The 144,179-nt window shown below is 39.9% G+C and overlaps 1 protein-coding gene across 1 annotated transcript; it reads left to right on the forward strand.

Moving 5' to 3' along the window:
• The first annotated feature begins 353 nt into the window (after positions 1-353).
• On the forward strand, positions 354-49,899 carry SYT10 (synaptotagmin 10). The gene is made up of 7 exons (XM_067536077.1): positions 354-504; positions 12,679-13,036; positions 20,666-21,230; positions 42,750-42,870; positions 44,055-44,226; positions 47,622-47,751; positions 49,828-49,899. Exons 1-7 carry the CDS (start codon positions 354-356, stop codon positions 49,897-49,899), a joined length of 1,569 nt encoding a protein of 522 aa, XP_067392178.1.
• The last annotated feature ends 94,280 nt before the right edge of the window (positions 49,900-144,179 follow it).

A 144,179-nucleotide genomic window follows, 5' to 3' on the forward strand; every position in this document is an offset into this window, starting at 1 on the left:
CACCCGCGCTTGGCTGCCATTGGACACGCTGCCTACCGAAGCCCGCTAGGCACAAAAGGCGTTGCTAAGTGGATGCTTATTTTGTTTCCCTCCTTTTCTTTTTCCGTCCCCCCCTTTCCCCCCCACCTTTTAGTGATGAGAGCCTTGGTTCCCCTGCAACCTGTCAATTGCACTAGTTCTCTCTCTCCTCTTCCTCTCCCTTTGCCTTTTTTTCCCCCCTTTTTCTTTGCAGGGATGGTGACTTGGTAGCTGGGTAGCTTTTTTTAGTGGCACCCAGAAAATCCTTCCCAGGCAAGCGATGGCTTAGAGGAGAGGGGAGGAGGCAGGAGAAGAAGAAGAAGAAGAAGAAGAAGATGAGCTTCCACAAGGAGGATGGTGTGGGGAGCCTGTGTCACAAGGCGCTGCAGATCATCTCCGAGCTGTGCCTGGGAGGCCAAGTGGAGTGGGAGAAATGTTCAGGCATCATCCCCTTGGAGACCGCCGAGCAAGGTATAGGCAGCACAGGTACAGTGGACTCTCGGCAGAGCGCTCTCCTCTCCTCCGGCTCCTCTCCAGACTTCGGCTTCTTCTCCCCTTTTCTCCCCCCCTCCCCACGTTCCCCTCACTCTGCCTCCTTGCCTCTCCTTCGCTGCCTTAGAGCAAAGGCAGAGGAGGGGGAACAAGCGTGTGGGACGGTTTGCTCTAGTAATAGCCGCGGCAGCCGGTTGTGTGGGCGTCGGGGAAAGCTGAACTTTTTCCTTCGCCGTGCCGATGGGGCTGGGGGTCGGGCGGGGTGGGGTGGAGAGAGAATCCCTTTGAAAAAGCACAGGAAACCTAAGCGGGTTTTTCTTCGAGGGCTCGGGACCGCGCTCGCCGGAGCCGGAGTCTCATCCGATGCTTTCCAGAGCCGAGCAACAGGCAGGTTCCCACGCTCAATCGGGGAGCTGCTGGTGTAGCGATTCTGCTGAGCGGGAGGAGGAGAAGTTACAAAGGAAAGGGAAATGCGAGGGAGGGGGGGTCACGATCTTGTTGCTGGATCGGGGGAGCAGGGAGTAGAGGAAGGGGAGCAACGGGGGGGGTGCTGGAATGACCCCCAAAGTGAAAGCCCAACAGTTGATTGGATTTGTGCAACAGGAACTATCCCGTCTTGTATCCCCTCCGCCTCCCCCCCTCTTTCTAGTGCACCCCCCCCCCCGAACCTCCATCGCTAATTGTTTTTAAGATAATCTCGCTTGACCCTCCGTGAAATGTTCCTTTCGGAAAGCTGGAAAACTATTTGCTCCTGTGACATGGATGTAGGGCGGGGGGAGCGGCGGCTGGTTTTGGGTTTATAAACAATGGTTAGTAATATATGTTCCGGGGGAAGGAAGTGTTATTCTGCCTGTATGATTTACCCCCAAGTCCCCCCCGCCCCCGGTTCTTCTCTCTGGCCTTTATTCTCCCCTGCGATCCTTAGAGCACCCGGTTTCCATCAGGCAGCCACCAAGTCAACAGGTTGTCGGAATCGGAAGCGCTTCAGATGGATGATTGTTCTTACACGACATTGCTCACGGTTTGGGGGGAGCCGGGGGAAGGAAATGGTCAGATCCCCTATTGGCAGAGCAGCGACGCGGTGATTAGTTGGTTTTGAATGTGGGTAATGTGTCAGGTTTTAACAACGGGAAGGTATGTGGTGTTGGGAGAAAAAGATCTGTTGGCAAAAGCAAAACAGTAACAACAACCCCCCTTCCAGCTCTTTCCCCTAGGCTAAGGCACCGTGTGCCAAGTTTTCTTCTAAGGTTCATTTACACACCCATGAATACAGGGAGCCATACACTGAAATCTCCCTGATCAAGTCAACGCTAGCTGGCGCCTCTGGATCATTTTCTGTGGTTAGTTAAATGAGCCAGGAACAAAGGACGCGATTCCGCTGCTACTCCTGAAGTCGTGGCCAAAGTCCCAAAGTTTCCAGTGAGAACAGAATGGAGAAGGAAGGTTATCTACACGGATGGGGGGGTTGTGTTTTCTTTCAGTTAGAGCCAGTTATACAGTGTATCTGGGTGCGTGAGGAATACATACAATATAGTACACGCTATAAATGGGAGGACAGATTAATAGATTGTGTATGCAGAAGTGTTGCTAGTGGATGTTTTTATTTTTCACTTGGTTGAACTACACGGCATCCCCACTAACTACACTAATAATGCCCATTTTTAATTAAATATGGATATGTTAATCATCTTGATCCAAATTGTTTCATATCAAATAGAGATGGTGTTGAGCTTCTAAATCTTCCAATGGGGTTGCTTTATTTGTAGTAAAAGAGCACTTAGTGCATTGTATATTCATTTGTGAAGGTCATTATTGGTATTATAACAAACACGAATGTAATATAAAGGAATAAGATGTGAAAGATTCAAAGGGGCTGTCCAAGTTACTGATAAAGCATGCTTTTCTGTTTAGATTCAGCACCTGTTTTGATATCAGATTGCATACCTTAATTCTGTCCATTTCTTCAAAACCAACAATCTTGTCGGTATTTTAAATTCATAGTGCTTAGCCAACTTGCAACTGTTTGCCAAAAGGCCTGCAATTTTAAATACTGGGGAAATAAGAATTCGTCATGAAGCAAAAGTGGCTGAGATGAGAACATAAAATTGCTTGCTCACAGGAGTAGTAGAAACATGTCTTACATAAAAATAATGCGAGAGGATATATTTTCTAAATGATCAAAATATTAGATTATTTTATGTCTTCCGTTTGATGAATGCTTGCTAAAACTTTAACTTCTTTTCAGCAAATGCATTGTCTTTCGTGTACCTACATTATTTTAATAAGATAAAGAATGTTAGGGCATCCTTACATGAAAAACTATAAAGAGTTTTAAAATAAAGGCATTCTTTTTCTGTAGTATAAAATTTTCTTCATTTCTCATTCATTTGTGGATCAGTGTGTTTTAAAACTCACTAACATTTTTAAACCGTGCTTTACATTAAATGAGATCACTAATGCACTGATAAAAGACTTGATTCAGCATTTCTTTTTCAGACAAAACTTCCACTGAAGTCTCTGGGTACTGGATTGTAAATCCCTAACTCTCAGTGGTAAACAGTTGCTCCCCAGAGTAGTGCTATTAAAGCCCTTGGGATGACTTGTGTGTGAGGCTGCTCATTAGAGTAAGGGGTTCACAATCTGCCAATGACCACAGGGGAGTTTTGCTTGAGGAAAAGACAGCAGGATCAGGCCTAAAGTTAAATAGCCACAGCCAAGTTCTGCCACACTTACTCGTGTTAAATAGTACCATATTGAGAGAGTAGTACTAATAAATAGTACCACTAATATCAGTGTGACTACTTGCCAAACAAGGTACTATTCAACATGAGTGAGGGTGGCAGAATCTAGTCCAAAATTATTAGTGTCATACAGGACCCTTAAGAAATCATGTTAGTTGGATCATATTAGTAAAGTCACATCAATGAACCTCCACAAGTGTGGAGTAGTAGGCAGTCTTCTCCAAAGAGAGATGAATGAAAAAGTGATTTCCTCCTCCTACATGTTTTCTTATCTCTCCATTGAAGAATGGGAAGCTTTTTCTGTAGCCATGCATACTTCTACATGAGCATCAGTGTTCATTAAGATTAGTATCAATAGCACGTCAAGAAGATTAACTTAATTTCTGTTTGAAAGTGACCAGGTCTCTGCAGACAGAATAGTTATATTCCTTAACAGAGCAAGACATCATCTGGTGATACAGAGTGTTGCTTGTATAATCTGAATATTTGCCTTTCTTTTTTTTAGTATAGTAAGTTCCTCAATGACCATACAAACTAAAACCTATATTAAATGTTATTTTGCTGTTTGCCTATTATATATGCTGTTATATTTGGAAATCACTGGTCAGTGGTGGTCTCTTCTTAAACTATTGCATTTGACCAGGCAATTTTATTCAGAGAATATTTTCTCTCAAAGCTAGAACATGAATGTGAATTTCAATTAGTGTAATTTCCATTGATTCTTGAAGGAGCATTTGCATTTATTTGCAAACACTTCTTCCTCTTCAAACCATTGCCATCAGATGATGCTTGTCAACTGCATTTACACTCAAATTAAACTAAAAACAATCCCATTAATTAAAACCCTGTTAGCAAACATAATTTAATATTTACTGACACCCGAAAAGGAATGCAAACACGTGTGTTGTTAAAATATTAATAATGTTAACATATTTAAATATCTAATCACTTGAATACAGAACATTTAAACAGCAATATGTATACTCAGTGCACACGAGTATTATGTGCTGAAGGATTATAACTATAGTGCTCAGAGAGGCTACACGAGATGTGGCTGTTAAAAGTAGAATAGCTATATTGGGATATCTGCTGCTCCTCACGTGCATGGATTACACCTATTAATGTCGACATAAGATAAGGTCCAAGTTTTCAGAAATGCTAAGCACCCACAGTTCTTACTGACTTCATTTGAAATTGTGAACACTCCTCACTTCTGAAAACGAGACTCTAAATGTTTTTTTTCTTGAACCAAGCACCAGTAGCTTGGCTTGATACAAGGAATAATATTTGGCGTGAGATTCTTTATCGCACAATGGTGTTCTGCTGTGGTTGTGGTATAGGAAAGAAGCTTCCTCCAGCTGTGTCTTTGTGGTCATGCAGCAGTAGCCCAGCTGCTCCTCATCCTCTGGGAATCAATGGCTGGTGGGTCAGCATAATTGCAGACCCCTTAGTCTTTACTCTGCCCCTTAAATCCCGACGCACTGTGATCCCCTCCACACGCCTTCCCATCTCCCAAACTGGATTCTGTGCAAAGGGTCCCCAACCCCTTCCCTTGCATAGTGGAACCACACAAGTTTCAGAGCATCTAGGGCTCTCAGTAGCCATAGTGGAAGGGGCAGGATTTGTCCCAGGACAATCACATTTGTATATAGAGCGGAAACTAAACCTCAATAAGTTTTCAGAAGCCATTGGAGTTGATATGGGGACTTGCTGCTATTCAATTAAGCATTACTTGACAGTCCAGAAAACAAATATGGTGTGAGGCAGCATCAAGAAGAGAAGAAAGTATAATATAAAACATATTGTAATGGCTCGGTGTATCAGGATGGTATGTCCTCACTTTGAATTCTGTGTTCAGTTTGGTTCCCACATCTCAGAAAAGATAAAGTAAAGAAGAGACCAAGCCCGGAGAAGGGCAGCACAAATGATGAGATGCATTGGTGAGATTCCAAATGAGAAGAGATGTAAAAGCCTAAGAATAATTAGTCTGGAAAGGAGAAAAATCATAGGAGATATGTTTGAGGAACGTAAAATAATAATATAAAGGAAAACTGACCACTTCTGTTTTAGTACAAAAACAAGGAGCCACTTTGAAAGGCTGTGAGACTGCATTCTGATGGCTTCTGAAACCTAGAGGACACTCAGGGCCTCGAGGGATACGTCTACACAGAGATAAGAGACCCGTGGCACAGCCGCAGCTGGCCTGGATCAGCTGACTCGGGCACGTGGGGCTCGGGTTGTGGGGCTAAAAATTGTTGTGTAAATGTCCAGCCCAAGCCTGAATGTCCACGCAGCAATTTTTCAGCCTCGAGCTCAAGCCCTATGAACCTGAGTCAGTTGACCTGGGCCAGCCATGGGTTTTTTATCCCTGTGTACAACATCCTAGAGGACTCACAAAGTCTCATGTGTGCTTGGGTTGAAGAGCAGTCTGCAAATACCAATGATCAAATGGATATGTAACTTGTCAGGATGAAAAAATGTATTTGATTAAGGGATTGTGATTCATTAGTAAACAGATCCATTAGCAAGTGAGAAATAAATTAAAATTGTGCTTAACCAGATGGTGTCAGTGAGCAAATTCAGACACCAACAGAGTGGGTTTACAGTATGACCACTGGAATAAAAAGAAGCAAGTTTGAACCAAGTCAAAAGACTTGAGTAAGACCATCAAATGTGAGTGTTAGTATATGAGAACAGCGAGGAGTTCCTGTCTAGATTTCTAAATTTAAGAGTGTTTTCACTTTTGTATGTGTGCAAAGTGTTTTGACAGTGTCTAGCTTACTAGAAAAACTACAAAACTCTGCATCTTCAGCTTCCTGACATATACTAAGGTATAATGTTTCCTATCTGTGTGGTTCTGGATGGAGTGGAAGTAATTGCTGATGATTTGCTAATTTGGGGTAGAAATGATCAACACCGCAATTGTGTAATGTTCTGTAGTTTGCCAAAGGAAAAAAAAATCTTAAATTAAACAGCAAAAATGCCAGATTTGGCCATTCAGTTGTATAGGACTCATACTCAGTTACAGAGGAGTTTGATTGCACCCAGGCAGTTGTACAAATGGAAAATCCTACTATTAAAGTGATCTTTCACAGATTCATGGACGTTAATCTATCTGAGTAAATTCACCCCTCATTTGTCATAATTAAGTGCTCCACTCAGAATGCTGCCTGTGGATAGTACTGAATGGCACTTGGGTGATTAGCAAAAGAGAAATTTGGGGCACTTAAAAAAAAGTTACAGTAATATTGTAATTGAGATTAACAAAGATCCCGAGTCTCAGTGCAAGCTTACATGGGTTGAGAGCTGTCCTTCCGTAAAATAACCCCCAGTGGGCTATGTTTCCAAAGCACTACAACATAACCAAGCTACGTTCAGACTGAAAAGGAAATGCAGATAGTAAATTTGGTAGTGGGTGATTTTATGAGCTGAAATCAGCTGATGTAGATATGGACCAAACATTATTAAAAGCAATGTTACAGAAACTATTGTGCAAAGCACTGCCTAGAATCCAGAAGATGATCATGAAATTTCTAGAGTAGTTGTTTAATATTGGCTGGCAACGAGCTTTTTGTAGTGGATGTGTTTTCAAGGGTGCCTATAAACATGGAAAGCCAGGAGCTGCGGGAAGAAGAATTTGAAGTAAATAATACTCAGGCACTCTGCATTTCCAAAAATAAATGTGACAAACTCAGATGAGAAATACAAAATGGCTCAAGGATAAAATAGCTTGAGGGAGTCATTTTAATTGGAAAACCAACAGAAAAATGACAGTTACTTGCAATCATAAAATCTTATTAGCCTGTGGAGATGAAATTATGGCAAATGATTGGATGCCCTGGGTGAATACCCTGGGTAAAGTCCTGGCCTTATTGAAGTCAATGGGAGATTTGCAACTGACTTCAGTGGGGACATGTTTTCACCCAGAGTTTTAATACAACACAGCATGAGACTAGGATGCTAAATCCGCAGTGCTCATAAGATATTGTGAGGCATAAGAACAAAACTTGAGATATCTTATTCCAGGCAACCATGAATGGATACCATTGAAGATAAATGGATGAGTGCAACTGGGGGAGGAGACTGTCAGGGAGCTGGTTACAAGTCCCCAATTTCCTGACCCATCTGTGAGCCCAGAGCAGGTTAGAGCAGCCATCTCAGAATACAGGCACCCATCCATGACTCTTGCCATAACAGAATTAATGTACATCCATCTGCATCCAGACATTAAATAGACTCTTAATTTGTCCCTCGCTTTAAATCTTACTTAGGAACAAATAGCACACTATTGACATATAGGGAATGCAATCCGTTTCTGTTGACAGATTCAGCCTGAAGTACCAAATTTCCTTGATGGGCATGCAAAGAGACTCCTGTCTGAAGAAACGTCTCCTGATATTTTCTCTTATCAAATCAAACTTTCTGTAAGAAAGACATTATAGGTGACATTTCCAGTCTAATACATAGGATTTGGAAAGCTCAGCTTTAATACTGTTCCACAGAGGACTTGGATGAATTCAGTCTTAATATGACAGAAAGATAATTTTAATAATTGCTCAGTTGAGTGCCCATCAGAACTGGGGAAATGCGATAATACTATCTGTACTTTTTAATGCCACCTTCTGTGATATTTAGATTTATAGCAATCATTTCAGTATATTTTGAATGAATTATTTGCTGCTCAACTTCCTAGGCAATGTAAAACTGTGTCGTTATTGAAGTATTTTATGATGCAATTACAGCATGTGAAGCTGTTGAATTTACTGATAAAGAATCAAGACTACAACTACTATAACTACTCCTAAAATTACCTCTCAGATAATTTTTCTCTTCTCTTCAGGGACTAAAAATATGATTTGATTCTTTTGGGTTAAAATTATTGGATATGTTTCCTGTAAAGATGTGAGAATTAGATAGAATCTGAAATAGATGAGAAAAACACTTAAAATATTTAAAATTTAAAGCTCTTAAAATTAAGTGGATATCACCAACTTGTGAGTGGCTACCTTGATTTAAAAAAAGCATTCTCATTCATAGGAAAGATGAAGCATTAAAAAGCCCCCACCTCTGACTAAGACTAATAACTCACATGTGTTGGATTTTCTCAAGGGTCTCGAAGGAAAGGAGTTGTATAATTCTATGACTGCTTTTTATTTGTGATTCAATCCACCTATTCACATAACTAAATTTTCTCATATTCCTAATAAGGGGTATCATTTATATACTCTCAGTGAAGGCTGACTAACTGACTGATCTCAAAAAAGTAGTTAGTGGGGACTCCTCATTGAATATGGGGTGATTCCTAGAGAGGTTCTACGGGGATTAGTACTAAGCGAGAGTATTCAGTGTTTTTATCAATGATCTGGAAATAAATATAACAGCTGATAAAATTTGTGGATGGCACAAAGATGGGTGGAGCAGTAAGTAACGATGAGGACAGGGCAATCATACAGAGCCACCTGGATCTCCTAATAATATGGACCTGTTTAAATAAAATGTGTTTTAGTACAGCCAAATGCAAGGTCATACATCAAGGAAGAAATGATATAGGGCCATACCTATAGTAGCATAGAATTATAGAAATGTAGCACTGGAATGGACCTTGATAGGTCACCTAATCCAATCCCTTGTGCTAAGGCAGGGCTAACTATTATCTAGACCAGTGGTTCTCAAACTTTTGTATTGGCGACTTCTTTCACACAGTCTCTGAGTGCAACCCTCCTCATAACTAAAAACACATTTTTTTATATTAACACTGTTTTAAATGCTAAAGGTATAATCCTATTGTTTAAAATGATTTTACATTTTCTCACTCCTTTTCAATGAAAACTAAAACATATTTTTATCAAATTATTGTTATAAGCAGAAAAGTTATTTTTTAAAAAAAATATTTACTGCTTAATACTGGGGAGTATGAAGAAGGGGGTTTGTCAATATCACTTTTCACAGCAGACTTAGTGCACCATTGCCACCTTTACTTTTGCACTGCTGCTGGTGGCGGGCACTGCTTTAAAGAGCTGGGCAACCGGAAAGCAGCAGCTGCTGGCCGGGTGCCCAGCACTAAAGGCAGCTCCGCTGCCAGCAGCAGTGCGGAACTGCAGAAGTAAGGGTGGCAATGCCATATCATGCCACCCTTACTTCTGAGTAATGTTTGACTTTGTGCCGAGAGGGAGGTTTATGGGGGGAGCTAAGGCAAATTTTGGGGTGGCTATAGCCCCCGCAACCCACCTCCCAGTGCCACCCCTGTCTGTGTGTCTGACTGTTAAATTATAAATTACTTTTTGGGCCAATCTCAGTGTTCTGATTGGTCTGCGGTTTAATGCAGCTCTTCAGCTGCTGACCAATCAAGCCCTCTAATGTTGTTTCAGTCCCACCTTTTTAGTCTCAGGACAACAAATCTGCGTGCACAATACTACAATCCCCAGTTTCAACAGGTGATAATACAAATATATATTCTGTCTAGGAACAACAGTTGCTGCATTATATATTTACAATGCTTTTTGAAGTAAATGCACTACTTTGTGATGGACAGGTGTGTGTAATTTTAAACACTAGATTTAAATTATATATTTTATAGCAGTTGCTCTCTGTTTCATGCATGTACTTGTGACCCCCACGTAATAACCTTGCAACCCTCTGGAGATGTCACAACCCCCAGTTTGAGAACCACTGATCTAGCCCATCCATGACAGGTGTTTGTCTCACCTGTTCTTAAAAACTTCCAATGACAGAGATTCCACAACCTCCCTAGGTAATTTGTTCCACTGCTTAACTACCCTGACAGTTAGGAAACTTTTCCTAATATCTAAACTAAATCTCCCTTGCTACAATGTAACCCCATTGCTTGATCTGTCCCCAGTGGATAAGGTAACAATTAATCACCCTCCTCTTCATAACAATCTTTTATGTACTTGAAGCCTATTAACATGTCCCCCCATCTGTCTTCTCTACTCTAGACTAAACAAACCCAATTTTTTTAATCTTACCTTGTAAGTCATGTTTTCTAGACCTTTAATCATATTTGTTGCTCTCCTCTGGACTTTCTCCATTTTGTCCACATCTATTTGTCCATCCCCAAAGTGTGGTACTCAGAACGGGACACAATACTTCAACTGAGGCCTTATCAGTGCTGAGTAGAGTGGCAAAATTACTTCTTGTGTCTTGCTTAAACACTCTGGCTAAGATAACCCAGAATGACATTTGCTTTTTTTGTAACAGTGTTACATTTCTTTACTCAGACATAGTTTGTGATCTGAAAGGAATTCTTAAGGGCTAAATTTTGGCATTTAGCCTCAATTCTGAGTTTAGGACATAGAAGAGCAACATCCATCCAAAGGAGTATCATGAATTATTCTGCTTCTGCAGCTCTCCAGAAGGAAGTAATTTATCTATACCCATTTAAAGCATGCAATATGTACCTTCCATCTCCTGCTGTGTGAAGGGCCACTAGACAGGTGAGATTAGGAAAGGTGGAACCATGATTCTGCCTGTTCTTTAACCCTCCTTTCCAGTGAGTTCACTGAGAGCAACTCAGAAGTGAACTTGGCCTGTATATCCCAGAGCACAGGTTTCAATTTCAGTTTTTCAAGCCAGGCAAGGGGAATGAACAATTCCTTATTCCCTTCCCCCTTCATCATGGCTATGTAAGGAAAAGCCACAATTTAGCGCTAAAGGATCACTTACCATATGAAGAGAAATCTCTATATACAAGAGAAATAGAACAATTCCAGAATTTTAGACAACTAGCCAAAATATGTATCTGTCTAAAATTCCGTAATTATTTTATTTCTCTGGTATAAAACATTGTGCTTTTTTATTTTTAAGTACCCTTTTTTTCTTGATTTAGATCCAAGGTTTTTCTGGGGGTTTTCAAATTTTCTCAAGGCTCTTTTTTCTCTCTCTCTTCTTTTGTTACACCATGAAAAGGAATAACAGGATGGGCCTTGAGCTCAATATTTATTATTGAATGATATGTATCTGAAATGTATAACTATAATGTTTAAAAAAAATCAAACCTCTGAAATTTCAATTATACCTTTAAAACCCGAAGAGAACAGTGAGTTACATACCATTTCAGAGAACCACTGTGTACTTAGAGGACTTTCTGTGATTCTTTAACAAAATGGTATTTAAAGTGCTCAATGTGCTTCTCAACTGGTTCTTTTTACCTGTGCGGAGCCTGAAGCTCTGGATGCAAAGTATTAGCTGTAGAACTGTCAAGCCTTATTTTAACAAGCAGAAGCAGCAATTGCTTAGGGGACAAGAATTCTCCACAAAATTTAATTGGGGTTTATTGAATAATTTTAAAACATGTGATAGGCCCTTTTCAAAAGAAGATGGGTTTGAGGATTTTTAAGTCTATATTTTATAATATAACATGGTACTGAAAAAAAAATCAAACTGAAGTGTGTTTCATATAATAACACTCCTAATCCAGACTCCTACTGGCGCTCCCAAAGGTCAGCCTTTCCCTGACATTTGAATCCGTTCATAAAGCTGAGAGCTATGAAATCTGTTTTCTTTACCTTGGTGACATTACTGGACATCTTCATTCCTTGTGGCAGGCCAAATCAAATGCAGGAGGGGTAGCTAAAGTGCAGCACTCGGTCTATACACCCGCTACAGTGTGGCCAGCCCCATTTTCAATACAGAGGTATAGCCCATGGAGACCCCAGTTATACTATATAGTATACAAGGTGGCATACTAAATGACATCTGGATATGAGTGGCCTTTGGATGTTAGCCTCTGCTAGTCGTACTTCCATAATTGTTAAAGAAGAGAGCAGCTATATCTTGTTCTATTTTATGCAAATTATGTGTTGCCTCTAGGCTTCTGAAAAGTTTCCAATGCATCCAATGCAAATTTCCTAATGTGACTAAAGTTTGGAAGACCCTGAACAACTGTGTGTGTGTGTGTGTGTATATATATATATATGCCAGGGTGCATATGATGATCTTTTTTAATGTGTACTCATAGAAAATAGCTTCTGTGATTTAATTTTTTTGGGTCAGATTCATTCTCGGTTTTACTTCAGTGAAGTTGTAGCCAGTATTCACTAAGGGTCTAATCTGAAGCCCACTGAAATCAATGGAAACACAGGTTACACTTTCCTCACAGTGATTAGTACCTTACTCCTCATGTACAAATATTCATTTCAGTGTGAGTAAGGCTGGCAGAAACTGGCCATTAGCTGGGAAACAAAGCAATAATTAATGAAATTTTAGTTAAATTGTTATTAGTGGATAAAACTTTTAAAATGCGTTTGTTTTTTTTTTGGATATCTAAAAGAGTGAAAATGTTAATGTGTAATATCCTAAAGCTCTACACAAGAGAATTATCTAAAATCTTCTCCTCCCTTACTTGTGTCATTTTTCTTTTTCTCTGTGTTTGACTGTCTTGATGATCTTTGTTTTTGATTGTTTGCAGACATCTCAGTCAGTCTGCTAGCAGTAGTCGTCAGCTTCTGTGGGCTTGCCTTGCTGGTAGTCTCGCTGTTTGTCTTTTGGAAGTTGTGTTGGCCATGCTGGAGAAGCAAGCCTCTCATTTCTAATACCAGTAATATCCCTCAAAGCACCTCGAGTGCTCCTACTGAAGTTTTTGAAACCAACGAGAAAAAGGAAATTAAAGAAAATGGGAAACCTTCAGTGAAGGTACTTGAGGCTGCAATGAAAATTAGCCACACTTCCCCTGATATTCCAGCAGAAGTCCAGAATGCATTGAAAGAACATCTAATTAAACATGCACGCATGCAAAGACAGATCACTGAGCCTACATCCTCATCAAGGTAAGGAAAACTCAATTTTTTAGCAATTTATAGAGTATAGATAAGAGACGAAGCATTTTGTTGTGATTAAGGAATCAAATTTGGAGAGTTTTCAGTCCAGTGCTTACAAGTTTTAGATAAAACCACAATCATATTAAGCCAAAGCATCAACATTCTGGCAAAATTTTCAGTAAACAGCAATAATGAACACTCTCTGAAAAATGTTATTTAAATTAAATGATTTCATTATTTATAAATGCAAAGATCAAGTCTATGTCTGTTGCTACTGTACTTAAATATGTATTTGTACTTGTGACAATTTCCATAAAAACTTTTGTTAAGGAAGGATCTTTTAGGGCTATTTGCCAAAGCCAGGCAAGCATATCGACATAGTAGCATATCGACATATTCAAGTACAATCAGTAGATATATTTTTACAGCTCCATCAACTGAAAATTTGACTCATAAAATAAATTACAAACTTGTGGTTGATGCACCTTTCTTTAAGATGTGGATTGGCATTTTAAAAGGGTTAAAAATTCCAGACTCAACAAAATATACCTCTTTGTGGAATAGTCCTAAAACATTACATCTAAAGTACAGCGGGGAGGGTTTCAATAAATCTGGAGCATCTCTGAAAGCAATGGTACAATTTAGAGGATACCAATTTTTTGTCCATCTCAGGTACTGGATTATGTCAATATCTAGTGAACTAAACGTATACTGTGATACGTAGCAGTATCTGCAGTATCAAAGAATGTTTGAACTAGAATAGTATAAACTAATATGTAATGCATGTGAAACGTTTAAACGGTAAAATACAACATCACTCCCTACCTCTGAAAAAATGTAGTAATGCTTTTTGGACACTGAAAGTGAAAATGAAGGGTGGGGGAGAGAAATGTGTTGTGAATCATGACATAAATGAAAACAATAAATGCTAAATATAAAGTATTTCATTTTTACTCAATAAATAATTTGTACTATGTACACTTTAAACTGAAGCAAAGACACATGAACAGTTCAGGCAAATGCTGAAGATGTTAGAAGATGACATGTTGAGACAGATTCTGTCCCAGACAATGGCCCCTTTATGCCCTGTATATTGTACATAGGCAACCTTATTTTGACCTCGTTGTACTTTGTGCTTTGTACTGCTACTATTCCTGGCTATGAAGCAGCCATGTAAGGCTGTCATAAATCAAAACATTCTTTGAGGAAGTTCTCACTCACAGCAGGAACTGCGCAGTCCTCTTGAATTTCCCTGAATTAGGAAGGTGCACAAATATCTTAAAGCCTCTTTTTCTTCCACTCGTCTGGGTTCCAAGTCCAGTGTTCCACTTCCTAAGAGTCAGAGCACAGAATCTGATCTATTCGATGAAACTTTTTTAAAATGCTGGAGAGACATCCTCTAAATCATAAATGTCATACTGACCACAGAGGGACCAAAGTTGGTATGGTTTAACGCGACAAGAATATTACATAAAATAGTAAGATATTAATTGGAAGTTTCTTGCCCATACCATTGCTTCTCACATCCCAAAATCTCCATCAGGTAGTATAAAGTTCCAAGAAACATACATTAATAAATAGATAGAAGAAATATCTAGATGCAAAACAAACCCAAGCACTGTCTGGGTACCATATAGGAAAGGAAATAGCTCCTAGGGTCCTGATTCAAAGCTCATTTGAGTCCATGGAAATATTCCTGTAGACTTCCAATAGAATTTGGATCAGACCCAAAAACCATAAAAAGTCTCGGAGCTAGGGACAATCTTAAGGAACATAAGCAGTATTTTCTCCTCTTCTCAGTTGTATCATCTGGCAGTGTTTCTAGGAGGTCTTTCTCTCTTGCCCATCCCAGATTATTAAGGGGAAAACTTCACCCAAATGGGCCTTTGATTTCTTCTGGCTTTGGAGCTCCCATTTGACAGTAGGATCTTTGAAGACATAGCCCTTTTAGAGTCCCTCTGAAAGCTGAGTGTCTATCATACAAAATACTTGCTTGTGTATTTTTAGAATCAGATCCCTCATCAACATTTCACAGTAGCTTTCTACATGGTCCTTTCTATCTTTACAAATACGTTTTTCGCATTCCTATACTTGTCTCATATAGCTCTTTGCCTACTGCTCCTTGAACCTCTAACATTCAGTGATGGCATTATTGTGATCCAGAGATTTATATATCAGAAGAGAAGACAAAAAAGGTAAATTCTCTGGATTGCTCAGTCCCATTTGTGCCACTCCTAGCATGTGGCTCCAACTTCCTTGCTGGGATACCTGTAGTGGTAGAACAATCCCTAGTAGGCATAGAAGTGGCATAGCTGGCTTCCACACCACCCTCAGTAGAGGCATTATTCAGGGAGGAGCATGTCACAATAGAAAGTGAGTGGAATGCACTGCTCTCTGGCTAGGCTCAGCTAGCAGACGGTCTAACAGGAAAGTTTGCCAGATGGCTAAAGTTAGAGTACAAAGCCTAAGCGTCTCTAGCCTGTACTGGAGCAGAGAACCAGGGAGTATAGCCAGCTCTCAATAGCCCCCATCACCTCTGCAGAACTGAAATTAACAGCAGAGAATCTGGACAGGAGTCTGTCATGCAAATAAAATACATCTTTTTCTCTTCTTGCTTTAGTTAATTATTAATAAAACAAACTGCATGATATTAACTTATTATAATTATAATCATATAATAAATTATTCAAAATCTAACAATGTGTCCGATCATAATTTCTGGATAGTGTTTTTAACACAGAGACATGTTCGGGAAAGTGATGTTTCTCAGCTTAACTGGAACATTTTATATCATTGTCATAGATTGTACTAATAGGAAGAAAGTTTGCTTATTAAAAAGAAGTCACTCTTCACTCTCTTGATCCCAATTAAGCAGTAAACTATAACAGTTTGAGCATTTCTGCACCACTGTTGCACCTCTTGTATATATTTTGGCTTTGTACCTTCATGCACTTGAGAAGTACACTCACTAGAAGGCTCCCTGATGTATGTTCTTGCTTTTATGATATGGCTCCTTAAAACTGATCGTTTACATTTGCAGAAAGAAAAAAACTTTAAAAACATAATTTTAAACTATTTATTGTAACATGGGCACCCATTCTGGAGTTCTTAGTGGGGAGTAAGTTACAAACACCCTTATCTACATTTTTTTTTTAAATTTCATCTAACTACTTCTTTTAAAAAGCTCTTGAATTGTTCGGTCTCTTTCCTCCCCAGGATACCAGAAGTCCTTTCAGAAACAGTTTGTGGCCCTTTGACCATTTGCAATTTCAGTTTAACTACTGAAAAATCTAAACTGAGCTTATTAAACAGCCCCTGATTTAGTTCGCTATAACAGAAGGTGAGAATTGAAACTAGTCAGAGATACAATCCAAAGCATCTCTAAAAGAGAAGCTGGTCTTATAGTGGAAATTAATAACTACTTCTTTCCTACTTCATGACACTCCCAAGTCAGTCCCCCTTCAACCCAGCTTCTTTCTTTCTTTCTTTCTTTTTTTTTTTTTTTCTTTCTTTCTTTTCTTCCTCCAGCCCATCTGCTGAGAGATTAACTAAATAAAAGTTAAATTTAGAGTAGCTTTTGTGGTAGAGGTGATTTGCTTTTTAAAAAATTAACCAAAATAGGGAAAGTAAGGGGGCAGCTAAAATCTGCGGGGAGGCAGCTACTGCATAGGGGGGCGAATGGAACACTAGGAGGAGACTCAGATTCCATTCTTAACTCTGTCACTGACTCACTGTATGACCTCAGGAAAGTCACTAAGGCCAAATCTGCAAAGATGACTTCTATTTTGGGTGCCTCCATTTTTGGGTGCCCAAGTTGACGTGCCTACAGGCAGATTTTCAGAGGTGTTGAGCTCAGAACTCCCACTATATTCAATATAGATATAGCAAAAATAGAAGAGTTTCAGAGGTAGAAAAGAAAATCATTAGTGAAATGGAGAGACTTCCGTATGAGGCGATATTGAAAAGACTGAGACAGTTCAGTTTAGAGAGGAGAGGAATAAGAGGGGAGATGATAGAAGTACACAAAATAATTCATGGTACATTGGGTGCACCTATTTACCTTTTTTATAATACAAGACCAAGGGAATTTTCAATAAAACTGAAAGGCAACAAATTTAAAGCTGATCAAATGGGAAAAAAATACAATGCAAAATTGACCAATGGAACTCATTACCACCGTAGGATTCAGACTAGGATTCTAGGATTGAAAAAAGGATTAGAGCATCATAGTTACATTAGATGTGATTAAAAATAAGAGAAAGAAGCCTTTATGCTTCATGGCTGAAACAACCACTAACAGACTAATTTACTGCCTTATAATTTCATTGAAAGTCTTCATATCTTTATATCACGCAAAAGGAGAAATAGGAGTGTCTGAACTGTCTACTCTATACTATTCATTATTTTATAATTAGTTTATAACTTAAATGTGCTTTCTCTGTGCAAGTTAATAATCCTGTATTAGGCTAAGTAAACTCTGAGTCAAAGCCCAAATAAATTATTACTCTTTATTATTTGTACTACAGAGGCCCCCACTGGAAAAGCAGCCCTATTATGCATAGGGGCCTTGAAAAGCTTATAATCTAACTGGACAAGATTGGGAGAAAAGAAGTATTATCAAAACCCACCTCCACCTCCATTTTACAAATGAGGAACTGAGTCACAAAGATCTTAAAGCAAAATACTTAAGCATTTCCTTAAGTCCATCCATACTCAGAAAGTACTTAAGCATCTGCTTATGTTCCATTATATGAATTAATTTAAACACACATTTAAAGTTAAGCATGTACTTATATGTTTGGGTAAATTGGGGAGTAAGTGAGTTGCCCAAGGTTACATAGGAAGTCTGTGAAAGAGCTAATAATTGAACTCATATACCCTGACTCCCAGTCCACTGTACCATCCCTCCTCTCTTATTTCCTTGGATGTGGTTCTGACTGAGATAACAGAGAGCACTGTCATGTTAAATAAAATAACAACAACAACAATAATTATATAACAATTCATATTACTATAGGAAATATCTAGTGAGTAAACATTTATGACACAAAGTTTGTTTTCTCATCTGAGTTGAGGAAATCATGCTTGGAGGGATATGGAGGCTGGTGTTAAGAGCTTTGAGCTCTTCTGATGAAAAATGCTATACAAGAGCTAGGTATCATTATTTATGATGAGTTTAGGGGCAGTCGTGAATCAGAATGCATGGTCCTGCACACTCTCGTCACTGAAAGCCATTGTAGAAGTGTGAGTCTGTAACTGTGCAGCAACTCCACAGTGTGATTGGCTGAGATCCTTGCATTTCAGTGTAACAGCCATTATTAATACCTATGTTACTGCAGAAAAAAGGAACATAACTCTGTTGCCATGACAACAGTGAAGCACCTTAATAATTAAAAGAGCAATTAGCTGGCTTGTTGAAAAGTGGTGACTCAGAACATTCACTAGATACTGTGTAATTAGGGAATTGGCTTAGCAGAGTAAAAGTGCTACTGAGCTTTGGTTCCCACTGAGAGCAATCTTACAGCTGCACTGTTTTATTCAGTGACACTTAAACGCAATGACTAGTTTCATTGGAGGATATTATAAGGGGAGTGGGGAAGGAGTGTGTGTAAATGCTTTGAATTTTGAAAGGACTCTGGCAACTTAGAAATTACAGTTGTTCGAAAAATGTTACCTACTGGTTTTACAAATACTACCTCAGTTTATTATAAATTCAAGAGAGCTGAGAAATTTTTTTTTTTGTATGTTTCCGGTTTGCTTGCTTTGTTCTTCTGACAGCAGTTTGTTTCACAGTTTCCCCTGCAGAGTGAGATTCTCCTGTTGTTGTTTGCGTAGGTTTTAACATACAATAGGGAGGAGAAATACATTTAAAAAAAATGTGTGATTGTAAAAAAAACCCAAAATTTGCAGGCAGACTCAAGGATACCTGAAACTATATTTAACTTATTTTTAAAATTTGATTAGAGTTCAGTTTGCGGGTTTTTCTCTGATGCAAAAAGGTTTGTGATCAGAAGTGTGTTTTATTCATCTAAATTACAGGTTTGAAATACCTGGATTTCCTGTAACCAGTTCAAATCGAAATTATGGTTGTATTGAGAAGGCTGTGCCCTTCACTGAACACCGCTATGGTATCCAGAAGGGAAAATGTTCTTGTTAATTATTTAATGACTGCAGATTGCCCCCTTGGTGCAGCACTCAATGGATCCACAGCAGTTTTGTGCATTTTGCAGCCTCTACCATACAGCATAAATAAGAATATTTTCCATGAAATTAGTCATGATAGTTTTCAAATGGACAATTTGCATTCCTGATTTAAAGAAATAAACAGACAGCTGTGACTCCTCTTGGTTTTAGCATGCTGCACAGTTGGGGACTAAGCAATCATGCATTTACATCTGGTATTAATAAGTAATAGATTGTGGAAACAAGAGGAAATTCTGACAGTTAAATTGGTTCTTAATGGTAGCTAAGTATAAATATACTCATAGGAATTATCTATGAGTTTGTTACAGCACAGCTTACAAAGGTGTTAATATACTAGAAAATGTTTATAATGGTAGAAAAATAAAATGGACGTTTAGGTTACACTGAAGTCTGCACCAGATTAAATATAGTAAGTATATTAGCCTACATTTTATACTACTGTAAACCATATAATAGGCCGGATCCTGTTCTTCTTGAAGGCAATGGCAAAATTCCCACTGTTATTGTAGACAGCATAGGGCCTTAATTATTATGAATGTGCTATTCTGCAATCTAAGTTATGAGGTATTAAAATAATTTATTTTGGTATCATTAAGTGAATTCATCTTCTGACACACTGTAGGGTGAATAGGAAAGCAGGAAAAATGGAACATAAAAATGTCTAATAAAGCTTTAAATTGTAGAACAGCTAGAATTAAATGTTAAAACACCAGTGGAGAAGCCAGCTATAACCTCAATCCTGCAAAGATTTAAGCAAGTGTGTAAGTTTTTGCAGGATCAGGGCCTATACTGGCAAAATGCTACATGTTTGCCTGGAGGCCTAGGACCTTATTGTCTTTTCAGATCTCACAAATTGAAAAGTGTTGAGCCTGGTAAATACTGAGATGGGAAACCTCCAAGGAATGTCCAAGAATTATAGGAAGTGTTGCAGATGAGTGGTGGGTGGTACTTTTTCCTGTGAAACAACACTGTACTAATGCCCCAGCCATGGGTCAGTGTTAGAGTTACTAATTTATGAGATGTAAAACTGAAGTCCTGATCACTTCTGATTTTTTTTTAAAAATCACATGGTCCTTACCATACACACAAAGGTATTCATTTACAATGATGTTTTAGCCTTACTGAAGTTCGGGGAGTCCTATAATTCCTATTGCAACTTCATGTGCACATTTTTCAAAACAAGGCATGTATTGTATTGCTGGAGAATTGGGACCTTTGGGATAAGAAGTTTCATTTTCATGTAAAATGATGTTGTATGATGCTAATGGTAATTTTCCTTTCAAGATTGGTTTTCCACAAGTGTTACAGGAATCTTTGTTTTTAAACCTAAGCTTTGATTTGTTTGCAACGTTGTTTTCTATTTTTATTTTGGGGTGGAGGGGGAGCCCATACATTTTCATGGAGATAATCCAAGCTAATTTTTTGTGTGTGCAGGCACAATTCTTTCAGGAGGCACTTGCCAAGGCAGATGCAAGTGTCCAGTGTTGATTTTAACATGGGGACAGATCCAATTTTACAAAGGGGAGAGACAACAACCAGCATTGGGCGAATAAAACCAGAACTCTACAAACAGAAGTCTGTTGATTCGGAAGGCAAGCAAGAAGATGTCCAAATCTGTGGGAAACTCAACTTTACTCTCCGGTATGATTATGAAAATGAACTCCTTGTTGTTACCATTGTCAAAGCCTTAGAGCTACCTGCGAAAGACTTCACAGGAACATCAGACCCCTACGTTAAGATTTACCTTCTTCCAGACAGGAAAAAGAAGTTTCAGACACGGGTTCACAGAAAGACTTTAAATCCTGTCTTTGATGAAACCTTTCAGTTTCCTGTAGTCTATGATCAGCTCAGCAACAGGAAATTACATTTCAGTGTATATGATTTTGACAGATTTTCTAGACATGACATGATTGGGGAAGTTATTCTTGATAACTTTTTTGAAGTCTCTGATCTCTCCAGGGAAGCCACTGTGTGGAAAGACATCCACTGTGCGACCACAGTAAGTAATGTGTCCCAAAAGCGTTCACACTGATGATATTTTCGTTTCTCCTTTGTACTTTATGCAAGCGTATACTGTCTATCAGCATAGACTGGGGGGGAGAGGGGAAAGAGTTGCCAGTCTTTTCTTTTGAGCGTAGAAAATAAGATGCTTGGGAAGCCAGGAAATGTAATTAAAAAAATCTCTTCTGGGAGCATATAGTTACTCTCATAACACGCTATACAAATGGAAATTAGGTTTCTTAAATCAGTCAAATAGCCCTACATGTCGCTGTTTAATGGGAACAGTTAATATTTTCCTATTAGCAAAACATATGTACATTTCCACTTTGTCCTTCAAAATGTTCACGTACTAACATGCCATGAAGCCACCATGGTGGTATTAACGGCCTTTCACATGTTGGAATCTAAATGAAAAAAGTGATGGAGGTTAAGATGGTCCAGTGTCTAAAAGGATTTCTAACAGCTGTCCCATGCACATGGTTCCCTATATGAAATATCTACTTATTATTTGTTGCTAATCTCTACTGTAGTCGCTTCATGTTGATGGCGAGCAGAAGGCTATATGGGGGAGAGTTTGGAAACAGAGAACTGGTTTATTGTTTCCAGTGAGAATTGTACCCTGTAGAATTCATCTGTGAACAGTAGCAAATAAGTGACATGCTACAACTACTAGGAAACACTATCTCCCAGCTTTATCTTTACTAACCAGAAGGCCAAATTCATCTTTTTCCATTTGGAATCAATAGATGGTTTCAGAAAACAAATCAGTTTGGTTTTCTCTAAAATACTCCACTGTTCATAAGGAAACTTCCTGTTATCTCCTTGTACTGCGGTATCTAAGTCGCTCTGAGCCATATGCTTTCATTATGCTTTTTCAGTATGAGGTGGGCTGCTGTCAGTGCTGCACCCAAGATTTACTGGGTCTAGGAGACGAAATAGTAGCAGGGTTGTTCCCTCACAGGTGGGAGCGCTATGCCGTTCTCTATGTTTTCCCCCTTTCTCCCAGAGGACTCACCCCCTTACCTTTTCTCTGTCCCCCATTTATTATTTTTCTCCTTCCCCCTTCACATTGCTGGCCTTGCCTTCCTCCTTCTGTTTACTGTTTTCTCCTTTTCTCTGCCCTCTTTTTACTCCTTTTCTCTCATATATCCCCTTCTCTCTCTATCCTCATTTTTGTTCCTTTCCCTTAATTTTGTTTTTACCAGCCCTCTCTCTCCCCTTGATTCTGCCCCATTTTTCTGTCACCCTCTTTCATCTTTTCACATCTCCCCTCATTTGTGTCCCCTGTGGCCCTGTTTTTCCCCATTCCCAGTTGGCCTTCTATTTTGCACCCTTTCCATGAACTCAGAGTAGCCAAGGGCTGCTCAGGGCTTCATTTCACTCTCTCTCCATGCTGCCTAGCACCCCCATAGCAGTCACCTGCTGCTGACTCTCTTCTACAGCTGCAGCTGCTAAGGGCATCACCATTTCAGTCTCCTGTCACTTTTGCATTTAGTGAGACACTATGTTGCTCTATAGAGCAGTGCGACAGCTCTGACCCACCACTACAGGTACCGATGAGTACCAGCGTCTCATGCACAGGACTGGAACGACGGTCTCTGCTACCTCCACTGTCCTCCCTGGTGTCAGCCCTGGTTGTGATATTGTGTACATTTTAAAGGTTCATAGATAACATTTAAAATATTTCTTGGCTGAATATGAAATTGTTTTTTTACAATCTTCTTACATATCCTCTTGAGCCTATTATTTTATTTGTAGAAGCCCATTTTTGAAGGTTGGCCTGCTTCATGATGACGATAATGCTTTGCACTGATATAGCACCTTCCCTCCAAGGATCTTGAAGGATTTTTCAAACAGTCACTAATTGTACAAGTGTAGGATGGTTTGTTCTGTTAGCTCCATCTTCTGTACAATAACCAGTGGAGTAAAAAAATAAAAGATTTAAAAAATCACCCATATGCATTTTAATTATTTCCTCCTAAACGAAGTGATCAGCTTGACTGGAAGTCTAAGCAAGAGCTGGGATATTGGGGTGAGCTCATGCAATTTTCTTAGAGGCATGGATTGGCCGTGTTACAGACCACAGGCTACTAGCACAGGCTACAGCAGTCATGCCTCCTCTCTCATGTGGGCTGACAACTTCTCTTTTCCTTTGCGCTGACAGGTCAAAGCATGGAGTGGGGGCCAGAATCACCCTCCCCTTTTCTCTCTCCCCCTCAGGGCAGGCATATCTGGGTACTGCGAAGTTCAAGTGGGTGGTAGTGCTTGAAGGTTCTAGTTTTTGGGTGCAGCTGAGCGGTGCAAATCTGAGTAGGTTACAGCCATCTACTTTCTTTCTGATCATAGGTCCGGTACCAGTGCCTCTCATGAGTTAATGGTCTGCCAAAATATTTCTCTGGCTTAAAAAGTCCATGAAACAGTGGATCTTAAACATGGAACGGAGGGACGAGCCAATGGTTAGGGTGCTAGCCTCGGCAAGGCCGTAATTAAGGCGGGGTGAGCAGAGCCGTCGCCCAGAGCACAAAACTGTGGGGTCAGAAAAATGGAGTGGAAAAATGGCCCAAAAAACCTGGGGAGGGGGTGAAAATATGCTTGCTCACCCCGGGCACTAAAGTGCCTATTTACGGCTCTGAGCCTTGGATCTGGGTTCAATTCCCTGCAAACTACTTGGATGATGTTGGGCTTAGTCTGTCTATCTGCCTCAGCTCCTCGTTCTGCAAAATAGAAGTGATAGTATGGCACAGAGGTGTTGTGAGGATAAATGCGTTAAAGATTGTGAGGAGCCGATGTTGTGGTAATGGGGGCCATTTGAGTACCTAAGGTTACATCTACACTGCAATTAAACCCCCCTGTCTGGCTCATGTCTGCTGACTTGGCTTTAAAATTGCAGTATAGACATTCGGGCTTAGACTGGTGCCTGAGCTTTGGGACCCTGCAAGGGGCAAAAGGGTCGCAGAGCCCGGGCTCCAGCCCAAGGCTGAACGTCTACACCGCAGTTTTACAGCCCCGCAGTCCCAGCTCGTGTCAATTGACACAGACAAGCCACAGGTGTTTAATTGCAGTGTAGACGTAACCGTAGACGATAAACTAGCATGAGTGTCACCCTAGCTAATACATTTGGTTTAGTATATTAAATATGTGAAAGTTCAGTTAGTCATACAAACGGGAAAAAGAAAAACGCTCATTTTAGCTCTTTTAGCTTATCTAATCGGGCATTTGAGACCCACACTGCTGCTGTTGCATCTGACAAAGTGGGCTTCTGCCCACAAAAGCTTATGCCCAAATACATTTGTTAGTCTTTAAGGTGCCACAGAACTCTCGTTGTTACACGGCTGCTGATTTCACATGCAAATCTGACTAAATTAAGTAGAGAAAATATCAGACTATAATATCTGAATAAGTCCAACATCTTCCTCTTGATTGAGGAAATAGTCATGCTGTCAGCAGCAAATGGGACTCAAATGGTCCTTTAGACATTAAGTGGAATTACAGATGAGGTACAAATATCAGCATCTCTTTAAGTTTCCAGTGAACACTCTGGGCTTAAAACTTCACTATTCCTTTTGGAAATCCCAGCTTTCCATTGGCATAGGCCCTGGTCCAGCAAAGCACTTCAGCACCTATTTAACTTTCATATGCTTTGACTTCAATAAGTGCTTTAAGAATTTACTGAACTCAAGCCCTATGCCATTGTTGTTTAATTATTATTATTTCTGCTAGGTTTTGAGAGATCTTACATTTAAATGTTCACTGGTCCTTTAGACCAGGCAAAAATGCAAACCTTTTATTAATCTTCTTGGACTTCTTTCTGAGCAGACTAGAATGTCGTATCAAATGGTGCTACTGGGAGAGACATGCTAATGTGCATGTGGTTGAAAATTATTGTTGTTCTTGGCTTCTGACATTAGTACAACTCCCCTCAGCACAGAGGGACAAAGCCACCTAATTACAGTGCTTAGTTTACTGTGTTAGTATCCTATTTGGTGTTAATGTACCACTCTTTTACAATTTCACATCATAAGTGTATAGTTTAGGAAGGAGCAGCTGTGTTCTGAACTTCAGTCACTCAGCGAGGAGGTTATACCTATAAGCACAACTTTACTAGAACAAATAGCCTGTTTCTTGAGTGGCTGAAATATTTTTATAAGCCACTACCAGTGAACACATGAAAAATAAAGTAATTTACAGTTATGTATAACCATTTTGGGATTTTATAGACTTATTGAATCTTTGAATTATTAACAACAGTTTTTCAGAAGTTGACTGGGTTATTTTTACTGGCAAACTAAAACTATACTCTACTAAATCATTAACATATACAATCTTGAATGCCATGAATCTACCATGAACTTGTGTTTTGGATTGTTTGGGAGTTTATTTGAGCTATTTTATATTCTTGAAAATCAGGTTAGTTATAATGATTTCCAATACTTACACTGCAGAAACTGTTGGGGCCAATTCTGCCCTGGGTGAAGCAATGCTTAAGTGGATGAGTTGGGGAACTTATGCTCTAAGAACCTATTCAAAAGTCTAGTGAAGTCAATAGTAAGATACCAAAAGGCTTTGGATCAGGCCAGTAAAGTCCATAAGATTTGTGTCATGCCTTGAGAAGTAGGCGCTCAAGCTGACTCAGCAGACATTGAGAGTAAACTTTGCACCATGAACAGGTTTTTTTTTCTTATGCACTGTGCTGCTCCCTTTACTGCCATGAATGTAGAATGAGAAAAGCAATGTTTGGTTAAGTGAATGTGCTTTAGTGGAAATATATTTACACCAGAAGCTGGCCTTCCCAAATTAGTGATCAGAAGATAATTTTGAAAATTGAATATCTGGAGCAGGAATAAGGACCTTACTCAGCTCAGACTACTCCAGATCTTGGGGAACGAGACACCACCCATAGACATATTTCTCTGATGCCTCCCCCACATCTCTCCAATGTTTTGGACTGTATTATTTGTTTTGTGGGGTTTACTATCTCTGGCTCAAGGGTCTGGGCATGCTTTCCAGTACATAGGAAGCATGCCTAGAGATTTACTGACACTGTAGGTAACTGGGAGCCAACCCTAGGTCTGGATCTGGGGATTGGTGCAACACTCACCAAATACAGGGTGAGTGGTATCTCCTCAGGCTTTCAAGCCCTCCCAGGACCACCTCCCTCCTTACCTCCCATAGCCAAATATTCATGTCCTGTTCTTCAGTAGAGTAAGGCTAAGAATTCCCTTAGTCCCTTATTCTACATGAAAAGATTCCTACTTGGGGATACGATTTCTGGTGGCAGAGCGCTCTTGGTTCTAGCAGACAAAGGCATAACTGTATCCAATGGCTGGAAACTGAAGCTAGACAAATTCAGACCAGAAATAAGGTGAACATTTTAAGAGTGAGGGAATTAACCATTGAAACAATATATCTAGCAATATGATGGATTCTTTATCACTCCAAGTCTTTAAATCAAGATTGGATGTCTTTCCAAGGGAGAGGCTATGGTTCAACCAGGAGTTTTGGTTTGCTGTAGGAAATACTGGGTGAAATTCCATGGTCTCTGTTATGCAGGTCAAACTAAATGGTCCTTTCTGGCCTTAAAAATTATGAATCTATGAATTACTACAATGACTGGGTTTTTCTTGCTCCTAGTAGTAAGCTGCAGCCATTTTACAAATTTTGAAATCCAAGTTGTATTGATTAGTTCTGATTGGAAAAACAGGCCACCTGTTATTGTTCCCTGATTGGATTAAAATAACTTTTAGAAAGTAGTGTCTGGTAGTGACTGTTTAGGAGTTTCATTAATAATATCTGATATTCACTTAAAGTTAACCTGTTGCCTTGAACGTTCCTGTTTGTAAAATCATTGCCCAAAGCATTAACAGAAAGTAAACACTGGAAAAACAATTTTAGTAAAATTTGAGCAAACATTTATGAAAAAAATGTTGAAGTATTCACCATCCTCTAAATAAAACAAAGTGAATAAATATAAATTAATCAGTCCATCAGTACCTCCCCTTATTTACTGAAATCGTCACTGAAATAATAAAACACTGGCTTGGTTTGAAATGGATCAAAGTTTTAAAGAATTTATAACTTAGCACTGATATTTATGTAACACCTTTCATTCTGGATCTTCAATTAACTTGAATGTAGTTTTCCTGGCTCACTGTGTTGTTCAGCTTACTGCCTCTCATACCCCCCCCCCCCCCCACACCCCCTCTCTCCAACTATAATGGACATATTCATTTGCGAAAAGATAATGCATAAGTTGGAATCTTCATCCAGTCACAGAAATTTTATAATAGATGTGTAACAATATGTTATGTACAGAAGATAATTTTTTAATACTTGCATTAATTATACTACAGAAAATATTAATTTTATTATGTCATTTTCTCTTGCAATACACAGCAGAAAATAGCTATCTACAACATTGATACCTAGGTAATATTTACTACACATAGGAAAACTGAGGTTTTTGTATTTATTAAATAAAATCTATAAGAAATTCAATGCATTTTGCAAGCATAAGGTTTTACTAATATGTACGTACAGCTGTCAGTTTAGAGATGGAGGACTTCAAAGATTTTATGTTAAATTTCTTAGTGTCTATATATCAATATATATAATTTGATAGAAAAAAAAATGTCACATTAGGTTCCCTGCCTACGTGTAGAATTGTAAGTTTTTAATATAAAGAACTGAATTTGGATACCAGACTATCAACAGGTAGAGGTATGCTATATAGTGGTCTCATTACAGGACTTGGAGCAAGAAACTTTTGACTCCTAGTCCAAGCTACAACAATGACTCCTCTGTTCTTGGATAAGTCACTAATATTTCTGTGTCAAAGTTTCCCCATAGGTAAATTGGAGATAGTAATGGTGCAAGATATGAATCCTTATAGACACCATATAGCAAGTGAAGATTAAAACCAAGAGCTAACATATATTTCTCACAGCAGTGATATGAGATTAATTATTGTTTGTAAAGCACTTTGAAGATGAATAAGTGCAAAGTATTATTGAATAGGGTGTAGGTATTTGGGTACCAAATTTTTTTTTAAGTAAGCATTCACATTTACTTCTCTCTAGATTCATTCAGTCTTCAGATGTTGTCCTTGTAGTTATGGACGGAGGCTAACGGACATGCCGATGTTGTTTGAGCTATTAGCAGCTTTTAATACCAGCAAGCGCTGCCTTCAGGGCAAAATGTAAGATCCATCTCCTTGGCCCAGCTTCACAGAATAACACTAATCTCCAAATAGAATAACTAAGTCAATAGATGATACTGGGAAGGAAAAAAGGAAAGAAATTTATGTGCACGGAATAAGGGGAGAAAACAAAATATCATCTGTGGTGATGGTTTGAAAAGAATAAATCCCAGCGAAAGTCAATAGGATTAGTGCTCTTGCCTCCCTGAGGCACTTTGGAAAAGCCCATCCTGTAACTTCATTTTTTATAAGGTAATTTTTATAAGGTACTCAAATACCATGATGATGAGCTCATAATATACAGACAGACAAACAGTTGGTGAGTTTGGGTCCTATGTAGTCTTTTGTTGAGATGACAGTGGTGCCTCTAGTGCAGTTATGATTTTTTTAACAGAATTCTCAGAGCAATTCTATCTGGCTTTTGGAGGCCAAGCCCTGTCTCCTTTTTAATTTCCACCCAACCCATAACATAATCTTATTTGTCAGCATTGTTTTATTAAGGCCCTGATTGAATATTTGAATGTGCAATTACTCTGTATATTAAAAATCATTCAGACATTTTTGGTGGAAACCAGGAACATTCAAATGTCTCTACAAATCAGAAAACACATATTTTTTCCACTTTCCTGTCATTTGAAATTATCTCAGGACCTGATTCTGCCAGCCTTCTGTTGAAATTAATGGAAGTATTCCAGAGTAAGGTACTGGTCAATGTGAGTAAAAGCAACAGAATACGGTCCTAAAGTAATTCTGGTTTTCAAGATATTATTTTATAATGTAACACTTAGCGACTGTGTATCAGAGCTAGCGGACGCTGCTGGAGTATACTGTGTATGAGGGAGACGAGGCTGTTGTAGGTATTTTTAATGTCATCTTGTGGAACTGAAAAAGGGCCCACTATTTAATAAAATAGCTTAAATTAGATTCATTTGGAAAGTGAACGAAAAAGTGATGATGATGATGAAGGTGTGTAGAATGTTTTACTAGAAATCTAGATAATGGCATATAAAGGTGGAAAAGGCTGCCCACAAATATTTTTACTATTTTATTGTCTCACAATATCTAAAATAAAAAAAGCATTTACATTATATTTAATAGAAACGTCCTGGTAAAGTGATTAAATATTGAGTAATACTAACCTATGTGGTTATTCATTCCTTTTGGTTTTCATTGTAATAATCTGGATGGTATTAATGTCATTATTAACTGTATTCTTGGGAATGTCCTTTGTAATTCAGTACTAAGTAAATGGATCGTTATTTTAATATTAGTAATTAATCACCAACTAGCATAAATAAAAGGACATAGATGTTATGAGGGTTTGGAACTTTAACTAGCACATGGCAATAGTAAACTGAGAAATGCTGCTATAGGAGTGTATTTGAGTTAGCTCGGAAGCTGAAAAACCAGAGAGGGAACAACCCTGTGACAATACAGTAACTGACTGCAGCTATGGTCAGAAAAATGATCAGGTAAAAATGACACCTTCTTACTTCACAGATCTGCTCCCTGTTTGCTTTTTGCTCCTGTTAGCCCCATAGAACCTGCTAAACTACTGGGAAGTGAGACTGAATCTGTCCCAGCTCTCCCATCAACACAATTACTAAATCCTTATTGCAATATCTTTCTCTGGAGGTATACAGGCTTTGGGTTACCTCATTCGGAATAGAGTTACTGGTGATGTGTCAGAGTAGGAATGAGCATTGCTTGATTCTCCCATTGAGTTTGCGGGGATTGCAGCTATAGAACTGTGTTTTTAATTGTGTACTGAACAAATTTTATATGGAAACCGTTGCGAACAACTGGGGAAACCCCTAAGTCTGTGTCTGAGTGGGAAAAGGTGAAGCTTTATCCAGCAACTAAAGCCCTAAGGACCACGTCATGGCCCATCCTGTGCACTCCACAGGAGATCGAGGGGGTATAAGACACCTCCTTACACCTTTGCACTGGTTACCTGCATCATGTATAGCTAGACAACAAGAATAACAAGACAATGATAGTCTTTCCACTGATTTCAGTTGCCCCTGGATCAGGCCCTCAGGGCTCAATCTTGAGTGGCAGTGAGCACACAAAACTCCCATTGAACCTAACGGGAGTTTTACATGTTCAGCGTCATTTAGGGTTGGTCATAGAATTGGTCCCTAAGTGAAGGAGTAGAATTTAATGCTGTCTAAGGATTCTATTTTCTGTAGCTGAATAATATGGAGTTGATATGAATCATTGAGACCTTTACTTGATTTCTGTTTCTCTTATTTTTGTATTTCTTTCTTGCCCCACCGTGACAGAAATGTATTGGCTGGTCTTGTAAACTGGGAGCAGTAAAAATAAATGTAAGCTGGTATAGAGCTTACCATTGTTTCAGTTCCATGGTTCTGTATAATGGCTTGTGTTCACAGCAGGGAAACAAATGCATAAAAGATACTCAAGACCAAGTGACTGTTTTATTGTGTCTGTGCTCAGTGTTGCTTTTTTTTTTTTTTGTACAAGTTATTAGAAGCCTTTGGGAGTGAATCATTATGAGCAGTGTGGATCTGAAAGTAAAGCAGTATCTGTCAGTAAGGCTAGCTCTTAACTGAAACCTTAATTTAAATTGAAGAAGAGGAAAAACTCACAACACACTAATGAAATTCAGAAAAAACTTCACTGGAGTTGCCTAAAAAAAGGAAAAACCCTGTCCCAGTTATGAATAAAAGGAATAAAAAATAAAACATTCAGTATAAAAGTCTGCTTCTAAAATATACTCTGGCAACCTTAATTCTTGATGTTATAGTTAAATAAATACTTATCTGATTTTCTTTGGACTGGAATTCTTTGTGCTCGTATCTCTTCAGTCAGAGGTCATATAAAACAAGTACGTGGGAGACACAAAAGTGAACTTTGCAGGCAATCTGCACCTTGACTTTATGAAGTCTGATAGCATTGAGATACTCTGGTCAGGTGGCTGAGGTAAAACTTAGTTAACTGGTGTGACATTAAGTGATATAGGGCAAAATTTTCAAAAGTGCCTAAGTGATTTGGGTGCCTAAGGGTAATTCTCACTTACTGGAATTTTGCCTACTAAGTCATTTAGGCACCTTTGAAAACGTTCCCCTTAGGGACGAAAACTATTAGAAAATAATACTATGTGAGGTGTTTAAAATATACAGGCTATGTCTACACTTGTGTGCATCCCCACGTACTTGTCCCAGTAATACTAACATATGGAACCCATATCTGTGCAAAGAGTCTACGCATGCAGTGCTGGGCACAGGTATACACTGTGCACAGGCATATACCTGTGTTCATGCTGACCCCTTTTGGTACATGACGGTAGCACTACCATTGCAGGGCCGGTATCCCAGAGACCTGTGTGTCACAGAAGACATTCTGGGAACCACTTGGCTGTGTGTTATTGGTACTATATGCCACTTTTACACATTCGGTGATGGCAGCTCTTGCTCACCTCTGCCAAACTGTGTGGAAGACATGGATCCAAGTCAATGACGAAGTGGTTCTGCTCCTGCTCTCAAGACAAATGTTCACGTGGGTTCATTGCCAGATACTGGGTGGAATTAGCCAGAAATTTTTGAGATGCTGAAGACAGCTGATTGAGAGGGTGAATGAAAATCCACTGTAGTCCCATGGAACAGAGATGATGAATTCCGCGGTTGCAGTGGCATTCCTGCCACTTCTGGTTCTGGAAAACCAGCACAAAGTGGTGGGGCCACATTGTCTTGGAAATCTGGGAGGATGACCAGTGGCAGCAGAACTTCCAAATGAGGAAGCAGAGCTTCATGGAGTTGTGTGAGGAACTTGCACCAACTCACCAGTGCCACACCACTCAATTTCAGAAACCCATACCACTACAGAAGTGGGTGGCCACTGCCCTTTGGAATCTGGCAACATATGACAGCTACTGGTCAGTTGCAAACCAGTTTGAGGTTGGGAAGCCAACTATCAGGGAGGTGGTTCTATAGGTTTGCCAGGCTATCCATACTGAAATCTACCCACAGGTGGTTGCCGTAACTCAGGTCCCTGAAATAATAGCTGGATTTCAAAGGAAGGGGTTTCTGAACTGTGCAGGAGCCATCAATGGAACACGCATACCAATACTTTTTCCACCAAAATGGTCAAATGAATATGTGAACCAAAATGTTACAAGCCAATTAAGCCAATCCAAGGCTTAATGGACCATAGTGGTTGGTGCATGAACACCAATGTTGGGGACACAGGAAAAGTCCATGATGCCAAGGTGTTCAGGGGTTCGGGATTGTATTGCAGAAGGAAAGAAGGAACTTTATTCCCCAGAAATAGTGTGGTGACGTATGGTTTTTTTGTTCTAACAGTTATTTTGGGGCACCCCACATACCCATTCCTAACTTGGCTCATGACGCTGTATCCCAACACTGCTGACCAAGAAAAAGGGACTTCAGCTACAGACTGAGTGGCTACAGAATGGTAGTGGAGTGTGTGTTTGGGTGGCTGAAAGCTTGTTGGTGTTACTGACAGACCCATCTGGATGCCAATGTATCTTACACATTTTGCATAATCGAGGTATGTGAGGATAAGGGGGAATACTTCTTGACTGAGTGGGCAAGGGACAGATCTGGTATTTGAAGCCTGTGCAGGCTGCCAGATCACAATCATGTGCACACAGCTGTTCCTGGAAAGCAAGGAAAATAGGTGGTGCTATTTGCTTGCACACCATGGAACAATGAGGAGCCAGAAGGTGACTTTGGACTGTGCCGAGAGACACTATGTGATGCTATGGTGCTTCTGTAAATGCTCAATATAGCATTGCTATATAGTTGTGTTGTGACATACATTGGTGGGTTTAGATCGCGGCAGCTGATGTTAACGTACCAAATGAAAGCAGACCATTATGTGAGGGCTCTTCTGCAGGGTCGATACCGTTTGGCCATGGTTTTTGTTATATGTTAACAACTCTGTGTCGTGGTGCTCTCTGGGGAGCACTTAATCATTCTGAAAGTAACTGAGGACCGGTCTACACTGCCGGCGAAATTCAGCGGCAGTTGATAGGAGTTATGCAAGCTACTCTGTGTAGCTTGCGTAACTCCCGTCAACTTTGTAAATTCTGTTTAGCGCGTTGTCCCCACTGTTCTGCGCTGATGGGAAATGTGTACCTGTCGATGCAGCACTACGCTTTTTGGGAAGGTGGTTTTATTAGATCAACTTCCAGTTTGATTGAGCATGTCTTCACTGCCACTCAATTGAACTGGAAAAATTGATCTGACAGCAGCGAATTTGCCGCCATATGTAGACATAGTCCGAAAAACAGGTCTGTAAAGTTTTGGGAGGGTCTTCCCACATTCCTTCTTCACACTGTTTTCTGCAACCAGTGCTGGCAGCACTGATCAGCTGCTATGCATGAGCACTCCCATGGTTGCCTTTGGTGACTGTTTGCTGGGGGTGGAGGAGGGAGGGTCGTAAAATCACTTCTCCGTCTCAGGTATCTTCAGTGTTGATTTAGTTTTGTTTCCTTTGTCTGTATTGCCACTTAAATTATTAACAAAGCCATAAAGACATTCAAGTAAACTTCTCTGGTTTTCGTTCTGGTGCACTGCATAGCCACAGTTTTTTTCAGAGTTTTGTTCATTGTCATAAACCCTGCTCCTATTTTTTTATTCTTTTTTTGGCTAAACATTGGGAAATTCATGGCTGCTGGGGAGGTGGAAAGGATGTGTGGGAAAGACAGAGAATGCATTGTCTTTTTATGGCATCACTGCATGAGAGAGTTACAGAACTGATAGTCATGTGCTATGTGTCCTGATGACCCATCCCAAACTTATGGGAAATATCCCATTGAGGATACTCGGAAAGCAAGGTGCATGCACAAGTGAAGGGAACAGTAACTTTTATTTAAAAGTTTGATGGCACATAGAACAAAAACAGTTCTTAACAGGAACTGCGAGTGAACCAAAAACTGGGTCGAATTCCCTGAGCGATCTGAAAACATTACTTTGTGCAGCTGTCTCTTTGTCCTTCCTCTTATGTTGACCGGGGGAAATAGCTGAGGGAAAATTGTGGGGGATGGTTTTTGAGGAGGAGACATCTCCTGCATGGAGTTTGAGGGCTGAACAGGCTGGAGGGAGCGCCTCGGGCTCATCGTTCCCCACCTGCATGCTCTGGGAGGTTCTCCTTCAAGGGCTTTCAGGTGCCAGCGAAGGATGTTGTGCCAGAAGACCAGCATGCTCCTCCTCACCATGGAGGAGGTAGTGTTGGATCCACCCCCTCAGCAGTATCCAGAGAGGCCTGTGGAGGAGATGTTGCCTGTTTCCAGACAAGACCAGTGGCCCCGGCAGCATGTGGGCCCCAAAAACTTTCCACCACCAGTTGTGCTAGTGACTGCAGAAGTGAACAATCCTCTTCCCTTCCCTGTGGCATGAATCCAGATCTAGGGACTGGTTCATCAGTGCCTCAACTTGCCTAAGAGCCTAAACATCCCATGCCCAAGAAAGCCAAACTGTTCCTGTCTTTTCTTGTATATGCCAATGTGCACATGCTCCAGGTCTGTCTCTACCTGCCTCTGCTGTCTCTGTGGTGCTGTTCCTACTCTCCTGGCAGAATGGGTACCCTGCTGGCATCAGAACATCCTGCTGAGTCAAACACAAGGGTAGCATTATATTTCATTTCTCTTTTGAAGGAACCTGAGAACCCTCTCCCTGCCCCACTCATGCACACACACAAACTGTGCTACCAAAAGCTGCAGTGTGGGTATTTCTTAATATCTCAGGAATGCAACTTCTCAGACAGCTTTTGCAGCCCACGAGGAATGAGCTGAGGCAAATAATGGTAAGGTTCCTGTAGTACTGTTATTAAAATGTTGTAATGTTTATAGTGCATCAAGGAACCATTTGGGGTGGGGTTTGGTTCCTTTTGGGGATATATGAGCAGGCACCGATTTGAAAAGATGGACATTAAAGCACTGGAATGGAAGAGAGAGATGTCTTTCCAGTCCTGTGGAGGAGGTATGACCCCACCTCTGCCAGCACGATGTTTCATCTAAAGATCATCTCTCTACATATTGCTGAGTGGAAGGGTTTGGAGAGCTACAAAGATGGACCACACTCATTTGCCCAGCCATTGAACCTGAACAACAAGCTTGAATTTTTTCCACACAGAACACTGGCTGAATTATGCTCATGGGACTGGGAGGCAATTCAAGAGGAAACTGAAAGTAGTCTAAACTAGCAGATGGACTTCCCATGAAAGAGGAACAGAGAACCCCAAAGAACATGCACCCACCCACCCCATAACCTCCCCTGCATCACCAGAAAGTTCAGCCTCTCTGTCCAGCGAACGGCATTGGAGAGGGACAGGGAAATGGAGAGTTGTGCTACAAGTGTATTTTCTTTCCTGAACTTCCTGCATGGCCCAAGGACTATCAGTGTCAGTGCTGGCCAAGAAAGGCACAAATACAGGGGCACAGTGACCACTTGTTAATACTCTGTTATAGCTTCTGCTAAATATTTTACGGTGGTTCATGGAATTCCAATAAAATAATTGATTTACAGTTGTGTCTGGCTTGAGGATCATGTCAGGTTGGAGCAGGGGGCTGGGGAAGGGGGCAGTTTCAGGCATGTATAACTGGAGCAAGAGGAAATATTTCTGGGGAATGCGGGGATGTACTGTAATTTGCCAGCCTTGATTTCTGGTTCCAACAGTGACTCTGGGTCCTTCTCAGGCTTCTCATGGGGGGAAATTCCTCAGCCAGGTCTGGAAGGTAGAGGTGCAGAATCACATGCTCCTCTTCCTCCATGACTGCCAATGCTTCCTCCAGGAATTCCCCCAAGGTCCCCGCTGCCTCTTTGGTGTCACATTGTATGATGAAGCTGGTGGACATCTTGAGTCAGGCTCTGTTCTTGCAGCCTTGGAGAGCACTCAGTCCAGTTCATTGGAGAATGGGCATAAGCAACCTTCCTGGAGTAATTGTTTGTCCTTCACCCTTGGTACAAGAGCCTGAGGTGCTTCATGAGCTCCCAGGAGTGGGACGGAGTCCAGTGAATGCTCACCTCCTGCAGCCTCCGTGAAATCTCCAGGTGCATGTCCATGCTCCTGCCAACCTGAGTGAAGCTATGAAGGACGGTGTATTCTGACCATATGCTGATCAGCACCTGAGTGTGCTTCAAAAACCAGGCAGCAGCTCTTGGCATGTCCTTCATGGTCGCCTGTGCTGATCAATAGCATTCCCCAGAAAACTGTTCTGAAGAACTCAGCACAGGACACTACTACTACAGGCAAAGACTGGTCTGGGACCTTTCCTTAAGGGTGAGGCAGCAAAAGGTTCAAGGCATTGTGGGGAAGGCCCTGGAGGACACTTGTGACCTCATATATACCCCTTGCTTCCCTCTGCACTGCACTGTAGAATGAATACAGGGCTATGCCCAAGCAGTGGCACGTACTTACCCATACCCTTCAGGTGTACTACTTGCTTGCCCTTCACTCGCTTTCAGGAACATGCTTTAGGGCTTCAGATGTGGACAATAATGGGGTTGTGGTATGACAAAGCACATGGAACTGTACAGTTGCAAATGTAGAAGTAGCTATATAGACACATCTCGTGGCAGTGTGTGTACATATGTATCCCTGCTTGGTCCATTAGCTGGGTTTGAATATGGGAATTTCAGCATTAAAAGCATGAACCTCCACTGCTTGAGCTAAAGAACCTTACACAGTAGCTGAGAGCTGTAGTGTTCCAGCTTCTAGAGGGGGACAAAACCCCAAACTTTGCTAGTGTCACTTACATATGCACTATTCAAGATCTCAAAATAGGATTTAAGTGGTGCACAGGCTTTGTGCTTGTCCTCTGCACAAGGATGGATTTCATCTGTATGAATTACTGACCAGAATATTTATTATAATAATACATATTAATTTATTCATTCCCAATTGCTTCTCGGTACCTTAACAAAATATACATAATTAATACAAACATGGAAACAAAGCCGCACATCATAACAGAGCTATTAAACAGGAACAGAACAGAAACATTAGTAACCTCCATTCCACACTTACCAAAAATACTCCTCTCACAAACCCACAATATATGGTGCCACCACAATTACATTAAAAATAGAAAGTCAGGAGACTTGCTCCAAAGGATATCAAAATGACTTATATTGAACCCAGGGAGCAAGAGAATTCCAAGTCATTGATGGCAATCTATGCATACCAGTTGTCTCCAGACAACACTATGGTATCAGTCCCCAGGGACAGAGGACCTTGAGCTGGGGTCTATGGATTGTCTCAGTGAAACCTTTAATTTTAATTCTGGTACCTTGATTCTACAGAGAGGGACACATTAGAAATGACATAGATGAGATTAGATACTTTGGAATGGTAACTATCCAGTCTACTGCAGAACTCATTTGTTGTTTCAAGACTTATGGCAATAAGTTTCCCACAGGTAGACTGATTTTACGATATATTATTTAGGCATTTAAGGGTAACTCCAGCCTCTTGCACCATGGATGTAGTTCAGCTGTTTTGAAGGATATATGTATAGACAAGGCAAGGGTGTAGATCCTTGTTTCAGGGCATAAACACAGCCTTCTCCCTGTGGAGGCTGGAGAATCCCACGTAAGGGCCCACTGGGCTACAGTAACCTCTGAGGAGCTCCTCTTCAGCCATTGTGCTGCCAGGATGGAAATATTTTTCCCCCTCCACTGCCCCAGACATTGGGCAGAGTATTTGGGTCTGATTTACTTATAGTAAGATTCTGAAGCACACTCATTCTACAATAGGCAGTCTGTGCAGACATCAGAGCAGAAATGTCAGTGTAATGAGTGAAAACACCTGAGCGGTTATAATACAGTAGAACCCCATTTATCCAATCTATTTGGGAACAGGGTCAGATTGAATAATCCAAAATTCAGATAATCAGGAGAATGGGCAGAGAACTTTCTATCTGTTATTTTAAGATGTACAGTTTCTTTTAAATGAGCTGACCCAGAAAAACATTAATATAGCCCCCTTCTTTATTTACAGCATACACAAACCACTACATCTAGTAAAGGGTATCAGTTTTTAAAAATGCAGAAATGATAAACATTAAAGCATTAAAACATAGCCTTCTTCTTTAGTGTACACAAACCATTACTAGTAAGCCATACTTGTTTTTAAAAATGCAGAAATTATCATTTTAAGTGGCAAGAACAACAATACTAATGGTAACAACTAGTAACAATATGTAATATGTAAAGTATCCAGCACAGTGGTAGGTACAACAGCACTCATGTTTATAATGGCTCGAAAAAAATCTGACCATTTGCATTGTTTTAGATGAGAGGTTCTCTTCTTCACTGAGCAATCACGGAGTCGCTTCATCAGCAAAAGTTCAATGTGTGCACTGGTTGTTCGGTTACTATGGAGAGCCATATTGGGAGGTCGGATAAACAGGGATACACTGTACTATATCTGAAAGCAGCTGCAATCTATTCCTAGCTGATGGTCACTTTAGAGTCACCATATAGATGGACTGCAATGGAATAAGACTAGTACAACTGGTATAGCCCATTCCAAATAGCCTACTTTTCCTGTGACAGCCATGCTTTCCGGCCTCTTCAGTTTTCCTTCCATGTTATATTTTATAGTATGTGGAATACAGCATACTTTGAAAATTTAGAAATAGCATTTTCCTTTACATTACTGGCATGCTTTCTTCAATGTCCAACATATTGTCAAATGCTTGTTGTCTGGATAATAATTTTTCAAGGTCATTTTTCCATCTACTCAGTATATGGAATATTTCAATGGATGAAAAAGGGATGATCCTGAGTCATGAATTCTTATTATTTATTTGCCATTTGTTAAGCGCTGCAGCATACAAAGAGGAAGACATAGTAACTATCTAGGGAGTTTACAAATCTGTACAAGAACTTTTCCATTTAAATATAACAAATTACCTCCACAACTGGCTTTCTGAGGGAAGAAGCCCATTCTGCACATTCCAAATATAACAAAATTTGTGCTATAAAACTGTATCACCTGACCCTTGCATTATAATATAATTTACAACTCCATACATTTTCATTACCATCTTTTTAATGCATGAATAATTTTAGCAACTGCCTACTGAACCAAAGATTAAACATCACGAAATCATAATCTGTCACTCTCACTTAAATTATGATAGTTGTAAGAAATATTATTAAAATATCTAAGTTACCACCATCCGCTGGGTTTTCCTGCCCCGTCTTGTCTGTGTTTTAGATTGTAAGTAGAACTGCAGGGGGAAAAATTCTCAATTTTTGAAATGTCAATAAAAATAGTTTGTGATTTTTAATTTTTGAAAATTCTCCCTCCCCTTCCCCCCCAAAAAAATATTTTGCTGCTTTTACAACTCACTTATGGACGGGTCTAATACTTCAGTATAAATGACATTTTTATTACAGTTTTTCATTAAAAGTTTTTTAAAAGTTTGCAATTTCTTTTATTTGTTTGTTTTTTCCCAGCTGTAATTGCACGAGCCTTCAGGGACAGGCTGTGTTTGATCTGTGTTTTGGGTATGGTTCCAAGCACCAGGTTGGTGCTTAGTAAACAAATAACCATTAACAAAAAAACAATGATACAAATGGTCTGACACTTTGGGTTATTCTGTGAATGGGGTTTCATTCATTTCCATTAAAAGTGTTTGGAAATGTAATTTAAAAAATAAAGATTGCAAACCATAGCTGTAAACCTCAACATACAGAATAAGGCCAAAGAGATACTCTGCCAAGGCATCCCCTTGGCTATGGTAGACCTCAGGTCACCCAGGTGGTGGCGGTGGCGGTGGCAGGGGTATCTAAAGGCTATTTAGGAACGATAATACCACCTGGGGTATGCTATCTTTTTTTCTTAATAGCCACAGGACAAGATGGAAGCATCATGTGTGTCTCCTTTGCCTTTCCTCTGGCCTGCCCACTCCCTTACCTGGGCCAGTCAATCTCTATCCTCTCCCCCAGCATGGACCTTAGACTGTGTTAAGAAGCATCCATAGGGTATTTATTGCAGAGGGGAAGGGGATGGTGATATCAAGGTACCTACATCCTCTTTCCACATTTAATGGGGTGAGATCCACACAAAGAGAGTCCCTTCTGCATATGGACATATTGATCATAATCTGGTCCCATGTATGTAAACTAGTACTAATAACTGAGGCTGTATTAGAATAAAAATGCAGATATGCCAAAACTGTTAAATGTAATTTAAGATTTTTCATCCCTTTTGTGAACGGGTGGGAAAACGTCACTTTTGGTTTGTTCATGTTTTATTCGTATTTTCCAGAAGTGTTTTTTAATGCACTGTAATTTATAAAATTGTAAGGAGTGAGTCACAAAATAAGAGGAGTCAGAAGAGGTGAAGTGGCCAGTCCCATTTGATGCGTACTGACTGTGAGGAAGAGTCATTTCGAAATATTTGTAACCTTTTCAAGCAATGAAAATTGCCTCTGTGCATAGGTGCATACATCGCAACCTATTAATTTTCAGAGCAAAACCCCAGCAAAACGATATTACATGGGAATGGGATAATGGCTGACCTGCACAACATTCAATCTAAATAAGATTCCAGGATTGTCACTATGTCTATGGTTCACTCTGAAGCTTAGAAAGTCTGTTGGGTCACTGTGAAGTGATGCAAGCCTGGTTGAGAGCATTTTTTGTTCATCACCAAGTTGACTCATCACTGAGACTTGTGGGCAGTTACTGTCCAATTTTTCAGTTCTCAGCCATTTTTGGCACTTTTGCACATGCAGCATGGGCAACCAGCTATTTGTATTTATTAATGGTACAAGAAAGAATGTAAAGCTAGTCTGAAACCTACATTCTCCAATTTAGAGTTACAATTAGAGGCCCTGATTCAGAAAAGCAATGAAGCACGTGGTTACAGGCATCTTTGCTAACAATGGTATTTAAGCATATATTTAAATTTAGCATGCATGTTAGTCTCATTGACTTCAATGGGATTTCCCATGCTCACCACTGGGGAGGAAGAGCCAAATCTGACCCATAATTATCAGCAACATACTGTGTATCACCTTCTACACAGACATTATCAATGGGATGTTACAGTAAAATATTTCATAATCACATCCACGTATCATCACTGGTTTACCATAAATGGCCCACTAACGAGATATACTTACAAGCTAGCCTCAGAGGTATTAAGTAGCTTCAGCCCATTTCTCAATGCACATATAAGTACAGGTATTGAAGCCTGATCCCAAGCTCTTTAAAGTCAATGGAAAGACCTCCATTGTCTTCACCGAGTATTGGATTGAGCCTTTAGTTCTGAATATATAACTTTCTCTCTGTTCATTTTTGTGTTTTTAAGGTTTAGAAAGTGTGTGGATTTTTTGTTTTGTTTCACTGGAGAAAGATACCTGAACATTACCTACCATATCAGCTGTCAAATGTATTTGGTTTGTAGGGAAATTACTGTACACATGGGTGGGATAAAGGGTCCCTAATTCATATATCTTGCTTTATCCTTCATTTCTCAAGCTTCAGATATATGCAACAGGGCCATGTTATTTCTTTGTTCCATCTCTAGGCAGTGTCTCTCTCTTGCATATATATAATATCTCTATAAGTAAGTAAGTTTCAGAAGAAGAAATTTTATTTGGACTTTGTCCATCTTTCCCAGTGTTGTACATCACCCTCCTAAAAGTGTGTTTCACCCAGGAAGGAAGGAAATAGTGTAAGGAATGCTACTTTGCTCTTTCTTTCTTTCTATGTTCCAATAGAACACAGAAGAAGGAAATGGTAAAGAGCTTCATGTTGATGACTTTTTCGAGTACAATGACCTCTCTAAATGCTCACAAAATGAGGTGAGTTTTTCACACCCACACAGATTTTTCACACATTTGTGGAACGGGTTTAAATTTATGTGCAGGTACATTAGGTTGATATCTCAACACCTTATTTCCTCGTGTGGAGGGTAGAACACTGAATCCGTTCAAGAGATGACATTAGTATATCTCCATGACATTGACATGTAAGGATCCTATATTCGGCATTTCTTGTCCCTCAGTCTGAATGCAACAGCACTCTGGTCCTACCAGAATGGAATATCAGAGTTCTGAGGTTGTTCCTGAACTAAAGTCCTGAATCTGCAACTCAAAAGCCAGTCACCAAAATATTAATACATTTTTAATTTTTTTATACGTCAAATAATTTTTTTGGAAAACCTTATTTATAATCTCTTTATAAACACATCTAAGTGAGATTGTGTCTTTGGCAAAATAGGTTTCTGCATTCATTTTTTGAATGTTTCTACAATTTTGGATTGTTTGAACCATTTGCATAATGAACAAATTCTCACAATATTTTTCCTTTTCAGGAAAGCATAGATTTGGGTGAAATCATGTTTTCCCTTTGCTATTTACCTACTGCTGGGCGAATGACGTTAACAGTAATCAAATGTAGAAATCTCAAAGCCATGGACATAACTGGCGCATCAGGTGGGTGTGCTTCTTTTCATTTAACAGTGTGGAGTTCTGTTCTGAAAAGTGGCTGCATAAAAACAGCAACTTCTTACTCAACAAATATGTATATTTTGAATATGCGGAGTCATATCTGCTCAGTTTTGTGAAAAAATATGAGGGGAGGATTTTTCTTTTTATTAGCTGTTCAGAGTGAAATGAGGATTCTGTTTCATCTTGTTCATGATCAACTGAATTGTTTACTAAGTTCCAAACAATTCTATGCAAAGCCATTGAAAGCAATAGCCATTGAGGGCACTCACTGAAGACAATGGGATTATGCAGGAGTATGTGAGGGTATAATTTGGCCAACCCAACATTTAATATTTTGATGTTGATGAGATAAAACACTGGTTGGCTATCCAAGTTCAGGCTGAGTTTGCGGGACTGTTTTTGTTTTTGTTCTTGGTTTATTTTATTTATTTATTTATTTTTTGGAGTGGGGGGAGGGGAGTTAGTTGTAAACTGAAACTTTATATGGAAAGCACTGCAAAACAAACATGTAACTCCACAATCTCATTGTACCAGAGACACTTTTCAGAATGGAACTGCTCTTTAAAAGACACCCTTTTAGTGGAGCATTAAAAATTTCAATATTCAGTCTGTGGAATATTTTGATATAGTTGACGGTAAATTGTACTTTGATATTCACCTACAAGGTTTTTTGTTTTTTTAAAGTACGTTTTGCTTTTCTTTCTGGAGGGCTAGGATTAATTTATCCTCATAAGATAATAGTGGGAGATAATTAAGAGAAAATTAAGTGGGAGAAATTTTCAAAGGACACAACTCCCATTGACTTTCAATGGGAATTAGGTACCTAACTGCCCTCTGCACTTCTGAAAATCTCCTCTTTTTTATTTTTAACTAATATGATTACCACATGAAAACTTCAAGAGAACTGGTTAAGGAGGAGAGTTCTACATTAGAACTACTGGCTGAGTATGATGTCTGGGTGGGTGTATCTATTCTGTCTGCTTGCACCATTCTTTTGAGTAGGCAAGATATTGAAATTGCAGAGGAGACAGATCTAGTTGTCTTATGTCACTAAGACCTATATAACTTAGGTTTTCATGAATGTTAACCTGCTAAGAATTTGCTGCTCTTTTGCTTTACATTTCAACTGCATTGAGTCGAGTGTGTAACAATGACTTCCTGTTACTCAGATCCATATGTCAAAGTATCACTGATGTGTGAGGGTCGAAGGCTGAAAAAGCGGAAAACAACTACAAAGAAAAACACACTTAATCCAGTTTATAATGAGGCCATCATCTTTGATATTCCTCCAGAGAATGTGGACCAGGTCAGCCTCTCCATTGCCGTGATGGATTATGATCGGTAAGCACTATTTGTTCCCTGAAAATATTAATCTTCAGAAAGTGGTTACCTCATTATTGCAATTGACTTATTATTTTAACTGCCTCATATTTTAAGTAAATTCACTGTCACTAAAATAACACTTTTGAATCCTCTGCTAGAGGAGTTCAAAGCAACCATACCTTTCAGAGTTCAAGCATTTTTATCAGTGTCATTATTGATGGTATGAAGAAAATTAATCATGACTGAAAATTATCATGTAAATGTAACCCACATTGACAGTGTGAGTCTTTGTCCCCTTCAGTGACTAGACCATGTAAGAGGCTTAAAAGTCTGCAACAACTTCCAGCTAATGGAGGTATTCCTTTAGCTCAGGCAGTAGAGAAGATTTTAGCTCTATGGCCCTGGGTTAAATTCTTGCTGATAATGCAACCAGGAGACTCGTTAGCTCAAGTCAACTACCCTGTCCCTGCCTACTTCCTATCCCCATACAGGGGAGGGAAATACCCCAAAACTACATTGTCCACCTATGTTCTGATATGCACAGAGATCCATCCCTTCCTATCCTTTATCAGATTGTTTCCCAGCACAAAGGGGACAACCCCATCTCTATGACTAAAATAGCCTGGAGGTTGCAAGTCATGTTAGAGATGGATTGACAGAACAGTGCTTGAGCGGAGCCTACTTTACTCACACCTACTGTTAGTCATGAGCTCCAGAGGCATTCGAAATTATAGGAGGGGAATCAGCAGTAAAAACTGAGTAAATAATATAAAAGCTGTGGTGAATTTTCCCCATCATTTAATTCCTGAGCCTGCTTAACTTAAGACAGTGGCTGTGAAAGGCTTAGGGAGAGAAGGGTACAGTGAGTTATTTTAGTCCTTCTATAACACTCTTCATCTGCTGGTTTCAAAAGCTTTGGCAGAAGGGAATTTAAGTATCATTGCTTGTTTACAGAGGGAAGAAATGAGAAAGAGACAGGAAGTGACTTAGCCAAGGTCACAGAATGGGTCAATATCAGAGCCAGAGCTATTAAGCATTTAGCTGGTGTTAAGATTTTGCCTGTCATGGTTACACCCCTGAATGCCTTGACAAGAACTATAGATCTGCTTTGCACATTTCTGTCCCTGAGGTTCTAATTATTATAACAGACTAAAGATGAAAAATATACCTTAAGATCACCTGTTACTCTTGGATCCTCCATGGATCCCATTCCTCCAATTCCCACTCATCTTCCCTCTCCTCACAATTTAAAACACAACAGCAAAACATGTAACTAACTAACCTGTGCCATTCAAAACCTATAGACAACTATATACAGTACAAGCTCAGAGTTACAAACATCAGAGTTATAAACTGATCGGTCAACCACACACCTAATTTGGAACTGGAAGCACACAATTAGGCAGCAGCAGAGACGACAACAACAACAACAACAAAAAAGCAAATACAGTACAGTACTGTGCTAAATGTAAGCTACTAAAAATAGGGAAAGTTTAAAAAAAAAAAGATTTGACAAGATTCAGAAACTGTTTCTGTGCTTATTTCATTTAAATTTAGATGGTAAAAAGCAGCATTTTTCTTCTGCATAGTAAAGTTTCAAAGCTGTATTAAATTAATGTTCAGATGTAAACTTTTGAAAGAACAACTATAATGTTTTGTTCAGAGTTACAAACATTTCAGAGTTACGAACAACCTCCATTCTTGAGGTGTTCGTAACTCTGAGGTTCTACTGTATAAGAAACCCATGGATCTCCACATTTACCTTCATAGATCCAGTATCCACTCCAACTACACCAAGAAATCTGTTAACTACATCCAGGCCCTCAGATACCACAGAGTATGCTCTGAGGAGAAAGTTCAGGATACACACCTTAACACATTTAAAACCACCTTCGTCAAACAAGGACACTCCTCCAGAGAAGTAGATAATATTATGGAATGGGACACCCAAACACCCCTAGAAAACCTGCTTCAACACAGAGATAAAACCGCCTCTGACCTCACACCTTTAGTTGTCACCTACCACCCCACACTGATACCCATACGGGGCATCATTGAGCAACTACAACCTATACTTGATGGGGACCCCATCCTGAAAGAGATCTTTCTGAATCTCTCTTGGCCTTCAAACACGCCCGCCCACCCCGCCTCTCCAAGCTCATCATCAAAAGCAAACTCCCCGCAGACCACATTGCACTAAATGCCCCAATAACAACTATGTGGGTAAGACCAGATAATCACTGCACTCTCAAATGAACTCACACAGGAAAAGGATAAAAGACAAAAATACCACATCACCCAGGGGTGAACTCTTTTCACAAAGTGATCCCTCTATAGCTAACCCCTCAGTCCTCGCCCTCAAAGGAAACCTACACAACACTTTCAAAAGATGAGCCTAGGAGCTTAAGTTCCTAACTGTGCTAGACCCTAAAAATAATGGAGTGAATAGAGACACTGGATTTATGGCTTACTACAACGATCTATAACCCACTAACAACCCCTCCAGCGGTTTCACTCCCCCCTTACCCTGCCTTCCTTTCTTCCCTATGACTGGAGGAGTGTTAACGAGCCACTTCACCTTGAATGGTCCCTTGAAATATGTATTAACTATATATACTAAACAATCTGTTCCACCTTGTATTTAGCTGTGACACGCTGAGTAAGACCATGTCTACACATACAGCACTGAAGCAGCACAGCTATATCAATACAGCTGCGCCACTGCAGCGCATGTGGTGAAGACACTCTGTGCCAATGGGAAAGAGCTCTTTCATCAGCATAAAAAAAATCACGCCCGCAAGCAGCATGACCTATGTCAATGGGAGAGCTTCTCCTGCCAACATATTGCTGTGCACACTAGTGCTTATGTCAGTGTAACTTATGTCACTCAGGCGGTGGAATATTCACACTTCTGAGCAACATACATTTTGCCGACATAGGTGGTAGTGTAGACAAAGCCTAAGTTTCCCAGACTTGAAGAAGAGATCTGTGTAAGCTCAAAAGCTTGTCTCTCTCCCCAAAAGATGTTGGTTCAATAAAAGATATTACCTCACCCATCTTGTCCTTCTAAAATCCTGAGACCAACACAGCTACAATGCTGCATACCCAAAACCATGGTCTTTTATCTGTATGTTATCAGTGTCTCCAACTCTTTGCTTGTTCTTTTGGATTGTAAATTTTCCAGGGTAGGGTCAATCTCTTCATCTGTGACTTTGTAGCTCCTTGCAAAATGGTGCCCCAAACCTGACTGGGATTTTTAGGAGTTCCTGCAATATATATGAATAATAACAATAATGTGGGCATCTTCAAGAACATTTTGTGCTAAACCAATCAAACTGCATTATGGTTCAAAGAAGTTAATAAATCTATTAATGTTAAAAAAAACCCATTCTCTGCCCTTCTACAATCCTCAGAGTAGGACACAATGAAGTGATCGGGGTGTGTAGGACAGGACTTGATGCTGAAGGACTTGGAAGAGATCACTGGAATGAAATGCTGGCTTATCCTCGTAAACCTATAACTCATTGGCATCCGTTGGTAGAGGTAAGAAGTAGAGTATCTCCATAGCCAACTTGTTGCTGTCTCTCTGCATTTAATAATGCATTTCTACAAGCACCTGAGAATCATGGCAGTCACTAAAGTGTGAATATCACTTCCCATGTGGAAAGCTCATACAAGGTCCTCCACACCACTTCAATCTTTCATGAGTTGTATGTGATGGGAGGAGAGAGAGTTGAATGGCCAGGCAGGGAGGCCTGTGCATATCTTGCACGCTGCAGAAAAGCACCTTGCACCGCCCTGCAAAGGCTGGCATGAAGATCCACTTTGGGGAAGGCCAGGGGTCGGAAATTGACCCTGGGTTTCAGGGGCGGATTTCACTTGCTCAGCCTCCAGAACTCCATTGGAATAGGGCCTGAAGTTTCTTATGTTTGTGGATGGAATTTTTCTCAAAATAGGCCAGGGTTAACATATGTCCGGGGTTTCCTGGACAGAGCCTCTTTTTTGAGACTGCTTTCTCTGTCCAGGCGGGGTTTTCAAATAACATGAAATGTTGGGGGGGGAGGGTTGGTCCGTTTCCTGATTGCTCCCTTCCCTGCATCTGCAGCTGATTGGTCTATTCCCTGCAAACCACAGGGATCCTCCCCACTCAACCCCCCACCAGTCCTGGGAAGGGGGTCCACAGGGAGGCGCTGAGTGACAGCTGTCACTGCATCTTGGGCTTGTGCCAGCCGCCCTGCCACCATGACAGAGAGCGACACTGCCCCCCCCCCCCCCCCACCTCCAGTGAATACCCCCACTGCAGGTTCCCCCTCCTCCCTCCAGTGCACCCAACTGTATCCCCCCAGTTGTCCCTCCTCCCCAACTCCTCCTTTTTCCCTTCTCTCCCCACCCCCTCACCTCTTTTTGGGAACCTGAAATAAGTTAACCCTATAAATAGGGGACAGTTAAAAGTAATCTATGACTGGGTTTGTGGCTAAAGAATGCTTTTATTGCTTTTATGCTGTTCTTTTAATCAGTGAGGTTCTGATTTAGGGGTTTACTTTTAAACTGAAAGTGTCACTTCAGAAGTGGCCTTGCTCTGCTCTCAAGGTTTTGAAATTAAGTTCTTTCAGATCTTTTTAGATGCCACCTATTGTTTGTTTTGAGATTACCAAGGTTTGCTTAAAATTACTTGGACGAGGTAATTGCAAACATTTCAAGGGCAATCATTTTCTTCTCTGAAATCATTAGCATTAAAGAGAGTTGTGTAACTAAAATATTGAACTGAGACCCCTCCATTAAATATGTCGAGTTGAGGCTACACACCAGTAGCCACGTACAGAGATGGTAAAACAGTCACTTATTTGACCCTTCTAATCCTAATGCAGGGGAAATTATGTATGTAACCCTGTGAACTTTGAGAAGACACCCTTTCAGTGTCTTATGACCACATCTGGCCTGATGCATAACACCCATTGAAGTCATGGTTTTAGGGCTGAGAAGGGTGCAGACTGGGTTCGTTAGGCAGCAGGCCAGGATTGGGGTCAGGGGGACAAATGTTGTTCACCCCTTCTCTTCAATCAAGCCTTGCAGATAAGCCAGCTGAGAGCTGATACAACCTGAGGCAGCAGTGACTATTTCATGGCTCCTTCTACCGTGGGGGAACCACCCTTAAAAAAGCCTCCCAAGGCTGTGGCAGCTGGGGAGTGTCTACTGGAGCTACAGTGTCAGGGAGAGTATAAGAGAGAGGAACCTGGAGCCAAAACAGTCCAGAGGGCACTGCACAGGGGTTCTTGGCCTCTTCCTGGATTCTCCAGCATGTATGCACGGCTTGGAAACAGAACTGCAGCCCAGTTGATGGTGAAGCAAATCACACCCACATGGAATGATTCAGGGAGGGTCCTTAAGGGGTTCCGCCCAAAAAGTTTCCTTTCCATGGTTACTTCTCCAGAAGGATGTGTCCTGAGGCATAACAATTACTTCTGATTAAATTTTCATTTTCTAAAAATGTCCTTTTCATTGGGGTACAATTCAGTTCCTTCTTTTCGAGAGGGTCCTTATGACTCTCTCATCCTCAGAAATAACCATGATGAATGGAGAGATCTGATGATGTTTGTAAAACTGAAACTTTTCTTTCAGTTACCTGGCCAGGCAACCAGTTTTGATAGCCAGGGGTCTTGTTCATCACCAAAACCGCCACCTACACCCTAGGGCACGAGAATGGATTCATCACATCCAGTATCCAAGCTCCATGTCCATCACACCTACATTAACAGAAGGTTTGGCTTCCTCAGATGAACTGTATCCATATTTTTGTATTAAAATAGATTTTCTTCCTGTTCTAAGTCTTCTATTACAGATTATAATAATTTCTTAATTTAAGAATGAATTTCACTTGAGCCAAAATATTCCTTCCTTATGCAAAGATATTAATTTTTCTCTCTGGCATATGTCCATCATAAAGTATTATTTTGATACAACCTAATTCTTTGCAGATGGAAAGAAATCAGAATAACAAATACATATATATTAGCACTTGAAAACAAATGGAGCTTATGATGCTGTTCCTTTTAAGGTAGCACAAATTGTCATATACAGCACTTACTTGAACTTGCCTCTAAATTATAAATTTTGCACTAAATCTTGTATGACCATTAAAGAAAACCTTTAGACTTTTGATATTCTATAAAAACACAGTTCTAACAACATAATGTCCAGTTTCTCTATGATTGTCTTGAATGTTACTTTGCTGACTGTGGGCCTGAACCAGAGCCACTGAATTCAATGGAAAGGATCCTACTGAATTCATTTGGCTTTAGTTCAGGTTTTATGGACCATGTCCTGCAAATGGATGCATGTAGTTGGACCTTTACAACAATCCTACTGACATTATGCAGACAACTACGTGATAGTTGATATCAAGCTATTTTGACTGGATGCCTTGTTCACATAGGATTTTTTCTGTTCTGTTCCTATGAATTCAATAGGACTGGATGAGATTATTACTTAGATTCAGGCTTTCAGTGAAAATACTTGTGAGTATGAATTTGAAATTTGCCTTCTGTCAGCATAGTGAGGTAAAAACTTAAATGTTACTATTTCATAGAACCTTCCTGCTAGTAAACTCAATTAGAATATTCAGGGGGAAAAATTCAAAATGAACATCAGTTACAGCTAGTTGGTTAAAAAACCTGAATAAATAATTGCATGCTGATTTGCAGTATTGATCCAAGTCTCGCTAAAACTCCAGTTTAGGTCAGTGAAACAGTTTGACAGAGAAAAGACTGCAGGATTGGGCCCTTGACTGTTAAAGGTGATCTGCAACAGGAAAATTAATCAGGGTGGTCCCCCCTCCCTCCCCCCCCCCCCATATAGAGCCAGAAAGGTGTTAGTTTTTTTAAAAAAATCCAAAAACATTTTAACATTAGAAATGTATGTTATGATAGAACTACCAAATTATGACATGACAAGAGTCAAGAGAATGAAAAACTGAGAGGGGGGGATTTTTTCTAAGACTTAAAAAATCTTTTGTATTTGGTTGGCTTTGTTAATACTTATTTTATTTCAGTGACTAACATTTGGATAAAGGGTTTATTTATAAAAATCCATCACCCCCATCTTTTTAATTAAGGTGTGATAACTCCCAGTACATGCTCTGAGATGTCTATCATTTGCTCCAGAAAAACCAGGGAAGGCTAATCTTGACATTCTAGTAAAACCAAGCATAAAATAATTACACACACATACACACAAAATCCACAGCTTTTCTTTATATATGACTGAAAACAAACAAACAAAAAGGGAACAACATTTACAAAAAATCTTTGCAAATCACCTTTACTGAAATCTATAGAAACTGTTTCCTTCTAGAGTTTGATCCTCTTGTCCCGTGGTATTTTAACCCTCAAGATAGTATTTTAATATGTAAATATACATACAGCCTTGCAAATTTTACTCACCCACTTGCCCTGGGTGAGTAAGTTTTTTAAATAGGGGAGTAAACTATAATTTGTTTTTCATCACCATCTTCATCATGAGATTTTGTGCCTGGGCTGGTAAATTTTCATGATAGTTTTGCAAGGCTGATACAGAGACATACCTATGTATCTGGAGATTCGAAAACTATTATGAATATATATTTATCTTAATATAAAGTATTATAGGAAATGGGGTTTGGTGCCCCAAAAGTTACTTTTTTGTAATGTGGTACTGTAACTGCTGACTGAATATTCTTTGCACTTTTTTGCATCTAAAATCCAAAAAAGCGAACAATTTCACAATCAAATGTAGCATTAGTGTTCAGTAATGAACATATTGTTTATAACTTTCTTCATTTTCTATTAATATCATGTATGTTTTATTATACGTGGCAAGATATTTAAATGAACACTTTCTTGGATTTAAATTATTATCCAAAACTGAAGGAATAATAATCTAGTTTGTGTTTCCAAACTTGATTTGTGGGTGCTCTGCCTCTCTGAAAAACCAGGCTGCTGAAATAGGTGCCTAAATATGGATTGAAATGCCTAAATTTAGGCATCCAACTTTGAAAAAAAAAGTCTAGCTGTAGGTTTTTTTACAGATGGTTTCTCATACTGTGCCCTTATCAGTGATGTATTTAAGTAATGTAAAATGCTTATTTTTTCATTGATCTCTTAGGTATTGATCCTGCAAAGTTAAACCTGTGCATGTGAGCAATTCCATTCTTTTCCAGAGGATTGCTCACAAATTATGTGTGTGTGTAACTCCTTGAAGGATTTGGGGCCTTAGATTATACCATTTTTATTGAAGACCATCCTATTTAGAAGTGCACTCCTCAGTCATAAAAGTTCACTCAGAGTAAAAATTTAGCAAAGTCTCAGTGAATGAATAAATAATTTCTCCTACCCATTTTTAAGAAATGTAATTGTGCTTAATTTGTAGAAGAGGTGCAAAAAAAAATTGACAAAATTTGTTGATTGGCTATATTTGCATATTCAAAATGTCATAAATGTTTTGATTTAAACCCAATCAAATTTAGCAAGCGGTTTGTGTAAACAATATTCTAATAACATCTGGCAATTTGAAAAACTCACATTTCTAAAAGCCTGAATTACTTTAAGTTGAATTAGCTGGGCACGGTAATAATTTTTCATATTAATTTTATTTTTTACTACAGAATTGTTAATGCTTTCAGCACAGTAAACCCCACCAACATGTACTGTACTTACATGATGGATTAAATGGCTCTGAAGAAGTAACTTACAATAATACATTTTAAAATGGAAAAGCCCAATTGCAAATTTCTTCAATGAGCCACTGTGGTCTCTTGGATAAATAATTAAATGTTTTCCCACCATACTAATAAGTTTGAAAAAATCATAAAACACACTTTAAACAACAATGAAGCTGTCTGTAGGTCTATGCGAAAGGTTTGAGTAGGATTTGAAAACCAGGGTAGATTTGGGATTCTAGTGGAGCTGCAAACATAATCAGATGTCCACAAATATTCACTGAAGCTGGGCTGATGCAGTTCACACATTGGCGTCTTTTATTTGGACTATAGATCTCTGCACTGCAAATTTCCACGGATGTGTCTCTTCCCTTCCATAATCCCAACACCTAGCCACCTTTTTCTTACAACCTTTTCTCTCCCATGTTTGTGTTCAGGCAGTAGTGATCTGACCCTAGCTTTCCTCTACACTGCCTCAAGATGATTTCTGGCCTTAGAATCTATGAAAGCCCTTCTTTGGATCCTCCTCAACAGGTGCAGGGTGGCTGCATCCATTATTTTCCTTCTTCAGGAAGCTGTCAGAGAAAGCCATTGACCCTTCTCCAGTGTACCATGGTCATCAGGGATTCAGGAAGCAGCATTATTCCCACCTCCTTTCCTTCCAGCAGTCAGCAGGAGAAGGAAAGACACCCTATTCTGCAAGATTAAGTGGCAGAGGAGGGACTGCAGTAACCCATAAATACATCAGGTCAAAAATTTTCCATCAAAATGGCTTTTTTGACCAAATGGATTTTTTTTTTTCACAAAAATGTCCCTTGTTTGTTGAATATTATGCTCTGGGTTTCCCTAAACCTCTGACTGCTAGAAGCTGGGACTGGGCAACGGGGTGCATCACTCAACAAATTGCTCTGTTTTCTTCATTCCCTCTGAATAATCTGGCACCAGCCATAGTTGCAAGACATGATGCTGGGCTAAATGGACCATAGGTCTGACCCAGTCTGGCCATTTTTAGGTGTTTATCTGGTTTTCATCAAAAAACAGAAAACCCCCAAAATGAAATGTTTTTGGTTTTCAGTGATCGAAACCCCAATTTGTTCAGTTCCAAAAAATTCAGAAGAAACATTTCAATGAAAATAAGCAATTTTATTTTTCTTCAAACTTTTTCTCAGGAAAAAACAAATTCCTGACCACCTCTTCCCATATGGTTTAACAATCTGTTCAGCTTCCAAGGAATCCTTACCCGGTCCATCCTTTACTCTTACTTTTGTACTTTCATTTATTTTCTGTTGGCTTTTTTTTTTAAATCTATTTGGAAGGCTTGACTACCACTTTCTAGGGTGATGATAATCTAGTTCCCAACTTTCACATTATTTAGCCATTTTTTTTACCCATTAATGAAAGATGGTTTATGGGATATAAAAGTTCTATGATGCTGCATAAATTTCATTGGTGGTCTTACATTTTACACATTAACTCTTTAAATCACTTGACTGTAATTTTTTTAAAAGCATCAATGTCGGAGAATGTTATGAAATTATATTCATAATCATTAGGGGCTTGTCTACACAGCACGTTACTGCATGGCAAACCAGGGTGTTAATCTACAGCACACTAGTTTGCCACATAGTAACATCCCATGTAGATGCTGCTACACTGCACTGAAAGTCCCAGAGCTTGATTTGGTCTATGATAACTTGCCATGTGGGAAGCCATAGTAGTATTACATATGTAACAGAACTGTTTTAGTGTTTAAAGAGCCACATTTTCAGAGAGATTCCATAAATATGCCAGGAAAATTTGGGAAAGTATTTATTTGGGCATGCAAAATCCTACATTTGAAAACACACAAATACTTTAACACAATATATATGTACTCATTATTATTTAGCATTTACAATGCAATAGGCCCAATGAGAAATAGGGTTCTGTTGGTGCTAGATGCTGGATAAATGCATAGGAAGAGACAGTTCCTGACTCAAAATATATGTTTTTTGTGCATGCAAATGAATGTGCTTGAAAATTGCATGGGCATAAAATATGACTTAAATGTGCATTGTTTAATAGATTGTGAGGCAGCTTTTTCACCAGAATTGATTTAAAGTCAGTTAAATAAGCCAGCGGAGGAGTAGAATATTTTCTGTGGCAGTTATATTATTGAATATTTGAGAGAAAATGTTCTTGGCTCCGCATTCCTCTTATTTGAAATGAGACCCAGTTTTGACCATTTGTTCACAAACTCATTTCCAATTGGCTTCTGAGGATCATTCAAAAGTCTGAGCGCTCGACTTCCAGAAAATTGTAAAATTGTGCCAAACATGATAGAATACAGTGCTATTGAAAACATAGGATAAGACCAAGATGAGATCATAATAAGAACGGCACAACTGTTTGGTACAACTGCAAAGTCGTGGAACAAATAGCTGCTTTAGAGCAGATAATCATTGTGATATTCATGCTGTGTATTCATTTTTCACAGGTGGGCCTGAATGCACTCTTGAGGAAGTGATAAAGAGGGAGTCTAGAAAATTTGGAGGGGGGGGGGGGGGGAGTAGCAGTAAGTATAGAAATGAACTGTCTTTTGTCATGTGCATGACAAATGATACTTTCCATTAATATACTACATTTCATTCCAAAGCATTATATAAACTGAATACAATTCTTATATATAGAAATTTCTTCTCTCATTTCTGGGTTGGAAGTTGGCAGCTGTTCAGTAGCACACCAAAAACTAAGGGCTGGAAATCCAAGAGAATAATCTATCCAAATGAAACTACATGAGGGATTTTTATACCAAAGGGGAAAATGGAACTAATACCTCCTATCTTGTGAAAAGTGCTACAAGATTCTTAAGGGACAGTAAGTGCTCAGGGCCTTGGTTTTTTTGTCTTGTCTGATAGACAGCACCTCCAACAACATTGCTGTTGCTGGGAATCTTTTTCATCATTGGCTTAGAGAATAGCTACCTACTATCTTCCATTCAAATACAGACCATGCTTTATGTTGAATAGGGCTCACTTCTCTAGGTTTGATGGGACTCAGGAGGTCACGAGACATCAAAATTTAAAACAGCATCACAGGAAAAATGGTGGAGTACTCTTGCCAGTTAAGCCTTTTTACCACACCATCAATGGGAGTACTCAGACTACTAACATTAAACATGAACTTTAGTGCTTTGCTGTATCAAGGCAGAGTTCTGAGCGCCTGGCAGAATCGAGCCCTACGTTTGTAAAAGCTGATGAAATCAACATCCAGGTAATTGAAGGCCCTGATTGAAGGCCTTGTTTACTGACAATATGTAAGACAATAAATAGCATTAATAAAGGAATAAATACAAATTCATTGACTTAACAAAGTACCTAGGCATTGGTCAGTAATTAAAACATAAAGAGCCTGTGCTGGTTCATGATGGTGTGCTAAAAAGGTTTAACCGGCAGGAGTTTGCATGGCTGCCGTGACAGCAGTAGAGCTGCTTTTTAATAACAGGTAATAATTAATGAATATTGTGTGTTGAGATGGTTATTGGGATGTTTACTAGATGCATATATTGGTTGAATTTAATAGAGGGTTGTGAGGAAACACAAGCAGAGAAAGCAAAGAACGGCTTAGGAGAAGCCACACCTCAAACGCTTGAGAGTTGTTAAGGGACGATGCCTGAACTGTTATCTTTGAAGGCTTTGGCTATGTCTACACTAGACACCTTACAGCAGCACAGCTGTACCATTGCAGTTGTAAGGTCTCCCATGTAGCCACTGTATGTCGACAGGAAAGAGCTCTCCCTTCAGCAAATGAAACCACCCCCGACGAGCAGCAGTAGCTATGTCAGCAGGAGAGCGTCTCCTGCTGATATCGTGCTATCCACATCAGCACGTCTGTTGATAAAATTTATGTCAGTCGGGGGTGTTTTTTCACCCCCCTGGCCAATAAAAGTTTTACAGACAAAAGTGCTAGGGTAGACATAGCCTTTACTTCCTCCCCAGGCAACCGCCAAAGCTAGTTGTGTTCAGAAGGCCCACTGCTTGGGAACACAAAAGGACTATAGCAGTTAGGGCCTCTCTCTCTCTCTCTGTTTCTCAAGAGTGGGGGCAGTTGTACATTGGAACCAGATCAAGGTGCAGGCACCCCTGGCTGGGTATGAAGACGTTAGGCCTGCCTAGATTACCATCAGGGGATGGTAAACAGCTAAGTAAAATAGACATGAGGGTAAATTTTAAAATCCTTTTTCTCTAAATGCTTTGCTCCTTCTGCGAAAATAGACAATTCTTTGGTTTTTATGAAGGTGGTTTGGTCATTATGTACATCACTGGTCATAGACTCCCAAAGGGAAGAACCTCAGGTAACTATACACAGTCAGACGTGCTGGATAAGAATGGTCAGTACACAGGGAACTGTAGCCCAGGACTCAGGGTATGAATGGGGCAGCTGTGGAATTCCACCCAGGAGAGGTAAAGGCATGAAGCCTGACACCTCAGCGGGTGCACACCAAGAGGCCAGGGAGAGGACAGAGTCGCTGTTAGCCCTGTAACCCTAACAGCCGCCTCACTCACCGGTAGCTTTGCCACTTAAGTATTATGGAGGCAATCCCAAATGAGTGCCAATAAAAGTTTTAATCACAACACAGCATTGTATATGTATATATTTTAACCCCCTCTACTCAAATAAAAATTTAGAAATATTTTAGAGAGATTTTTTTTAAATGCAAGAATAATAATTTTGGTATCCTTCACCTAGAAAGCCAAGCTCCTTCAATAGCAGAGAGAGAGAGAGAGAGAGAGAGATTATGGAGGTGGGGGCTTGGGTTGTTTAATCAAATGAGTTCAGACTGAGAGCTGCATGAAAAGTGAAGGAGAAAGGGAAAAGAGGATTGAACAGCATAACAAGACATTTAGCTCCCTTTTTTAGCATCTGAGTCACTAACTCATGATGAGAGGAGAGAGGGGAGAAGAGCCAATTGAGCCTGTGAAGAGCACTTGATTTTTATAAAAGCTTGTCAAAAAAGAAAAGAGTGACAAAGATAAAGGGGTAAAGTGACAGTGGATGGACTGAGCTACAAAATGTATATGCAGCAAGCTCCACTTCTATAAAAAAAGTGAATATTTTGGGTGTGATTCTCCATGGCTTTGTGTCTGTGCCAGTTGGCCTGAGCCATGCCGCAGGCACCTTGCCTGTTCCTAGAGCAATGTCCCTACACCCAGCAATTCTAGCCCCCAGAGTATCTCCCCTACAAAGAGGATTCTAAAGTGGTGAAGGGCTGTCATAATGGTGTCTATCCTTCTGCTCCTTGCACATACCCAGGGCAAAAGGGACATAGCTGGGCCTCCCTCATGACCCTGGAGCCCAGCAGCTGTAATGGCTCCTTAAGGGTATCAGCAGCTGGTTCAGATTAGAACAGACCAGCCCTCTACACTATGACCTCAGCAGATCTGCCAGGCCCTACAGACCAGGTCAGTATTTGGATGGAAGACCCACTAGGAACCACCTACGTAAGCACTGATGTGATTCAGCAGATACCATTCTTCAGTCTGAACCATGGCTGGACAGAACAGTGTGAGGGTTACCATGCTGCTGGAGGTGCCTGCTTTCAGATGACTCACAAAACTGAAATCCCAATTACAGTGTACTTCTCATTAAATATCCAACAGCTCTTTCTGTATGAAAAGGGGTTACGGTCATTGATGTCCAGGCCAGACTCCAACTGATTATGTTCTTCCCATCTAAAGTTACACATGCAGGTTCAAGTGGTTACTGAGTAATCTTCTTCTCTCGTCCTAAGCAGTTGCGTAGTGGTGGTGTTTGCTGTTAACCAGTGACTGTTTCACCCTAGAGGTGGCTGTGTTTCTTCAGAGGTCTACGTAGATTCCAATATAACCACTACTTTCCAGGGTTTTTGTGAGGTTTAATTAATTAATGTTTGTGGAGAACTCTGAGGACCATTGGCTGAAAGAGGATATAGCATTGCCAAATGTAATTATTGTATTGTATTTGGTGCATGAGTGTGTGTGAGTGTGCTTCTTTATCTGAAGGGAGCCTTGATTATCACAGAAAATGAGAGAGGAGATTAGAATGACCCTCCAAAGAGCACTTTATGGCATGCTATTTTTGTTCCTTTTCAGCCTCAGAGAGGATAACAGAGTCTAATGACTTGAATTATTCTCTTTGCACAGTGGCTTCACTAATTTGTTTCACCTTTTAACCTTCTCACCTGGCAGGTTCCCCCAAATCATTACACATTTATCATCAGGTATAGTCAGGCTTCTGAATATGAAACATACAACTTCACCCTCTTTAAGGCCCAGTCCTGCAACTGAATCTACACTGGTAGACCTTTGTGCTCACTGCTAAGGTGTAAGGGGCCAGGACTGGAGCATTATTGCACTCTGGCTATTCTCACCTGGCAGACGACAGTGGTGCCAATTGGGGAGTTGGAGGGACTGAATGGTTCCCTCCCTCCCCCATGTTTTTGCACTTGCTCCAAGTGCCATAGACCAAGGGACCAGGTGGAGGGAGGCATGGCCTGACCGCTTTTAAGTGGTGGTCTTGTACTCACTCAGTGCAGCTGGTGCTGAAGTGGTATGGAACGTTGCTCCAGCTGCAACGTGGTAATAATGCCACTGAAATCTGACCCAGCTGCCCCTCCATACAGGTGGAGGGGAGGCCAGGCCAAATTTCAGTGAGTTGTGTTGCAATCTGGCACATGGGAGAATCTATTCTTGTACAACAGATGTCGGGGAGTCTGCCGGGACCTTGACTCTTGGTGGCACCAGCTCATGCACAGTGTGGATAACAGCAAGGGGAGACTCCCTGTCTGAGGGAAACGTGGGGTCCTTGTGGGAGGAACAGGAACTAGAACAGAGTCCCTGCTGAGCGATGGGGGAAAGGTGGAGACTGGAACCCTCCCCACCTGACCCCTCCAAGAAAAATCTGAATTGGTGCCACTAACAGACACCCATTGTGCATCATGGTCAGGTGGCATACATTAAAGCAGTGCCTGGGGGGAAACCTCTCAAGACCTTAGTTCTGATTCTGAAACCACTCCCTACACAAAACAACCAGTGAAGTAAATAAGAATCCCAGCAAGGAGGGTTATTAGTAAGTGATCCACACAGAGAAAAGAGATTAACTCAAATCCATTTCAAGGCATCTTTTAGAACTTCTCTATTTGCTTTCTCTGTTATTGTTAACTATCCTCTTTTTATTAAAAGAGAGACAACTTTGATAATTTATTATCCTTTCTGCGGAGGGTGAAACCCCTTCCAATAGGGAGAGGGCATGGAGACGAGTTCATAGAGAGTTCATACAACCCACTTCCCCACGGGTCATCCCCTTCCCCCCACCGAAGCCTAATCTACTCATGAACTGAAGGGGATATAACATTATGCAAAAACAAGATTAGAAAACCTGTTAGCAAAAAGGTTTATTCTTATGAGATTAGGGATGTTAAAATGCTAAGAAAAAAGCTATACACTGTATTTTGAAAACCTTCTCAGTGATAAAAATTTGTAGGACAAAAAATTGCAATCCTTTCCTTTGTCAAAAAAAAATTTAAAAAAACACCTCAACCCAATAAACCCACAAAATAACATACATACTATAGCTTTAATAATTATTTAAAAATAGAGCACAAAGTTATTTCTTTTAGCTTTTTAAAAAGAATATACTTTTAAAAATAATACACTTTTTTATATTTTGCATTGGTAAAGGAAGCTTATTAAAATCTGTTATCATGATATTTCCAGTATGTAAAAATTGTAATATTCTTTCAAATCAATTTTTTAAGCAGTGAAGCTGCTGTTCTTTCTGTATTTGAGGTAGTTGTTCTTATGTTCATTAAAATGAGAGGTTTGGGGTGGGCAGGGGTTAAATGTCAAGGTCACATATTACATCCTTGCCTTGAGTGTTCCAGCAGGGTTCAGTTTTCTATTATTCTTTTTAGTGTGTCATTTCATTGTTGCACCAAGACAGATGACAAGTTGCTGAAGCACGACCCTATAGACCTGATCCAAGCCCATTGAAGTTGATGGAAAGATTCCCATTGACTCCAATGAGCTTTGGACCAGACTGCATATGAAAAAATATAGAAGTAGGGTAAAAATGTCGTGAAATGAACCCAGCAACAAGACTTAAGGCAAGCAGAATGGATTCTGAAGTGTCCAGTGTGGCTGCTTGTGGTTTGCCGCCAATTCAGATTATATTCAAGTCTTCAGTGCATCTCTTAGGGTATGAACTATTGCCTGTCATATATGGATTTACTAGCACTGACAAGCAACTTAAGCATCAACTGCCTGATTCAGTAAATAAAAATGTCTAGTGTCTGTAGGCTGGTGCGGAGGTCAGACATAACTTTATTGGATCTTTTATTTTAATTGTAGCCTACAGTTTTCCATATGATGCCATATTAGCAGTGAAGATCATAGTGTGTCTGGACAGAGTAAAGCTTTCAGGTGTAACCTTTCAGTAACCCCATTGCACAGCAAATATGAAGCACTTATTTTCAATATATATTTATATGAAAAATATGAAATAAAATATACTTTTGCTAAGAATACCAAGTAGAAAACTACTTATCAATTTAAGAAATTATATATATTGCAGATAATTTTTCTCCTCTTCTTCCAAATGTTGGTCTAAACACTGCCCACCTTACTCACACGAGCAGTCTCAATGGGCTAGATGGGGCCTTATAGGCACAGCCCTGAACCGGGGCAGCAGCTACTTGCACCCCTCCAGTTCCCAGTTCCTTCCCTCTTTCCACTTTGCTCTGGGGACAGTAATTTAGGACCTATTCCGTCACAGCTTTAAGCACACGCTTAAGTCTATTCCTATACAGAAAAGCATGAAAGCTAAGTCCCATTAAAGTCATTGGGTCTTGGGCATGTGCCTAAAGTTAAACACCTACTCAGGTACTTTGCTGAATAGAGATGGACTGCTGTATCGGAGTCTCACTGCTACCTTATACAAGCAGTAAATTCCAAAAGCCCTCATGCCAGCTCAGCCGCATTAGCCAGGATGTGGGAGGTGGAGCCAAGTTTCCATCCATTCCCTACCCATCTCTGCCCACTCCTCACCCTCCACCTACTCCTGTACACTCCAACCCAGAGCCCAGCTAGTTTGTGTAGGAGCTAGATGGGAGTTCTTAATACCTCTTACTCCTTGGAGAGGGCATCAACAGAAATCACATTCCAGCCCATTGATTTCAGTGGAACTCCTCACGTGAGTAAGGTGAAATAAGCAGGATTTAGCCTTTGAGATTCTATTTTATTCACAAGAGAATATTTTGTTTTACATATACATGTTTGTTTATAGAGAAGTTGCTCTCAAGAGCAAACAATTTGAAAGGTAGGAAGTTAAGACTGGGTTCCTGGCCTGTAGAAAAGATGAGGGCTAAAATAAAAAATATAAATTTAAGACATATTAAAATGAAGAGCCTATTCCAATGCCCATTGTTATTCTTCCACTGACTTCAGTGGGCATTGGATTAGGCCCTAAATGGCCAAAACTCTAATAAACTGCCTACTGTTAAGATAATCTTCGATCACAACCTTTGCCAGATCTATGTAGGCTCTGAAGAACTGCCGAGTTCTTCTAAGTTTTTGCCTCTTCTTTCAATGTGGTATTGGTTGACTGGGATCTAAAATTAAATACTTGATCCTTTATTCAGTGTTTATGGTGTGACTTTTTAAATGCAGTTTGTGATTTGGTACCCAGCCATTGTTCGAGTCGATATCTATGGCTTTTGCATTATAGGGGGGAGGTGGGGGGAAAACCTTTTTGAACTTGTGCTACTGGCTTTTTGTACGCGCTAAACAGCCATTTGTGAAAATTGACAGCATATAATTGTATTACTGATAGTAAACGTTTTTTGCACTAGCCTTTAAGAGATGTATCACATTTCAGTATTTTTACAATGTATTCTCTAGAAAGCGTGAATCTATTTGTCAGTTCAGAAAAAATATGTAACAATGAAACCTCAAAAGATGTTATGAAGTGTACAGTTTGTGATAATTTTATAAAAAAGAGAAAAGTAAAAGAAAAGAACATATTTGAAATATAATTTTATTCTATTTGTTTCATATGTATTTTGAACAAGAAATAAAGTGATTAAAAATGACTCATTTTGTCTTTCTTACCACAAGCAAACAGTGGGAAGTAACCGGTGATTTTTGGCCACATTCACCTGTGTTACGTTTACGGGTTAGACACGTACCGGCCCCAATATGGCAAGAGATTGTGCACTGCTGCACCTATATGGAGTCCTGCAGGCTGCAATGGAGGTCTGAGTCGCTGCAGTAGTTGCTGCAGTAGTGTGTTCATGCAAAATCCACAGTCAATTGCAGGATTGGGGCCATAGTTAAGCAAATGGCTATACCAGCAGGTCTCATCCTTTTCCATATCATGACTCCCTTTTCTATACTAGGAGCTCTTTTGCATGTAGGACTTGATCCTGCTCCCATTCAAGTCATTAAAAAAAAACTACCCATTGACTTGAATGGTGCAGGATCAAGGGCCTAGCCAGGAACTCCCTTCCATTTATCAAGATGAGAAGGGTAGAATGCTGATAACCCTCTGAGACCTGTTTTTCACCCCCAGTGGAAATGATGCCCTGTACCAAAATACTTCTCTGGGATTTTTCCTTTTAACAAATTTACTATTTCCAGTCTTTCAAGTTCTGATGATATACGCAAATGAATTTGGCAAAGAACATAATCAAATGAAGGTATACATTTCTGTCACCATAGTGGTGGAGTATAAATCAACACAGCTGGGAATGAAGAAGAAATATAAACAAGTAGTCAAAGGGGATTTTGTGTAGCACTCTTGGCTTTCTGCACCACTTGCTGATTCCTTCTCTGACATTATTCAGTGTACTATTGAGAATAATAGGACATAATTTAACTATTCAAAATAAGTAACTGTAAGTCTGATAAAGACACAATCGGCCTGATTCTTGTCCTTTATTCAAGTTTAAAATGTTGCTTTCAGTGGGAGGGAGAGGAGAATTCTGATTTGGTTTTTTTTACACTAACTCTGCACTGGTGTAAACGGATACATAATGTGAAAGTAAAAGGTGACTCAGGCCTTATATGCTTATACATCACTAACTTTTCATTATATGTCTTTCAGAAAGACTGTATTTTTTTACAGTCAAAACCCAGACTGAATTAGCTTTACTTTCAATTTCATGTGACATTTTTTTTAACCCTATCAGCTTATTATTTCTATCTGGAAAAATTAAAAATGAGTTTTATCATGTAGTGTGTACATTCTAAAAAAGAATACCATATCTATTGTACTGGAAAATGATGTTTGTAAACTATGGCAACGTTTAATATACTAGGAATTGCCCCATGCCATGCTCATATGGTTTTGCCTAAATGAGAGTAGCAATATTTTCTGTTGGGTTTCCAGTCATGCTTCTGATCTCTAGTGTCACAAAATTAATCAGTTCCAAGTGAAATGGCTGCTTAAGACAGAAAATGCAATTTGGTTTTGAGCTTCATTGTGGGGATTCATTTTACAGCTGTGATCTGATGATTTAGTTTCCCTAGAAAGATTACTTGTCCTTATTTAGAAAGAATAATGTCATTGCTTTTTTTTTTTTTTTGGATGTTGCCTTTAATCTCAATATTTCCTGTTTAATGAATTAAATAGTCACATTCACCAGGCAAAGTGATCTTGACTGCCATGTGTGTTATCACTTATTTTGGAGAATCAGCTGCTCTGGTTGTTCATATAGAAGCAGTGTAGCTTTCCTTTCATGATATTATGCTGAGTCTGGCAATATTAGGTGTTTTTCTTAAAACTCTGGTTCTTGGGGTCCTGTAATTACTGAGAGTTTCAGCTTTCATTTTAAAAAAGGTAAGTTTCTACCTCATGAAGCAGAGGAAAGCTGGAAAACATGAAACCTAGAGGTTTAAGAACCAGAAGGGAAATTGAAACACCCACAATTGATTATTTTTAGACGCTTAAGATTTTTAAGCCAACATCATGACTTTTGGGAGCCTGACCCATGAACACTTGGAGCTCATAATACTGTAGAAGCATTTCCTGATTTTTCCTAAAAAATACACTGCAGTGGCCAAACCCTTCTTGTCCTAATCACATGAATGATCCCATTGAACCCTGATTCAGCTCCCGTTACAGTCAACTTCTATTGACGTAATGAGAGTTGGATTCGGCCCTTAGTGGGCCATCTTTCAACCAGTAAGAATAAGATCATATTTAAATTGTTCCATAATTGTATATTGTCTACAGTCACACTAATACAAAAATACTCACACTCAGCACCAGCATTATTATAACAGGGTTAGAAGTCACACAGAAGTCTGTGGCAAAATTGCCAACCGACTCCAAATTGCTTGACTCTCAATCCAAAACCTTACCCAAGAGACTATCCCAACATTAATTTAGCCAAAAATATGCAACAGACATAATTTTAATATACATATTGCAATCTAATTACAGTTTTACACTTCACTCTATCCAAAATCAAATATAAAAGAAAAATACAACTCTGTTATCTTGATATTTAACTTATCCTTTACATTTGGGAGTTCCTGACATTTGAGTTCTTGATTTCTCTACTATACTTGCATTGACACTATATATGTTACCGTTCTTAGGATCCTGTGTTAAAGTCATATCATTCCAGGACACAAGTGTCAGTTTTAAACAGTTGCAACTGTTTAAAACTATTGAACCTATTTTCTTCAAGCAGGATGCCTTCTCATAGCCCCGGGGTCACCTCAGCTACAAAAAGTCATCCTTCGGGTATTTTCAAACCCGCTAGCCCAACTGCCTTGGCTATGCAATCCCCTAGCCCAAAACCTTCCACTTAGTGCCATCTTCCATCAACACCAACAAATTACAACAAAAGAGCAAAGTACTTGGGCCCAGATGCTCTTGGTTCCTGATCCAAAAACCCATTGAGGTCATTGGGAAACTTCCAGTTGGCTTCAAAGGATTTTGGATCATTGTTTTGTAAAATGGAAATCATCAAATGAGATAAATCACACAATAATAAGCCAGGACAAAGAAGAAAATTCATTCCCTCTTTTTCTTCCCTAGCTGCAGGCAGTCTCTCACCTATTCAAAATAACCAACCAAACAAGAGAAAAACAGGCAATGAAACAAGAGAAGGGAGGTATTTCTCATTGTCCACTCACAATGAATAAACCAAATGCTTTCATTGACAGCAGAATTTGGCCCACAGATTGTGTTCTTACCGTGATACAACATGAAGTAACAAATAAAGTTACTAAATCATAAATTCAAACATACTTGTAAGATGCAACCACTGTTGCAGAAGAGAATGAAGGAAAAGTCCAGAACAGATCAAGAAAAGGGAACTAAAACATTTGCCATACCCACATGGCTGCCACAAACAGCCAGAACCCTTAAGTATCATTCTTTGGCTGCCATGTCTTCCCTCCCTCTGATCCCACTGGCTTGGCTTTGGGAAGCAAATCCTGCAAATTTCAACAGCAGCAGAACAGTCTGGCAGATTGTGTTCATTTATCTAAATAGAAATATATTGTGTTTCCTAATTCTTTCAAATGCAGCAATAAAAGCTTTCGGAAACTATCCATCTCTGGTGCTTTATGGATCTCAGCTAGCTGATTGTGATAACCTGCCTAAGATGTTGTAATACCAGCTAATGTGTGCATTCATTTTACTGCATGATGAACTGAATGCTCATATAAATTGTGATTGTCTTCAGAGTGCAGGAAATTAAGCATAAATTTCAATTGACATAATTCTCTGGTAATATTATCATTGTGCTTCCTGCAAGTGATACTGGATTTAAATATTTACATCAGTTCTTAATCGTATTAGACTATTTAAATTACGATCCATACACACATGCAGAGAGACATCCCACACACTCAATAACACAAGGTAAGTTATTAAAAGTGAGTCCAGAAACTTAATGGAAAAGCTGAAAGTATATATTCTGGAAATGTTCTCTGTATGAATTATAGTGAAAGCGTATGATAAAATGGGATGTCTTTTTTTCTTTTTATTTTACAGCTTAACATTTCCTGCTTTAGGAATAATACTCTGGTTATCCATGTGTCCAGGAATTGACCATCTTGAATCATTTAGATTTACTATTCAACACAATATTTTTGTGGCTCAGCTACTGACCCTACCAGAGGTTGATGGAGTTGCTCAGGAAGGAATGTTTGTATTATTCATTTTCAGAAAGGACCCAGAGTGTGGTGCTGGGTGATCACTCATCCACCCAAAATAAGTCCTCGTGAAGCATTCCACAGGACAGCAGTCCATTGCCCTTAAGGGGTCGATATTTATAGGGCTAGATTATGCCTATACATCTAACCCTGTAAAAAGAGTGATGCAAAACTATGCCAGTCCAGGACCAACTAAGGGAAGGAATTGGTACTCACGAAGTTACAGTTCCTTCTCTTTTTCCCATTTGCACTGGGGAACAATAATCTGTTATGTCCTTTACCTGTAACACATTCCTACCTCCTCACCCCAGCTCATTTTCATTGACTGGTGCTTGGGGAAACGGAGTCAGAACCAAGGCTTGGCCCGTTCCCTGCCCTCTCCCCCACCATCTGCCTGAGTGTGGGGGGGAGGGGAAGAACCAGGCATGCAATCCCAACTGTGTTCCCCATGCCAGTAGCCATGAGATAAGGAAGTGTGGAATTGTATTCCCCCTTATGCTTCAATGTGACTACATGGGCAAGGTCATGACCTAGCCCCTAGAAAAAAGAACTGAGAACTAACTCATAATCAATAATGTATTAAAGATTATTTTACTCCTGTTTCTGTTAGGAAATTGTTTACAGATGGGGACCCCCCCCCCCAGTCTTCTCTCAAATTTATTTGCTGTAAAAAATTGCAGAACAAATTCTTGGTCTGTAATTATTTTTGGGAAGTAAAAATCAGTACCAATATTAGTACTGCTTATCTAAAGGTTCTCCAAAACATTTTGTTAGGCTGTAACTCTTACAAGAACTACCTTCCTGGTTCCCACTGAGGGATGAATACCATGAACAAAATCCTGTAAAGTGCTATTATCTGCAATTCCCATTGACATCAATAGAAGCTGTAAATGTCCAGATTTGGCTTGCTGTTGCCTAGCTACCCTAGTGATGCAATATTTCTTACCTAAATTAGAAAGCGAAGAGCTGTTAAAATAAAAGAAGGAAAGGAAAGGAAACTTGTTCAGTCCACGCAGAAGGTTTGAGTTTGGTTCAGTTCAAATCTGGCAAAGGTTCATTTTGGTTTTTTGTTTCATCCAAATTCAATCCCTTATCCCCAGTGATCAGTGGATGCTTCTGAAGAGCAGGTTTCTTCCAAATGAGTTGGAGCTTAAAATGAAGCAGTTTTTACATCAGACCATAGAAGTTAAAATGCTCAGGAGGCCAAAGACCTATCTTTTCATCACTCTGAAAGGTCTCTGAGAAATGGATGGTTGTCTACTAAGTGCCTGTTACAGTTAAAGGCTCGTGAGAAATCTACTAAAAACATTTTTTCTGTGTTACATTCAAACTGCCTGCTGCTATTGAATTAGTCACCAGGAATGTGATATTCTTCTTGTGTCCCACTAGTATGGGGTTTGTTGATGACAGTAGTAATCAAAATGCCTTGGGGCAAGAATGGAGAAACACAGACACATTTCCTTCAGCTGTTTACCTAGGAAAGGGGAAAATTCAAAGAGTTTTACAATCCATCTTCTGTAGTAATGTTTGGTGACAGCTGTCAAATAAATTACTTTCACTGTTCAGTGTCACTTCATATTATTTAGATTTAATAAACCAATACAGCAAGGAAGCTGCCTTCCCTTTTGGTTCTTGAATGTGCACAGTGGCCTTATTCGAATGGTGAGTGCTTTAGTTCAAGTACAAATAAATCTTACAAAGAAGCAAATAACCTCCTGAAAAGAAATGCAACACTACATTTGGGCAGGAAGGAGGGCTTGTTATTCAAACAGGACCCAGTGGAGCACTTTTTAACCATCCAAGTGGATTCATTACAATTAATAGACCTGACTCTCCTCTCATTGTCACAGTTTTAATTCTATTGACCTCAGTTAGGTTAACTTCTAACAGCGCAAGGCCATCTTAGCAATTCAGGACTCCTGTTTCCCAGGAGCAGCTTTGCCACCATACACTGATTGGTAAGTCGTTTTTCAATAATGACAATTGGAGTTAACCGACTATCATCATTGCTGTAATCTTTGTTCTTTCAGCCCTTACAGTAGGATTAGTTCTCTACAAGACACAAAACAAACATGGGCCTTAACCAATGGAAAACACAGTTGCCAACCTTGGCAATTTTATCACGAGTCTCTTGCCAACCTTTACAATTTTATCACGAGTCTCACAATATTCGGGATGTTGGGGGTTTGTTGTTTTTTCACATAAAGCTCCTGCTCCCAGAGTCATGCAAATACATGAGAATCTCGGCTTTCATTTTTTTTTAAAAAGCAAGTTTCTTATCCTGGTTGTGGAGAACAATCTGAAAGCATGTCCCAAGTATACTCAAAAACGACACAAAGTCAAATAAAAAGAACCCACGTTTTATTTATTTATTTATTTTTAAATCTCACGATTTTGGTGGTCTGCCTCATGATTTCTGATTTTGGGGTTAGGAAAATTAGAATACGGAGTTTACAATCTAAATACTTTTACAGTTTCTTTCAGCCTTTGTATGGATGTGGTGACATAAGCCTATGGTCAGTAGAGCAGCCAAGGTCCTGCTTTTTAGAAGATTTTTAAGAGATTGCAAAAGAGGGATTTGTGTAACATTTATCAGGGACAGCTCTTTTTTCAAAAGAGATACGGACTCCAGTGTGGACAGAGCCAAGCTTAGCCTCTTCCCTGCTCTTCTCCACCCACTTCCCATGTACCTACAGGGGCGTGGGGGAAGTACTGTTAGGTGCTGCTGCTGGGAAGACTGAGAGCTTCAGAAATTCTTCAGTTCCTCCTCCCTTCCACATCCTCTGCCTGGAGAATGGCACCCAGCCAAGGAGAATTTGGAGCTCTGAGGGAGCATGAGCATCCTCCAAATTCAGGAGAGCGAGCTCTCCATCAGCTTCTAGCAGAAAAGAAGGAGCTACCACCATCCCCCTTTCTTTAACTCTGTCTTCTCTTCAAAGTCCAGGAGGTCTAAGGCCAGGTCTGTGTGCACAGTACATTCATGCAACGGAGTGCGGGATGCAAATTCAGATAAATGAAATTAATGTGAATCCAGATTAGGATGACCCGGAAGCCATCCTTCATAGCAGTGGTTTTCAATCTGTGGTCCGCAGACTCCTGAGGGGATCCGCAGAGTATGTTTAAGATTTCCAAAGAGGTCCACAATGCCATTCAAAATTTCTCTCTCTCCCCCCTCCCTCTCTAAGCCTGACCAGCAAACGTGCAGTTCCAAGATTGGGCTTCTCCTGAGCAGCTACTGGATTTCATGCCAAAATAAATGGTAGTCTGTAGGACAGGTGAATTTCCAGAGGATTAGACTGTGGTCACCAAAATGTAAGACTCCTAAAATCCAATCTGATCTAGTGTAACTCTTCTGCCAGGCAGTCGACAGTAGCAAAAAGGGTTGGGTTCTATAAGTACATAGGGTCCCTCTAGACAAACAACTAAACCAGCTCTAGTCCTTCATCCAGAAACTGGGGATCCTAAACGCATGCTCCTGGGGGTGCCCTGAACAGGCAGAATTTCCCCACTCGCAAGCACTCGGAGTCTGGGCACAAACAAGGGAACCTTTATTATGGGAAAGGGAAACACAGTCACTAACTTGGGAAAACACAGTAATAAAATACATACATGTAAATAGAAAGTACTAGTCACCTTGCAATAATTTTGGCTAACTCCTCTCCCACCCACCAGTGACAAAGTCCTGTTCTTTGGCCACACCCCCTCACACATCCATAAGCCTCCCACTCACAGTTTGGATCAGCAATAGGCCAAGTGTCTTTTTGTAGGTCCATTTCCAGTTTCGAGAGAGCTTCTTGCCTGGTCCCACCTGGAGGTGTCATCACCTAACCCATTTTAATTATTCAGCTTTATTAAGGTGCTGAGTGGGCATAGTCTCCACAGGGCCCACTCAGCTCTGCTGCAACAGCCCCTGCAGCAAAGTCCTCAGTCTGCATTATCGCATGCAGTGAAATCAACACAAGAAGGGAGCCAAGAGCACTTAGGACCCTTGAGCAGAGTCCTGGCTGTTTGGAAATGAGCTCTTTGTTGCAAGGTAAGATCTTGTTTGCCTCTCTGAGTCTCTCTGGGCACCCTCTACTCCCTCCCCCCGTCCTCTACCCCCATCCAAGTTCATGTATTGTTATGGTGACTCCTCAGTATCACTGGAGAAATTGTGGTTTGGTAGCCTATGCAAATGAAGCGATGTGTGGAAGCCCTTTTCCCTTTTCTTCAGTAGAGGAAGTAGAGAGCTATTTCCATTCTAGTACTTCAGGCCACTGAGCTTATATTAGCACAAGTGTCATGCTTAAAATGGATGTCTTTGTTTCTACCTTCCATCCCCAATGTCAACAATACTTTGGATTCTTCTGAGAAGAGAATTAGGCCCAAAGTGAATATTTCCTTAACTATTTGTTTCACAGTTTGAAGGATTTTGTAGCTTAAGGCAAGTTTAAATGCACAGGAGTTTAAAAGAAAAAACTAATTAAAAATTGTATTAAATAACACCCCATTCCTTACCATCAGACATCTGTCTTGACATATCATTAGCATTATGTGTCACATCTGCTGTTTCAATCATATATTGGCAACTTAAGGTGGAAGATGGCACAACCTCTTGGAAAATTCAAAAAAATAAAGTGTTCTTAAACGCTCAAATGAATCACATTATGTGAGAGTTTTATGGAAGGAATATTTTGGGGGGAAGCTGGGAGGGAGAACAGGAGTTAGTGTTTTTATTGTTATTGTTGCTTTGTTTGGGTTTGTTTTTCATTGTTGTTGGTTGGTTTTGTTTATTTGTAACTGGAAGATTGTGCCTAGAAAACAATTGTGTGGGATTTATAACCTGAGGCAGCCCTTAATTTTTCCAGGGGTTGAATTTTCCCCCAAGTGCCATACAGATCAGGGGAGCCTGAAAATTATGTCCTGAAACTCTTTCCTCTCTTCTTGGCATAACTGAGGATCAGGACCTCCATTTGCATCGTGTTTTTTACGATTAAATGAACCTAAATAATTGTTTGTGAATTCATGTTAACAACATGGGGCCTTGAGCATGAAAATGATTAGGGCTATAACCAAGACTATCTGTGTCATAATCAGACACATTTTCAGATTGAGAACCTCAAGGCATTCCTGCATCCAATGAAGACTGGATGCTGCACATCCAAGGAGACATAAGGTTCTCCATCAAATTCAACTTCAGTTTTCCAAAAAGGATGGGTAATGAGGTGAAATGGGCGCTGAAAAATCATTGTAATAAATCAAAGCCTGTTTGGAGAAGAAAGAAAAACATGTAATTTCACATTCTAATTTATTTAGATGTGTTCATATTTTCTTGCTCTTCAAACAAATGATGTAAGACAACAATCCTCTTAATGTTCTTTAGTTCCATACTGCAGTTATTTGCAGTGACTAATATCCTGATGCCTATCACCTAAACTATTACAATGCCAGATATGCTAATTACTTCCTTGAATGTGCAGTACAAAATGTTCTCAGCTTGAAACCACTCTTAGACAAATAAAGCGTGTGTTTTCTTTTCTGGCAGTTTAATTGCACCACTGTCAGCTAAATCACAGCAAACATCTTTTCCTCTCTCATCTTTCATGCCCTAGTCTGTCTTCCTGTAGCGTATTTGCAATTGCTAAATAGAAAAGAAGAATAGAGGATGTACAGTTTAATAAGTGTGTGAGTGGTCTTCCAAACATTTTTTAGAGGTAAGTAACACAGACTATTTTAAGTATCATGTGGACAGGAGAATCAAAGAAAACCAATGGAAATGAACCCACATGTATGAGAGATGAAATGGTTTGGCTTATCTTAAATGGTGCAAAGTGCTTGAAGGGCTTGGTCCAAAGATCACTGACCTCACAGGGAGTCTTTTCATTGACTTGGATGGGTTTTGGATTAGACCATCAGATCCTCAAATGAGTTAAAATTCGCTAGTGCTGCAAACAGGCAGTACAAGGCCTTCCATGAGACTTAAGACCGCTTTTGGGACTATACAGAGTGAATTAAGCAAAGCGGCTGTGCATTGGCACTTCTGAGTGCTGCAGAACTGTGCATAGGCCGGTGCGAAGTAAAGTGATGGTGGCATGTGTGGAGCAGGCCAGGGCAGGCAATTCAAGAGTAAAACTGGTCAGAAAAAAGGTTACTGTTTCATTAAAATTGGGGAGGGGGAGAAGAAAAAAGGCTTTTTTATTGTCTTTGAAATTATTTATGATTTTTTTGTTGTTGATGAAAATTTTGTAAGTGAAATTTTTGTTTTGAAAAAAAATCAAAATTGCTCATTGAATTTTGATGGGAGAAAAAACTGCTTTATCCTTTTTTTAAAAAAATCCCTTTTTTTCCCCCTGGAAAAAGTGGAGGGAAAGTATAAAGGGTGAGTAAATGTGGGGAGAAACCCATATTAAAAAATCAAACATTTCAACCAAAATGAACGTTTTCTATGAAAAGTGTCATTGTCATCCAAGCCCCCATTTTTCGATTATTTATTTGGGGAAGAAAACTACTAGAGTTTCCCCTGGGATAGTGCTTGGGGTGTGGTACAGACCACCAGGATCTGATTTGGACATGGGTAGAGACCTCTTTAAGGGTTTTAATGAAGTAAATACTACTGGGAACTGTGTGATTTTGGGAGACTTTAACTTCCCAGATATAGACTGGAGGACAAGTGCTAGTAGTAATAATAGGGCCCAGATTTTCCTGGATGTGATAGCTGACAGATTCCTTCACCAAATAGTTACTGAACCAACAAGAGGGGATGCCATTTTAGATTTGGTACTGCTAAGTAGTGAGGTCCTCATAGAAGAACTGGTGGTAGGGGATAACCTTGATTTGAGTGACCATGAGCTAATTCAGTTCAAACTAAATGGATGGATAAACAAAAAAATCTGTGACTAGGGTCTCTGACTTCAAAAGGGCTAACTTAAAAAAATTAAGGGAATTAGTTGCGGAAGTGGACCGGACTGAAGAACTCATGGATCTAAAGGTGGAGGAGGCTTGGAATTACTTCAAGTCAACATTGCAGGAACTACCTGAAGCCTGCATCAGATAGGAAGGGGGAAAATTCACAGGCAAGAGTTGTAGACCAAGCTAGATGAATAAGCATATCAGACAGATGATTACAAGAAAGCAGAAAGCCTACTAGAAGTGGAAAATGGGAGGGATCAGCAAGGAGAGCTATCTCTTGGAGGTCAGAACATGTAGAGATAAAGTGAAAAATGCCAAAAGCCAAGTAGACTTGGACCTTGCAAAGGGAATTAAAACCAATAGTAAAAGGTTCTATAGCCATATAAATAGGAAGAAAACCAAGAAAGAAGAAGTGGGACCACTAAGCACGGAGGATGGGGTGGAAGTTAAGGATAATCTAGGCATGACCGAATATCTAAACAAACACTTTGCCTTCATTTTTAATGAGGCTAATGATGAGCTTGGGGATAGTGGTAGGATGGCTAATGGGAATGAGGATATGGAGGTAGAAATTACCACATCCAAGGGAAAAGCCAAACTTGAACAGCTTAATGGGACTAAATTGGGGGGCAGATAATCTCCATCCAAGAATATTAAAGGAACTAGCTCATGAAATTGCAAGCCCATTAGCAAGGATTTTTAATGAATCTGTAAACTCAGGGGCTGTACCATATGACTGGAGAATTGTTAATATGGTTCCTATTTTTCAGAAAGGGGAAAAATGTGATCCAGGTAACTACAGGCCTGTTAGTTTGACCTCAGTAATATGCAAGGTCTTGGAAAAAAATTTGAAAGAGAAAGTAGTTAAGGACATTGACGTTAATGGTGTTTGGGATAAAATACAGCATGGCTTTACAAAAGGTAGATCGTGTCAGACCAACCTGATCTCCTTTTTTGAGATAACAGATTTTTAGACAAAGGGAATGCAGTGGATCTAATTTACCTAGATTTCAGCAAGGTATTTGATACGGTTCCATATGGGGAATTATTAGTTAAATTGGAAAAGATGGGGATTAATATGAAAATTGAAAGGTGGATAAAGAACAGGTTAAAGGGGAGACTACAACGGGTCATACTGGAAGGTGAACTGCCAGGCTGGAGAGAGATTACTAGTGGAGTTCCTCAGGGATCCGTCTTGGGACCAGTCTTATTTAATCTTTTTATTACAGATCTTGGCACAAAAAGTGGGAATGTACTAATAAAGTTTTGCAGATGACACAAAGTTGGGAGGTCCTGCCAATACAGAGAAGGATCGGGATATCATACAGGAAGATCTGGATGACCTTGTAAACTAGAGTAATAGAAATAGGATGAAATTTAATAGTGGAAAGTGCAAGGTCATGCATTTAGGGACTAATAACAAGAATTTCTGCTATAACCTTGGGATGCATCAGTTGGAAGTGACAGAGGAGGAGAAGGACCTGGGCATATTGGTTGATCACAGGATAACTATGAGCTGCCAATGTGATGTGGCTGTGAAAAAAGCTAGTGCAATCCTTGGATGCATCAGAAGAGGTATTTCTAGTAGAGCTAGGGAGGTGTTAGTACCATTATATAAGGCGCTAGCGAGACCTCATCTGGAATACTGTGTGCAGTTCTGGTCCCCCATGTTTAAGAAAGATGAATTCAAACTGGAACCGGTGCAGAGAAGAGCTACTAGGATGATGCGAGGAATGGAAAATCTGTCTTATGAGTGGAGACTCAAAGAGCTTGGCTTGTTTAGCCTAACCAAAAGAAGGTTATAGGGAGATATGATTGCTCTCTATAAATACATCAGAGGGATAAACACCAGGGAGGGAGAGGAATTATTTAAGTTCAGCGCCAATGTGGACACAAGAACTAATGGATATAAACTGTCCATCAGGAGGTTTAGATTTGAAATTAGACACAGGTTTCTAACCATCAGGGGAGTGAAGTTCTGGAATAGCTTTCCAAGGGGATCAGTGGGGGCAAAAAACCTAGCTGGCTTCAAAACTGAGCTTGATAAATTTATGGAGGGGATGGTATGATGGGACAACCTAATTTGGCAATTGACTGATCTTTGACAACTGATTGTAGATATGCCCAGTGGCCTGTGAAGGGATGTTAGGTGGGGTGGGTTCTGAAGTATTACAGAGAATACTTTCTTGGGTGTCTGGCTGGTGAGTCTTGCCCACATGCTCAGGCTTTAACTGATCACCATATTTGGAGTCGGGAAGGAATTTTCCCCCAGGGCAGATTGGCAAAGGCTCTGGGGGGGGGTTCGCCTTCCTCAGTAGCACGGGGCATGGCTCACTTGCTGGTGGATTCTCTGTACCTTAAAGTATTTAAACCATGATTTGAGGACTTTAATAATTTAGTCATAGGTTACAGGTTTATTACAGGAGTGGGTGGGTGAGGTTCTGTGGCCTGCATTGTGCTGGAGGTCAGACTAGATGATCATATTGGTCCCTACCGAACTTAGAGTCTATGAGTCTGATAGTCGTTAAACTTCTTCCATAAGAATAGTGTTAATGATCTCAAATTATACCATTTTCTTCAGGTTCTCTACATTTGTATGTTGAGGTACCACAGTGTTTTGAAGCCTGCTTTTTAGGAATGTTTATGGTCTCTGCAAGTCTATTGAATCCCCTGCATTGTTGCTTCTATGATCTGCTATGCAAGACGTGCCCCTGTATTCAGTTTGGAAATTCAATATGGAATTGTTTTTTTTTTTAATTAAGTTTTGATTGATGCTTACCAGTTATTGGCATTGTTCTCATCTTTATTATGTTCAGGGAAATGTCAAACTCATAATCTCATTGCAGATTTCATGAGCACACAGTGAAATATCTTTTTTTAAATTATGAAATACTCTTATTCAATTTCAGTAGTATAATATGTCATAAAAAAAACATTTAAAAGGTGTTTTGAAGTGTCAGTGCATTATTGTTTTGTGCCCGTGGAAAGCTTGGAACACATTATGTTGTCGTAACGGTTCATGTACTGATACAGCTATTATCTGCAATTTCTTAAACTCCCTTCTCAAAACAGGTCAAGAGTGCTCTTTGGTTTGTACTTATGCATGTTATTAAATTATATGATGCAATTCAGCTTGTAATACCAAAGATCAAGGGTAGCACCTTGCATGTCTAATGTAGGAAAAAATCTGAGTGTACAACTGGACCCATGATCCTAGTTGCCATTAGATAAAATGTATGAGGGAATGACATAAACAGCCCCCACTACATACACATTCCTTGCTTCCCTGTGAAGCAGCTGGAGCACGGTTGCAGTACCAACATCATTTGGAACATAGAATGGACAGGAGGCAGGGCTATGGCCACACCCCTACACACACACACACACACCAACCTGCCAGCCAGATTAGCATGGAGCCAATATGCTTCACTCTCAGCAGAAACATAGCAGTAGCATGCTGGGTTCTTTTTTGACTTGCCCTGTGGTTTTTAAACCTTTAGAGTTCACATTTTCAAGCTTTTGTCTCCAATCGTAAGTTAGGAGACTTTTTTTTTGTAATGAAAGCTGAGATTCTCATGCCATCATCTGATTCCAGAAGCTTTCAGAAAGGCATATATATGTATTTAGTAACATGTCACAAAAAGAGAAACTAAGAGAATTAACATTTTAAAGGCACATACAAAATAAAATCCCCAAGCAGATCCTCTCCAGTATTTCATAATACGTAGTCTAAACACAGGTTTAGACTTGGGACTTAAAAGACTTGTGAACCACCATATATGGCCTAGATACACCACAAAGATTTCCTCAACAAACCCGAAACAAACAAAGTAATACTTTGAGGTGATCAGGTGCATCTAATGGCAATTTACAGTACAACAAGTCAACTTTCAGCATACCTCTTTATAAGTATCCTGTTTCACGGCATGCAACAGAGAAGTTAGATAAAAACATAAATACTCTTCCTGGAAGGTTGCAATGTAACTGCTTTCTTTCTGAGAATTCAGAAAAACACACAAGTACCCCAAAACAGGGAGACACACAGCAGGCTGCTTCCTAAAACAGAGAGCTACAACTCACTACATCTTACTATACGTCGGCTGTTTGCAGATTGACTGTATTTGTTGGGACGCCCAGATTGCACACTTCCCTACAGAGCCACTTAGCCTGCAAGCAGGAACAGAAAAATCCATGAAATGTAAAATGACAGCTGGTAATTTTTACTGTTTTCAGTACACCACAATACGTGTTGTCTAACATCTTTTTATGCTCAAATATTAAAACAGTGGTTCTCAACCTAGGTTTTCCATGCTGAGACCACTCCCCCTGTTAGTAATATGAGAACATTAGAGTAATTGCAACCCTGTGCACTTGTTTATAATCTGCCCAGGAAGTCACAGGTAGGTTGATAATCCCTGTATTATAGATATCATTGCAATGTCTATGTATGTATTCAATAAAGAGTTTCTAATGTCATTCAAAGGGTCTATTTCTTTAAACTATATATTGCTTTCATTTGCTGGCTGCTGATTTACCAAGGATACCTAGTTTGTGTCAGGCAATTCTTCCCAAAGCTTTAGGAAAAAGCAGTCCATAGCCCAACTTTATTTTTAACTATTAAATCCTATAAACCAGAAGTTATTCAGCAAGCATAAAACAGTCACACCCAATATGCACACAAGTCAAATAGCTTCAGTCTTACCCTGTACATTATGCCATTTTTTAAAACAAAAACAAGTGAGCTTAAAATATAGTGGCACGAATCTTCATAAGAGGCCACGAGTTGCATTTCTGATGCACCAGCAATAGATAGCCTCCATATCTGTACTCTGCTATTGCATGTTTTCGATCAAAAGGAGACTCAGAGATTAACAGGAAAAAGATGTCAATGGCTAAAGTGGGAAGAGAAATTAAAGGAAGCACATAACATTGTGATCACTACAGTGTATATCCACTTTGTTGGAAACTAGCACCAGTGCCCATCAGTCTGAAGAGCAGATCGCTACTGCTGTGTCTGTTGTTGTTAGGCTGTTCAAGGAAAATAAATGCAAACTGTAAGGCAATGTAAGTCTACAGCCTGATGCACATACAGAAAGAACTTGAAGCTTGTGGTGGTTACTCAGAAAAAGAACTCCATGTTTGGCATTTTTGTTTCTTACAGTGACGGCCTGGGAAGCTTCCCATTCTCTACTTTTAAAAAGGTGACAGAGTCAGATGTGGGAGAACAAAAAAATAGTGAACACTTCCCACAGCCAAACCGCGGGCTTGATTCTAATGCAAGGGAACAAAGAAAGGAGGAAAGAGTATTGAAAGCCCTGTTTATTTGACAGACTATATATAGTGGCGTCAAATGTAGCTAAGTGAAGTCAAATGCTGCAGGAAGCACTGTTGGTGATTCATTTGGTGGCACGCTTCCTTCTGAGTCTGTTCTGAGTCAGTATTTTGTGGTTTAGGGGGAACATTTCTGGTAGGTGTGTCAGAGAAAACTCTTTCCTGCATCCAAGCTCTGCTCAGTGCAAGAGCTGAGAGTCAGCTAGCTGGTTATGGCTCCCTGATACTGTGGGCTTGTCTTAGCTAGTCTCCGCCCTGGTGTCAGAGCAGCGTAAGGCTTCTTTAATTTTTGTCATCAGTGTATGACAAAAGGACAATGCAATAAATGAAGATCAGTAGAGCATCCCCGTTCCATGTCTCTCTGCCACTTTCCCAGGCTAGGGAAGTGGTTGGGAGAAAAGCCATATCTACTAATTTGTCTCTTGTCAGGGGAATTCTCCACTGGGTAGTTAGCCAGAGTCTGGTTCTTTTGCACCACCTGAATGGAGTAAAGGAGTTGGACTGGAAATGAAAAGCTGTCCCACTACTACTACCCAAATAAGATTTTAAAGTGAGATCCTGTCTACACCTGTACATAAAAGCTGACGTGAAACCAGAAGCCAGGTTAGAACTTTTTCGTAATTCCACAGAGCCCTACTCTACAGTCATTTTGACTGTGTCCATCAATGGATATGTTACCTAGAGTTGAGCCAAAGTCAGTGTATCCATTTGCAAGTATCTTCTTCATAACCACTTACATCTGACCCACTGAATTGATAGGAGGTACACCACCATGTTTTTATGACATCTCTGGAAGTACCACTGTTACAACCCAGACCGCTTTCCCTTCTGGACACATTCCAGTCTGTTGGGTTTGGACCCTAATTACTGGATCCCATATGCTTTAAAGCATGCTAGATCTGGGCATAGTCCAGGAACTGTCTCTGGCTCTGGACCTTTATGCACAGTCTCAACGTGCAGATCCTCTGTCTAGCACCACTTTCTGAGATATAGGATGCCACACTCCACCTATCTAGGCACTGAGAATAGCGTTGGATCTCCCAAGCCTCCTCAGTAGCTATTGCTTGCTCCTCACAGTTTCATTGAAACTGTGAGAAGCCTCTGGGTTATTTTTTTAAACCTTTCAAGGACAAGTGGCAGTTAAAGCATAGAAATACACACAGACTTTGCACACGAGTCTGAAACCACAATTAATTTTACTCTCAAAGAATGCCAGGGTTACATATCTTAAGGCAAAAACAACATAAACCTATATGTTCTACCCCCTCTTCCCTCTCCTGGAGATGACATGAGTCTTTAAATCTAGTCAGTGTGTGAGGCAGGTTTGCCCCTTCTCCCCTCTCCTCTTGCACAGTAAGCCTGATGTCAGCCAGTGGATGGCTGGTAAGTGAGAGCCAGCTCAGAGCAGAATGAGTCCTTTTACAAAGTTCCAAACCCCTCTGTCAGGTCCCCTAGTGGCTTTAAGTCCCTTGTCAGGTGATTCATTGGTTAGTTCCAGCCCTCCTGAAACCCAGACTGAGAAAACTAGGTTGCAACCATCTCATTGCTGCAGGGTGCTCCATAATCTATTTGATCGTATTTTTTTTCTTTTTTTAACTAACACGATAGAGCCAAATTCTGCTCTGACTCATATCCCGCTGGCCTCCATTGAGTTCAATGGGATTGTACAGGCTGCAACTCAGGGCAGAATTTAGCCCAGAAGGTTGAATTATTAGCCATACACCTCGAAACCTGCTACTTCCAAATGTTTCCATTTGACAACTCCAGCAAAAGCTTTCTTCGTTAGAGGTCAAATAATATGTTCAGTAAACAACCAAGCTGAATATTCACCACTTCATTAGAAGGCAGAATGCATTATAAATAGTGGGTAATTTCTATCAAATAAAAATAGCTAAAATTGACATGCATTTCCAGAAGAACACGTCTTTTAGAGAAATGGAGAGCTAATAGCATTAGGAAATTGACAAACAACACACAAGAATTTTTTTTTTTAAAAGTGCATTTGTACATCAAGGACCTGATCCTGCAAGTCTTTGTATGTCCAGCCCTCTCCTGACAAGGAGCTCACATGTTCTGCTCCCTTTTGCCCACAGGTCACAGGCTGAAAACATATCCTTTGCATGCTTCCTATTTACTGAAGGACCTAATCAGACTTTTTGGTTTTAGCTCTGTATTAGTACACAGCTGCCACATCACCTCATTGAGTTCACTTGAGGCATTCTACCTCAGGGAGGCAGCATAATTCATGATTATTGTATTTATTTATTTGTATTATATTATATTTTTATATTATTTGTACTGTGGTAGGACCTCCTGGACCAGGACCTCATTGTGGACCAGGACATCATTGACTAGGAACCCCTTGCGCTAGGTGCTGTACAAACACAGAACAAAAAGAAGGAGAGTTGTGAATACCAGTGGTGCCTAATGCTGGGATTTAAATGCCTATCTGCCACTTTTGGTGCCTACCTCCCTTCAAGACTCTAGCCCTTTGAATTTAAACCTGAAAGAGTTAAAAACAATAAGAATACACTATTAAATAAATCACTATTCTATGCTGTTTTACTTCATTTGGGGCTAGACATGAAACAATGTTCTGTAAATGCAGGAAAGAGATTGTTCCATATGGTGCCTGGTACACTAGGGAATGCTTTGTTAGTTTTGAAAGGCCAAATTGTCTTGTCTATAACTTCCATGGAATCACACCAATTGATACCAGCTGAGGATCTGTCCCAGAGACTATGCATTTAGATCAGTAGCGAAATGTGACATAGTTTACGCTAAAGAAGAGCCAAAGTCACAAATGCAAATATTGGAAGATGGGTTGGAAGATTCAAATTTCTAGATCCGAAAACACTCCTGCAGTTGCGGCTACTATGTGGTTGAAATAACACACGACGTTGAATAAATGAGATGGAAATCTTCCTAGCTCAATTGATCTCATGAGATTTCTGGCATTTGGGGCTGAAATTTTGCAAGACTCTGGCCTTGTCAAAGTCAGACCCTCACTTTTATTTAACAGTGAATCTGAATCTGGAATCTTAGCCTGACCTAACTTAGCTCTGGATTCAGATGCCACCTTCTTGACCCAGCCTTAGTTCACTGTGAACCGTTTGGCCAAATTCTCTGCTGGTGCATACAGGCAAAACTCCATTGTGAAGTCAGTGGAACTGCACCCATTCACACCCCCATAGCATTTTTCTCACAGCACGACTAAGCCAGCAACCAGGATGTTATTTATGGCTAATGTACTCAAAGAAGTTTAAGGGAGTTACCCTACCAAATGCCACTGAAATTCAATAAAAGTTGTGAGCCTAACTCACTAGTATATTTTGAAAATACCAGTTTCCAAATCAAGGAAATTTAAGCCCATGAAACTATGGAAACCAACAAAAAGAAACTTATATATTCCATCATGTTTGAGGTGGAGGTACACTGCCAATTAATTTCAAGGCTAATAAATTAACTACATTGCTTGGGTTTCATGTTTAGTTTTCCATTAGGATTTTTTAGTGCTGAAGTACACTGACATGTCTTTTATTGTTACAAGCTTTTCCCAAGGTAGACATAGTCTATATGTTTAAGGTAAGACATTTTTCAATGTTTTTTTGGCTATTCGTATAACAGAAAAACAAGCTTTAAAACAGGAGACCCATGAGGTATATTCAGAACAGCAAATCCACTTTTAAAACAAGAACACTTTCTTCTGCAGTCAACCACTTTCTAAGTACAGTGGTTTAATTGACACACAGATGAAAAAACTACACACTTGAGGGAAAAAATCTTGTAGCAACCAACTGAATTTATACTTTCTTCTTTCTTTTTTCTTCCCCCACTGGAATTTATAAACATGTTTTCTGCAGGTTGAGTAGAGTTTTACAAAGTTTTCTGGTGTTAAATTGATTTCTCTAACATTAATTGGCATATTTAAAGAGCAAACTGTAATTTTTCCCTTCTCAGTTGGATATTTCTTACTGGTAATTCAGTGGATTAGGTCCATTAATGTGGTGGCAGGGAAATATACATTGATTCTCTTTAATGATCACACATGCAAAGCTACAAGAAATGTGCATAAATGAAAGATAATTGAGAAGTGAAGCAGAGTACAATTGATATTCATATCTTAGCTGTAAAAAAATGTTACTGGACAGATGTAAGGCCAAAGCTCATCAAAGTCAATAGAAAGACTCCTAAGGATTGCATTGGACTTTGGATGAGGGCCATATCTAGGTGTGCTCGTCATTTAAGTTCCATAGTTGCTATTTTTAGATATTTGAACTATGAAATGACAGTACTTCCAAAAAATGTCTTCACTGGGTTAGCAGAGTCCAGCAGCCATTCCTTCCCCCTAAAATCCTCTCTGCTAGAACCCAGGCCGCAACTCCAGTAAGAAGATGATGGAGAAAGGCCTTCATAATCCACCAGCTTCAGTGAGGTCATTTCAGTTTCCCCTGTGTGACTTCACACCACTTGCGTCTTCTGTAGCCTCAAAGGATAAGGAGAGTTCCCAGGAGTTATCATCGTTTCAAAAACCAGCAGCAGTGACTTCTGGAGCCACTCATGCACTTCTAATTTCTGGTGCAGCAAAAACACTAGCTGCAAATCTCAAAGGCACTTTATTTAGGGAATCTCCTTGATACTTGTTTCAATATGTTTATAACTGGTGCATCAGGTTCTTTGGCTGGGCTACCTGCATGGCCTCATTCACAGGTGAGGGTTGATACTCTACTTGTGTGAACAATGTGACAGTTAAACAGAACATGAAACAGGACCAATAGAGATAACTGCACTGGGAACCAGGTGAAAGTGTATTTGTGTATGGTGATTTAACTTGATTCACTTTAGTTTGTTGTATTTGGGGGAGGTTTTGTCCAACATCTTCATTAAAGATCTGGAGGATGGGGTAGATTGCACCCTCAGCAAGATTGCAGATGACACTAAGCTAGGGGGAGTGGTAGATACACTGGAGGGTAGGGATAGGATACAGAGCAACCTAGACAAATTGGAGAATTGGGCCAAAAGAAATCTGATGAGATTCAACAAGGATAAGTGCAGAGTCCTGCACTTAGGATGGAAGAATCCCATGCACAGCTACAGACTGGGGACCGACTGGCTAAGCAGCAGTTCTGCAGAAAAAGACTTGGGGGTTACAGTGAACAAGAAGCTGGATATGAGTCAACAGTGTGCCCTTATTGCCAAGAAGGCTAATGGCCTATTAGGCTGCATTAGTAGGACCATTGCCAGCAGATTGAGGGAAGTGATTGTTCGCCTCTGTTTGGCACTGATGAGGCCACATTTGGAGTACTGTGTCCAGTTTTGGAGCCCCCACTACAGAAAGGATGTGGAGAAATTGGAGAGAATTCAGTGACAGGCAACAAAAATGATTAGGGGGATGGAGTACATTACTTATGAAGAGAGACTGAGGGAACTAGGCTTGTTTAGTCTGCAGAAGAGAAAATTGAGGGGGGATTTGATAGCAGCCTTCAACTACCTAAAGTGAGGGGTTCCAAAGAGGATGAAGCTAGACTGTTCCCAGTGGTGGCAGATGACAGAACAAGGAGCAATGGTCTCAAGTTGCAGTGGGGGAATCTAGATTGGATATTAGAAAAAACTTTTTCACTAGGAGAGTGGTGAAGCACTGGAATGGGTTACCTAGGGAGGTAGTGGAATCTCCATCCTTAGAGGTTTTTAAGGCCCGGCTTGACAAAGCCCTGGCTGGGATGGTGTAGTTGGGGGTGGTCCTGCTTTGAGCAGGGGGTTGGACTAGATGACCTCCTGAGGTCCCTTCCAACACTAATATTCTGTGATTAGAAGTGTGCTAGCATTCTGTGGTTGATTTAAAAAAGACCCCGAGTTTTGATAGCCACAGTCTCTTGATGATCATATTTGTGTGGATGGGGGAGCATGTTTGCTGATCATTCAGGATAAATCATGCCAAGAGAGAGTTTCTTCCATTTCTCTGATCACTATCTGCATGGGAAAACTGAGCAGGAAAATACCAATATTCAAGCACAGGCCAGCTAACAGGCATTTATTTTCTGCAGGTTCCCAACTCATATCTTCATGGTGAACCTGATGGGGGCAAATTATTGCATTAGAATGGGAGGACTAATGAACAAATTGCCCATTTACATGGGAGGTATAAGAAAGCAGAGGAAGGGGTGTAAGGGGAAGAGAGACAGGCTAGCAGAGACAAAATGGAGCTCTGGGTAGAGCGATTGCTTCCCCTCTCCTTGGCAGAGAACTGAGGAAAAACTGTAAATAATATGGTGTATGGATCAGTAAGGTGTTGGGAAGAAAAATATAAACAAACTGCAATGGGGTGTTTAACAACTCTCTGAGTCTCTGAATCTGTAAGATAGGAGTGGTATGCTGCACTGTCACAGGGTCATCCAGGTTTATTACTCTGGGTGACTTCAGGAGACAGGCTGACAATGATTCTTGTAGGACTTCATATCTCATGGGCTCTATGACAACCAGTTCCCAGGTGGCTTCTGGTTTATATCATTTGGTTGGGGACACACTGGATCTGACCTGCATTTCAGGGAGTATGTTATTAGAGCTGTGCTATGGGCAGATCATTACTTTATTCAGGCTGAAATCAAAGCTTATCCTCCCTCCTGTTGGGGGATGAAGTGTGGACCTCTTTCAGTCTTTAGTCCTCATAGACTAGAGGACCCTAAATAGGTGTCAGAACTCTGAAAGGAGATATTGCTGTCCCCACACTGGACCACTGCATCAGTGGCATTCTGGAACATCCTGGCTATCTTCTCTCGTAGATATCACCTTAGTGGGCCCCCGTGTATCCCCTCCTCTACCCCATCCTTGCAAGTAAATAGAGGATAACATCACACGATCCCTCTTACACACAAAACCAGTACATTTCAATAACGCCTTGTAAGGTTGAGTCTGTATTTCCTGCAGAGAAGCTATTTTGTTTTATTTTTCCTGCTCTCTAGCTTAACAATAAAATAAGGCTTTTTATCATCTTTGGGTTCTTGATCCCTAGACATGAACAACTAGATGAGTGATTTAACTACAGACTTCTACGTCTCTTATAAAGTGACTACATTAACACATATCCCCAAATGACTTTTGTTAAGTGCTAACTATTTTAAAAGCTTTTCCTTTCCAATTTTCTGAATTTCTATACACTTGTAATTTCTCTAGCTGTTGTGAATGGCACATATTTATGGAGTTTATTATCCAATTATTCTAGGAATAAATATAATGTTTTGTTTTGCAGAGTCTGAGGGTGGAGGTGCACATACACATACACAAACAAATTGTACTGCGTATTTTATATAACAAAGAAAACCAAAGATGCACAGAGCAAAGAGGAAACCAGAAAAGCTCCCATAACAATAGGAGAGAAAAAGAATACAGCTGATGAAGTGCATATTTTTAAAGCAAACTATTATGTTTTTTTGCAAAAAAAACTTTGTTGTGAAATAGCTATGGTTGCTACACACATATACACACACACACGTACCTGACCCAAAAACAAATACCATTACAACAGCTAGCATATATCACAGACCACCACAAAGCAGACTAATGGCCCCAATACCAGCCTCTCAATACCCCCTTAACCATCCTTCCCCCACTAAACACATGAGACTAGCCAGGGGCTAGGATGAGCAGAAGGTTGAGGATTAAACAGTCGCTTTTTGACACTATTAGTTGTAGATATTTGCTTTAGCAGTTTGCTATGTTAGAAGATGCAGAGCTGTGACAGGTACTTTGCATAATAGGTGACTGAATTAGAGATGGTCAAAATATGAAACACAACATTTAAAAAATGTTTTCCTTTACATCTTTTTGAAAATCACTTATTTCATTTGTGTGGGTTTTTTAACAAAACGATGGTGGGGATTTTTAATTTTTTCTCTCCCCCTCCCCCCGCCCCTACTTCTTATAACATACGTTAGCACTCTTGCTAGTTGAAGATGGTATTAGTAAAGGTGGTGGTGACAATGTATCTGGAGGGGACGCATAAAAGAAAAGCGACGACACTGAAGCAATATATACTTGTGTCTCACCCACCAGATGAACAGTGGAAACCATAGAAACCTAGCCCCATACCTCACAGGTAGAACACGGTCATCTAGTGTGACTTACAGCAGAAGGAAAAGGCAGCTCACGAAATCAAGACACGCATCTCCTCTGCTTCCATTTTGCACGCTCAGCTGGCTGTTGGCACTACGGTGGATACTTTCAAGTTTCCTCAGGCTGCTTTGCTTTCATCTTGCCTTTCACCTCCTGCTACATGTGCATTGTTAGTAGATTCATGCTACCCTAGTTCGATTCCCATCACCGTAGCCACTTTTCAGTGAACCCCACCTCTCTTCTATAGGTTGCATGCTTTCTGTGTGCAGCTAAGGAGCACAATGGGCCTTTGGCAGCACACAAACATAGAGCACAGCAGCATCCATTATTTAGCACAGTCCACCACCATTCCCTGGGAAGGCATTGCCTGGCTTTGATCATTTCCCATGGTTGGCCACCATGAATGGCTAGGATGACTGAATCCTAACTGGGTGTTTATTCTGCCAGACCAGACCAGACCACCTTGCTCACTTACAGCCTTCAATATCCTTTGATACCTTTCTAATAAATAACTTTAATCTGTGTCCAAAATCCATTGTTTGTAGTTCTAAAATAGTGCTTATATGAGGGTTTCTAGGTATTTTCTTATTCATGGGGCCTCGTTATGTTTCTAGGCTCCCTGTACTGCCAAGAACCATCCCGTGACATGCAAGGAAGGAGAGGTCACGTATTGGCTAAGGTATGAATTGTGATTTATTCACTGTGCTGTATTGCACCATGGTCATAAGCACAGTGACTACTTATGTGTGACGGGGGACTGAACCTGAGATCTCCAAAGCTAAAATCATGCATGGCTACAGTACCAGGCCCTAGAGCAGAGAGCTATAACAGACTCCTAGCTTCTGTGGACGAGGTTAGGATTCAGAATCTTCTAATCCTGACTCTACTACTTGCTCGTGTGGCTTTGGGCAAATCACTTTACCTTTCTGTTTCAACTCCTCTCTCTGTAAAATTGAGAGTTGGAATATCTAAGCCCCTAACTCATGGTGATGTTGTGAAGGTTAATTTTCCTACAGTGCTTTGAAGTTGTAAAGTAGTATAAAAATCCTAAGTATTCTTATAGTACCACTGGCCCCTTCTGTTCCCATTGAAGTCAATATGAGTTTTCCTATTGCCTTTACTGAAATCAGGCCCTGGCGCCAAAGGGTTATTGAGCTAATCGCAAGATGCTCATCCATTGGGTCTCACAGCTCTGGCTTTTTAAGACTTTAAAGAATTCTGGAAAGTTTTACCTAAAGCTACATAATTCAGAGGGTATCAGTCTCCTATGGCATTCAGCTCCAGGAATAAATGAAAGTTTGTGGAGGAGCTGTTCTTATTCATTCCATACTTTTCCACTTTTCCTTGGCCATTTTAGGCTACCAGCGCCATTGCACCTTCAAAACAAATAAATATGCACTGTAGCTTTAAAAAACAGTTTAATATAGCAGCTGGGTGCTCCAGGCTTTAGAAGCTCATGGCAGGTTTGTCCAATCATTAATTGATCAACTGAGCATGCTCAGGATGTGGAGACTGGTTTCCTATAAAAGCAGAAGGGTGAGCCGGGAGCATTCTTTTTGTGTGAGGGGGAATTTTTGGGAGGGATAAGGTTGGAGGCAACTTAGTTCTACTTTATAGCTAGGTTGTTAGATTTCTTATAGAGAGGCTATGTATTGTATTGTAGTCACACTAAAGTATTGTTCTAGCTATTATTCAGATGATTAGTTTTAATGTTCTAACATAGTCCTAGCAGGAACACTAAGAGTTTAGAGGTATAATCTAATGTGAGTTTGTTAATAATAAATCTCTGACGATGGAAGTGATTAATGTTAGCAAGGTTTGTCATTAAAGTAGGTGATGTTAGGTGAAAGAAAATTCTGTAAATAACGATCCCTGTTTAAAAAGAGAAATTTGGTTTTGTTTTGTTTTTTTTTTTCTTCTGGGCTGTTTAGCTGTAGTTTCAAAGAATCTTTAGCAAAGTCAAATCTTCCTTTTATGACTTCTGAGAGGGGGAGGGGGAATATTAACTGCTTTTTCCTGAGATTCTTTTCAATATTATCTTAATACTTGAAAAATGGCCTTCTTCCAAATCCAAGCTAGCTTTCAGTCTGAGTGATAATTAGTTACCTAGGAAACAAACCCAGTGTTCTTCTAGGTTTCCACCCCTATTTCCTTGAATCCTTAGAGACAAGGAGTTCAAGGAAGGTAATGTTGTGTTTGTTTACAAAAACACTCAAGTGACTCCTGCTGCTAGTTTCTTGTTCTGGTCTTTGGAAATTTGACACAATGAATACATTTGATCAATTCTTAGAAAAGGCTGCTTTGAGAGAATAAGTGATCACAGACCATGTTTACACTTGCCTAAATTTACAGGATAAGGTATATGGATGTGAATTATTGTAAAACCTAGTAACAAACTGTATGATTGTAACAGATGGGTAGGAGGGGTGGAAAAAACTCATTATCCAAGACTGCTTTTCCCCTTGCAAGTGCAAGATACAGACTTCTGACAGAGGATACCTCACACAGCACTGATAATACCCTGTATTTTATCAGAAAGCTTCCTGTTTTATTTAGCATTATTTTGCTAGTTAGAGATGAAACCATCTGAATAAATTCGTGGCAGGAGAGCTCAGAGTAAAAATGCCCCAAATCTGCCACCACAATAAGGGAGACATCAATAGATTAGCAAAATGCTGCACCCTGAAGCAAAACATCCTGCTTCCCTCCATTCCTGTTCTCCTCAATAGTTGTAGCTATACCTAGTTGTTCTGTTCTTCTTAACATTTGGTACATTGCATTGTACAAAAGCAAGATATACCTCTCCCTTTCTCTATTAAAAAGTATAGGGAAGATATTATTTATACTGAGAGATGAGTCACACTGAAATAGCCAACTATTAAAGCCACAGCTTGTAAGTATTTTATTCTTTTTATAGTCCTGGTTGAATTGAGTGACCTTGAGCCATGTGCTCATAATCCCCTTCACTTTCTCCATCTCACTCTTTCCTGAAATTTACATGCCATTCTCTCTTTATCAACAATTTAGTTACTTAAACTGCATGTGAGCAGCAAAAGGAAAGGGGAATGCTGCTTTGGGATTTTATTTATATAGCATCCAAAAGTGTGCTAGGCATTTTACAGACATGTGATACACAAAGCCATGAGGAGGTGCGTAAGTTTCTTTTCATATGTTCAGATAGAGCTAAAGAGCAGTGAGGGAATGCTTTCTCAGCAATTTAGGAATCCAGGCCTCTGTTTGTACCTATCCACATACAAGTTGGAAAAAATGCAAGTTCTGAAGCAATGAAGTGCACATTAAAGCAGAACCAGGCTTGATCACGTTAGATCATTCAAGCCACTTTTGTAAGTAGATAATAAATACTCCGCTTTACCAGATCATTTTGTATCAGTCTATATAAACATGTAATGTGCATCTATAATCTGGGAGTTAATGGAGGATGGAAGGCAGGTTAAAAACTTAATGTTGTTAAAGTTAATTTGAGTGTATAAACATTTGTGTTTTGGCAATTTACTCATTTAATTAACCCACCCATTCTTCCAGATTTGGAATGGTAAATTGTAAACTTTGAAGATTCTAGTCAGTGCCGCTAATCTGTCTTCTTTCTTTAAAGACTGAGCACACAGCATTGCACTAGTTTAAAATATGAAATCAGCCAAATATCATATACATTTATATTCATAATGTAAAAATATTTTCAGGGACCACTCAATTATTCTGACAGAGTCAAGAATAGTGTCTAGAAATAGAGAATGTATCCAATGATCTTGTTTGCAGTTCTGTTTGAGAAATCAATCTGCTATATATGTCAACACAGCCTGTGGCTCTTGAAAACTGATTGTTACATTCTCTCTCTACACTTTCTTTTCTAAACCACAGAATTACTGTATTTGTCATGGTGTTCTGAACCCTCATCAGAAAATGTAGAGTGATTTCCCCCTCAAGACGTTCAGATAATTAAGTTTCAACTGTACAGGGATCACTTCAGCCACCACTGAAGTTCAGTCACCTTTAGGACAGAATAGCTGGACTTCAGAGGGTGACCTAGAGATGTTCAGATACTTGACTTCTTCTATCCACAAGAACTCATTCCAGATCTAGCCTTTTAAGTGTGGTATTTACCAAAATAACATGGTTGCAAAGCAAAAGATGTGGCCAATATTTAATCAGCAAAACACATGGTGGGTAGAAATGGGTGCTGCTTCCTATAGTTAGAGAGGTATTCACACTGTTGTTCTTTATGAGTTTCATGCACAGTACTGACAATCCCAAATAGCAAAATATCATGAGATCAGCAACTAGAAGTCATGAGGGATTTTTTTAATAATAATTTTGGGATTTTTTTTATTTACTTCCTGGTTTCTAAGCATTTAAGCGGAACTTGCTTCATGCTATCAAACTTTATTCTGCAACCATGAGGGCTAGAAACTTTTTAAAAATGAAAGCAGAAATTCTCATGCAGTCTCCTAATTCCAGCTGCTGGAGCCTGAGGAGAAATACCAAATATCAAGAGACTCTCTGTGAAATAGTTAGGGTATGTATACACTGCCGGGGCTGCATCGGGCTCCATGGATCAATGCAGCGGGATTGATTGAGCAGGCAGTGGAGACCCACACAATCGATCCTGAAAGTGCTCTCTGGCCGACACAGTAAATCCACCCCCACAAAACGAGTAACGCTGCATTGACTGGAAGGCATTTCCTGGTGACGCAGTGCAGTGGTGACGCCGCGGTCAGAGAACGTTAGTAAGTTGACGGGAGATATGCAAGCTACGTCCTGAAACTTGCATTTCCTGTCGATGGCGCTAGCAGTGTAGACTAGGCCTTAGGGTTGGTGACACTGCAAGTGAACTGGTGCTGTAGACAATGGGTGAAATTTAACACTATTTCACTGCAAAGAAGCCACCATAGATCTTTCTGGTGCACTTACTCTTAAAGCTTTTCTAGCTTAACTCACCCTACAACTGACACACACACCCCACCAAGTGGCTTAGTAAGAAAATGCAATATTTAACAGAACCTACATTAAATGCTGCAGGTTCCATGGGTACATATAAAATGCAATACCTCTAGACTCGCCTTGCGTGGCTGTTACTTTCATCTACATGTCACCAGCATTTCTTATTTCCTATCAGTGAGTTTGGTGCTGCAGAATTGAAGATCTAGATTTCTGAGACTAACTTTATTCAATTAAAATAGTTAGAAGACAAGCATGCAATAGTAAACAACCAATACAGTATATTCAGCAGACACAGATTTTCAAGAATGTTTACAAGTATTTGAGTCCATTTCCAATGTTGTCCTGGTGTGTAACAATTTCTGACACTCTTGCTACTGCTTGTGCTCCTACAAATAATACTAAGGCCAAAAAGGGACCTTAAGTTATAGCCCTGTATTTCAAAAGGAGTTTCTGAGATACATTGTCACTCAGAGAAGGGAGTTACACCATCTTAACCCTTAGACGGTGCTGGGGATCACTCTTCAGAGTTCTTCCAACTCAGCTGATGTGGAGGAAGAACAGGGATATAGCTGCCCCACCTCCATCCTATTTGCATGGTTTCATTTCGAGGGCTGTCCTAACCTTTGAAAGTTCTTCCATTCCATGGGTTCAAGGATTCCCATTATGCCCACTTTCTGAGCAGTAGGTGTAAAGGTCAGAAATTCCTTGCCTCTTTCCCCCTCTTACCATGGACATAACTGAACAGACACTATTTAGAACCTTGCTGAATTCTCATTGAAAAGAGAAATCACCACTTTCCAACTGAAGAGCTCCAAAGGCATATAATGACTTGCAAATGTTAAGAGCACCTAGGGGATACTTTATTTATGAGATATACTGAGAACATTGTGTTCATAGATGCTGATGAGAGAGGTGACTGTCTTTTGAGGAGCACAGTACAAATGTCAAAATAATATATCAGAAAATGCATTCAGCGTTATTACATAAATGTAAAAACCTGAGCTGAAAGTAAAATATTCTTACCAGCATCCAAAATGTTCTTCAGACATCAACAGGTGTGTGTTTCTTATAATTGCTATTCCATGATTTGGTCTCCTTTATCTCCCTTTTGAGCTATTGTTAATATTAGGGAGCATTTATTGTGGAGTGATCAGGTGATATTAAAGCCAATGCAGTTACAGTTTGAAACATCTATTACTAAATTAGTAGCTAAGCTAAGCCCTGGGGTAAAGACACATTTGTTTGTAGCCTGAAACAAATGTTTGGGGAGAATCCACGCTAGTCTTTACAAATGTGTTAACTATCTTGTTAAATGCCAGTTAACTCAAGGTGAAGTCCACTATGGGCATGCTCTGAAAATAATACCTGGTCACTCTATACCCATGCATCACTTCATCTGCCAACAAAGCGTACCCAGATACGTGAAGGAACTCATCAGCTCTTTAAGGGTGTGCACAACATCTTAGAACATAAATATAAAAATCCCAGGCAAAATCCAACTCCTGGAGTTGGAATTAAGACAGGAGGACACTGGACTTCCTAGCCCTATGATTATGAAAAGTGCCAGGAGATTTATAATGGCTGATAGTCAGGGCCTCTGTTATAAGACTTCACCCCAGTGACTGTGACACACACAGCACAGTGTCTCTTAAAACATACTGAGATATTGGCTCAATACTGACTCACAAAGGAAAAAAGTGGCACTTTCTGAATCAAGCTTACTGTCAAAACAACGCTGCTCCCTCCAACATCTTGGTGCTACTTGGAGGTCTCTAATACTATCCTGAATTATTTCTGCTTAACTCGTCAGATCTGATGGGATGCACCTCACAAGGTGGTAAGGTTGCAAGCTAACAAAATAACATACAGAGTTTTGCTAATTTAATTTTTATACCCACAAAAACTACTTCTTAACAAAGATTTAACAAGATTGTAGTGAAGCATTGTAATTAAAATTATTCTAAAACTATGCTACAATACTTTACTACTAACATATAACCAAATTATTAGTTCAGTACATTAGGAAGTGGTATAAACTGTCATACCCATTCACACCACTGGTCCATCTTGTCCAACATTCCCTCGACAGTGGCCAATACTAGATGCTTTTGAAGAAGGTTCAAGAAATCTTCTCATGAGGACAGCTTCTTTCTAAATCATGTCAGTTAGTGGTTTATTTATACATTGAAACATGAGATTATATTCCTTTTATATAAATTTTAACTAACAACAATGAAAGTTTCTAAATATCTAATCCTTTGCTGAATGCTAGTAAGCTCTTGTCCTCTGTGATACCATGAACTGAAATATCTTGGGTTTTGGTCCAAATTATTCAGTTTTCACGTTTGTTTAATGAAAATTCCTAATTTTTCACAGACACCAGATGCATCTAAAAAAAAAGTTAATTGAATCAAACACAATTTTCTGTTTGAAAATTTTCCATCAGAACAGTTTTCAATGAGCTTTAATTGAAAACAGCACATTTTGTGGTGTTATTTTTGGGGGTGGTTATTCATTTAGTTGCTAATTTTGTCAAACTGAGTCCATCTCAAAGAGTCTCCTGGTCAGAGTAAATGATAAATGGAGACCCAAAGAAAGAACTCAAAGTTAATGTCTATATTGCATTATTTCACTGATCTTAGTCATGTCTGGACCTAATAATACAGCATATAACAACACACACTTCATTAAAACTGGCAAGCAAACCAAGACTAGATTTTAAAGGACATTCTAGCTTCATTGGCTCCAAGTTTCTCAGACTCCTGCTATCTGATTATTGGATATGTTTTCTCAGGGATTTGACCAATAAAACAAATACTCAGACTGTTGAATGAAAATCAGCATTTGTGAACTAAAAATATTGAGTAGGATTCCTATTACAAATCTTTTGATCCAGCTTCCCTCCACTTCCTACCCCAGGTGAAGACATGGTGTCAGACTATGAGCCATCAGCAGATCATGCCTTCTAATGATTCAGATAGTATATAGAAGCTGTTTAGGGACAAGTAATGATGAGCAGAGTTCTGGAGAGAATTGTTCATGCAGTCAAGATCCCCTCAAGATAAGGAAACTCGGCTCAGGGACAATAGATTCTAACACAGATTTGATTCCAAATTTTAGATCAAAATTAAAAGTTGTGAAGGAAAACAGTCATATTTTAAAAGTTAACATGGGGACAAAACCAGACTGTGTACAGCCAAGATGTGTATAAATGCTAAAATAAGGGATAATATTAGACTTGCATTTAAGAATGAGTCAGTAGAAGACTCACTGAAAAACCAAAAATCTGTGGGAGTTAGGACTTCCTGCTGGTGAAATGATTATCCTCTATTATTTATAGTAAACTTACCCAGAAAGATCTCTGGAGTTTGTAGTAAGATCATAGAGACAGAGAGGGAGGGGAAAGAAGGATGTTAATTTTTAAATTTTATTTTTAGCAGGTGTTTTTATATTTTACAGGACATTGCTTAGTGTTTTTTATAAGTAGTTTAAAATTTCATTAGCTAATTCTTCTCTCTTCCAGGATCTGTTTTAGGCTTGATTTTAATTATACGGTTTGCCTTCATTCTTATTTAATGTAGTTTTATCTCAATCTTAACTATACTAGTGCTATGGTGCACTACAATGTACCTTTTGTGGGGCTTCATAAGTAATTATTGTATAGTAGGATCTACCTCCATGGCTATGCTGATCCATATACCAGACTAAATTCTTCACCATTACCTGGATGGCTGGATATCATTGTACAATTTTATTTTTTTTTACTTCAGCAATCAGTTTAACTGATTCAAGTGTTTGAAGAATTTAGCTTTAAACTAGATCTCAGCACTGTTGCAATCTTGGTTATATGGTCTGGGAACATATTTCTCCCAACAGGATCACTCTCTTACACTAAGCACATTTAAGAAAGTTAGTTTCAGTGGCATGAAATTCTGTTAACTCGTCTTTCACTCACCACAATTTTGTTATGTAATTTTTCTCTTTCTTTAGCAGAACAATTACCTTGAAACTATGACAGGTTTAGAGTAATACATGTTCTCTATAGTGCACTTTTCTGATGAATTTATCAGAAAATTGCTTTGTTACTGCAGCAACCCTGTAGAAGTGCCAATGCAGAGAAAAGGAGGAATTGTCTAGCCAAGGTATAACAGACTAGCAATATTACGGTATTCAGCTGAATTTGTATGGCTATTTAGTATTTCATACGTTCAAAAATAAATGCCCTCTGTTTAACAAATATAATACAAGAATATTAAATGCTGTTCTTCAATGTCTCTGATCTTGGGTTCAGGCTTTCTTCTGTGCAAAACTGACCTATTTTTCTCATTGTACATCTTAATTTGTCAAGAAATACTAAAAGATAAACCTTATACATTATATTAAAAAGGCTTATATTAATCCCATACTTAAAATTTACTGTCCTGCTTTTTGTCTCTGAATTTCACATTCTGGCCCTACATTTAGGATTTGGGATTGAGGCGGTTAAATTAACAGCCAGCCAATTCGCTCAGTAAGAGCACATGGTGTTACCATGCAGGAGAATTTCATGCTAAGCCTGAGAACACTTCCCTTTTTGGAGGAAGGGTGAAGTGCACTTTTCTGGTAGTGATCTTGTTGACCAAGCAAATACAGCTTTTGAGAGGAATTTGCAAGCTATCCTCTGGACTTTTCCCAGGTGTGATAGCTCTTCTTGCTATGGAGCTGAGAGAGCACCTGACTCACATGAAATTCAGTCGTAGGAGGAGTTCAGCCGTGTGCAAGAACAAGCCTATGTTCTTGCCAAGAGAATCTTTTCGTTAAGATGAATGCTTTCTTTTCCAAAATGTCTCTTCTCCTCATCAACCCCTTTTACTTGAGACTGAAAACCAGGAAGCTTTAAAACTTAATTTTTTTCGCCTCTCTTCTGCCCTTTTCGAAAACAGAATCTTATTTCTTAATGGCATCTCTCTTCCATATTTTGGACTCTTAGATTTCCAAATGATTTCCAAATGATACTTTTATTATATCCTCCAAAATTACAATACATTCACTTCATATGGGTATCACCGAAGGAGGTTTTTAGAAAGGATTTAGAGGAAGTAGAGTCTTAGTGAAATGGGATTGGGAAATTGTTCTGTGCCTGGAAAGAATGCAAGAGGGAGACCCAGAGGCTGGTGTCACTGCTCAAGTGGAGATGATGCATCTCCAGCCCCAAATCTGTAAGAGGAATGAAACACCTTTGGAAGGCCATGAACTCTCATCCAACTTTGGTCTTAACACTTGACTATTTACGGTGTCTTGCGATGAGTACCTGACACAAGATGCGGCTAGTAAGTTGCTTTGTTATCATCCCCTTCCACAAAGCAACTCAATCCATGCGTTAAATCCCAAAAACCTACATTTGTGTTTTGAGAAGTGCACTCTATCTGATCAAAGCTCCTATGCAGTCACAGCACGTCTTCTTGCATGATGGTCTTTCTTGGTGAATGACTGACTGTGTGAAGTTCCCATCTATCCCCCTGTTGATGCAATTGCAATCTGTGGCTGGACTGCAGGTATCACACCATACTTAGTGCAGAAGGCATATTGGCTGGCTCAGTTGGACCTCTCGTGGCAATGTCTTAATTGCTCTCCATTTCCACTTGCACTTGGCATGAGGTCACTGTCCCCTAGCTGGCAAACACATTGCATATGTTTAGGCTGTATTCTGTGGTTGATGGTCCAGAACTGATTCTACCATATACTTCGATGTCTTCCCAGATGATCCAGATTATGCCCTGGTCAAATCCTAGTTATGTCCCTCGATGCCTGGTAGTTGCATGCTTCCAAGCTCAAAACACAATTCTACGACCAAAGTCCATAAGGCCTGTGCAGTACTCAGTCTGGAAGGGAAAAATACAGAAAATAAAAATTAGAAGTGAGGGGCAGCCATCCCACTGGGTGGCTGTACCCTGTGTGATGGCTCTACTGAGAAGTCTTAGGTCAGCAGAAAGCAATGTGGAGAATCTGCTGCTGCTATCCTCACACTTGACTAGACTGTGATAGGTGAGAAGGAGATGCAGGTCTGTGGCAGTTGGAAGTTGATTGATGAGATTAGTGGGTGACAGATGTAGGGTGCCTGGGTGCCCTGGGAAGTGTGGCATTGAAGGCAGTTGGCAGAGTGCTTGTTCGAACTTGCCGAGAGGGACTAATGCTTGAAGCCTTTACAAAGCTTGCTTTGAAACCCATGGTATCCAGAAATATGCTACCAGGCATCTAGAGGAAATGGCTATACTATCACAATCACAACAATCCCACGGAGGACGCCGATTACACCACACAAGCACCTTATGCCACCTATGAATGGTCTGGATTACAGTTATCTGGGGGTGTGGGCATGGAGGACAGCTTAGCTATTTCAATACAGAAGGAACCTGAGAACGGTACTTCTCCATGGGAAGCCATATTAGAGAAAAGGTTCTTTTGAGGATGGCAGAGAATTGAGAATGAGTGAGAGGGCTCCTTCCTCATGGGAAAAACAACAAGCCCTTAATTTAGAGGGCCAGTCAAGCGGTCTCACTAGGACTGGATCTCACTGCTGCAGGATGATGAGCAAAATTATTTCTGTGATCTAGTCTTTTGATTTAGAAATACAGGGAAACTATAGAATTTTAAAAACTTCCAAAAAGGAGGAAGCGCTTCCCCTATTCAGTCCTACGCTGGCTATTTCTAGAGTAAAAAATCAGCACAAAACCAAACAAACATAGCATTTGCTTAGCTGTAAATTACTTTCATGTTTAGGGAAAAACAAACACAAATCCCATTTATTCTTGCTTTACCTATCCAATTTATTAAACAACTGAGTGTCAACCTTAACAAGAGGTCTGTTTACTATTACATCAGACAAAGCCATCCAGCAAATACCCAGAGAAATGTGCAGGGGAAACCATTCTAAATGAAGTCAAAAGAGAATAAAATCATCTAATTCAGAAGAATTACATTGTGGAATTTAGAAAGTGGCTCCCATACTTAACAACGGGTGGGATAGTGAGGCGTCCAGCTCTCACTACCCTATATCTTTTTTCCTTTTTAACATTAGTTTACTGTTGGAGAAGTTCTTACGTCAGAACCTGGAACTGAAATTAAAACTGCACAACTGGAACAAGATAGATGAGCTTGGCTATTTTTGTAATTATTTCAGACAGTTGCCAGCAGAGGATTTCAGTGGAACACAAATAACTTATGTCATTTTGTCACTCCTGAAAGACCCCTAATCATGATTTTTTTAACAAACTCTTTCTTCAGTTGCTTGTGCTGGCGACAGTACAGACCATGTCTGCACGCCTGTGTATGTTATACACAAAGTATGTGAATGGGGATCATATAAAATATTATTAGTCATGCAGCCCACACTTTTCTTCTGAAATTACATCATTTTGCATAATTAAACTGGTTTTTGTTTACTGGTAACTGAGACAGTTTAAACAAGGAGAGTCCTGTAGCACCTTAAAAACTAACAAATTTCTCCAGGCATAAGCTTTTGTGGGCTGCAACCCACTTAGACAGATGCACCACAGAAATTTGTTAGTCTTTAAGGTGCTACAGGACTCTCCTTGTTTTTGCTGTATACAGACTAACACGGCTACCCCTCTGGAACTTGAGACAGTTTAATATTTCTTGGATGTCAATGCATTAATGACTTGTACTTGTAATATTAAGGAGGCCTCTGCTAGAAGATTAGGGATGCGGTGATTCTTGGAGCATAATGACATATCAAAACTGCAGCAGATCTTTACATCACTGATAGATGTGGCATGAAGTAGGCAGCCTGGAGGAGGAACTGAGATGTTGGGCCAGTACCACTTGGAGGGTATGCAGGTAGAATCTCTCTTCAGAGCTCTCTCGTATCCTCTCTCTTTTCTGATAGAATTCATTGGTAGAGGTGGGCGCAATTTTTCAGGCAAATAGTTAATTTTCTGAAAAATGCTGTTTTGGTCTACCCAAAAATCATTTGCGAATTTGACCTGCAAATTCAGCTGGGAAAATGTGTGTCCCCTTCTGTTCCCATTATAACTTTTATCCCAGTGGCTAAGACAGTTGACTGGGATTCAGGAAACCCACATTTGCATGCCCGCTGTGTGTGGAGTAGGGACTTGAACTCAGATCTTCCTCCTGCTAGGATAGCCTCCTAATAAACAAGCTATTCTGAGGCTCTGGGACAGATGCAATGGCGTGGCTCAATGCAGAGGACCCACATGTTTTTATTTAATTTAAATAATAAATTTAACCATGATGAACTGGATCCCACATATTGCCAGCAGGGCAATCCCAGTGTAATTTATCAGCTGGCCATAATAGCCTCAGAATCAGAAGGAGGAAGAGAGGTGGACTCCTCTATTCACTAACCCTATAACAGGGAAAGGACATGAAAGGTAGGGGTACTCACATCCAGGGCCTCTTCTTTCCAGCTGGTAGGAGAATTGAAACATGGGGAGTCTTAGTCTGCACCAGACACTAAAGTGTATCCCTGACCAAGCCCTGCCAATCCTCAGAACCAATGTCTAAGGAGCCCCAACTTGAATTCAAGACTTCTGCTCAACCCTTGTGAATCTGCCGTCAACACTGGAAACCCACACCATGTTGTGACAATGTAGCTCTTGGCCCCAAAAACCCAAACCTCCTGGGTGCCAAGAAACAGGAAGGAGAACTGCCCTTCCTTGAAGCTGTTCTGATTCTCCCTTATGAAGAAATTCCCTCCCAGACCTCCTCAAATGGCAATCAGCTGAGCCCCAGACATGCCAGGAGGTTTCGCACTTGTGTCCAAAGGGTAGGAAGAATACGGTTGCAAAAGGGTTCTAAACACTAGCTGTGCATACTGGTAAATCCCCATACATCCTCTTACCCACTGAGAAACCAAGCAGGTTGGCCTGCATCATGCTGGTCAAACAACAGTAGCTGTGTGGAAGGGCTGACCTCATGCATGATGAACACAGACAGTGCAGTCCATTACCCCTTCCCTCTTTTCCAGCACAGTCACCAAGCCAGCCCAACTTCTCGCAAAGGACTAACAAAAGGAAAAGAGAAGCCAGAGTATCCCTAGATGCTTGCCCCACCACCTCCCTAACTGAAGGGGAGAGTGGTGTCACAGCTACCCACAGCCCAGGCAAAACTCTATTCTTGAGGAGCCCATTGACTATATGTGTGTGATAGCAGGGTGTTTACTTTCTGTGGTTAACATACTGCTGTATTCAGGTGACTCTGTTGCAGATCAATGTTTTCCAATAATTGTCTACTAATGTCTTTGTTCCCAACTTATGATATAGGAAGTTAGTTTTCATCAATCACATTTCATAGGAATGGAGATAAAATGTTCAGACGTGCAAATGTCTGTTGCATGAAATGATGATGGCGATCTGGATCCCATCTGTCTTAAACTCTCCTAATTGTATGTGCATGCAAAATAGTTTCACTCTGGTATTATCCCTTTATATACCCACATTTGGGGAAAAATATTTTGGTTTGCAGTCTGACACTGACTGAGACCTAAAACTGGTGTAATACAGAAGACATCTGAGTTCATTGCAGTATGCAAAAATGTCTCTTTTTTTAAAGAAAATGATCTTTTTCACATTCAGCTATCTTAAACCAAAAATGACTAAATACGTATAGTCAGATTGAGACAAAACATGGAACAGTTCATCCTGAAAGGAAAATGTTTGGGAAAGTTTTTGTTTTTTAAAGAAAGTCTTATGTAACCTTGGATATGTACATATATAAACAGCTTTTAAAGTTTGTAAAAGCATTTTAAGATCCTTCAGGATAAATGGGGAAAATAATTTTATTGTTATTTCAAGAAATCATTCATAACTCATCCAAGAACTATCAATATATATTTGATTTACTTTTAATTTTAAATGCCGTGGTACTGCTGAGATATTTTGAAAAACAGTCAAGGACAAATGTATCCTTTTGAAATCATTCCTTTTTCATTTAAATTAATAGATATTCTGCCAGTAGGATACAATTCAATTAATAACAAATGCTTTTCTAGTAGCAAACCAGAACATTTTTTACCAAGTCAAAAAGAGGTTGTTGACCTTATTTGATTCTGATCATTTATTATCCTGCAGTCTCTCCTGAGCTCTCTACTCTCTTGGGTAACAAACTGATCAGTACCAATATTTATGTGTTAAATATTCGCAAAGTTATACAAAATAACTTTTTATTTCTTTTTAATACTGATATGGACTTTTATGTTTTTAGGTTGCATCCTATACTATCCAATAGTTCTACATTCTAATCAAATCTTCTAAGCCAGACTTAAAGATGCTAAACAGATCTGAGTGATCCCTGGAAGGGCATAGAATGGAATAACATTTAGGTAGAAGATCTCTGTCACAATGGCAGAAACAACTATTGTATTTTAAAACACTGTTAATTAGAACTAAAGTGGAATGAAATAAAATTTGAGTTTGTACTTTATTAGATTACTGTTTACTCTGCCAAAAACTTCCTGCATGACTTTGGGCAGGACTTTTTGTATCTCTGCACCTTAGTTTCCCATCTGTAAAATGAGGTTAGTACTTTCTCTGTCTTGATTTGGTTAGACTGTGAACTCTTGGGGACAAGATAGATATTTTACATGTGTACACCACAACTACTACAAAATGGACCTAGTTTCCATTCCCAGGTGCTACTGTGATTCAAATAAGACTGAAAAGAAGTCCAAGGGAAAGAAAGTAAATTTTAACTAAGTTTTCTTACTGAATAGAACATCTAAGGGTAAAATTTTTTACCCATTAGCTCATTGGCAAAATTGACTTGGGCATTTAGGAGTCTGTCTCATTGAAATGGCACTTTTGTAAATTTTACCCTAATCCTCTAATGTCATAATGATGTTCACATCCTGAGACCATGGAGGTTTGCTTCTCAGGATGAGCAGCATCAAAAGATGCTTCTGAATTCCATTCTATAGGGAAAGTTGGTACCTAAGAGAAAAGTTTTAACACCTGTATATTTTAGTTCCAGAGGGGTAGCCGTGTTAGTCTGTATACAGAAAAAACAATGAGAGTTCTGTGGCACTTTAAAGACTAACAAATTTAATGTTTGCAGGCATAAGCTTTCGAGAGACTTCAGTAACTGCATCTGAAGAAGAGAGCTGAAGTCTCTCGAAAGCTTATGCCTGCAAACATTAAATTTGTTAGTCTTTAAAGTGCCACAGAACTCTCGTTTTTGCTGTATATTTTAGCAGATTGTAGGGAGAGATGTATGACTTGCAATTGATTGCCCTGGATATTACTTCTACCTGGGTCACAGATCTGGTCCGACTCCCCCTGCCAGCTGCCCATCAGATTGCTATGAGGGGAATCCAAGCCCTAGTGTAAGGTTTCTTGGGTCTCAACAGACTGAAGCAGTGTTTCCTCCCTCAGCCACACTTACTGGGCACCATCTCTGTCTGTTACCCCTCACAGAAATGTATCCCTGGATCTCACCTGCCTAGGCTTCCAGGTCCAGCTTTGATCCTCAAGATCCTCCAGTGCTTTAAACACCCCCTTTCCAAAATCCCACTGAAGGTGTGAGCCTTCTGGTTACAGTTTAACTCTCCCAGGGGGTATAAGGCATTTGTGAAGCATATAACACACGAAGAGACACTTTGCACAGATTCTAATGCCGTTATTCATTTATATTTAGCAGATAAAGAACAAGTACGTACACAGAGAACACAACAAACATCCTAACTGCAATGCCTTTCAGTAGCTCACCCTTCCCTTGAGAATCTTTGGGGAACATCTGTGTTCAGGAAGGTAGCCGGGATCTACTGCCTCATGAGGCTTCTACATTCTGGGTTGTTTCTCCCTCATGGAGTCTTCTTCCACAGCCTGCCTTCCTTTGCCCTTGGCCAGTACTACCCATTCCTCCTTCCTTCCCAGACTTCCTGTGTGTCATTTGTGCCCCAACTGACCTGTGTGACCTTGTTTGTATATCCCCTGTTAAATGCTTTGTTCTGCGTTTTGGTAATTTTCCACTGCTCCAAAACTCCCTCCCCTGAGAGAAGTAGGGTAAAACTGGTTTCCCCTAGAATACTCTTCAGCAAAACTATTACATGGTCAGAGCACAGTCACTAAACTAATCAAGCGGAGAAAGGAGCAAAGCAATCCAATAGCTGAAAGTTGAAGCTAGACAAATTCAGACTGAAAACAAGGCATACATTTCTGATGTTGAAAGTAATTAACCATTGGAACAATTTGCCAAGGGTCATGGTGGATTCTCCATCACTGACAATTTTAAAATCAAAATTGGATGTTTTTCTAAAAGATACACTCTAGGAATTATTTGGAGGAAGTTCTATGGCCTGTATTATACAGTAGGCCAGACTAGATAATCATAATGGTCCCTTTTGACCTTATAATCCATGAAAGTGCTCCCTATTGTCCTCAGCCTGGGGAAGTCATGATACAAGTCTCTGCCCGCTCATGGTGACAACACATACAGAGGCATTTCACAACTTCACAAGATTTGCCAGAATACACAGATTGGACAGACAGAGTCCCAAAATCATCAACGGTACCTTAATTAGAGAGTTGCAATGAGGGACACTAGGAAGCACATAAAAGCTCCGATGTGTCCCTAAGACTTTCTCCAGGTACCAGAATACCTGCTTCCGGGGGATCAGGTAAGTACATTTCCTGTAGCACATCACAGGACCCAGGATCATGCCATAACTCCTTTAACCAGGGCAACCAGGACTTCTGAGAATATCTGAGTGGGGATAATATGCCAGTATCAGGAACAACATTTCTGGGAGCTCCCAGTAAGGGAGGGAGAGTACCTTTGGAGTCCTATCACCATCACCACATGTCATTGCTGAAGGGTCTTAACTTTTCAACATTGATGGCCATCAAGCTCCCTGATAGATATTGAAGCTGGGATGTGTGGCCTCCCTCAGAGATTGACAGCGAGGGAGGGCCACCAGCCCCACCCACGCCAGGGGACCTTTACAGATATTTAGTCTCTCAGTGGTTTGTGCTCTCAATCTCCTTCAGAGAGTTTAACATAAACCACATTTTATTATAGAGGGAGAAAATACTCAAGCCTGATTTTAATTCAAAAGATATATCAGGATATAAACCAAGAATGACACAGTTTTCACCACCTTTTATTCATTTAAAAGACTGTACATATTTATTGGACTGAACTTCCTTTCACCTGCTCACTGTAGATTTTATGGTTGCAATATCAACACATGGCCCAATATGCTACAGCGAATTTGCTGAAAATACAGATGCACAAAATTAAATTAGTTTCCTTTGGTACTTGATCTGAAATCAACTGCACAGTGTTCACACTGGCAGACTTTTAAACTTGTTCTTTTGCTTCTCATCCCCACCCCCCATACACATACACTCCCTCTCCCCCAAAAAGACAATCCAGGTGCTGAGGCAGCCACTTAAAGGCTAATTCAGTTGAATTCTTCCTCTCATTCAGTCGCCAATGAGGCGAAGAAACAAAGGAGTACAAATCATTTCATTGAAAGCTGAGCAGAGCAGGGGCATGCAAGTGTTTTTTTTAGAAATGAATCAAACTGTCTTTTTTCTACTTTTGTGTGTGTAGAAGTAGAGGGGCAGATAATTATTACCAGCAATGAGGCCTGTCATTTTGGAGCGTTTGAAAGCATAGCAGAAAAATAGTCCATGCCATTATTTCAGTATATTACACAACAAATCTCCCCATTTTCAAAACTGTCATGGCAAAAGTAAATGACACTCTTTACACTGCAATTTTCTAGAAAGGCTGCAGGAATATAATTAAACTCAACAGCTCTTTTAAAATAACCAGTCAGGGGAAAATAGCTGCTTCTGGAGACGGTTGATCACAGTGCAGGCTGCTTTGCACTGAGAAGGCATTTGCCACTTGACAGCTAAGTTTCACCTAAGCTTTTGTTTGTCATGACATCTGGATGTGATGTGCAGCATCTGGTGTGTGAAACAAAAACTGCCTGGGCGCTGCAGAGGTGATGAATTGGAGAAACATGACAGGTCTTTGCACTGCTTGATATATATCATATGTTCAAGTCCAAAGACAGTTTTTGGCACTATGCTAAATAAAAAGCAGAAATACAACTTATAGAGTTAGTAAGAGTTTAAACAGAGAGACGGTTTTGCACTATTTTACAAGCAAATGGTAGCTGAAGTCAATGGGAGTCTACATTTAGACCACAGGACCTGAAGTTTCCTAGTGTCAGTTAAATGCTATAAAGCTATTGTGCATTGATTAAATCACGAGCATCTTTACTGACATTTGAGACTTATTGTAATATCATGTTTCAGCAAATGAGATACAATAAGCCAAATCCTGTATGGAAATATAAAGTAGCTATAAACTAATCACATTCAAAGGTGTAAATCCAAATTGGGATTTTGCTGTGCTGAATTTGCCAGAACAGACAGGAGCAAGTCCTAGGCACAGTGGACAAGAACAATGTCATTGACAGACTACAAGTGTCTCACAGTTCAGCTTGTCAAAGTCAATAGAAATTTCTTATTAAAACAGCAAACAGCGCTCATAATAGTGATGCAACTGCAACCTAGAGAGATCATGGCAGAAAATAAAAAACAACCCCTGCAGTTGCTCAGGCCAATAAAAAAAACTCAGAGGTTCATACAAGTAATCCATGACTGTCACAGGCTCCCCTGGAAGATGGACTTTGTCTTTTATACACACAGACAGACCATGTTTTCTATGGGCATGGCTATTTTTCGTGCCAGTGTAATACTGTCCTTCTTCTGGTTAATTTGTGTGCAATCTGTACTCTCATCCGTTAACAGTGATGGGAACAGTAATGAATGACTCACTATTCACCTTAGCACTAATATGAATTTCAAATAAGTGGATGAACTAAAATTTAATAGAATACTGGCTGTGTAGACCAAATAGCCATTAGGAATTTTGATAGTATTATCCACAGCAGGTCATCATTAAGAAATCAAATCATCTCTGGGCATATGGAATAACAAAACTTTTGCCCCTGAATCTAATGATCTTGCTGAAATGAGCTAACATCCCTAGTTGCTAATGTGAGAATTGCACTTCCAAGATTAGTCCAGTAGCAGGCGCTGGTGGAGGAGGAGCATATTTTGATCAGGGATCTGCTTCTTGGCATTGTTTTAAGATCTAAACTTAATACACTTACCTTTATGCTTTCTCTCCAGTTGGGGCAACAAAGCAACTTCATCACTAGTCCAAATATAAGATTTAGAGACTGGAATGTGTGTAGCAATTTTTTCATTGTGTCACTGGGCTATGTGCTGGCTAAACCCATAAAAAGTGTAGAATAAGATGCCACATGATCGACAGCTGAAGAGAGACTTTGAATTGGAGTTGATCTCTTTGGGTCCATTTTCAGAGCGGTAGTATGCTATAAGTAGAAATGGGAATGTTGGGTGGTTATTTTATATACCTACAATACGTTTCTTTTGAAGGTTATAGGTGACCTATCTGTAATCTATATGCCTAACAGGCAGATATCTCTTTAAGAGCTCTATGAGGTGGGGGGGAGTTGGAATGAATTGTGTTTAAGTCATTGTTAGGCAGATTCTCAATTAGCTCTCCACATTCAGGAGTTTCTGAAATTGGATGTGGTAGTTTTGGGTATGCTCAGTAGGATCCCTGTTGCTGGACTCAGACTTCATGAGGGCAAATAGTCAGAGCAGCTGCTTTGCAAAGGCTATGTGCTTTGTGTGGGTTGGGGGAAGCTAAGCCACAGGAGAAAAAAGCAGGCTGTTTTCCCCTAACTCTGAAGCATTTTGCATCAGGGTTATTGTTTGTTTGTTTGTTGTTTAAATCTATTTACTTAACCGAGTGGTTGGTTAATCAGTTAGCTTACTAGCTAACAGTGATTTCAGCAGATGAAGCGAGAGATCCCAGCTGAATATTTCTACATGCAAGTGAAGAGAAGATGTTTCTTGCAGTGCTTTTGACTCAGCAGACTGTATAGATTTTGGTGATCAAAGACAGTAACGGAGCCTCATGAACGCAACCTAAGCTTTTGGGAACTCTGAGTTTCTTCTCACTGTGTTTATGTGGGGAGTGACCTGTTTAGATTTAATTTGTTTTCTTTATTTATGTTTATGCATAAATGTGAAGATTTTTATAATGTTGGTACCTAAGAATTAAGTTCATTCCTTTTCTTTCTTTGGTGTGGAGTTGATTGCAGGGAGGTTGACCCTGTGCAATCCTTGCTGAAAAGCTTCAGTGACTGAATTATGGGTCTTCAGGTGCTTTTCTATGGGAGTTGGGGGGGTTTTAGACACTGGAGAAAGGCAATGAAGTAAACTCTAGCCCACCCAAAAGTTACACAGCAAATCCTTCCCAAGACTTGCAAATAGTAAACATGAATATTAGGATCATTACAAGACCTCAGGAGAAAAAAATGAGAAGGGAGAAGAGGATGGAGCTGTGCAAAACAGAGGAAGGCTATTAGTGGGCAGGGGGAAAGAATTTCAATAGGACTTTGTGTGATGAGCCACACGTATAGGAGGTGGAAAAAGTGGGAACTAAAATATCAACTAATATGCTAGTAATTCTGCCTTAAAGGGAGGGAAACAATGTAATTAAGATAGACAATATTTCAGTTTAGTTTGTCATTAGCAACAGACTTGATTATTACCTGCAGGGGGACCCCAAAACACTTCCAGTCCCGAATTTTCCCCAAACCATGTATTCTGTACTGTGCATCCCTCTCCCGGACAGATCAGATATTAGAGGTCCATTGCCCCTGTAAAGGTTCAATATACAACAGTTTGCTGCTTTAAATGGTGTTACCAAAAAGTTCAATTTAAACACTCTGACTCTGTTTACTACTTATATGTAAATTGTTTACTACTTATAGGTAAACACATATTTCTTTGTTTAGGATACACCTGTTTAGCAATTTCTGTCTACTCAGAGCTAAGTGGGGTTGAACATGTGCTAACAACATCATACAGGGGAATTCATAACTTTACAAATAATGCTGCTACATAGATTTAACTATGATATTGACCAGCAAGTTGTTAGTTTCCAAATGATACCTCACAAGGCATATTTTGTACAAAGATTACTACAATAGAGTGTTGGGTATGAATACAGGGGAGCATTCAGCCACAGAGAAGCATTAAAGAAGCATGAATTGGATTACTTTGCTCACCCATTCCTTCTGTGATAGCATGAAGGATGGTGTTGGAAAAAACTGGAGATTTCATTGACTAGTAGTAGGTGAGTTGGGGAGGATACCCCCTCCCGTTGTGTAGACTCAGAAGGGTTGCCCTCCTTTCTCTTCTACTGCAGCCATTAGAGTAAACATGCTGGACAGACAGTTGGCACCACAAGTGGAAAGGACAGGCATTTTACAACCTTAGCATCTGGTTGGTTGGTGGTTCCCCTGTCCCACACTTTTGCTTCTTTCCAATTGTATCATTCTCTGATCTCACAATGGGATGGTCTTTTTACTGACAGTCCAGTAACAACTTCACTGCCTCCCAGTCAGCACTAAGCATGTGGTAGGGGATGTACTCACAGACTAGCAACTGCTCTGATCAGCATTTAATTCCCCTGTATTTCATGCTGTCTCTTTCACAATAAAGAATCTAAGGGTACAGGGATGTGTTCAGCTGACAAACTACAATAATCAATGGCAAATGGAAAAACGGGTTTTCTACAGAAGAAGTTTAGGACATTCACTGAGGTACATATAAGGATTATTGGCCAACTCTGCGTAGGTTTTGGAGGATAACTCAAACCCACATAATTCTTTTGAGAGCCTGGCCAGTCAGTGGAACTTGACCAAATATTAGAGCAAACCTACCTTCTGTACTGCATCAAGGGGGCTCTTGCTCTGGCTTTATAAGATATATAAGCAGTCATGGTTGAGGGTTGGCAGACTTCTTTCCATGGTGTTTGATCTTCAAACACTATTGAAGGTGCACACAGTTATTCTCCTTGTGGGTAATACCATGTGATTAGCACCTGCAATCAACATATGTGCATTGTTCAACATCTGAAGCATTTTCCCCTATGATCACATGACTCTGAATCCATGATCCTTCCTCCATGGGTCACATTGCACCTAGTAAGCAAATTGTCATTCGCCATGGCATGATGTCATGGGCAGGGAATGCAGTGGCAAATGTATTGCACTAATAGACTGCTTAGGGCAGTGGACAATCTAGCTGTCAGCCTCCCAAAGTCAGCTGTGTTGTGCAAGCACTTGCTTTATAGTACCAGTCAATGAAGTTGTCATGAGGGGAGTGTTGTTGTGGCATCACAAGACAGAGACCTGCTGAGCTTTCAGAAACCTATGTCCACTCACAATGAGTCTTCACTTCTTGAGGCTCTCTAGGTAGCATGAAACTGTCAGGGCCAATGGGGTACTTTATAAGTTGTATTTGATCCCTGTCTGTTGTGGATAAGATCATATGCCCAGGCAACTGTGCTTCACTGGGTGTCGCACCTACTTCTGGGGGTCATCCTTGGTGTACTGCATCCGGCACTTAGTCACTTTATTAGCTTGTTGACCTGTTGTACCTGTGACCTCATTTTCTTCCTTTGTTCTCTCTCCCTCCCTCGAGATGGCTGATGTCTTCTCAGACAGCCTTGTTGGTCTGTGTCAGATGGGACCCAGGGAACTGGCTTCAAATGGATGATCCTGGTCCTGACCCAGGTCTGTGGCATAATTGAGAATAGTTGCCTGTAGCACTTTGTATACCATTCCACTTGGTACACCTTGGATGCCCTGGGGGATAACCTAAATTACACTGTGGAGACATGGCCTCACCTTCTTTGGTGCTCAACAGGCCCCATTTTCCCCCCAGTCTTTGCCCCAGTGGCCTACTGAGCTACAGCACATTGGCGCTGCCAGAACATCATAACTGCATGGGATCAACATAAGTTTGCACAAGTCCTATGCTTGTACGGCAGTCTGCACGTAGTACAATGTGAGAGAATCTTGCACTGTTGTTCTCTGTTAACTGCATTCCCCAAACCATCATTCTGCATATATTTGTATCCATTTGTGTCCAATACACTTTATCAGTAAGTTCCCCCATTCAAACCTTATTCTAGTAATTTTATCCTGTGAGTTGTGCCAGTAGAAACAGTGATTATTCCAGTATTATGTAATTATTATTTTGTAAGCCAAGTTACATGACATGTGGTGTATTACTTCCACAGTTCAAAACTATTTATAGGAAAATCAATAAAACACGGCGAGCCAGCTGTCTTCATCAAGAAGCCTGGAAAAATACTAGCCCTAGCTTACTGGTCTGATATGAAATATTTCTTATATGAATTATTCATCCCATGGTTTTGAAGAGTCCTGGTTAATATTGCAATCTATTTTTCTTTTCTAAATGAAATAATTGAAAGGGTCTGGTTTATAATATAGTCAGCTACTGTGAGAAATCAATGAATAGGCTGGCATGAAAACATAGTCACACTATATATTATAGAGAGATCAAATAATTCAGTAAATTAGAAAACATATTTACAATTGTTTTTAATAAAATGTAAAAAGGAGAGACTAAATGCAACGTAACAATCCCAGAATAAATTAGATTTTTTTAAAGCGTTCAGCACTTACTTTTTCCAGCTGATTTGACACAGCTTTTGGAATAAATGGAGTAAATTTAGGGCTTGTCTGCACAGTGCAACAATGCACACTACGGGGTTGTGATTTCTGAAGCTCACTAACAATGTTGTGCATTAACTGGTCCATGTTGACCCTGCCGGTGCACACTAAAGATTCCTTATTGCACTTTAACTAGGCTTGACAGAATTCAGTTTTTATTTTATCATAATTTTGATAGATAATATTGGTTTATTTTGAAGCATTTTTAGGGATTTAAATTTTCAGTTGCACAAAATTATGGATTTTAAGCATTTAAATTTTCACCATTTGGGGAAATTGTGGAGGGTGGTCAGACAGTAATTATGTAATGACAGGAAGAGTTGAGATTCAAAGAGCTAAAGCTTTGTAATTGTTAAAACACAAATTTTCAACATCACATGTCGAAATATAAAAAAGTAAATATCCTTAAGTCAAATAATAAGTTTTCAAGCAGCCTATGTGCCTATGTGTGAATTTTGCTTATTTTCTATGGACATTTTGTTGCATTGGTTTTTGTGTTTAGCAACATTTATGGATAAAAATCTAATCCTTCCAAGCCTGGCTTTGAGGTGGTGTTAAAGCACACACGGGAAACTTTATTGCGCACCAGCAACGTCAACATGGATCAATTACTGTACAACACATTAGTACACTTTAGAAATCACACCTCTGCAGAGGGCATTACCCCACCATGTATATGGGCCCGAAGAAGCAAAGAAACAAACTGCCTTGCCTGAACAGCTACACAAACTCTACACCCTTGGGTCAGGAGTCTAATTCTTTAGCAACTAAATTATTTGGCCTGTATTTCCACAGCTGAGATCTCATCAATATCTATGCATATTTTATGAGCACTGCTTGCAACCATACCACACTTCTCATAAACCAAGTAGGGTTAGATTTGGTGGACTGATATGGATGAGAGACCTCCAAGGAAAACCCAGCATGCTACAGGAAGGCTATTGCTGGCATTTCTGTAGTCAGGTCAGTACTGATATAAAGCCACAGGATGGTGTTAGGGCTCACTGGGTTGTATTAAAATTTAACATCTTCACCACTTTGTTCATGGAATATTCCAGGGAAGCATTAGAAAGTATGTGGGTGTCTTTCACTGGTACCATGGCCAAAGTTTAAATTGTGTTCTGCCTGTCTAATTCCCTTGTAATTTCAATTGGATACAATATTCCCATTTTTGTCCTAAATAATTGCATAGTTTTGGTGTGTTCTGTAAAATAACTGCTGCATTATACCCCAGAGGCAGTTGCACTTCACGAGTGAATGAAGAGATTCTCATGTGTCTGGCATATAAAGACTGTAAAGTGCTTTGAAATACCTTTGTATCAAAAGAGCTATATAAATAATAATTACAGATAAGCTTATATTAGAACTATTTGTTCCAAACTAACTGCCCATTTTGAAACCTGGTGTCTCAGACAAAACAGAAACTGAAACCCAAATACCTTTGGTTTTGGTTGTGAACCAAAGTAACAATAATAATGGACCTGATCTTCTAGGCCTGTCATAAACATTCACTAATTTCAACAGGATGCTTGCCTGAGTGAGGACTATTGGACTGGGATCTACATTATAGATAATCCAACTAGCTTTGCAGCATTTTTCAAAGGAAAAAGGAAAAAAAACTGAGATATTTGTAATCCTTGATCATCACTAAAGATGTCCTTTTTTATTCTAATATTTAGCTGATTTCTAGATCGCTCACACTGGCACTTTGTGCTCAGAGTACTCTGGAACAGGGAAAACAACCTATTTGAATGTAGTTGTGTCGAAGACCAAATGGAGACTGCTGGGAGTTTCCTTCAAAAGAAGGGATCTATCTGAGTTGCCGGAAAGGAGAAAAGGAGTGAAGGATCTGAAAGGTTTTGAAGAATTTATTGAGAAAATAAAGGGAAGTGACAGACATTTAGATGGCCTGGGAAATGGGGAACTATTAATGGGTAATGGGATAAGTGTGAGAAGGAAGACTGTTGGGAAAGGGTTTCAAATAGTTTCAGATAAGCATATATTATTATGATGTGGAATAAACTCCTAAAGCAAGTGGTAGACCCCCCCACCTCCCTCACTTGTTGGCACTTTCAAACTAGATTACAGAAAACATGAGGGAAAAGGTAGTACAGGGAATGATCCTGTGGTGCCAGGGAACTGGAATGGATGAGATAGAAAAGACCTTACTGTGTTATTCTCTGATACTGATTTTTAGCCTGCCTCATAGGCTTTCATTCCCAAATCTTCACTTTTATTTCATTTTAAATGATCAGTAATAGATCAGATGGAAATTAAACTTTGAAAAAGGGCAGGAAGTGTGAACTGCAGAAAGATCTTACATGAAAAGCAAAGATGCTTGTTACTACTTTGCCCAATTATTGCTGCAATGGTTACAAAAAGAACAAAATCTACCAGAGCAGAAGCATGAGACTGACTTCTCAGAGCTACCTGTCAGAGGATATTATAATAGATGACAGTGGTGATTACCATGATCTGACTGCCTTGTCTATGTTTGAAAAGGAAGGTCAAAATAAAAGTATTAGAAAGTCAGACTAAACTTATTTTCCTTGCCAGGAAAATTCATCATAAATGAAAGAATGTCTGAAGATGAGTTTGGAACAAAAAGCAATGAAGTATGGCCTCCCGGGTGTTGTAACCCAGGCTATCAAGAAGGACTGCAAATTATTTTTACTCAAACATTGGGTTTTATCAGGATAAAGTGAGGGAAAGCCTGGAGTTTTGGCCTTCAAAAAATGTCAAATCAGCAAATGGATCATCCAAATAACAAGGCTTAAAGTCTTCAGAAGATAGCGATTTGACTGTGTAAATACCCAAGGCCAACATTTTCAAAAGTGTCCACTTAACTGAATGCCTCAACTTTTGGGTTCACAACTTGAGACTCCTGGGGCCTAGTTTCTTTAGATGCTGAGCACCCACGGTCTCAATACCTTGATCTGCATGCAAGCATTTCAGGCACCAAAATTTAGCAGCCCCATGAAAATGTGAGCTTTAACTACTGCCAAGCAGACAAGCCTCCATATATCACTTTCTTTCTCAAGGTATTGCTCCTGAAGCCCCTATAAATACAAGTCATTTGAACTTGGTAACAAGTCATCCTGCAAAATGGATCATGAATTTATTCATTTTCCTTAATGTCTCTAGTGACTTTAAGATGAAACCTTCATTTTTTTAATAGCCAATTTATATTTCTAATGAAATGAATTTAGTATATTTAATGCTGCAATATAACATGAAAATGAGGCTTTATGAATGAGAATGAATAAGTTCACAATCCATTTGTTTATAAATTAATCATTTGCTAAGAAAAATATTATTCAGGAAGTATTAAGAAGTCCTTAGCTGAAATTTCTCATTATTAAATTTAAGTGTGGTAGTTCCTGGGGGCTAAAGACATTTGAAACTTTGCTGTTAAAGATTTTAAAACTTTTTGATTTTTAACATGGACTTTCTCTGGTGTCTCTGATAATCAAAAAGGTTTCAAATGTGGATAGTCTTTGGTACAGTGCTTTACAATACTTTTCTATACAAGCTTTTCATTTTTATGCTTGAAATCTAATATTCATTTTGTCTAATATTGGATTTGCTGTTCTCACACTTACAGACCAAGGTCAAAATAAAGAACACCTGTACTTCTTGTTTTGTTCTGTGCAATATCTTTCACCTGTGATCAGCTTAGTGTTCAGTAAGGCATACGTAACACATAAGAAAAGCTTTGGCTTTAAACCAGACGTGTTTTTAATAAAGTTATTTAAATTCAGCTCCATGTTATTTAACTGTTATTTAACAATTCAAAGCGACTGCTTTACTGCAGATGGAGTGAATGGGAGACACTTCTGATGCTAAGCTCTGTGGGGCAAAAAGGGTAGAGAGGTGTTTAAAGTGTTGCGCTCCAAGTAATTTCATTCTCAACATTACTAAAAATGCATAGTTTAGAGAAACAAGAGATGGTAGGTCAAATAATAATTGTCTCTCAGGGCCCATTCAGGGATGTGACACCCACAATTACAGTCACATGAAATTCTTACCATGCTTTAGGGAATGGATCAGAGATATGTAAAATACAATTATTCATTATGAATGTTCGCTAAAGAAAGGAAAACAGGAAAAAATAAAACAAAAGTACACAATAAACAATGGTTACTTCAGTCACAATTTCTTCTCTATGTCTCTCTGTAGGAAGTTTTCAACAAAGATTACACTTCTAAGGGTATGTCTACACTGCAGAGTGAAGTCGATTTATTTTAAATCAACTTTCACCAGTAGATTTTTAGAAGTCGGACGACAGTGATCACACCATGCTCATTGTATTGGGGGATTGTCTCCCCACTAGCTGTGCTTTGGTTGACAAACAGGCAGTGCAACGTAGGTAGCTATCCCATAATGCAACTAGTCGCAGAGGCTTTTGGGAAGGTTTTCGTCCTCCCATGATGCAACATACCCCCCACCTTCTTGTCCCAGTCCAAACAAACAGACGATCTTCTTTTCGCGCCATTTTTTCAAACCCTTCACTCTCTGCCATCCGCACGCCATTGCCTGAGAGGAATGGAGTCCGCTCATCTCTGCACTATTATTGTGAGCATCACAAACACCTCACGACTTATTCTGCAGTATTTTCAGGGGCGAGACAGGAGCCACAGTGCTGAAAATCACGATGTTACAGAGGCTGCCTTGCTACAAGCCATAGAACGAAACAATTCCCATTTGCTGCAGGCTGTCACGCACCATCTGCAGTTGGTGGAGCGCCGCTTCTGGTACCGGGAAACAAGCAGTGACTGGTGGGATCACATCATTATGAAGGTGTGGGGTGATGAGCAGTGGCTGCAGAACTTTCAAATGTGAAAGGCCAATTTCTTTGAACTTTGCAGAGAGCTATCCCCAACCCTGAAGTGCATGAATACTTGTTTGGGACCAGCTCTGATAGTTGAGAAGAGAGTCCAGTTGAGAAGAGAGTTCCATTGGTCTATGGAAGCTAGCAACGCCAGACTGCCACCGGTCAGTTGGTAATCAATTTGGTGTCAGTAAATCCATCATAGGAGCAGCTGTGATTCAAGTGTGCTGGGCCATTAATAGACTTCTACTAAGAAGGCTAGTGACTTTGGGAAATGTGGAGGACATGGTGAAAGGCTTTTCCGCAGTGGGGTTCTCAAATTGTGGGGGGGCGATAGATGGCACGCACATCCCTATCTTAGCCCTGGACCACCTTGCCACAGAGTACATAAACCAAAAGGGATACGTCTCAATGGTGTTGCAGGCCCTTGTGGATCACAGGGGACGCTTCACCGACATCAAAGTGGGGTGGTCTGGAAAGGTGCATGACGCGCATCTTTAGGAACTCAGATCTGTTCAAAAAGATGCAGGCAGGCATTTTTTCCCCTGACCATAAAATAAATATTAGCAATGTTGAAATGCCAATAGTGATCCTGAGTGATCCTCCCTACCCTTTGCTTCCCTGGCTAATGAAGCCGTATTCTGGGGACCTGAACAGCGAGAAGGAGTGTTTTAATAATAGGCTCAGCAAGTGCAGAATGGTGGTGGAATGTGCATTTGGACATTTAAAAGCACGCTGATGAAATCTGCTCACTAGATTAGACCTCAGTGGGAAAAAAAAGATCCCAATAGTTATCCCTGCCTGCTGTGTGCTCCATTATGTCTGTGAGACAAAGGGGGAGAAGTTCCCATTGGGTCGGGTTGTGGAGGCAGATAGGCTGGCCGCAAATTTTGAGCAGCCAGATGCCACTGCAATGCTGAGAGCCAATCACAGAGCGCTGCACTTCAGGGAAGCATTGAAAAACCACTTTTGCGTTGAGACACAACAGTAATGTGTGTTGTTTATCTGTGCTGTGCTTTCACTTCGCATCCCCCACCGAGCCAGTTCCTCTCTCCCCCTCACCCACTGTTACCCATCCCTTTATTCCCTTCTTATGAATAAACAAACAGTACTGAAATGTGAGGCAGTATGTTTTGTCCCACAACCTTCTCCCTCCCCCTCTGATCCATTCCTCCCTCCCCCTCCACTTCACTCTCCCTTTATTCCCTTTTTATCAATAAATAAATAAAGAGTAATGAATTGTAAAGCAGTACTTTCTTTATTGGTGATCCTTCATATGGGGGGAAATGGAATAGAATGGCATTTTTTGCATGCATTTGGTGGCTGTGCACACAGGAAAGAATCACATATCCCCACTCCTTAAAGGGGCATTTGCCTCTTTCTGCTCGCCTTAACCTGCGAGTGCAGCACATACTGCACCCTGCTCAACCTCCTCCTAGACTGCTTTGGGGTGGGGTCTAGGAAAGACTGTGTTAGCTCAGAGTTTTGCAAGGGCTGCAGAGGGAATCTGTCTTGCCGCTGAGCTTCCTGAAGCTCAACTAGACACCTCAACATGTCTGACTGATCCCGCATTATGCGCAGCATCTCTTCTTGTGTTGAACGTTCATGATCCTTTGCTGCCTTCCTGTTGTCCATGTTCACTTTGTCAGATAGTGAAATCCTCCATGTTCTTAGCTCTGTGTCAGCAGCTGTGGAGGCATTCGTTAGCTCATTAAACATGTCATCCTGGGGTTTTTGTTTTCACTTTCTTATCTGCAACAGATGCTCCGAAGGATTATGAGACGGTGGTGTGTTGAAGGCCACATTGTCTACTGTGAGGGAAGCAAAGCACAAGGCATCCATTTTTAACTCATCCCATGGATGAAAAGCAATGTCACAATGTAAAAATAAGTCCCCTCAACATTCCCAAGGGAGCGCTACAACCGCATTCCGTTGCCTGACTATTGCAGGGGTCAGAGTGCCATTCCAGCCATGGTAAGCAAAGGCGAGTGCATCTGTGTTAGTGAAATCCCCAGGGCCACATGATCACCATGTGGGATCACATGATCCCCAGGGTCACATGATCATGATCCCACAGAATGGCCACTTAGCACATAATGGCCCATTATTACAAGAGTGGACACAGGAGTATATAGTGTCACAGCCACACCTCTTTCAAAGGCTTGGCAGGATCCATATATAAGCTTCATAATATAATTGGCTGTGCACCTGTATGGGGATGGTCTTGATAGCATCTTCAGTTCATGAATTTGCAATCTGCTAATGCATATGGCAGCAGGTTTTAAATCATCCACTTATGGTCACGTTGCTTTGGTCTTTGTAGCAGGAAATTCAAAAAATGGCTTCAGAGTTCTAACTCTTTAATATATTTCAGTTCATTTTCTGAGAAATCCCACTACAGTAGATTGCGCGTATTAGCAACCTAGCTATTAACAACTTGCAGTTAACAGTAACATTTTGCCGGGAACGGATCCTGTCCCATGTTAATGGGAGTCAGATATTGGTAACAGCATGTGCTTATTAGCAACATTTTTTGGAAGAAAGGCTGCACCTGCAGGCAGGTTTGCAGGTCTGCAGCCACAGAAGAAAGCTCTGGGGCCTGTCTTCCCCGGCTGCACCCTTGAAAACTTGCCTACAGCCAATGTGCCCTGCTCCCCTTGGAAAAGACCTGGCATTTGTCCTGCAGCCCACCTCCCTACTACGGCCCAGCCCATAGGCATGTTTACAAGACTGCAGCCAGAAAAGGCACATCCCAGCACTTCCTTCCTGGCTACTGCCTTGCAAACCTACTTTCTATTTATTAGTAACTGCCGGATAACACCAACTCTTTGCTAGCAGCTGAGGTGTTGCTAATAAGCGGAATCAACTGTAATTCCATTACTGTTCAATAGGAGCCGAAATTCTTTCAGATGAGTCCAAACATTCCTTTTTTCTCTATAGAAGTTTTTGAGCTTTTCAAAAAGTCCTTTTAAATTGAAATGATTCTTAAAGAGAGTCTTTAAACTTAAGCAGTCATTAATGAAGGTATTGTCTCTCCTTCTTAACAATCCTTGGATAGGTGGTTCTTGTCTCTCTGAGTTTGATAAGGAAGTTGCGTAAGCATTGCCAGATGACTAAACAATTCACAAATTGATATATATATTTCATACTCAAATGACTTCTTATATTAGTAACCTCTTATAGCAAGTCATTTGATGCCACAGTGGTCCATAAAACATCTTACCGTTTACATAGCAATGAAATTAGGAAGTTGTTTACCTTAGATGTTTGCAATTAGACAAAAGACATTTGCAAATGAGCATTTTGAAAGAAGCTTATAGCATCTCAAGCATTTAAGGAACAAACAAAGATTTTCATATTTAATTGGAAACACGAGCCTAGACATAACGAAGATCTTTTACAGCTATACATATTTTCCTTATACTTAGACAAATGAAGATTTTAGACTTCTACAAAAGAAAATAGTTTCAATAAGAATATTTCTCAAATTCTTTAAGGTTTTTCTCTACAAAGAGAAGAGTGGGAGGAAAGGAGTGACAAGAAGCTCCTGGCTCAGTTTATGCAGCCTTGGATCAAGCAGGTGCTATATATCACTTCTCTTTGAGATCCTAGAAAAAGAATATCTTCAGATCCCCAGAGAAGGGAGGTAACGGCCTTTCCTATTCTTTGAAAAGACAACCCTATTGGTTGTTTGCTTTTTAACTAAACAGTGTCCAAAATTACAATTTTCAATAGCTTCACCCACAATTCACAATAAAAATTCCTACCAAACACCCTATGCAGGGCAAAAATCACAATAACTAACATTTAGACATCTATGTCTAATATAGCAAAATAATATAGAGTATTAAAGCAAAACAGATCTTAAAATCTGCATTCCATAGTCTGCACAATCAGACCATAAATTCAGTTTTATGACCTGTAGGAAGGCGTTGTGGCCTTTCGCGGAGTCTGGACCCAAGGAAGGGCCGCAGCTGCCTGACTGGACCGAAACAGATCCAGCAGGCAAGTCCGCCCAGCAACAGAAGGGCCGGGCGGTGATAGGACCAGCAGGCCAGTCTGCCCGGCAACCAAAAGGTCGGGCCGTGATAGGACCGCCAGGCTGTGATAGGAGCGCCTGGCCAGCCCAACCAGCAACAGCGGGGCGGAGTCTCTACAGGAAGGGGCAGTATAAAAGACAGGCCCCAGAGTTCAATAGGGAGAAGACCGCCGTCAGAGGCAGATGTGCTGCCCTGCTGGCTGAGACCTAGGCCAGATTGGATCCGAGCCGATACCAGGGATGCTCGCCTCCCAGAGCGGAGACCCCAACCATTCTCCGATCCTACCTCAGGGTCCAGAGACTGGGTAGGGCCTCCGGACCCCGCCTGGACCAGGCTACCAGACCCCAGTGACTGGACCGGGCTCCCAGATCCAAGTCGCTGGGCCGAGCCACCCGAGAAACCCGGATGGGAGAGACCCCCTGAGGCCAGACGGGACCTGGATGAGTTGCCTGATGCCAAAGAGTCCCAGGAACCCTGTGATCTGGAGGAGCTGTCCCTCGCAGAGGAGCTCCCTGCCTTGCCACCAGTGGATGAGGAGGGACTGGTGGGCATACCACGGACTGAGTACCCCAGCGGCCCTGAGGACCCTGACGAGACTGGTACCTGGGGATATTGGGAGGAAGTGGCCCAGGAACAGCCATAGCCAGTGGCTGAGACAGGGGCAAGGCCCGTCGGCGTGTTGTGGCGGGAGCCCTGCTGACTCAGTGGCAACGCCTTTGCCACTGCTAGGGCCCTGAGCTGGGATGCAGTGGAGACGGGTGGGCCTGCGTCCCCGTCCCCCCTTCCCTAGCCACCCCAGGAGAGCCTACTTCTCCCTACCACTACAGATAGTGGATCCACTGCCTGCTCGCCCTGCCTGAGGGCCCAGACTACGACTCATATGGAGGCGTTGTTCCCCATTTAGGAAGGCGCTGTGGCCTTCCCTGGAGTCTGGACCCAAGGAAGGGCCACAGTGACCTGGCCGGATAGGATGGCCATCCAACATGACCAAAGAAGAGTTATTCTCCTTGCAGTTTTCTTGCGCCTGTCATTTACTGAAAGAAAGCGAAGAGTTCCTAGGAGTTTGTTTAATAAAATCTGAATATTTCGTTTAATAAAATAAGCCACCAAGAATATAAGCATGTGAACTAGTATTCTCCAAACACCATGCATATGAAAGTAGTTGTAAATATCTCCTAAAATTCAATAGATGCATGGGCAGGTATAATAACCTAAAATTATAATGTTATAATTTTATTAATAATTTTTTCATCAATTTGGAGGCTTATCACCCTTCCTTTTTCCTTTCATCAATCCCACTTCTAACCATTGGTAAACATTAAAAAATAAAAGCAATGAAGCACAAAAACTGTTCCACTAACTTTGTTGTTATCTATTTATTTCCTAAAAGTAGCAATACCTTGTCTATCAAGACAGACTATCTTTTGGTATGTACAATGTTTGTTTTTTCAATGAAACTTAAAGACAGAAAGGAAGTTCACATTTAATCAGCTAATTCAAGATAAAACACTTGTCTTCAGCAAAGAATCAAGTTCCCCTGTTTGCCTTCAGAATAGCAATTAAAGATTAATGGTAAAATTTCTCCCTGATAAACTAGCCTTCTAATTTTATATCAAAGACTATGAGCAATGTCAAAATCTATGAGAATGACATGTACACTCTAACTGTTCAACCAACATTCAAAAATAAAAGTTAGTGAAGCACAAAAAATGAACTGTTAACTCTGCTGACAGCCAGATATTTCCTAAAAGTACCAGTACCCTTGAGATGCTGCTACCCAAAGGAAATTAATGCCCATAGCAAAGGGACACTGACATTAAGAATCACATTTCTACCAGAAAAGTTTTTATCTGCTATTTCTAGAAGAAAATCCCAAGAGCTCAGACACTGAGACTCCCTTAGTTTCCTATGCCTGTTTGGCAGAACTTTATACCTATTTGTATGGATTTTCCCACACAGCAATAGGGGGAGGGAAATTGTAAAAGTGGGAAAAGAGGCCTATAAACGCCACAAAGACAGTCTACTAATGTCTACTGTTAGATCTATTAGACTTCAAGTTAACAGCATCTCTTCATTTTCAGTTTCCTTCAGAAGGGACAGGAAGTATCACATTTAGCATGTATCATTGTAAAGGTTTAAAAATAGCTAAGTCTGTTAGGAAGGTAGATTTACTTCCTGTCTCCTAGAGAGCACCACAAACATTTAGTGCAACAGAGACGGTCAAAGGGGAGGGTTGGGTAAGCATGATGGTTAAACTGGGAGGGTGCCCAGAGGGAACATTTAAGAACAGAGCTCATACAAACACACTTTCATAACTTGGTTTGCAGAAAGGATATTCAGGTGGATTGGGAAAAGCAAGAGGAAGGGGGAGGAGGTCTCCTTGATTCTGCCTCTCTTCACCTGTGGTGTTGCATGGAATACCTTAGTTCATTAAACTGAGGGTTAAAAGCCTAAATCACTTTTAGTATTTCTCTTGCCTTGGGCAAGGGAAACAACCTAGCCAATTCAGTTATTATTTGTAATCTGTTTTAATTTCAGATTAAAATAAATAGTGAAACATACACATCAAGTATTAGAAGTTTCTGAGCAAATGTTGAATGTAATTCTGACAAGGACAATTGGGTTTTGTCTTGAAAAAAGTTGAATGATCAGAATTCATCTGTGTTTTCACTGATTTCTTTGTAACCATGCATATGACATGGTATTATCTTTACAGGAAGTACCATTAAAAAGGCAAACTATGTAGCACATTCTCTCATCTGAATTCAACATAGACTAAAATTTGTTGCTACTACAGTCTGACCACAGTGTGAATGACTGACAACTACAACTATTCCAATTTCCACATGTTTTGTGTTTTTGCAGATATTTCACACGCTAATTGTAAATTATCTTACACGTGTATATACCATAATAAACCTATAGTTGGCAAACAAATATTTCTCCAACAGAATGTCACAGTGCATTCTGAAATTGCTCATGACCCTCTGGGCAAGCACAATTAATATATGTAATTTGTAAAGTAAAAACTGTTGTGCCAACCTTTCAGTCTGAATTTTTTGACGTCTGAGAGTTTAAGATAAATCTGATTATTCCTTCAGTAGTATTGATTTCATTAATGTATATATATTCAATAGCCCTTTAAAAATAAGCTGAATTTTGCACTGGGATGATTTTTATGCCCATTCATCAGGATGGACCTGGCAGCATAGTCATTGTAACATTCGCCAACATATGCGGTGGTGTGTCATCCTGCAAAAGCCACATTCTGTGAAGGGTTTCATGCTACGACACTTGATTAGTTATGAGAAGAAGTGGTTGACATTCTTTTAAATATGCAAAGTAAATCAGTTTCATTTTTTTTAAAAAAAATCCCTTGTTTATCATTTTTGAAATGTTAAAATATTAATTTCTTGGTCAACTTCGTCTGATGTTAGGATTTTTTAAATATATATATATATATTTATATTAAACTTTTTTTTTTGAAAATTTTGAATATCCCCTACATTTTTGAAGACCAATTTTTGGTGACAAATTTCACTGTAAAAAAAAAAAAAAAAAATGAAATTGACCACCTGCTGTCCCTGGGGCTTTCTCAAGCCTATTAAGTTTCCTCTCTTCAGCTGCTTTCCGCATTGCTTCTGGAGAGCTGCGAGATAATCTGGGCTGTCTCTCTCTATGGTTAGGGCTGCTCTATTTGGGTCTCTCTAATTTGGACTCCTCGAGGACTCAGATGTAGTTTAGAACATGATTCCCCAAACCTCCCGTCACCACAGATGTGGAGCTAAATTGTCTAGAGTGACACTGGGCATTGCCTTTCTCCCTATCCCTTCAAGCTTCCTGGCAGCATGGGTCCATTTGAACTGCATTAACAAAGACTTCCTGGGCCTGCAGGACCTTTTTGGAGAAAAGGCCTCCACAGAAAATAGTACCCTAAACTGTTATTGCTGATTTAGAATCTACAGGGTGTGTAGAGGGACAATTTGTCACTCCCCCTCTATGTGGACCCAGGATGGCAAAGCACCATCCACCGTGTCCAGGAGGAGATTGCAGTGTGGAGTCAACTACCACTGCTCCTTCCTGTATGGGAGAGGAGAGATCCATATGCAGATTTTGGGCAGGACCAATGGTCTGGACCTATGTTTGTAATCTATGAGTAAATTTCAAAGTTTAGAACTATCTTGGGAGGGAAGAAAATGTTCTAATTATTAAAGCCTTTTCTGGTCATCTACGTGACCATCAATCCACCAACCAGTTACCATTCTATTATGATCACAGATTCCAAATGGTTCATCCTAAAAATAATGCTGAATCCAGTCCAATTTTGAATAATTGATGAAGACATTACCCCATAAACACAGACAAAAAGCACAGCAGCCGCAAAGAGTAGCTGCTGCTAAACGCGAAAGAAGCGCAGCAAGTGACCACGAGATGTAGAAGCAATTTAGTGAAGAAAAATTGTTCAGCTGAACATGCAGCTGCGGAAGACAAATATGGTTTTATTTTTCTTGGTAAAGAAAAAATCCCTTCCCTTTTTTATTGCTAGAATAGAGTATAAATCAACGATATAAGTCACTACTTTAGACCTCAGCTGTGCTTTAAATCAAATGAATACTTGACATGTTTATTTTCTCAATGGACAGTGAAAACATATATTTTTAGATGTTTTTATTTACTTTTGCAGGTTGCAGCTATAGTAGCAAAACCTACAAAGAGACACACTTACTTAATTCTGCTCCTGAAACTAGTTGGAGGGTAAAAAAAAATCCTCACTGTGAATAGTTACATTTCTTTTCAGTTAACAGATTGCTTTTGTGCTTGTCTCTGGCAGTTGTCATAAAACAGAGAAGAAATTCTGATCTCTGAGGAACTTTCACTGTTGGTAAAATTTTATACACTAAGTGGAGAAAGGGCTGAAGAATGATGACAAAAATTGGTTACATATTGGTTTTATTTTTTGCTTTGTATATTATTACTGAAATCCGATAGGGTGGCTTGTCCTATACAATAGGTTATGGATTTTTTACAGAGATGAAATACGCAGTGGTGTTGTAGCCATGTTTATCTCAGGATTTTAGAGTGACAAGATGGCTGGGGTAATGTCTTTTATTGGACCAACTTCTTTTCATGAGAAAGACAAGCTCAGAAGAAGAGCTCTGTGTAGCTTGACAGCTTGTCTCTCTCACTGAAAGCAATTGGTCCAATAAAAGGTATTACCTCAACCCCTCTCCCTTGTCTCTCAGAGTACGAAATACTTTTTACAAAAAAGTTGATAATCTTATAAGTATGGTTTACTCCAATTCCACTAGAAAGTGACATGTTTGATTATCACGTAAATACAAAAGAAATGTATATTGTATGCAAGAATGCACATTCTTACCCATTTTTACTTTTTTTCTGTTTTTTAATTTATGGTTGAAAATTGTAGCACTTGAAAAAGAATGGAAAGTTTGTTTTTAAATACAAACTCCTGTCTCACTGTTTCTCAAATATAAATTACAGAATACTCTGTCTTTATGTTCTATTAATGTACTTTGAAATTTGCGGTAGTGGCAATAGCAAGTACTAAATTGTGATGATCCCTGATCCAGCACTTTTCATATTGAAACTGATGGACACAACACACAGTTGTGTTGGGAATAAAGGGTACTTGTTCATGGAATAGCATTTTCAAACTGATGGCTTTCCTTGAAAAATAAAATGGTCTGTAATAACTGTAGTGGCCATTGCACCTGTAAGGATTAACCATGCCCTTTGGGGCATACACCCAGTTGATAACTTTAATTTCTCAAAACCAATGTAAAGATGCACAGAAGGGGAGAAAGTTCTAATCAACGTCTCTCCAGAAGAGCGGTCATCACATGTACAAGTAATCACTATGGCCAGCGAAGGAGAAAATATCACTCAATGCCTAACCCATTCAAAACACGAGTGTTCTGGTCCCCAAGAAAATTAGCTTACATTAAACATATAAAGGCAGCAGCTACATTTGAAGGGTCGGGGAGAGATAAATCTCCAAGCTTCTCCTGTCATCTTAACAAATATAGAGAGTGTAGACTTTAGGGTAACTCTTACTTACACAATGGCAATTTTAAACATTGTAGAAGAGATTGAAAACAGATTCTGTCCTCATTTGATAGACTTTGAAAGTGGTTGTCTAGTGATGGCTATAGCAAACCTTCTGAAGGAAATGTTCCCTGGCAAATTAGAAACCCTATTTTGAGACAAGGGGCCATATTCAGCATTCTCCTATGGCCTCTTTGTGCCTGTTAGACCAGTGCAAACGGGCAGAGGGCAGGCATATTACTTTGTCCTCTCCTCCAAGGTAATACTCCTGGCACCAGAAAAACTCTGAACCACCTCCACAAGGGCCCCAGTTCCAGGGGGCATTCCGGAATGGGAAGGGGCATGGCTGAAGTGTTCTTATGCCTGTCTGATAGTTAGCTCCTGCAACGATCCATAAACATTCCCTTTCCTCAGTGTTGATAACAAGACAAACTTGCAGTTGTGTTATAAATATCACTTCCTGAGAGCAACTAGCTTCTTTCACCATGACTATTTGGCTTGCCCAATACCTGACTTCTCTTCCTTTTATGTACACTAGTCTGGTTTCCTCAGAGGCTTCCTTCTGGCTATTTCGAGTTCCTGCCTATTACCCCTTTTTTCCAGCATGGAGTTTTACTCCTGAATCTGGGGGTTTCCTGACCTAGAGCTCAGACAGTTTGTATACCTCATCACAAATGGCATAAAAACATTACTTTTCCCCACTGGTGTTTCAATTTTGTTTTCCTGCCTACGCTATAATAATAAATGCATATTGTTCACTATTGAGCTAGCTTACCTTTACTGAGCTTAGATTCAAGTCAGGTTTATGTGCACTTCTGCAGAAGCTAAGAGAGAGCTGTGAGGAGAATGAGATTTGTCTCCTATGAAGTTGTTTTATGACCACTGAGCAGCTCGTATAATCATACGAAATAGGGCTGTGAACCTCAATGAAAAATATGCCATAGTGTACTTCCATCTTCTCTGTGTGATAGAGAAATGCATATACAATACTAATGCTTCATTCGAAGCTTATACTTTATTGCTACTATTTAGTGTCCTTAGAGTCTCATTTTTTCCAATATAGATTTTTAACAGGGTATTTAATGCTGGGTTCATTAAGAAAGAGAACTTTATATATACACAGTTAAAAAAGAAGTATTTGAATTGCTTTGATTTAAGAGTAGACAGTCCATTTATCATTTCTACGAGAAATTTTAACTGGTAAGCAGTTGAAAAGTGTATTTTCTCTCCGTGAAAACCATAAGTAGTAATTATTAGCATTACAAGTGTATAATTGTAGAACTTAAAGAGAATAGCGTTTTGCTGAAATGTTAGTGGAACTGGTTAAATGCATTTTTTTTTTGTCAAAAGAACATGTGATTGTAAAATAATGAATTCCAATAAAGAGAGTTTAATGGACGTATACAAGGCCATGAGAAGGATAATTTGGAAAGACTTCTGAATTACCTTGACTTTCTATTTAGAAATGATTGGCACACATTACATCCATTCCATACGGTCAGATATTTATTTTTGCTAAGATTAATTGGATTCAGGTTACCTTGTATTGTTTACATTGTAAAGTGGAGTAAGGTAAAGGTTAAGTTAGTTTTTGGAGCTACGGGTTTTTGGAACAAAAGGATTCCATCATAGTGCCAGGCAATATATTTGTTACTCTTTGTTCAGTGTGGGGTTTTGACAACATGTAGCGTTTTTATTTTGCTTACTCAGGTGAGTTCTGTAGACAGCTGTCATGCACCTAAGAAATTATTTAAAGATAGGCTTAAGCAAATAAATCAACGTTACTAGGATATGATCAGCTTCTAAAAAATGCAAAAACAGCATGTCTTCCAAGATCTAATTGCTTACATATTCAGTTAGTCTTACAAGTTCCATTTATTTGTAAATGTGCCATCTGGTGACATAACAATCCCTTTCTTAGACAAAAAAGTATTCTCTCTACCCATATTTTGGAATTATTGCCCTTATCAAGCCATATTAGTCAATTGTTATCTTATTAAAATGTCTACAACTTTAATCTCTTCAGTGACTTTACAACACTGCCAGCAGAGGTAGTATGGCTGTGTTTGTTTTCTGATTTTTCTGTGGATTCTCTCTGGATTCTGCCAGTTTCTCAAAGAAAATATGCAGCAAATGTCTGTCCTTCCTTATTGTTTGAAAAAGTCCAAAAGTCAGAAGTCGATAAGTCTGGCCACACAACAGTAGGACACTCTCAGTTTTGAAGCCTACGAATCCCAAATGTAGATATTAAACGAACAGAATAATACAAAGTGCTCCATTTTCAACTCTGATCCAGAGCAGACCTCCCCAGGGAAGTCTTTATCTATTATGTGCTTACTTAATAGGTTACCTCTAGCATACAATTTACTATGAAATATATAACCCTATATCACTATACTTGAAGCGAACTCTGTTATTTCAAAGGTCCAACTATACCGCGCTGTGACAACTAGGAAATTCAGTTCTGCTAATTGGCATTCTGCAAAATATTCCTCAAGCACCTCTGGTATAGTGCTCTCCTAAATTGAGTCACCTTGCTGGAATACCATTGCCTGAATTTGCCAACAGGAAATGCATCTTAAAGCAAGTATAGGTAAGAGGGAGACTGTTGGTCTGTTTCAGGAAAAAAATACTATCAAGAAAGCTTCAAGGCATACGATCCCCCAAACTCCTTCTTTAACTGTCACATAGACTATGCTTCTCTTCTCTAGGTTACATTTATTGCCCTGGAGCATCTGAAAAAATAACCTTGTGAATTTGGCCTACAGTTTTCCAGGGGGAGGGATACACATGCCACATAAATGCAAAGGGGTAACTGGAATGTTTGAATTAACATCACCCTTTCTGCTAACATCATGGTCCATCTCTTTCACCTCAGCACCTTACCTGGCAGGAGGCAAATCGCATCTCCCACTTCAATTCGGCAACTGACTCACCACTGTAGGGGGGAAATATCATACTGAGATTGAACCTGCCTTACTTATGGTTGGTCCTTTCTGTTAAAAGCTTTGACCTGAGCCAAGGTAAAAACACAACCCTGCCATTCTCCCCATCACCCAAGTTCAAGTACTTTCCACAAACTACATGTCACTGTGTATTAGAGGGCTTTAAAGTGACTGGGATGCAATAATTCCCTGCTATGTTCCCCAGTCTCTTGGTCAGAATGGAAGCCAAAATTTTGTAATCTATGTTCAAGAGGGCAATAAGCCTCCAATTCCTGATATCTTCCAAATCCTCTTTTCTGCCCATTGCCTGTCCCTTCACTCCGAATCCTTCTCTATCCCACAGTACAGTTTCCAAGTCAGCTTCCCCACTGGTACCTTCAACTTCCCCAGAGGCACCATAGGAACAAGGCCCATAGCGTCTGCTGATAGCCCACAGGATCCACCTATCTGTGCACAGTAACTTCTGCATCAGTCTCCAAACAGATTCCTTCACCATGACAACCAGAGATCCTACTGGAGGAACAAAGCCTTCTTCAGCCCCACCATCGGAGGCTATAGCCATCTTGGCAGGAAGAGGAAATGAGAACACATTCTCTCACTCTCTTCTTCCTGAAGGGAGAGGCAACCCTTAATGTGTCTGTTTTAATATTTGGACTGGTGGACTTAAGCTTTCCTGAGCTGGAGATGGACTGATCATTTTTGGCTTAAACTATCGATTGGCAAAATCTTAAAGGAGGACTCCATTAGTACTTTAATAAATAATCTTATGCCACCAACTGGCATGTTCCTGTACTTCATTTTAGCAAAGTATGAATCTCCTCCACTCTGGGTGGCTTTTACTAAGTAGTAGGCGTTTCACAGTCTATACGTTTCTTCTAGTCCATTTGGTTACAGATACTGGGAGCTGAATTTTGTGAAAAAAATCATAGCTCTTTGCAAACTGTTTGGATTCTTGTCCATTGTCCTACGAAACCACTGTCCAATAATGCTGCTGGTGTTCTGTGTCAGGCAAAATGCTTTATCTATCACTGTGGATGGCTTTGTGTTCCTCAGTCTCTCCAGTTCAAAATAATTACTGAAATAGTACATGGTCACACTATGTAGCATGAAAAATAGTGTCATCAAATCTTATCAGGATCCAAGTGGCATGCAATGAGTTGCGTGTGTCTTGGCTTGACATCAATGCTGGAAATTAATCTGTAAGAATCTCCTCTTCAATTCATGCATTCTAACCTGTCCAAAACAGCAAATCTATGGCTCTGTACTTACACTTCTGTACTCTCATAAGTCTTGTAGATATTATCTGTGTCATCTTCAATCTCAGTGAGAAAGGATCCATAGTGTTTCATCTTTTAAAACTCAGGTTATCTGTAAGTGTTATTTCTTCAGTGTAATATCCAAAGCTCTCACGTGCGGCTGACATCCATACTGCTGCTTGGATAAAAGAAACACAACATTTGGGGATATTACTTACTTGCAACCCTTAGTTCTGTCAATACCTTGTCTGACAAAGACTTGACTAAATGGATTTAGATCCCACCAGACTCCCCCACACTGTGTTGCTCTCCCTTGAAAATCCGATTATGGCATCAGTAACAGATATAGCCTTTGCTGGTCTGTTTTTAAGTAAAGTATTTGTGCTGGGGGGGGGGGGGAGCACAATCCTTATAGTCTTTGTGCTGCTGCATTAAAGATTTTTTCTTGATTGCATTAAAAGGCTTACGGTCAAACTCCACAGTAGCTTTTGTCCCAGACATTTACTCCAGTTTTGCCCACACACCTGAAAATCAGTCTCCCAACCTTGCCTCTCTCCACAGAGCCCCAAACATGCCAGGATTGCATATACCGGCTTCTGTGGAGCCAAAGGAGGTTTGGAATGTGTGCTATTGACTCTGAATAATTTATTCTCCAGGACAGGTACCATGTACATTGTGTTGCCTTTCCCTATTGTCCTGTGATATTTTACTAGAGGGGCCTGATGCACAATCATTTCATAATTTCCCTAGTGATAGGTTACATGCAATATTATTTTTCTGTATGTCAGTGGCCTTTCCTTAAAGCAATATCTAATCGATATTATGAAACATCAAGAATTTTCTATATTTCTTTTCTGTTGGAGTTGCTTTTCATGTGTAGTGTTCTGTTTATACTCTGACTGGATGGGCTTTTTCAAGAGAGACAAAGAATAGGCTTTTTATGTTAATAAAATCTTATGCACTGAGTAGTAACATATTAAAAACAAAAGCCGAATAAGATTTAAAAGAAAAACTGATTTAAAGACTAGGCACTCTCTAAATGAATAACAAATCTGCATTACCATTTTAAAGTAAGTCCTAGGTCGTTATCTCAATGGAAAATAATTCATTTGAGGGAGGTAGACATCCTGGCCATTCTAAAAACTTGACACAAAATGCAAGATACCCACAATATAGACATGTCATGCATTTTTATTTATTTATTTCATGCAAGCAAGGACATTCAGTCAGTCTAAACTTTTATTAAGTACGTATTGGTATATATTGAATGGAGGGGAAGGTAATGAATGCAGAGCCCAGCTGAAAACAGAGCATAGTTCAGTGACTAAAGTATCTATATATGTGTATGTGTGTGGTTTCTGCTAGGTTGTTCCAAATTCTTGCATTGCTTGGGGAGGTAGGGATTCACTCAGAAATCACTCCAGTGTCCAGATCTATCCCAATATCTTTATTAGCCTGGAGAGAACCCTTGTGTCACTTCAAAGAGCAGTCAATCAGTTGGAGTATGGCATTGGTCCCAGATACCTGAAAGGAATTTTAGCTCCTTCACTCACAAGCAGTCTCCACTGCCTTTCCAGCCTCCGTTTCTTAGTCCTGGATTAAGGCACCTCCTTCCCTTTGGGCAGTGGCTGATTCTTATATATGTGTTCAAGAAAGGGGAAGCAGGTTTTCAGACCCTGAAAGAAGTCATAGTGTCATAGTTTTTAAGGCCAGAAGGGACCACTAGATCAGCTAGTCTGACCTCCTGTAATCATAGGAGTCTCAGCTCCTATATTTCTGCATGGCTTAGATCCAGGGATTCCAACAAAGGAAAGAAAACGGGCCTGTCTTCTTTCTCAGAGGGCTTGGGTGGACTGCGCTGTCAAGCCATTCCTCAGTAAGCAACCCTGGGTTCCAGCCCTCTGCTCTAACTTGACTTGTTTCAAAGTGTCACGCCTGACTGGGCTGGGTTCCTCCTTTTTAAGGGCCCACTCCCAGGCCTGACGAGCCCCACAGGTGCAGCCGGTTAAGGCTGGTTGTGATCGCAGGAGTTCATTAACCCCTTTTTGACTGCTGTGAGAGGGGTCCATCTGCCCTACCACACGAACAAAAATATCCAGTACCCTACATACATACCACCCTAGGCAAGCGCAAAGTGACCCTCCATCCTGGAGGCTGTCATCTTCCAGCCCCAACCATCTGAAGAGAAAGACTTCTAAGTTTTATATAGGGTGACCAAATAGCAAGTATGAAAAATCAGGACCGGGGGTGGGGGTAATAGGCACCTATATAAGAAAAAGGCCAAAATGTCAGGACTGTCCGTATAAAACCGAGACATCTGGTCACCCTAGTTTTATTCAAACCAGGTCTCTGCCTGTAAATTTCATTGTAAGAAACAATCCATTGTTAATTTCACATGTTATAGCTGTTGATAAATTGTATAATCACTTGCTTGATCACACTTTGGTTCATGACGAAATATACTCCAGAGACCAAATAATCAATGTCAGTCAGGTTTATTAATATGGTGAGGGAAAAGGATTCTATATGATCCCAGTCTCCAAAAAGCAGTTCCATGCAGCGATGTTACATTCACTTTACACAGAAGTTGTGCTGCCTCAGTTACACATTTCACCTGGTATTATTTGTATGATTTTACAAGTTACACATTGCTTTCCACATCACTAAAATCCAACCCATCAGTTTGTTCCAGTTCCCCAACTTGTTCTGTTCCTTCCTTATTTTTGTTTTGTTTTGGATACTAGCATTCCACGAATTCTCTAGCTTGTACTAAAACATGGAACAAATGTATCTTGATTTTGATAAGTTTCCTATCTGCTTATGCCAAATGTTTGCATCAGCAAATGCAAAGAATTATGGGAAACTTAGCATAAGTGAACCAGATTATGGCATAAACCAGTTTAGGCTATAACACTGTTCCAGTATTTGTGTTTAAAGTTATTGGTGCTTGATGCATACTAACATGTATGTATGGTGCAGATAATACATATTATTAATATGATATATATTTATATGCTAGCCAGCATATATTCATCAACATAGTGTATAAATAACCTTCAGTCATTGAAAGTGGAATGAAGTTCACTTTAAATCACAGAATTAAGGGGGAAATTTACATTAAATTAGTCAGGAAAAAAGGCTTCAAAAGCACAGCTGAGTCACTGTACGTTTAGATCTTTGTAAAGGATCCAAGCAGTAAGTTTTTATTCAGTCTTTAGCAAAGCAATGCCACAATGTGTCTGCTTATAAATATGTATTAACTATAACACAAGCTTTTTTGCATAGAACATTTTACTTAATTTTGTGGTTGGAGACAGCTTGAATCTGTAATTATGTTACCATTTACTGTTGTGTAAAACTCCACTTGATACTAATTACACTTAACAATTATAGTGCTTAACATTAATTACACTGGAAGAACTACAAAGCAAAATCCTTTTTCCTCTTTCTTAGTAGACTGGGATCTCTAATAGTAGAGAAAAAAGCATCCAATATTTGAGGCACATTATAGATCAAATTACTTACCACTGATTACAAATGTCATAGATACTTCTTGTAGTTTACATTTGGTGTATCACTGGGTAGAGTTGACATTTTGCTTTCTGACCCATTTTTATTATGTTGTTTTTTCTGGCATTCTGGTCAAGCTTTATAGAAGTGTTTGTCCTGGACAGCAGAAATAAGCATTATGGTTGGGATTTTAATAGATACAATTCACACTAACCTCTAATTATATATAAACATTTTATTTTTTTCACTATATTTATTCATAATAACACTGATGAAAACAAGTACATAAGGAAAACATGCTTTAACTTGTACATTATAGGGACCTACTTTCATTTCATTCCCTTTTCAGAATAGCTGTGGGTATTTATTATAGATAATACATAACATTTCCCAATGAGTCAAGCACTCAGAATTCTTGAGGAATCAAATAACCATCAACCATAATACTGACAATCTGATATTTACCAAAATACTCAAGCATATATTATTTATATTGTTAACATTGTTTGACCCAAGGAGTTAGCCAAATATGAGGTATGGCAAGTTGTTTCCATTAGAAGAAACTGATGATGTAAGTCAAGTGGATGCTTTTTTAATTAAATCCCATTTATTTACAAAGAACATATGAAATCCTGTTTCCCTGAACACAGCAGGAATTAAACAAGAGATGGTGTCTTTGCTCATAATTCAAAGCCCCTATTCTAGTCATCTCATACCCTGAGAGAGATAGTGCAGTTGGGTTATGTCTTCACTGATGGCAGCAAATTCGCCGCCGTCAGATCAATTTATCTGGATCGACTGAGCAGAAGTGAAGAACCGCTCAATCGATCCTGAAATCGATTTAAGAAAACCACCTCCCCAAAAAGCACAGCACTGCATTGACGGGTACGCATTTCCCATTGGTGCAGTGTAGTGGAGACGGTGCGGAGAAAGGAATTTAAGATGTCAACGTAAGTTATGCAAGCTACTCTATATAGCTTGCGTGACTCCTGTCGACTGCCGCCAAATTTGCCTGTCAGTGTAGACCGGCCTCAGCTTATCTCAGGGCTATATTTCCAGTACTTGTTCTGACTGTCCTTGGCTTTGCTGCCACTGCTTCTTTCTGAGCTTCTCTGTTTTTTTCTGCTTCTCTTCCATAGATACACAAACCTTCACAAGTCTATAGCCAGCAAAACCCCTTCCATCCCCATGTGCCTGTATTTTGGCTGGTGATGTGCTTGCAGTTTGGACTGGAGGCCACTATTCTTTCAGCTGTCTGGTTGCATAAAGGAGCTTAACTGTTTCACACAATTGTCTTAACTAAAAGGAGGAAGTTAAACACATTCCATAACCATACAACACTTTTAAATATAAAGCTCTCAAGGAGTGATCTGCTGAAATATTTGTATCCTGCATTTCCTGTTTTAAAATCTTTTGAAGCAGGATCTCTAGAGCATAGTGGGATTCTACAGGTTGTGGGTATGAAGAAAGTAATGTTTATGCTTAATGTGAGTGGATTGAATAGTCCAATTAAAAGGAAAAGAACATAGGAATTCCTACAATGTTTAAAACTTTATATAGTCTTCCTACTTATTTAAGACTATTTAAGCAATAAAAGCATACCAAAAAATAATGGGGAGCAGATGGACTGGAGAAACTTTTTTTTAAATCTTCTATTAATTGAAAAATGAAGTAGCATGATTTTTATAAAGTAGGTAACCAAGGAAAAATAAAACCTCTATATCATTTTAAATATACATGCATCTGTCAGCAAATCTGTATCTCTTCCAATATTAATGTTTACCAATTTCTAATAAAACTTCGGTGTTCACTTGGTTGATTTCATGCCATTTGAGCCACCTCATTAAAGAAGGGATATAAGTTGAGTGAAACTAAGAGGATAATGAAATAACACATATGGCTAATCTGAAACTGATTTTCTTTGGCAAAAAATGGCCTCCTTGGAAAAGAACTATACATTCCTTTCTCGTATCTAAAGATCTTCTTTCAGAATCATGGGCTTGGATGGAGCTGCTCTGTGCCACCAGCCCAGCAATGCAAAGCAGTCCTGACTGGGCAGTTGATGATTCTACCAGCTTGGGGGGAATACTGATTTGTGTAGGCTGAGACTGATTTGTGTAGGCTCTGTTGCACCATTGGGGTGCCCCAAAGAAATGGGGAAATGCTTGGAATGTGTTGAGGAAAGAAAAAAAGACTGTATCCTGCACAGCTCCAGCAATCCCTGGACAGCATAAAAACCACTTGGGAGAATTTAGGAGCTGACTTACATTACGGCCTGGTTTACACTGGCGGTTTATTTCGAATTAAGGACCCTTAATCTGAATTAATTATAGGCGTGTCTAAACTGACGCTACTGTTAATTCGAATTAAGGTGCCTGTAAAACCAAATTAATAAAACCACCTCTGCAAGGGGCGTAGCGCCTACTTCGTAGTTGTTAATTCAAATTAGTGAGAGTGTGGTTGCAATTTGAATTAATTGGCCTCCAGAATGTATCCCATGATGCCCCATTTCAGAGTACCCTCCCCCAAAGCAGCCCCGAGAAGATTTGATTCTTCATTTCCTGTGCTTGCTGCCAGCATGAAGAGAGCTTTCCCATTGTTCTCAGCATGGCCACTGCAAAGCCCAAACATGCTCCATCATGAAGTCGACCAGAGGTCTTAGACCTCATCGGGCTGTGGGGAGAGGAATCAGATCTTACTGAGCTCAGAGCCAGCAAAAGGAATCTGAACATTTATGGGAGGAGGAGGGAGCTGTGGATAGTAGGATGCAGGAGAGCGGGGTGTCCGTTCTCCCACAAAGTCTGGAGTTATTCCTGATACCTGAGCAGTTCACCAGCACACAGGACAGCACAAATGATCCCGTGGAAGGCACATCTGGTAAGTTTTCTTTCTTATTAGCAATTCTATCCTTGCACAGTGGTTGTGGGGGAGAGGGGGGGCGAGGGGGATCTCATGCATTTCATTGAGTGCCATGGGTGCTCTATTTTTATGTGTTTTCAAATGGTACGCAGTTTGTGTCTTTAAGGGTTGGAAAGATCCCCCCCCCCCCCCCCGCGCATGTGCTGCATGGGTTGTAAATGCCCAGCAAGCCCTGCACAGTTCGTGTCTTTAAGGGGTGGAAAGATTTCACCCCCCCCCACACACACTCCCTGCATGCTGAAAGGGTTTTAAATCATTTGCTACATTGTATCATGTGTTCATTATGGTAATTATTACTTTTTTACGCGTTTCTTCACTATGCTACATGCAGATACATTGTATCTTGGGCTCATCACTGAAATGGAAAGATTTGTATCAGTCTCTTAATATGTTAACTGTGGCTCCCTTCTTATTTATATTTCATTCTACAGACACCTCGCCAGTGGACCGACCCTTAAGAAGTGCTGCTGACAGACTGTCTCAGATTAGAAAAAGGAAAAAAAAAAAAAAAAAAGCAGAGATGACATGTTTGCGGACTTCCTGAATGCCTCAGCAGCCGCAGAGGCAGAGCAAAGAACTAGGTGGCTCACCTTGACCAATAGAATGGGAGAACTGCAGGACAATGATCACAGCACCACACAGCAGATGCTGCAAGTCATGCGGGACCAGGCAGACATTCTACGGCATCTCCTGGACAGAGTCCCCCTGCAGCCCCTCAATAATGCTCCTCAACAGATGGCTATGCCACCTTCCCCCCTCCCCAGCCCCCAATAGGTCTCGGAGGAGATTGTCCTGGAGGCAATCCCTCCCTCTTTCCCCCATTACTTGAATGTAAAGAAATAAAGGTTTGCATCATTCCACAATGTTTCTTTATTAAATTATATGTAGGTCAGGAGGGAATTCTCGGGCAGAGATATCGAATGGGCATGGGTGGTGGGATGATTATTAAAGACAAACAACATACAGTGTGTGGGGTGGTGAAGGGAAAAATCAAAGGCAAGCAATATACAGGGGGTTTGGGGATGATCATTGAAAGAAAACAGCATACAGGTGGGGAGGGTGGTTTGGTGGAGAGGAAAAAAAGGCAAGCAATATCTAGAGTCATTGTTCTGCTGGATCTCTTGTATCACAGCATCCACGGAGGCATAGATCACTCTTCTTTGCATTCTTGCTTGAGTTCTAAAGTAATCCAGGGTACGCCATGATGTATCATGGTCAATATGAGAGCACAGTTCAGCTGGCTCCATGTTTCTGCAGCAATGGCAATCGGGGGAGTAAAAAAATAGCACAAAAATCCTTTTCCGGTTTGGTTGGGGGAGGGGAGGAAGCAGCGCTGCATCCTGGGACGATGACACTCGTCACAACAGCCTCCATGGTTAGTTGCACTGTGAGATAGCTTCCCACATTGCACTGCTTTCTAATTCGAATTAAGGCTGGCCAATGGGGACGCAATAAACCAGCAAAAACTCCGTACTGTGGATAGTCTGCAGCGCTTTCTATAAATCGGTTTCTGAAAGTCGAATTAAGCTCATTCGAATTAGCACTGCAGTGTAGACAGCCTAGAGCAGCCACATCAGGAGAAGGGAATGGAAGGACGCGTAAGTGGGATATGGCTACTTTTACCATCTTCCCTGTGCCTTCTCCCTTCTGCCCCAACTCTAATCTCAACAACTCAACCAAACTCAAGGATCAGGACTTTTATCTGTGCAGGAAATTATTTATTTATGATGTACAATTGCAGACCATGCCCCAGTTGCTTTGACCTTATGAGAAGTCAGCAGGATATCTGTAGCAAAGGCTGAAGGATAAAAAGATTCACTCTAACAAAATAAAAGTGGGGGAGGGAAGTAAATAATTAAGTGGAGGAAGCTAGTAAGTAATTATTAATACTAAAGAGGATGTTCTATTATTGGTATTGACATTTTACTGTTGTATTCCTATACATCCCAATACAGTGACTGTGTGTAGTCACATCAGATCAGTACATTAGTGTATATTTTTGGTGCATTGCTTAGAAATAAAATGTATAATTGTGGTGTTCTTGTAATCAGACTTCAAATTTAACACCCTGCTGAGCTAAATGGAGAAAAGTTCTTGTCTCTGTGCTAGTCTTTCAGTTTTTCTGGGTGAATACTTAAGAAAAATGCATCATCCAGTTTTGCAACTAGAAGAGCTAGAAGTTTTCATAAGTAAATGGCTTATTCATCAAAGTGTGCATTTTCTGTGCTGGTGGATTAATATTGTCCCAATATAAAATTCTGTTACTGAAAAAGATTCTATCTCAAATTTTCCTTTTTAATATAAGTCTCAGGAATATTTATGCAAATATGCTTGTTATAAAGATTTGCACCACAAATGTTCATGTGGTTGTTTTGAAATCTCTTGATTTCCCCTGTCCTAAGCATAACATTCAGTCACCCAAGTCAGGTGGCAGAAACAATGCCATATGACTTGTGGCCAATCACTCTCCAGAAACAATGATTAGTCAAATCAGTAGCTGAAGTGAATAGTATGGTGAAACGTGCAGGCATAAAAAGTTGCTCTAACTATTTCGTATAATCAAACAGATCAATAACAACTGTAATCCATTAGCAAATAATTTAAAAATAGTAAAAAGGGTTAAAAGGCTACAAATAATTCACCCATGTCTAGTCAAACATTTTTATATGCCCTGTACCTCTATCCATCTTAGTGCATATGCATGTTAGTGCGTAAAAGTAACAGCAGTTTAAGAAGAAATAGATGAAAGGACAAAATCTCATGACTACTTATTTCCCTGGAGTGCAATTACACAGGAAAAGTAGCATTTGGACCTTGGGTTGCTAGGAAAGCAGAGCTATGTTAGCCAATATGCAATTAACTAGAATAATGACACATGCAACTTGATGGGGCCAGGTCAGGAATATATTATCCTTAAGTGGATTATGTTGTTAAGCAATGTTATTGGCTCAATTAGTGTGCATGAAGCTTTATAATTTAATAGGACAAGTTTCCTATTCTTGGTACAAATTAAGGGTGCAATACTATAAACACTTATGTATGTAATTTACTCTCACAAGTAAAGTTATTCACATGCATAAGCATTAGCAGGATGTGACCCAAAATGTGCAATTAAGAGGAATGCAATTACAATTGGTCAAACTGGTTAAAAAAGAAGGGGGGGGGGCAGAAATTTCACCATTGTTTTTTGTTCACTCAAACTTATATTTTCCATCCTTACTTTTTCCTAAACAACATGAGCTTAGCCCTGTAGAACCAACTCTTGATAATATCATTTTTTGTTTCTTTACTGGCAGTTTGTCCCCAAATTATTGAGTTCAGCTGTACTCTCTGCAAGGAAACGATGGCAATTAAATGAATATCTATGTCTAAAGCTATACCACTTTGTAACAAAAATCCTGCCAGATTGTTCATTCTAAACACAGTTTATCTGGATTAATTCTCCTTTGGGAAACCTCCAAGGTAACCCTCTTCAACTCAGCTTTCTCCACTTCCCCAGCTACCTCCATGCTTATGTTGCATAGCTCAGCTTTCTTTCCCACTGCTCCCCTTTCTCCTCTACCCAATGTTCCATGGCCCGTAAGTGCCAGGCACTGGGGCAGATGCAGAATCCATGCCTTGGTTCCATGCATAGTCAAAAGCACACTTCATAGAGTCATTCCCTAGTCAGCTGCATTTCAGGCACCTCTGTTCCATGCATTTGCTGCTAATATAATCTGCTCCTCTCACAAAGCACCGAGGTGCTTGTCCCAGTAGCAGTTCACGTCACTGGCCACCTCTAGGTACATGTGGTTTGGTAGCTGCACTAGCTTCCCTCCCTTGTCCTCTTCTATTAGCAACTTAAACTCCCCGGCAACTCCTTTTGTCATCATCCATGTGTATAAATCTTCTGCCTCTATCATGTCTGTTCCAAAGAAGGTCACCAGCTTGATTCTAGAGTGCCAAAGATTGCCATGCTCTCTAATCCTGTCACATCCTTTCCCCACCCACTGCTTCCAGAATTCTTTGGCAGTGAAATCTATTTATTCATGTCTGAATATTGGTGACATCATAGCAGAATTTTCAGAAACCTTCTTGATCCATCTCTAGCTTTGACCACACCGCAGCTGATCTGCCGCGCACCATCTATCTGTCTCCTCACTGGTTATTATGATGACTCACCGCCATTCCTTCCACAATAACTTTCTTGAGGTTATTATTTCCATATCTACACCTGATGTGGCCAAAGTACATAAGTTTGTGCCTGTAGACTTCCAAAGGCTGGGTCTGCTTCTATCCAATAATAGAAGCTGGTATCAAAATCTCAGTGTCAAACCTTAGGTGCTACAGGAAAATATGTGCATTTCAGAAGGTAACCATTCTTTATAACAAGATACCATTCCATTACTCAGTATAGCTTTAGGGGGCTTGGTCCTGCTCAGGTGTTATCTTTTGGATGAGACATAGACCCAGATCCCATAGCACTTTTTGTAAGATTTGAAGTGTGTTAATTTCAGTTACCTGGCAAAGGTCAAACTCATGTAATTACATACTACCTGAGACAACACCTCTCTACTTGGCATTTTCACTTCCTGTCCTAAAACAGAGCTGCTTTGAAGGTTTAAATAGGGTTCCACCCCAGAGATAGCTGCTTTTCAGTAACATATGTCTTTTACTTTAAATGATAATTAGTACCTGCCATCTGTTGATCTCAAACCACTTTAATACAAGTGCAAAGTACTTTGTTATTGTCAGTTTAATCAATAATAAAAATTAGGTTGGGTTTTGTTTTTGTTTTTTCCCTGAACAAAGCAAAAAAAAAAAAAAAAAAAAGCTTACTGACTATGTTCGTGTTGTTTATGTTACCTTGAACTGTAGAAAGGCTAATAGGTCAAGAATATTTTGCACAGGTTACGGCAAGCCTATCTTATTGGATCAAAGGTTTAATCTTTAGCGATTTGCTTTACCCATAGAGATGATCTGATTCCTCTTATTTTTAAAATTTAATCATACCAGTCTTTCAAAGGTGGATATATAAATGAAGCCTCATTACAACCAAGTATATGCAGGGTCAGCGAGATCCTGTCTGCTGAAAAAATTAGTGAGAGGAAAATGAGACCGTTAATAGAATATCCATCACTTTGATGAAACTGTTGATTGAAATTCAGCCTCACATAAAACCTATTTGTAATTTCTCTCAAGCAATGTATATTAATGGGGTCTTGCTACTTCCTTACTAGGGCAGAATGGTAGCAAGGAATGTTTCAAATTCAAAATTGTTTTGCAAATGTGGTTTATAAAACAAACCTGGGTAGTTGTATATAAATCAAAATTAATTGGTTTCTTGTATATGCTGAATATTTTAATATTAATCTTTGATCCGAAAAACAGGAGCATTTTGTCTACCTCTGAGTAACATTAATGTGCTGAGTTTATTAGGAATAACCCACTATGAGCTAAATATCCAGTACTATGCAGTAGTTTAGGATCTTTTCCATAAGCATTAGGGTTAGGTCTGGGCAAGAATTCCCAGTCATGCTAATTGAGCTCTCCTATAAGCCCAAATTCTCCACTGATACCACAACTCATGGACTGCAATGGGTGAAGCTCAGTGCATAAATTGCACTAAATTTTGTGAGAGAAGAATAATTTTTTTTTATGGCTAATTATTGTACACCATATACTTTTTTCAAAGATCTCAAACTGCTTTATGAAGTGGTCAAAAGTCTTTTTATCCCCATTTTACAGATAAGAAACTGAAGCACAGAGAGGTTAAGTAAGTTAAGAGTTTAAGCAAGATCACTAAACGAATGACCAAGTTCTCATCACTCAGTCTAATCACTAGACCACAGCTTATTTTGATTTAAGATATGTAGGATGCCAATTATTAGGTTTTTGCTTCACAAAATCCAGATCATGTTTCACTCAACTCCATACTTCAAGTTCTGATACATGCTTCCAATTTTAGTCTCTCTCTAAATAGAGCTCTTGGCCTTTTAATTTCTTTCAGGAAAAATGGCTTCCAGTAGTTTGAAGTGAAAGCTAACTACTTCCAAGGAGTGCATCCTCCTTCATTATATACTTTCATTTGATGCGACTTCCTTTGCTATTTTTGATTTTAATCTAAATTCTGCAAATTATAAACTGTAAGAGAAGTTTTTTGGTAGATGACAGGATCCTGATGAATGGGGAACTCCTCTTGTATTAGCCTAAAGAAACATTCAATGGAACCTCATATTGGTATCAGTAACAAAGATTATCAGTTACAGAGAAATTAGTATCAAAGATTCTTTCCCATGCCTTGAATACTAGGATATTCCAAAGCACATTCCTGTCTTCATCTACATTGCCTCTGCTACAGGGACTTCCCATGTTGGTAGTTTGGAACTGATTAGGGTGTGGAGACCCTTCTTAGAGGTTTTGGGGAGGCAGGAATATACCCAGAAATCACCCCAACACCTTTATCAATCATCTTTATCAGCAACAGTCCCCTTGATCAGCCAATACCCAGCCTCAGCACACCACAGCATTAGAGCCTCCGGATGATCCATGCTTGTAGGGCAGGGCAGGCTCACCAGTGCAGCACTCCTTGTCTGCTTCCTGGATCTCTCCCCATAGCTGGACCACACACGCTCACCT

The sequence above is a fragment of the Emydura macquarii genome, unplaced genomic scaffold, assembly GCF_026122565.2.
Source record: "Emydura macquarii macquarii isolate MOO-44397 ecotype Brisbane River unplaced genomic scaffold, CSIRO-AGI_Emac_v2 contig_3530, whole genome shotgun sequence".
In the NCBI taxonomy this organism is placed as follows: Eukaryota; Metazoa; Chordata; order Testudines; family Chelidae; genus Emydura; species Emydura macquarii.

Bases quoted from the DNA above. Each gene is read 5' to 3' on its own strand.
- SYT10 (XM_067536077.1), top strand. From the start codon at position 354: ATGAGCTTCCACAAGGAGGATGGTGTGGGGAGCCTGTGTCACAAGGCG. The intron at 505-12,678 runs GTACAGTGGACT...GATTGTTTGCAG, and splicing joins GCAAGGTATAGGCAGCACAG to ACATCTCAGTCAGTCTGCTA. The intron at 44,227-47,621 runs GTAAGCACTATT...TACAATCCTCAG, and splicing joins GCCGTGATGGATTATGATCG to AGTAGGACACAATGAAGTGA.